At 53.2% G+C, this 138099-nt stretch overlaps 7 protein-coding genes across 7 annotated transcripts; all 7 read left to right on the top strand.

Annotated features, from left to right (window-relative positions):
• Positions 1 to 7329: 7329 nt before the first annotated feature.
• On the top strand, positions 7330 to 9873 carry LOC132332118 (EF-hand and coiled-coil domain-containing protein 1-like). The gene is made up of 2 exons (XM_059856088.1): positions 7330 to 8032; positions 9306 to 9873. The coding sequence occupies exons 1-2, from the start codon at positions 7397 to 7399 to the stop codon at positions 9714 to 9716; spliced, it is 1047 nt and encodes a 348-aa protein (XP_059712071.1). The 5' UTR covers positions 7330 to 7396; the 3' UTR covers positions 9717 to 9873.
• A 12721-nt stretch (positions 9874 to 22594) lies between these two features.
• LOC132332116 (EF-hand and coiled-coil domain-containing protein 1-like) lies at positions 22595 to 28020 on the top strand. Its single transcript, XM_059856087.1, has 2 exons — positions 22595 to 23297; positions 24571 to 28020. The coding sequence occupies exons 1-2, from the start codon at positions 22662 to 22664 to the stop codon at positions 24979 to 24981; spliced, it is 1047 nt and encodes a 348-aa protein (XP_059712070.1). The 5' UTR covers positions 22595 to 22661; the 3' UTR covers positions 24982 to 28020.
• Positions 28021 to 50667: 22647 nt separating this feature from the next.
• Positions 50668 to 54889, top strand: LOC132332115 (EF-hand and coiled-coil domain-containing protein 1-like). The gene is made up of 2 exons (XM_059856086.1): positions 50668 to 51370; positions 52644 to 54889. The coding sequence occupies exons 1-2, from the start codon at positions 50735 to 50737 to the stop codon at positions 53052 to 53054; spliced, it is 1047 nt and encodes a 348-aa protein (XP_059712069.1). The 5' UTR covers positions 50668 to 50734; the 3' UTR covers positions 53055 to 54889.
• A 23853-nt stretch (positions 54890 to 78742) lies between these two features.
• On the top strand, positions 78743 to 82610 carry LOC132332114 (EF-hand and coiled-coil domain-containing protein 1-like). Its single transcript, XM_059856085.1, has 2 exons — positions 78743 to 79445; positions 80719 to 82610. Exons 1-2 carry the CDS (start codon positions 78810 to 78812, stop codon positions 81127 to 81129), a joined length of 1047 nt encoding a protein of 348 aa, XP_059712068.1. The 5' UTR covers positions 78743 to 78809; the 3' UTR covers positions 81130 to 82610.
• An 11400-nt stretch (positions 82611 to 94010) lies between these two features.
• LOC132332113 (EF-hand and coiled-coil domain-containing protein 1-like) lies at positions 94011 to 97878 on the top strand. The gene is made up of 2 exons (XM_059856084.1): positions 94011 to 94713; positions 95987 to 97878. The coding sequence occupies exons 1-2, from the start codon at positions 94078 to 94080 to the stop codon at positions 96395 to 96397; spliced, it is 1047 nt and encodes a 348-aa protein (XP_059712067.1). The 5' UTR covers positions 94011 to 94077; the 3' UTR covers positions 96398 to 97878.
• Positions 97879 to 109277: 11399 nt separating this feature from the next.
• On the top strand, positions 109278 to 113547 carry LOC132332112 (EF-hand and coiled-coil domain-containing protein 1-like). Its single transcript, XM_059856083.1, has 2 exons — positions 109278 to 109980; positions 111254 to 113547. Exons 1-2 carry the CDS (start codon positions 109345 to 109347, stop codon positions 111662 to 111664), a joined length of 1047 nt encoding a protein of 348 aa, XP_059712066.1. The 5' UTR covers positions 109278 to 109344; the 3' UTR covers positions 111665 to 113547.
• An 11011-nt stretch (positions 113548 to 124558) lies between these two features.
• LOC132332111 (EF-hand and coiled-coil domain-containing protein 1-like) lies at positions 124559 to 127106 on the top strand. The gene is given in 3 exon segments (XM_059856082.1): positions 124559 to 124690; positions 124693 to 125250; positions 126524 to 127106. Coding segments are annotated over 3 exon segments (1047 nt in total). The 5' UTR covers positions 124559 to 124612; the 3' UTR covers positions 126935 to 127106.
• Positions 127107 to 138099: the final 10993 nt, after the last annotated feature.

The raw sequence follows: 138099 nt of genomic DNA, 5'->3' as shown, positions 1-138099 counted from the left end.
TGAAGATTTGCAGCCTCTTAAGCCCCCTGCCGGTATGTTGTCCATGTTCCCCTCAGAGAATAATCATTGACAACCTGGCAGGAACCAGGTGACAGAAGCTTCTGTGGCTGTTGGGTTACAGGGGTGTCTGCAGGGAGGACATTTCAAGCTCCTTTCCTGCTTGCTGCTGTAAAGCCCAGCTCCCGTCGCAGGGGTGAGTAGTGTGTCCGTGCTGACCCCACAGGCTGAGCCCTGCTTTTGTGGGATCCATCTCAGGGAAAATGCAAATTCATCTCTTAAGGTCCTCCGAGAGGGAGGAACAAACCTAGAGGAGCCAGTAAGGTTCTAGAGGCATCCAGTCACGTGGACAAGAAGCTGAGTGATCTGGACAGCCAGCGTGGTGGGTGCATTTCCCTCAGCCTTGTCCTGGGGCTCAGCAGCCGGGGGCTTTGGCTGCACAGCTGGACACACCGTGCCAAGCACAGCGGGAAGGGATCCATGGCAGCCTCGCTGCCCCACTGCCGCTTCCACGCCCTGCGGGGCTGTTCCCCAGCCTGGCCTTGCTGCAGCTTCTCCCCAGCCTCTGCAGGAAGGCATTTTGGCATCAGCTGCCAGGGAGCCCAAATTCACCAGGGGCCGGACATGCCTTAAGATCACCTGAAATTGCCTGGCAGATCTCTGGGTAGATCAGGAGGGGTGGTGGTTTGCAGAAGGGAGAGCCCTTGCCCCGCTCCAAGGCTTGGATGACTTCCTGAATGTTATTAATGTCTTTGACCAGCATTGGCTCCTGAAGATGCCACCTTCCCATTGGGAACAGCCCCACCTGATCCTGTTCTCCCTTTTCCTTCCTGCAGAGATGGAAGTAGAGGCTGTGCCGATGTCTCAGTTTCCCAGAGGAAGCAGGGGCTCTTTGGCAGCCTCCGCTGCCGGAAGGGAGGCGATGCCAGGCACATTCACAGGAGGTAATTGCTGTGCCTCTGGGCCTGAGCCCTGCTGAGGCTTGAGCTGCCCTCTCTGCTGCTTGGCACTCCTGGCACACAGCATCACCTGACCTCCTTGGAGTGCTGGGTTCCCTGTAGAAATGGATCCCAACACACCATGGGATGGTTCCCATCCGTGCTCCTTTCTAGACTGGCATCATGACTTGTGAAACCCTGGTAAAGCACGGGTGGGACAGAGCCCTCACAGGCCCTGGTCTGCTCCAGCCACCCCTCCAGTAATGTGTCACAGGGCCTGCAAAGGAGGTGGAGAGTGACCAGGAGCCCGCCCAGAGCTCCTTAGGGTCCGGTGCAGCTTTGGCCTTGTCCATTGACACCTGGCTCCCATGGCCTTACATGACCACCATGCAGGCCCCATTTCCCTAAGCCAGAGGGGGATCCCAGCACACCATGGAAATGGGCCTGATTTTTGCTCTCTTTTAGATTGGCATCGTGACATGGCTTATATGGAAAAACTGGTGAAAGACAGTTTGAAGGTTCAGGTGCATGGTGGAGGTAAGTTCTCTGTGTGCCTTTCCTGACAAAATAATCAGTGTCCATGTGGCAACAGCCCACTCATGTGCCCTTTCCCTTAAGTTAAGCTCAGAGTGTAAGGAATCTTGAAATCGTGCCTGCTCCCTTCTGGTGGCCTCAGTGGTCCCACAGGATCGCTCTCAGTGGGCAGAAGGAGCATTTAGCTGTCCATCTTCCTCCCGTGTGCAATGCCAGTGTGTCCTGTGCTCTGTGCAGCCACGGAGAAGATCAGAGAGGGAAGGAGCCGAGCCCAGGGTTGTGTCCCAGGGCTGAGCCTTTCACAGCTCCTGTGCCAGCCCCACGGAGCCTGAGCTGCTCCTGCTGCCACTGCCAAGGCCTGGCCCTGCCTGGGCTGGGTTTAGAGCTGCTGGCACATCCAGGGAGCCCTTCCTTCCCATGCTGCTCTGCAAGGAGCTCCTTCCATACCAGTGTGGGGCCACTGCAGGCACGTGGTCCCCCTGCTCCTGCTCCTGAGTGGAAGGCAGAGCCGAGGGAGTGCCTTGGATGGCACCAATCACTCAGGTGCCCTCACTGCCACTCGGGCCTGAAGGAGAAATGGAACTACTTTCCATTGAGGTCCTCCTAAATGGAAGAATCAAGACACAGGAGACAAGAAATCCTTGGAGGCAGCCAAACATCTGGACCAGATGCTGAGCGATCTGGAGAGACGCCGTGGTGGGTGCATTTCCCTCAGCCTTGTCCTGGGGCTCAGCAGCCGGGGGCTTTGGCTGCACAGCTGGACACACCGCGCCCGGCACAGCAGGAAGGGATCCATGGCAGCCTCACTGCCCTGCTGCGGCTTCCACGCCCTGCAGGGCTGTTCCCCAGCCTGGCCTGGCTGCAGCTTCTCCCCAGCCTCTGCAGGAAGGCATTTGGCATCAGCTGACAGGGAGACCAAACTGCACCATGGGCCCTGCACACCCTGAGATCCCCTGCAATTTCCCAGTCTCCAGGCAGATCAGGTGTAGGGGCTGATTTGATGAGGGAGGGCTCTGGCCCAGCCCCAATGACCTGGCCATTTTCCTGATCCTTATCTATGACTTTGACAAGTATTGTTTCCTGAAGATGCCACCCCCCAAAATGCTGAATCATTCCATCTGATCCAGGTCTTCTTTTTCCTTTCTCAAGCAATGGATCAAAAGTCCGTGCAGATGGTGCCACATCCTACAGGAAGCAGTGGCTTTGTGCCAGCCACTGATGCCGGAAAGGAGCAGATGCCAGACATGGGCACCGGCGCAAGAGGTAATTGCTTTGCCAGGCTCAGCCCACAGCGGGGCTGTGTGGCAGCAGCAATTCCCCCAGGGCCTGCCCTTGCACAGCCTGGCAGCAGCCAAAGCTGGAGGCGCCTCTGGAGGCTTGGAGGCCTCTGGAGCTCGTTCACAGCCCCGGAGAAACAGGATTCATGCAGCAACGTCGTTCCCGCTGCAGCTGCTCCAGAGCTGGCCCTGAGTGCCCAGAGGCCCAAGGCACAGGAGCAGCCCCGAGCGGGAGCCCTGCCGTGAGCCCAGGGCCAGAGCCAGCCCTGGCTCCCGACTGGGCAGGGGCTGCACTGGGTCCTGACAGGGCCTGACTCTGTCCCCTGGGGCTGGGGGAGCTGTCACGGGGCAGGGAGGGCCAGGGCTGGCAGGGGCTGCTCAGGGATGGGTTTGGCCCGTGTGCCTCGAAGCAGCGACTGCCCAAGCAGCTGCGCTGGCCCCGGGCTCTCCTCCCGGCCTGCTGGGCTTGGTTGGGAGGCACAGCCTGTGCCAAGGGGCGCCAAGGTGCCTGCAGGCCCCAGCTCGGGGGGAAACGGAGAGCGTCCTGCCCGGATCCACCGTGCTGCCAGCTCAGCAGTGCAGCACAGCACGGGCTCACACTCCCCTTGCTCCCACAGGATTTCTTGGCAAGGCAGAAAAAAACGCCCAGAATCCACAGAACACCCCAAGACTTTTTTGCCCCCAGGATGTGCGCAGGTCCTGCATGATAGGCACCTTAGTGACACTGTGCACTGTGCCAGTTTTCATTGGGCTCTGCTATGTTGGGTTCCGGTGGTGGAAGGAAAAGAAACGGTAAGTTGCTGCTGATCTCTACCCTGCAGCTTCTTTAAAGGCTGCATAGAGTCAGGGAGCATTCCCAGTGAGGCTGCAGTGGAGTTTGGTCACTCCCTAGTTGTGCACATAACTCTGCTGAGGGTTCTGCTGCTGCTGCCCAGTGCTTTCTGTTGCCTCTTCATTGCTGGGCCTTGTCCTGGGGGGCCCGCTGGGGCTGCAGCCAGTGCTGGCTCCCACTGAGGCTGCCTGGCCAAGAGCAGCCCCAGGGGCACAGGGCAGAGGCAAAGCACAGTGGGGAGGAGAAAGAGCAGGGACGAGATTACTTTTGAAAGGCAGAGGCGCTCTGGGGCCTGCTCCTGGCCAGGGACCCTGCCCAGAGCCATCCCCTGCTCGCCGGGGCCGTGAGGGGCAGCTGTGCAGCTGGGCCAGGCTGTGCCAGTAGCTCCAGCCATGCTGGGGAGTCTTGCCAGCCCTGGGCCCTGCTGTGCAGGAGGGTCCCTGTGTTGCCACTGGCAGTGGGCCTCAGCCACCTCCTCTCTCCACAGTCGTGCTGCTGCTGCTCCAGCATCCTGGCCGAGAAGGCGTGCCTCTCCCTCTCCCCCAGAGAGCCCAGAGACCGTCGGGTTTGCCAGCTCTCACACGTGGCCTCGGCAGCAGCAGCTGCCCAAGAAAGCAGAGCACCAGCCCTCCGTGCCTCCCCCACGGCCCCCCAGCCCGGCCCTGAAGCAGAAGCCTCCCGAGATCCCCCCACCTCCTCCCCTCCCGAGCTCAGCACCCTGGTCCAGCTAGGACTGCAACTGGGCCAGCCACGCAGGGCTTGGGCCACCAATAGCTTGGGGCACCTGCTCTCCTCTACAAATAGCCCCTGTTACCTATGGGCAACAGCCAGAATCACTTTTCATTCCCTTGGACCTTCAACAGGAAGGACTGAAGATTCTTCCCACGCCCTTTCTCATCCTTTACCACTTTGATTTTCATACAATTGGGAGCTGGTTGCATCTCTTAAAGACTTTATTTACACTGCATGCTTTACCTTACCTGCCACTGGAAAATAAATAAAAAATTCTTCAGTTTAGATTTCATTTTTAGTGCAGTTGGGCTGTTCACTGTCGTGGTTTGAGAGGAAATGAAGTTTTTGTGGGATGGTGTAGTCATGCCAGTCGGTGTTCAGATTTTAATATTGGCACCTAGTTTGTCCACTGAGAGCATGGATGCGCCTCTGAGAACACAGGCAGTTAAAAGCTGTGAACTCCCAGAGGAAACTCTCTTTGAGTTCCAGTCTTAGAAGAGAGCAGACCTTCCCCTGCTCTGCTCCGAGCTGGGTGGTGGGGGAGGGGAGCCATGTGGCCGGAGGGAGGTAGGCCAAGCCTGGGCCGAAGAGTAGAAGAGAGCACGGCGAGGCTTCGGGCAGCCATCCCCCATTTCCCCCCCGGAGGGAGAGAGAGAGAGAGAGAGCAGCCTGTGCCTGTGATAGCGCGGCTGGCGTGAAAGAGAAGAAGGGGGGTGCCCAGCAGGGCAGCCAGCCGTGGGAGTTCATGAACCAGACCAGCAGAGCCTGAGACTTTTAACCCTTCTTGAGATGATAGAAACCTTGCAAATGCTGATTCTTCCTGAAGTTGAAGAGATAGAGTAGAATAGCAAGAAAATGAGCAAGTGAAAGACGTTGAGAGAAGTTGAGAAGAATCCTAGGTAAGAAGAGATGATAGAGTAGCCTTTGGCTGGACTTTTCTTGAATAGCCATGGCAGAACCCTTGAGTTCCTGTGACACAGAGACTGCATTCTAGAGAAAAGCAATAGCTCAGAGCCAGGAGAGTGCGGTGAAAGTGTGTAAACAGAGACGACAAGTGAGGAGAGTAGTAGTAGTGCCCTCCATCTTCGAAGAAGAAGAAGAAGATGATCTCTGTTCAAGAGACCCCTCAACCCCAAGGAGTGAAATCTGGGGGGGGACAAGTGTCCCAAAAAGAGAGAGACTGTGCTCTTTTTAAAACTGGACAAAACGTCCTTAAAGAAAAAAACCCTAGAAGCAGCTCTAGTCCATGTGCAGTGGTGAGAGCACAGGACATAGAAAGGTCACGATGGCAAATGTTTTTCGGGCGGTGCCACACGTGACACAGAAGCACGAGAAATTTTGACTCTTTCCTGGAGAAGTCTGTAGTGAGGGAAAGATTCCTCTCTTCTCGAAGAATTGAGAATTAATTATCTAAAAGGCGGTGATAGACTGAGAGCGAATTAATCTAAAGAGTAGTAACAGAATTAGAAATTTAGAGGGGGGAGGAGGAGGAAATTTAGAAAGTTTTCATCCTGTGTTCTGTGTGTTTTTCCTTGTAGTTTTAAGTTAATTTTTTTTTCTTTCAATCTTAAGTTAGAGCCTGCTCTGCTCTGTCTCTGATCGCATCTCACAATAGATACCAAGAAAAAAAGTATTCTCATAGAAGCACTAGCATTGCGCCAAGCTCAAACCATGACACTCACCTTTTGAGCGATTAATTTTCCATGGTACTACTACTTCCCTTTTCATTGCTATCCATAAAATGTTCATCTGGACATAACAATCAGCAGAATTACTGAGATTTACCTCAAAGCCCAGAGGAGAATCTAGCACAAAATATTCCCCCTGTGTCCTGCACAGCAAGAAATATTCAGAGGAAAATACAGTGGCAGCTGAGACTTGTTGAACTCCCAGAATATTGAGCCTGCAGAGGAGGCAGACAGCCCTGGCAGTGGCTGAGGGGACTTTTCCTCACAGACTCCTCTGGAAGTGTGTCAGTCCAGGAGGGGAAAGCTTTTCAACCTTTGCCTTATCTTCCTCCTGTGCTAAAATGTAAGGCTCCTCCTGAGCTACAAACAATTCTCCATTCCTCAACCAAGCTACTCAGGTTCTTATCTTAAAGAGCAAAAGCAAATGTGGTCAGAAATTTCTCATCCAAGCCTGTTTGCAGAGAAACCCCATCAGACGCGAGCAAATATTTCTTAGCATCAGTTCACTCAAAGAAAACCAACCCTGAATTGAGCAGCGCTTTAAATGAAGTTGAATTCTCTTTCCTCACCTATCAGCCAGACTGGGTTGCTCCTTTTTTGTCCTAGAGAGAATATTAGAATGATTTGCTCTTGACAGGACTCCTTGGATGGCTCCCAAACTGGTTGCTGTTCACCACGCCTTGCCTGGGCTCTTAATGCAGCCTGTTAGCAGCACCTGACTTTGGCACCCTGTTGAGCCTTTGGGCACGGCTGGTGCCACGGTCCCCTCCTGACTCCTGGCATGTCCCTGCTGGTGGAGGAGCCCTGCTGGTGCTGCTGCCTGCGTTCAACAACGCCGGTCCTACTCCCCAGCCAAAGCGAGACTAAAGTCGCTGCTCTGGGCAGCTCGTTTGAACGAGTTTAACGCCTACTCACCTCTGTCCCAGACCTCTTTAGACCCACCCAGCAACACCATAAAGTCACCTCATCTACAGAGGGGAGCAGGTCTGAGCGAACAGAAGGTGGGCTTTCACGCACATTGGGGTTTTAGTTTAGTGGAAGCACTCACTCGTTCACAAGCCTTCCTTGTCAAAGTGGATTGTGCGATGCCATTGTGTTGCTTGGGCTAAAGAGAAAGCAGAAGGGAGAAATGAGTTAAGAAATGAGAAAGACACTTGGGGCGCAGGCTTGGCAGCCAAACGGAGCACGATGGCACCCAGCCGCTTTGCCGGAATCCCCTTTGGTGCCGGACAAAGGCGGACGCGGCTCCGCTGCGGGGCGAGCCGGGCGCTCGGCGAGCGGCGCTGGAGCGGTGGCGGCCCCGCCCCGCCCGTCCCGCCCCGCCGCGGGCCGGGGCCGAGCGCTCGGCCGGGCGGGAGCTCAGGATGCTCGGGCAGCGCCGCGGGCCGGGCGGGCGCGATGGAGCCGCCTGAGGGCTGGGACCCCTACGGGCGGCCGGCCCGGCGCACGCAGTGGCTGGTCAGCGCCCTCGCCTACCACTACGGGCTGGACCGCGGCGTGGAGAACGAGATCGTCGTGCTGGCCACCGGCCTGGACCAGTACCTGCAGGAGATCTTCCACCGCTTGGACTGCGCCGGTTCGGGCCGCATCCCCGGCGAGGACTTCCGCACGCTGTGCCAGGTGCTGGGGCTGGAGGAGGCGGCGGAGCCCGAGGAGTGCGCGGAGCTGTGGGACGGGCTCTCGGCCGAGCTCACCTTCCGCCAGTTCCACGCGCGGCTCTGCGGCCACTTCAGCACCCGCGCGGGGCCGCGGCTGCCGCTGGGCCGGGAGAGCGAGCACATCGAGACCCAGATCCGCCTGCGCAGCCCCCGCCGCCGCCGCCGCAGCGACCCCGCCGGCCGCGGAGCCGCGGGCAGCGCCGAGCGGCGGCCGCCGGGGCCCCGCTCCCGAGAGTGCTACGAGGAGATCGTGGCGCTGGAGCAGGCCGAGGACCGCATGGCCAAGCTGGAGGAGGAGAACGGCAGCCTGCGGGAGCTGGTGGAGGACATGCGCGCCGCCCTGCAGAGCAGCGATGCGCGGTGCCTGGCGCTGCAGGTGAGTCCGGGCCGGCTTCTGCAGCGGCCTCCCGGGGGCGGCTCGGCTGGCCCCGAGCGCTTCAGGAGAGATGCTGCTCTCGGAGAGTCGGTGTTTATAACCCCTCCGCTGCCAGACTGAGGCCGAAGTTGCTCGTTCATCGTCGGCATTAACTTTTTAGCAAAGTTTGGTTACAGGGAGGCTTTAAGGAGAAATGTATGGCACCGGTGTACCATAAATATAGTTGTGAAGAGCACTCTGTTTACAGTGTAGGGGACTACGGCTTAACAAACCCACGCGTACAATGCTGCTGTTTCTTCTACTGCACGCGCAGTCAGGATGTGCTGATAGCATATGCTGGATGTGCACCAGTGCAGGGTTTTTCCTGAAGTGAGAAAGAACTTTTGCATTCCTGCCTGCACAAGCACAAGCAGTGTCTCAGTCAGAAGTGCCTGAAAGGAATATTAGAAGGATGTTTTCCTCAGAGTGTGGTCACAAGAGTTCAGAGTTGGAGCCAGTTCTGCAGGCAGGCTGATGAATAGTCTGGGGCTCCTCTGCACAGCCCCATTAATTCCGGGGCTGGTTTCTGCTGGTTCTGCTGTACGGGCTCGAGTGACACACATAGACACTTAACAGCAGTTAAATTCCTCTGGCATGAAATAGCGTGGAACAGGCAGAGCAGGGAAGGGCAGCATGGACCCATTGTTCTGGCAGGTCTCACCAGGTGTGATTTGATACTAATACAGCACTGACAGAACTCTGCTCCACCTGTGACACTTCCACTTGCAGTAGATGACTGTTGTCTTCCCAATGTCCAGCAAGGCAGGTCAGAGACGCCTTTACCATTTTCATCTGCAAAAGGGAAAGGAAATCAACAGCAAACACAAAGTCACCAGTCAGAGGTCCCAGGATGAATGAAAACGACAAAGAGGAGAGCTTCAGAGCACCCCCAGCTGCTCCCTGCTCTCTTCTTCTGAACACAACTTCATTGTAAATATCTTTTTCAGCAGACTGCCTGACTCCTGAGTACAGACCATAGTAATGACATGAAAGCTACACAGAAACTTGTGCACTAATATGATAAGTGTGTAGGTTGAAAATTAAATACATAGCTAGTTATTAAAACCTACTTTCCAGAGATTGTTTCCTTGTCTCTGTATTTGGCAAAGTTAGTTGCTGATCAGCTCGATGTGATTGAAAAAAAAAACCAAACCAACAAAGCACAATCCAGCCACTTTCAGTCTTCATTAAAGCCCATCATTTTCTCCCTGCTTTGTGCTCCTGGTCATTACAGGTGGGACTGTGGAAGAGCCATGCCAGCCATAGAGAAGGAGGATCCTGCTTCATAGGGAGGAAGAGACCATTAACACAGAAGCACGCCCAGACCAAGTGCCTCCAAAGTGTCCTGGAGGAAATGGAGCTCATGCGGAGCTCCAGGGATGGGCAGATTGAAGAAGCCATCAGGTTCAGCCAGGAGCTGGAGAAGGAGCTGAAGAGCTCTCAGGAAGCTCTGGTCAGCCTGGAAGATTGCAACCGTAACCTGAAGAGGGAGCAGGCAGAGACGAGGAGGAAGGTGGAAGAGGCCAGACACGCTGTCCTGAACAGTCTTGGCAAAGTGAAGGAGCTGGAAGTGAGAGCTAAGGAGGTGCCACATCTGCAAATACACATCCAGCAGCTGGAATCACAACTGCAGCACTACAGGTAGGTTGGAGTCTGACAAAAAGTGCCCATAAATTCAGTGTTGGGGCACAGGTGAGTTTGAGAATCTCTGGTTGGGGCTTATTAGATGTCTCCAGAACACCTTGTAAAATCTGGCCAGAGGGAAATTAGAAGCTGCTCATCCATTTTCTTGGTAGGGGTCTTTAGGAGATCGAGCAGTCTTCCAGGCCAAAGGGTGCTGGTCTGCAGAGAGCTGAAGTCACTCCTCAGACACTCAACAACAGAACTCAGCATGCTAATGCTTCAGGAAAGCCCCAACACAAATTGCTGAACGTCCTTCAGAAACCATTTCCAACAGACTTTTTCCGCTGCCTTTCCTGGTCCTTCGGTCCCATCCCAAGCCAGCTGTAATCAGATGGCTGACTCTCCATTTTGTATAAAAGCTCTTCAGCTTGTCCTAGGAATTGGGGAAAAGCACACAAGGACAACTTCTGGCTGCTGGTTGGAAACTTGCTGTGACTTCATTGCTTCTTCACTGAGAGAACAGGTGATAGAGGAGGGAAGCTGAAACGTTCCTAAACCCACAAAATAATAGAGTGGGAATCTCAAAAAACACTTGCCAACTAAACCCCACTTTTGCAACGGCATAAACAAATCCTTCCAGAAGTCAGAAAGTTGGTCACAAATTTAATAGTCCACTGCTTTTGTTGCTTTTAACCTCAGACCAAACTTGGACTCACCGATGGTTAGTAAGCGTTAGTCATTTCTGCCCAAGTTCCAGACTGACCTAAGGAATAAAATCTAGTTTATATTTTCACTGACCCAAAGAAAATCAGTATTTCTAGACATATTTTTACTTACACGCTAAATCTAGTATTTTAATAAATTGCACCTTCTGAAGTCCTTGCCTCTTCCTAAACTCACACTTCCTCTGTTTGCTTATAAGAAGAATTCATAGTGAGTTATTTGTGGCATCCTAGCTATTGTAGTGTTTTATGAAGTGAGGAAGTTCTAAAAAGAACCATTTTATCCAGTGTCTTTCTGGCAGCATTGTGAATGTTAATACATGCATGGTTGCAGAAGATCAAAGAAAATAGAAGCATTTCTTTAAACACCTGTAGGATTTAAAAACCCCTGCGAGGGCATGTAAAGTTCAAGGTGACTGTCAGGGGACTCTGGAGGAATGACACAACTCCTGGTGCTAAAAGGGATCACACAGCTTGTCAGGGCTGTCACCTTCTCCTTGGCATAGGCACCAAAGGTTTTAAGATGGGTTCTTGTCCTATGGAATTGCTTTTCCAAAGTACCATGAAGGATAAAAAGATCACCTTGAAACAGGTTAAAGGCAATCAACAATGTCCACTGGCCTTGCAGAACAGGAACTTCATGGGTTACATCAAAACAAAGAGTGCCAGTTTAGAAATGCAAATTATATGTTCCTTGTAAGACAACCTTCATTTGTAATACTTCTTTTTTAATTGCATGCTAATTTAAAGTGAGTGTCAAGCTCAGGAATGGTGCTGGTCTGACCATGTGGGAACTACACCCCTTTTTTAGCCCTGTAGCACATTTAGCAGAGGCCCAGGCCAGCTTTTAGCCTCTGAGATTCTCTGTTGGCCACAAAGCACCTGCACCTCCCCATCCAGTGAAACAGCTCTCGGTGCAAACAGTTTGACTTAAGAGATGCATAATGATAACTGGGACTTGCATGCCTGTGCTCATATTCCATAACACAGGGAATCCCACCACTCCACGTGTTCCCGGAGTGGCACACAAGGGGCCCAAACCGGCACAAAATGGTGAATAAGCGGTGCAGAGCTGTGTGTTAGGGTGAGGAAAGGGTTCAGCAGCAGCTCTGCCCCACGCAGCCTTGGCTGTCCCAGCTTGTCCCACTCCCTCTGCTCGCTCACGCTGCTGCTCAGGCAGCCCAAACGCCTCCTGCTGCGAGAGAATCACCTTCTCCTGACCTGCAGGAGCCCACATCCATGGGTGTGGCTCGGGTGAGCTGCTGGGAGTGCTTGGTGAGGAGAAGAGATGGGTTGGCTGAGGCATGGAGAGGGAGGGACAGCTGGGAATCCACAGGGTTCTGGCTGTCACTTGGCAAGAGTGTCACTTGTCCTGTTGCTTAAGTCAGGCTGTCTTTTGGTTGCTGTTACCTGTACTGTTAAAGTCTGCCTGTGTTTCAGTCACCTTTCCAGTGAGCAGTTTTCTCCCCTGCCAGCTGCCACACAGAGTTTGTGAGCAGGGTCTGCAGTTGGCAAGAGCTAATGCTGCAAGGAAGGGCTGGAGAGGAATGGGGGGATTTGGGTGTTCTGCAGAAAGCACTGACAATTGCAGGTATCTCTGCTGAGAATTCACCCTATCTGGCTTGGTGAGCCACAGGTTTCCTCCAGCTAAAGTCCAGTTTCTTCCAGAGAGGATCATATTCAAGAATGACTCTAATCTATGAGCTTTACACACTGCTCCTGTTTATAGTTTCATATTTATCAAGGAAATGCTTTCTTCGTTTAGGATCAGATTTTAAAAGCTCTTTTAGCATCTAAATCCCTCTTCTAGACCTTCATCAACTTGCAATCACTTAGATCTGAAATCCCAACCGTGCCCTTAAGTTATAATCCCTAATGCAGGAAACAACAGTTTGCATTTAGTCAAGCAAGTCTTTAAGTACCTGCAAGTGATTCAATGTTGTCCTAAATTGGAGTGTGTAATTATAATCACCTATTCCTGATTTCATATTCCAGATTCATATTCCTGCAATCTGTATGACTTAAACATGATCTTTTTCGGAGTGCACAGGTTCCTGTGCCAGGGCTTGAACTGCCCCTGTCCCATCACTGGGTTCCTAAACCAGCCTAGTTGACCAAATAGTTCATCGTTCTTTTCTTCAGGTGCCCATCCTGATCTTCCTACTCTGATGAATGTCTCAGGTTTCTGTCTGGACTATCTTTCAGCTTTTCTTTTTTGATTCCTGTAAAGTTAGTGAGTCAGTTCAACTATAAAGGTAAACCTCAATAAATTCCTTCCTGAAAAGCTGGAGTTCAATTCATTTCAGAGGAAAAAGACATCTCAAGAAATTGTATACTTACCATTGGTATTGTATCAAAAGTGTGTAATTGCCAGCGCCTGATGCCTGTGGGTGGCCAGAGTGAATGAATGTCAGTCAGGGAGGAATTCGCTGCACTTTCCATATTCGACACCTTAAAAGCATCTGTTATTTTATGTCTTTACTAAATCTATCTCTTTAAAAGAAAACTTTTAACCACTACTTCATAGCAAAAGGATAAATAATGAGATTTTATTTAAAGCTGAAGGTGTTTTGTTAGCTAGATAGATAGATATAGATATGTCTGTTCCTCTTGGAGTTGGATAAAGACAGGGGAGGCTTGGATGGGGAGATGTTTCCTCCCATGGAAGGGATTGTGTGGTTTCTCAGTATCTTTGCACTTCAATCAGCTGCTCATTCACTGAGCAGGTCTGAAAGACTTGGGCAATCTGAACAGTTCTTTTTGGGAGGCACCTCCATCTCTCTTGTCCAGCAGCACCATCAGGACACTGAGTTCCCAGTGTCCAGGGAGGTTTTGCTGTCACCCTGAGAGAGACCACAGAGCACTGACATCCACTGGGCCTCTGAGCCATTGACCACAACCCCCTGGATGTGACCAGCCAGGCAATTCCTCCTTCTCCAAACTGTGCCTCCATCAGATCCACAGCTCACCAAGAGTGGTGGCATCTCTAGCTCTTCCTTGTGCACTGGGGTGTTGTGGAGTGTTTCTATTGTGTTTTCATTTGCAATTCAGTTTCAATGGTCGGTTCTACAACCCCCCCCCCCCCTTGTAATTTGTATTCCTATAGCATATTTTATCCTTAATGGACTGTTCCTTTGCACTTCTGTTGTTGGTTTTTCCCTGGTTTTCCATCTTCCCAAAGACTTGACCTTTGTTCCTGAATGTGCCCTGTTCCTCCTCCTAGGATGAACCATGTCAGTCCCTCCTGCCCCTTTTTCCAGAAACTTTCCTGTCATTATTGTAACCCTCAAGATCCCATTGGGTTGTTTAAACTGTTCCCCTCCCCTGTAATTCCCAATTAGTTTAAGCATTGTATTCCCTGCCTTATGCTTCTCCCCAGGTTTCTCCCAATTGGTTAAAGTTCTGTACCCTGCCCTTGAAGCTCCCCTGTTGAAAAACCCCTTCTACAGCCTGGATTTGTGTCTTTCAGTCCCTGACCTTCCTGGGAATAAACACCTTTGGGAATGATACAGAAGGCCTCTCCTTGTCCCTTGTCCCTGCCCCCGGTGCATTCCACCTGTGCCATAGAGCAGTTGTGCCCTACAGCCGCACCCCGAATTGTGTGGCTGTTTGGGGGCGGCGCCCTCCTGGTGACAGTGCTGGGAGCAGGCCCGGCTGAAGAACTCTGGCACCGCGTCCCTGAGGCAGCCACTCCGTCATGGGAGGCCTCTGGCTTGCTCAGCCTGCACAGACCCACCGTGTGCTCCTCAAGGTTTCCTTTGGCATATCAAAGCATTGAAGAGGTTGGGTGGTTTTCCTCCCTGTTTTATTGACTGACTGTGTCCTTTCAGGACTACAAGAGGAAGCAGAGCCTTCGATGAAACCAAAGGGCTGTGTTAGCCATGGGCCCCCCAAGGTACCGAAGTTCCCGCTGGGAAGCTGCTGAAAGGTAGGAATGTGGCACTTGTCTCCAGCCAGAGACCACTGACTCCTCAGCATCCTGGGCTGTGGCTGACAGTGCCTGAGGAGGTCAGAAATCCTTGGATGTGATCTCCTGTGCCAGTGCCCAGAACACAGAGCAGTGAGCTTGAATTGGGGGGACAGGCCAAGCCCTTGGACACAACTGCCAGGCAGGAGGAGCTCCCTCCCCAGGAAGGAAAATTCCAGTGCTGAGGTCCATCCCCACCCAGGCCATGAGGTCACAGCAGGATTCTGAGGTCACAGCAGGCTCTGAGGTCACAGAGCCCTGTGGTTCTACAGAATCAAAATATCCAGCTCCTCAGTCCTTAACAACGGTTGCTGACATTGGGACAGCGGTGTCAGGACAGCGGTGGCAGCAAGAGCTGCGGGACTGGCAGAGGGCAAGGCACCATGGCCCTTGCTCTGCGCCTCTTCCTGCTGCTCCTCCTGGCCGTGGCCCTGCCTGCCAGGGCTGCCCAGGCTGGTCTGCTGTACGTGCAGGGAGCAGGTGAGCCGGCAGCCTGGCTCCCCTTTCCCGGGACAGCGCTCCCTGCTCCCTGGGAAGCGCTGGGGATGGTTTTCCCCAGGCCTTTAGGGTGTATTTCTTCTGGGGGAGGGAGAGAGCCCCCACGGGCCTGGGGTTGGCCCTGTTTTTCCTCGGCAGGGATGTGTCACAGGGCCTGCAAAGAGGGAGGAGAGTGACCAGGAGCCAGCCCTGAGCACCCCAGGCCCCTGTGTAGCTTTGGCCTTGTCCATTGACATCTGGCTCCCACGGCCTTACCCAAACCCCTTGGCAGTGCCCAGCTCCCTAAGGCATGAAGGGGATCCCAGCACACCATGGAAATGGGTCTGGTCTTTGCTCCCCTCTAGATGAGCGTGCTAGGAAGGGTTCTCCAGCAGCTCAACTCCATGAAGATTTGCAGCCTCTTAAGCCCCCTGCCGGTATGTTGTCCATGTTCCCCTCAGAGAATAATCATTGACAACCTGGCAGGAACCAGGTGACAGAAGCTTCTGTGGCTGTTGGGTTACAGGGGTGTCTGCAGGGAGGACATTTCAAGCTCCTTTCCTGCTTGCTGCTGTAAAGCCCAGCTCCCGTCGCAGGGGTGAGTAGTGTGTCCGTGCTGACCCCACAGGCTGAGCCCTGCTTTTGTGGGATCCATCTCAGGGAAAATGCAAATTCATCTCTTAAGGTCCTCCGAGAGGGAGGAACAAACCTAGAGGAGCCAGTAAGGTTCTAGAGGCATCCAGTCACGTGGACAAGAAGCTGAGTGATCTGGACAGCCAGCGTGGTGGGTGCATTTCCCTCAGCCTTGTCCTGGGGCTCAGCAGCCGGGGGCTTTGGCTGCACAGCTGGACACACCGTGCCAAGCACAGCGGGAAGGGATCCATGGCAGCCTCGCTGCCCCACTGCCGCTTCCACGCCCTGCGGGGCTGTTCCCCAGCCTGGCCTTGCTGCAGCTTCTCCCCAGCCTCTGCAGGAAGGCATTTTGGCATCAGCTGCCAGGGAGCCCAAATTCACCAGGGGCCGGACATGCCTTAAGATCACCTGAAATTGCCTGGCAGATCTCTGGGTAGATCAGGAGGGGTGGTGGTTTGCAGAAGGGAGAGCCCTTGCCCCGCTCCAAGGCTTGGATGACTTCCTGAATGTTATTAATGTCTTTGACCAGCATTGGCTCCTGAAGATGCCACCTTCCCATTGGGAACAGCCCCACCTGATCCTGTTCTCCCTTTTCCTTCCTGCAGAGATGGAAGTAGAGGCTGTGCCGATGTCTCAGTTTCCCAGAGGAAGCAGGGGCTCTTTGGCAGCCTCCGCTGCCGGAAGGGAGGCGATGCCAGGCACATTCACAGGAGGTAATTGCTGTGCCTCTGGGCCTGAGCCCTGCTGAGGCTTGAGCTGCCCTCTCTGCTGCTTGGCACTCCTGGCACACAGCATCACCTGACCTCCTTGGAGTGCTGGGTTCCCTGTAGAAATGGATCCCAACACACCATGGGATGGTTCCCATCCGTGCTCCTTTCTAGACTGGCATCATGACTTGTGAAACCCTGGTAAAGCACGGGTGGGACAGAGCCCTCACAGGCCCTGGTCTGCTCCAGCCACCCCTCCAGTAATGTGTCACAGGGCCTGCAAAGGAGGTGGAGAGTGACCAGGAGCCCGCCCAGAGCTCCTTAGGGTCCGGTGCAGCTTTGGCCTTGTCCATTGACACCTGGCTCCCATGGCCTTACATGACCACCATGCAGGCCCCATTTCCCTAAGCCAGAGGGGGATCCCAGCACACCATGGAAATGGGCCTGATTTTTGCTCTCTTTTAGATTGGCATCGTGACATGGCTTATATGGAAAAACTGGTGAAAGACAGTTTGAAGGTTCAGGTGCATGGTGGAGGTAAGTTCTCTGTGTGCCTTTCCTGACAAAATAATCAGTGTCCATGTGGCAACAGCCCACTCATGTGCCCTTTCCCTTAAGTTAAGCTCAGAGTGTAAGGAATCTTGAAATCGTGCCTGCTCCCTTCTGGTGGCCTCAGTGGTCCCACAGGATCGCTCTCAGTGGGCAGAAGGAGCATTTAGCTGTCCATCTTCCTCCCGTGTGCAATGCCAGTGTGTCCTGTGCTCTGTGCAGCCACGGAGAAGATCAGAGAGGGAAGGAGCCGAGCCCAGGGTTGTGTCCCAGGGCTGAGCCTTTCACAGCTCCTGTGCCAGCCCCACGGAGCCTGAGCTGCTCCTGCTGCCACTGCCAAGGCCTGGCCCTGCCTGGGCTGGGTTTAGAGCTGCTGGCACATCCAGGGAGCCCTTCCTTCCCATGCTGCTCTGCAAGGAGCTCCTTCCATACCAGTGTGGGGCCACTGCAGGCACGTGGTCCCCCTGCTCCTGCTCCTGAGTGGAAGGCAGAGCCGAGGGAGTGCCTTGGATGGCACCAATCACTCAGGTGCCCTCACTGCCACTCGGGCCTGAAGGAGAAATGGAACTACTTTCCATTGAGGTCCTCCTAAATGGAAGAATCAAGACACAGGAGACAAGAAATCCTTGGAGGCAGCCAAACATCTGGACCAGATGCTGAGCGATCTGGAGAGACGCCGTGGTGGGTGCATTTCCCTCAGCCTTGTCCTGGGGCTCAGCAGCCGGGGGCTTTGGCTGCACAGCTGGACACACCGCGCCCGGCACAGCAGGAAGGGATCCATGGCAGCCTCACTGCCCTGCTGCGGCTTCCACGCCCTGCAGGGCTGTTCCCCAGCCTGGCCTGGCTGCAGCTTCTCCCCAGCCTCTGCAGGAAGGCATTTGGCATCAGCTGACAGGGAGACCAAACTGCACCATGGGCCCTGCACACCCTGAGATCCCCTGCAATTTCCCAGTCTCCAGGCAGATCAGGTGTAGGGGCTGATTTGATGAGGGAGGGCTCTGGCCCAGCCCCAATGACCTGGCCATTTTCCTGATCCTTATCTATGACTTTGACAAGTATTGTTTCCTGAAGATGCCACCCCCCAAAATGCTGAATCATTCCATCTGATCCAGGTCTTCTTTTTCCTTTCTCAAGCAATGGATCAAAAGTCCGTGCAGATGGTGCCACATCCTACAGGAAGCAGTGGCTTTGTGCCAGCCACTGATGCCGGAAAGGAGCAGATGCCAGACATGGGCACCGGCGCAAGAGGTAATTGCTTTGCCAGGCTCAGCCCACAGCGGGGCTGTGTGGCAGCAGCAATTCCCCCAGGGCCTGCCCTTGCACAGCCTGGCAGCAGCCAAAGCTGGAGGCGCCTCTGGAGGCTTGGAGGCCTCTGGAGCTCGTTCACAGCCCCGGAGAAACAGGATTCATGCAGCAACGTCGTTCCCGCTGCAGCTGCTCCAGAGCTGGCCCTGAGTGCCCAGAGGCCCAAGGCACAGGAGCAGCCCCGAGCGGGAGCCCTGCCGTGAGCCCAGGGCCAGAGCCAGCCCTGGCTCCCGACTGGGCAGGGGCTGCACTGGGTCCTGACAGGGCCTGACTCTGTCCCCTGGGGCTGGGGGAGCTGTCACGGGGCAGGGAGGGCCAGGGCTGGCAGGGGCTGCTCAGGGATGGGTTTGGCCCGTGTGCCTCGAAGCAGCGACTGCCCAAGCAGCTGCGCTGGCCCCGGGCTCTCCTCCCGGCCTGCTGGGCTTGGTTGGGAGGCACAGCCTGTGCCAAGGGGCGCCAAGGTGCCTGCAGGCCCCAGCTCGGGGGGAAACGGAGAGCGTCCTGCCCGGATCCACCGTGCTGCCAGCTCAGCAGTGCAGCACAGCACGGGCTCACACTCCCCTTGCTCCCACAGGATTTCTTGGCAAGGCAGAAAAAAACGCCCAGAATCCACAGAACACCCCAAGACTTTTTTGCCCCCAGGATGTGCGCAGGTCCTGCATGATAGGCACCTTAGTGACACTGTGCACTGTGCCAGTTTTCATTGGGCTCTGCTATGTTGGGTTCCGGTGGTGGAAGGAAAAGAAACGGTAAGTTGCTGCTGATCTCTACCCTGCAGCTTCTTTAAAGGCTGCATAGAGTCAGGGAGCATTCCCAGTGAGGCTGCAGTGGAGTTTGGTCACTCCCTAGTTGTGCACATAACTCTGCTGAGGGTTCTGCTGCTGCTGCCCAGTGCTTTCTGTTGCCTCTTCATTGCTGGGCCTTGTCCTGGGGGGCCCGCTGGGGCTGCAGCCAGTGCTGGCTCCCACTGAGGCTGCCTGGCCAAGAGCAGCCCCAGGGGCACAGGGCAGAGGCAAAGCACAGTGGGGAGGAGAAAGAGCAGGGACGAGATTACTTTTGAAAGGCAGAGGCGCTCTGGGGCCTGCTCCTGGCCAGGGACCCTGCCCAGAGCCATCCCCTGCTCGCCGGGGCCGTGAGGGGCAGCTGTGCAGCTGGGCCAGGCTGTGCCAGTAGCTCCAGCCATGCTGGGGAGTCTTGCCAGCCCTGGGCCCTGCTGTGCAGGAGGGTCCCTGTGTTGCCACTGGCAGTGGGCCTCAGCCACCTCCTCTCTCCACAGTCGTGCTGCTGCTGCTCCAGCATCCTGGCCGAGAAGGCGTGCCTCTCCCTCTCCCCCAGAGAGCCCAGAGACCGTCGGGTTTGCCAGCTCTCACACGTGGCCTCGGCAGCAGCAGCTGCCCAAGAAAGCAGAGCACCAGCCCTCCGTGCCTCCCCCACGGCCCCCCAGCCCGGCCCTGAAGCAGAAGCCTCCCGAGATCCCCCCACCTCCTCCCCTCCCGAGCTCAGCACCCTGGTCCAGCTAGGACTGCAACTGGGCCAGCCACGCAGGGCTTGGGCCACCAATAGCTTGGGGCACCTGCTCTCCTCTACAAATAGCCCCTGTTACCTATGGGCAACAGCCAGAATCACTTTTCATTCCCTTGGACCTTCAACAGGAAGGACTGAAGATTCTTCCCACGCCCTTTCTCATCCTTTACCACTTTGATTTTCATACAATTGGGAGCTGGTTGCATCTCTTAAAGACTTTATTTACACTGCATGCTTTACCTTACCTGCCACTGGAAAATAAATAAAAAATTCTTCAGTTTAGATTTCATTTTTAGTGCAGTTGGGCTGTTCACTGTCGTGGTTTGAGAGGAAATGAAGTTTTTGTGGGATGGTGTAGTCATGCCAGTCGGTGTTCAGATTTTAATATTGGCACCTAGTTTGTCCACTGAGAGCATGGATGCGCCTCTGAGAACACAGGCAGTTAAAAGCTGTGAACTCCCAGAGGAAACTCTCTTTGAGTTCCAGTCTTAGAAGAGAGCAGACCTTCCCCTGCTCTGCTCCGAGCTGGGTGGTGGGGGAGGGGAGCCATGTGGCCGGAGGGAGGTAGGCCAAGCCTGGGCCGAAGAGTAGAAGAGAGCACGGCGAGGCTTCGGGCAGCCATCCCCCATTTCCCCCCCGGAGGGAGAGAGAGAGAGAGAGAGCAGCCTGTGCCTGTGATAGCGCGGCTGGCGTGAAAGAGAAGAAGGGGGGTGCCCAGCAGGGCAGCCAGCCGTGGGAGTTCATGAACCAGACCAGCAGAGCCTGAGACTTTTAACCCTTCTTGAGATGATAGAAACCTTGCAAATGCTGATTCTTCCTGAAGTTGAAGAGATAGAGTAGAATAGCAAGAAAATGAGCAAGTGAAAGACGTTGAGAGAAGTTGAGAAGAATCCTAGGTAAGAAGAGATGATAGAGTAGCCTTTGGCTGGACTTTTCTTGAATAGCCATGGCAGAACCCTTGAGTTCCTGTGACACAGAGACTGCATTCTAGAGAAAAGCAATAGCTCAGAGCCAGGAGAGTGCGGTGAAAGTGTGTAAACAGAGACGACAAGTGAGGAGAGTAGTAGTAGTGCCCTCCATCTTCGAAGAAGAAGAAGAAGATGATCTCTGTTCAAGAGACCCCTCAACCCCAAGGAGTGAAATCTGGGGGGGGACAAGTGTCCCAAAAAGAGAGAGACTGTGCTCTTTTTAAAACTGGACAAAACGTCCTTAAAGAAAAAAACCCTAGAAGCAGCTCTAGTCCATGTGCAGTGGTGAGAGCACAGGACATAGAAAGGTCACGATGGCAAATGTTTTTCGGGCGGTGCCACACGTGACACAGAAGCACGAGAAATTTTGACTCTTTCCTGGAGAAGTCTGTAGTGAGGGAAAGATTCCTCTCTTCTCGAAGAATTGAGAATTAATTATCTAAAAGGCGGTGATAGACTGAGAGCGAATTAATCTAAAGAGTAGTAACAGAATTAGAAATTTAGAGGGGGGAGGAGGAGGAAATTTAGAAAGTTTTCATCCTGTGTTCTGTGTGTTTTTCCTTGTAGTTTTAAGTTAATTTTTTTTTCTTTCAATCTTAAGTTAGAGCCTGCTCTGCTCTGTCTCTGATCGCATCTCACAATAGATACCAAGAAAAAAAGTATTCTCATAGAAGCACTAGCATTGCGCCAAGCTCAAACCATGACACTCACCTTTTGAGCGATTAATTTTCCATGGTACTACTACTTCCCTTTTCATTGCTATCCATAAAATGTTCATCTGGACATAACAATCAGCAGAATTACTGAGATTTACCTCAAAGCCCAGAGGAGAATCTAGCACAAAATATTCCCCCTGTGTCCTGCACAGCAAGAAATATTCAGAGGAAAATACAGTGGCAGCTGAGACTTGTTGAACTCCCAGAATATTGAGCCTGCAGAGGAGGCAGACAGCCCTGGCAGTGGCTGAGGGGACTTTTCCTCACAGACTCCTCTGGAAGTGTGTCAGTCCAGGAGGGGAAAGCTTTTCAACCTTTGCCTTATCTTCCTCCTGTGCTAAAATGTAAGGCTCCTCCTGAGCTACAAACAATTCTCCATTCCTCAACCAAGCTACTCAGGTTCTTATCTTAAAGAGCAAAAGCAAATGTGGTCAGAAATTTCTCATCCAAGCCTGTTTGCAGAGAAACCCCATCAGACGCGAGCAAATATTTCTTAGCATCAGTTCACTCAAAGAAAACCAACCCTGAATTGAGCAGCGCTTTAAATGAAGTTGAATTCTCTTTCCTCACCTATCAGCCAGACTGGGTTGCTCCTTTTTTGTCCTAGAGAGAATATTAGAATGATTTGCTCTTGACAGGACTCCTTGGATGGCTCCCAAACTGGTTGCTGTTCACCACGCCTTGCCTGGGCTCTTAATGCAGCCTGTTAGCAGCACCTGACTTTGGCACCCTGTTGAGCCTTTGGGCACGGCTGGTGCCACGGTCCCCTCCTGACTCCTGGCATGTCCCTGCTGGTGGAGGAGCCCTGCTGGTGCTGCTGCCTGCGTTCAACAACGCCGGTCCTACTCCCCAGCCAAAGCGAGACTAAAGTCGCTGCTCTGGGCAGCTCGTTTGAACGAGTTTAACGCCTACTCACCTCTGTCCCAGACCTCTTTAGACCCACCCAGCAACACCATAAAGTCACCTCATCTACAGAGGGGAGCAGGTCTGAGCGAACAGAAGGTGGGCTTTCACGCACATTGGGGTTTTAGTTTAGTGGAAGCACTCACTCGTTCACAAGCCTTCCTTGTCAAAGTGGATTGTGCGATGCCATTGTGTTGCTTGGGCTAAAGAGAAAGCAGAAGGGAGAAATGAGTTAAGAAATGAGAAAGACACTTGGGGCGCAGGCTTGGCAGCCAAACGGAGCACGATGGCACCCAGCCGCTTTGCCGGAATCCCCTTTGGTGCCGGACAAAGGCGGACGCGGCTCCGCTGCGGGGCGAGCCGGGCGCTCGGCGAGCGGCGCTGGAGCGGTGGCGGCCCCGCCCCGCCCGTCCCGCCCCGCCGCGGGCCGGGGCCGAGCGCTCGGCCGGGCGGGAGCTCAGGATGCTCGGGCAGCGCCGCGGGCCGGGCGGGCGCGATGGAGCCGCCTGAGGGCTGGGACCCCTACGGGCGGCCGGCCCGGCGCACGCAGTGGCTGGTCAGCGCCCTCGCCTACCACTACGGGCTGGACCGCGGCGTGGAGAACGAGATCGTCGTGCTGGCCACCGGCCTGGACCAGTACCTGCAGGAGATCTTCCACCGCTTGGACTGCGCCGGTTCGGGCCGCATCCCCGGCGAGGACTTCCGCACGCTGTGCCAGGTGCTGGGGCTGGAGGAGGCGGCGGAGCCCGAGGAGTGCGCGGAGCTGTGGGACGGGCTCTCGGCCGAGCTCACCTTCCGCCAGTTCCACGCGCGGCTCTGCGGCCACTTCAGCACCCGCGCGGGGCCGCGGCTGCCGCTGGGCCGGGAGAGCGAGCACATCGAGACCCAGATCCGCCTGCGCAGCCCCCGCCGCCGCCGCCGCAGCGACCCCGCCGGCCGCGGAGCCGCGGGCAGCGCCGAGCGGCGGCCGCCGGGGCCCCGCTCCCGAGAGTGCTACGAGGAGATCGTGGCGCTGGAGCAGGCCGAGGACCGCATGGCCAAGCTGGAGGAGGAGAACGGCAGCCTGCGGGAGCTGGTGGAGGACATGCGCGCCGCCCTGCAGAGCAGCGATGCGCGGTGCCTGGCGCTGCAGGTGAGTCCGGGCCGGCTTCTGCAGCGGCCTCCCGGGGGCGGCTCGGCTGGCCCCGAGCGCTTCAGGAGAGATGCTGCTCTCGGAGAGTCGGTGTTTATAACCCCTCCGCTGCCAGACTGAGGCCGAAGTTGCTCGTTCATCGTCGGCATTAACTTTTTAGCAAAGTTTGGTTACAGGGAGGCTTTAAGGAGAAATGTATGGCACCGGTGTACCATAAATATAGTTGTGAAGAGCACTCTGTTTACAGTGTAGGGGACTACGGCTTAACAAACCCACGCGTACAATGCTGCTGTTTCTTCTACTGCACGCGCAGTCAGGATGTGCTGATAGCATATGCTGGATGTGCACCAGTGCAGGGTTTTTCCTGAAGTGAGAAAGAACTTTTGCATTCCTGCCTGCACAAGCACAAGCAGTGTCTCAGTCAGAAGTGCCTGAAAGGAATATTAGAAGGATGTTTTCCTCAGAGTGTGGTCACAAGAGTTCAGAGTTGGAGCCAGTTCTGCAGGCAGGCTGATGAATAGTCTGGGGCTCCTCTGCACAGCCCCATTAATTCCGGGGCTGGTTTCTGCTGGTTCTGCTGTACGGGCTCGAGTGACACACATAGACACTTAACAGCAGTTAAATTCCTCTGGCATGAAATAGCGTGGAACAGGCAGAGCAGGGAAGGGCAGCATGGACCCATTGTTCTGGCAGGTCTCACCAGGTGTGATTTGATACTAATACAGCACTGACAGAACTCTGCTCCACCTGTGACACTTCCACTTGCAGTAGATGACTGTTGTCTTCCCAATGTCCAGCAAGGCAGGTCAGAGACGCCTTTACCATTTTCATCTGCAAAAGGGAAAGGAAATCAACAGCAAACACAAAGTCACCAGTCAGAGGTCCCAGGATGAATGAAAACGACAAAGAGGAGAGCTTCAGAGCACCCCCAGCTGCTCCCTGCTCTCTTCTTCTGAACACAACTTCATTGTAAATATCTTTTTCAGCAGACTGCCTGACTCCTGAGTACAGACCATAGTAATGACATGAAAGCTACACAGAAACTTGTGCACTAATATGATAAGTGTGTAGGTTGAAAATTAAATACATAGCTAGTTATTAAAACCTACTTTCCAGAGATTGTTTCCTTGTCTCTGTATTTGGCAAAGTTAGTTGCTGATCAGCTCGATGTGATTGAAAAAAAAAACCAAACCAACAAAGCACAATCCAGCCACTTTCAGTCTTCATTAAAGCCCATCATTTTCTCCCTGCTTTGTGCTCCTGGTCATTACAGGTGGGACTGTGGAAGAGCCATGCCAGCCATAGAGAAGGAGGATCCTGCTTCATAGGGAGGAAGAGACCATTAACACAGAAGCACTCCCAGACCAAGTGCCTCCAAAGTGTCCTGGAGGAAATGGAGCTCATGCGGAGCTCCAGGGATGGGCAGATTGAAGAAGCCATCAGGTTCAGCCAGGAGCTGGAGAAGGAGCTGAAGAGCTCTCAGGAAGCTCTGGTCAGCCTGGAAGATTGCAACCGTAACCTGAAGAGGGAGCAGGCAGAGACGAGGAGGAAGGTGGAAGAGGCCAGACACGCTGTCCTGAACAGTCTTGGCAAAGTGAAGGAGCTGGAAGTGAGAGCTAAGGAGGTGCCACATCTGCAAATACACATCCAGCAGCTGGAATCACAACTGCAGCACTACAGGTAGGTTGGAGTCTGACAAAAAGTGCCCATAAATTCAGTGTTGGGGCACAGGTGAGTTTGAGAATCTCTGGTTGGGGCTTATTAGATGTCTCCAGAACACCTTGTAAAATCTGGCCAGAGGGAAATTAGAAGCTGCTCATCCATTTTCTTGGTAGGGGTCTTTAGGAGATCTAGCAGTCTTCCAGGCCAAAGGGTGCTGGTCTGCAGAGAGCTGAAGTCACTCCTCAGACACTCAACAACAGAACTCAGCATGCTAATGCTTCAGGAAAGCCCCAACACAAATTGCTGAACGTCCTTCAGAAACCATTTCCAACAGACTTTTTCCGCTGCCTTTCCTGGTCCTTCGGTCCCATCCCAAGCCAGCTGTAATCAGATGGCTGACTCTCCATTTTGTATAAAAGCTCTTCAGCTTGTCCTAGGAATTGGGGAAAAGCACACAAGGACAACTTCTGGCTGCTGGTTGGAAACTTGCTGTGACTTCATTGCTTCTTCACTGAGAGAACAGGTGATAGAGGAGGGAAGCTGAAACGTTCCTAAACCCACAAAATAATAGAGTGGGAATCTCAAAAAACACTTGCCAACTAAACCCCACTTTTGCAACGGCATAAACAAATCCTTCCAGAAGTCAGAAAGTTGGTCACAAATTTAATAGTCCACTGCTTTTGTTGCTTTTAACCTCAGACCAAACTTGGACTCACCGATGGTTAGTAAGCGTTAGTCATTTCTGCCCAAGTTCCAGACTGACCTAAGGAATAAAATCTAGTTTATATTTTCACTGACCCAAAGAAAATCAGTATGTCTAGACATATTTTTACTTACACGCTAAATCTAGTATTTTAATAAATTGCACCTTCTGAAGTCCTTGCCTCTTCCTAAACTCACACTTCCTCTGTTTGCTTATAAGAAGAATTCATAGTGAGTTATTTGTGGCATCCTAGCTATTGTAGTGTTTTATGAAGTGAGGAAGTTCTAAAAAGAACCATTTTATCCAGTGTCTTTCTGGCAGCATTGTGAATGTTAATACATGCATGGTTGCAGAAGATCAAAGAAAATAGAAGCATTTCTTTAAACACCTGTAGGATTTAAAAACCCCTGCGAGGGCATGTAAAGTTCAAGGTGACTGTCAGGGGACTCTGGAGGAATGACACAACTCCTGGTGCTAAAAGGGATCACACAGCTTGTCAGGGCTGTCACCTTCTCCTTGGCATAGGCACCAAAGGTTTTAAGATGGGTTCTTGTCCTATGGAATTGCTTTTCCAAAGTACCATGAAGGATAAAAAGATCACCTTGAAACAGGTTAAAGGCAATCAACAATGTCCACTGGCCTTGCAGAACAGGAACTTCATGGGTTACATCAAAACAAAGAGTGCCAGTTTAGAAATGCAAATTATATGTTCCTTGTAAGACAACCTTCATTTGTAATACTTCTTTTTTAATTGCATGCTAATTTAAAGTGAGTGTCAAGCTCAGGAATGGTGCTGGTCTGACCATGTGGGAACTACACCCCTTTTTTAGCCCTGTAGCACATTTAGCAGAGGCCCAGGCCAGCTTTTAGCCTCTGAGATTCTCTGTTGGCCACAAAGCACCTGCACCTCCCCATCCAGTGAAACAGCTCTCGGTGCAAACAGTTTGACTTAAGAGATGCATAATGATAACTGGGACTTGCATGCCTGTGCTCATATTCCATAACACAGGGAATCCCACCACTCCACGTGTTCCCGGAGTGGCACACAAGGGGCCCAAACCGGCACAAAATGGTGAATAAGCGGTGCAGAGCTGTGTGTTAGGGTGAGGAAAGGGTTCAGCAGCAGCTCTGCCCCACGCAGCCTTGGCTGTCCCAGCTTGTCCCACTCCCTCTGCTTGCTCACGCTGCTGCTCAGGCAGCCCAAACACCTCCTGCTGCGAGAGAATCACCTTCTCCTGACCTGCAGGAGCCCACATCCATGGGTGTGGCTCGGGTGAGCTGCTGGGAGTGCTTGGTGAGGAGAAGAGATGGGTTGGCTGAGGCATGGAGAGGGAGGGACAGCTGGGAATCCACAGGGTTCTGGCTGTCACTTGGCAAGAGTGTCACTTGTCCTGTTGCTTAAGTCAGGCTGTCTTTTGGTTGCTGTTACCTGTACTGTTAAAGTCTGCCTGTGTTTCAGTCACCTTTCCAGTGAGCAGTTTTCTCCCCTGCCAGCTGCCACACAGAGTTTGTGAGCAGGGTCTGCAGTTGGCAAGAGCTAATGCTGCAAGGAAGGGCTGGAGAGGAATGGGGGGATTTGGGTGTTCTGCAGAAAGCACTGACAATTGCAGGTATCTCTGCTGAGAATTCACCCTATCTGGCTTGGTGAGCCACAGGTTTCCTCCAGCTAAAGTCCAGTTTCTTCCAGAGAGGATCATATTCAAGAATGACTCTAATCTATGAGCTTTACACACTGCTCCTGTTTATAGTTTCATATTTATCAAGGAAATGCTTTCTTCGTTTAGGATCAGATTTTAAAAGCTCTTTTAGCATCTAAATCCCTCTTCTAGACCTTCATCAACTTGCAATCACTTAGATCTGAAATCCCAACCGTGCCCTTAAGTTATAATCCCTAATGCAGGAAACAACAGTTTGCATTTAGTCAAGCAAGTCTTTAAGTACCTGCAAGTGATTAAATGTTGTCCTAAATTGGAGTGTGTAATTATAATCACCTATTCCTGATTTCATATTCCAGATTCATATTCCTGCAATCTGTATGACTTAAACATGATCTTTTTCGGAGTGCACAGGTTCCTGTGCCAGGGCTTGAACTGCCCCTGTCCCATCACTGGGTTCCTAAACCAGCCTAGTTGACCAAATAGTTCATCGTTCTTTTCTTCAGGTGCCCATCCTGATCTTCCTACTCTGATGAATGTCTCAGGTTTCTGTCTGGACTATCTTTCAGCTTTTCTTTTTTGATTCCTGTAAAGTTAGTGAGTCAGTTCAACTATAAAGGTAAACCTCAATAAATTCCTTCCTGAAAAGCTGGAGTTCAATTCATTTCAGAGGAAAAAGACATCTCAAGAAATTGTATACTTACCATTGGTATTGTATCAAGTGTGTAATTGCCAGCGCCTGATGCCTGTGGGTGGCCAGAGTGAATGAATGTCAGTCAGGGAGGAATTCGCTGCACTTTCCATATTCGACACCTTAAAAGCATCTGTTATTTTATGTCTTTACTAAATCTATCTCTTTAAAAGAAAACTTTTAACCACTACTTCATAGCAAAAGGATAAATAATGAGATTTTATTTAAAGCTGAAGGTGTTTTGTTAGCTAGATAGATAGATATAGATATGTCTGTTCCTCTTGGAGTTGGATAAAGACAGGGGAGGCTTGGATGGGGAGATGTTTCTTCCCATGGAAGGGATTGTGTGGTTTCTCAGTATCTTTGCACTTCAATCAGCTGCTCATTCACTGAGCAGGTCTGAAAGACTTGGGCAATCTGAACAGTTCTTTTTGGGAGGCACCTCCATCTCTCTTGTCCAGCAGCACCATCAGGACACTGAGTTCCCAGTGTCCAGGGAGGTTTTGCTGTCACCCTGAGAGAGACCACAGAGCACTGACATCCACTGGGCCTCTGAGCCATTGACCACAACCCCCTGGATGTGACCAGCCAGGCAATTCCTCCTTCTCCAAACTGTGCCTCCATCAGATCCACAGCTCACCAAGAGTGGTGGCATCTCTAGCTCTTCCTTGTGCACTGGGGTGTTGTGGAGTGTTTCTATTGTGTTTTCATTTGCAATTCAGTTTCAATGGTCGGTTCTACAACCCCCCCCCCCCCCCCCCCTTGTAATTTGTATTCCTATAGCATATTTTATCCTTAATGGACTGTTCCTTTGCACTTCTGTTGTTGGTTTTTCCCTGGTTTTCCATCTTCCCAAAGACTTGACCTTTGTTCCTGAATGTGCCCTGTTCCTCCTCCTAGGATGAACCATGTCAGTCCCTCCTGCCCCTTTTTCCAGAAACTTTCCTGTCATTATTGTAACCCTCAAGATCCCATTGGGTTGTTTAAACTGTTCCCCTCCCCTGTAATTCCCAATTAGTTTAAGCATTGTATTCCCTGCCTTATGCTTCTCCCCAGGTTTCTCCCAATTGGTTAAAGTTCTGTACCCTGCCCTTGAAGCTCCCCTGTTGAAAAACCCCTTCTACAGCCTGGATTTGTGTCTTTCAGTCCCTGACCTTCCTGGGAATAAACACCTTTGGGAATGATACAGAAGGCCTCTCCTTGTCCCTTGTCCCTGCCCCCGGTGCATTCCACCTGTGCCATAGAGCAGTTGTGCCCTACAGCCGCACCCCGAATTGTGTGGCTGTTTGGGGGCGGCGCCCCCCTGGTGACAGTGCTGGGAGCAGGCCCGGCTGAAGAACTCTGGCACCGCGTCCCTGAGGCAGCCACTCCGTCATGGGAGGCCTCTGGCTTGCTCAGCCTGCACAGACCCACCGTGTGCTCCTCAAGGTTTCCTTTGGCATATCAAAGCATTGAAGAGGTTGGGTGGTTTTCCTCCCTGTTTTATTGACTGACTGTGTCCTTTCAGGACTACAAGAGGAAGCAGAGCCTTCGATGAAACCAAAGGGCTGTGTTAGCCATGGGCCCCCCAAGGTACCGAAGTTCCCGCTGGGAAGCTGCTGAAAGGTAGGAATGTGGCACTTGTCTCCAGCCAGAGACCACTGACTCCTCAGCATCCTGGGCTGTGGCTGACAGTGCCTGAGGAGGTCAGAAATCCTTGGATGTGATCTCCTGTGCCAGTGCCCAGAACACAGAGCAGTGAGCTTGAATTGGGGGGACAGGCCAAGCCCTTGGACACAACTGCCAGGCAGGAGGAGCTCCCTCCCCAGGAAGGAAAATTCCAGTGCTGAGGTCCATCCCCACCCAGGCCATGAGGTCACAGCAGGATTCTGAGGTCACAGCAGGCTCTGAGGTCACAGAGCCCTGTGGTTCTACAGAATCAAAATATCCAGCTCCTCAGTCCTTAACAACGGTTGCTGACATTGGGACAGCGGTGTCAGGACAGCGGTGGCAGCAAGAGCTGCGGGACTGGCAGAGGGCAAGGCACCATGGCCCTTGCTCTGCGCCTCTTCCTGCTGCTCCTCCTGGCCGTGGCTCTGCTGCCAGGGCTGCCCAGGCTGGTCTGCTGTACGTGCAGGGAGCAGGTGAGCCGGCAGCCTGGCTCCCCTTTCCCGGGACAGCGCTCCCTGCTCCCTGGGAAGCGCTGGGGATGGTTTTCCCCAGGCCTGTAGTGACGGTCTCCATTGTGGGGGGAAGAGAGTCCCCACGGGCCTGGGGCTGGCCCCTGTTTCCTCTCCAGGGATGTGTCACAGGGCCTGCAAAGAGTCTGGAAAATGACCAGGAGCCAGCCCAGAGTTCCCCCGAGGCCCCTGTGCACCTCTGTTGTTGCCCATTGACATCTGTCTCCCACGGCATTACCCGACCCCCTTGAAGGTCTCATTTCTGTAAGGCAGAGGGGGATCCTAGCACACCAGGGAACTGGTTCTGCTTTTTGCTCTCTTCTAGATTGGGATCATGACATGGTTTATGTAGAAAAGCTGGTAAATGACAGTATGAAGATTCTAGGGCACGGTGTAGACAAGTCCTCTGTTTGCCATTCCTGACCAAATAAACAGTGTCCATGTGGCAAGAGATCACTCATGTGCGCTTTCTCTAAACAGAAGCTCAGGGTTGAAGGAATCTGGAAGCCTTGCCCAGCTCCCTTCTGGAGGCCTGAGGGATCCCACAGAATTGATGTCAGTGGGAGGAAGGAGCATTAAGCTATCCATCTTCTTCCCGTGTGCAATGCCAGTGTGTCCTTCCGTGTGCTCTGTGCAGCCACGGAGAAGAGCAGAGATGGAAGGGGCCGGGCCCAGGGCTTTGCCTCTGTGCTCATTCTTTCACAGCTCCTGTGCCAGCCCCAGGGAGCCTGAGCTGCTCCTGCTGCCACTGCCAAGGCCTGGCCCTGCCTAGGGCTGGGTTTAGAGATGCTGGCAGCTCCAGGGAGCCCTTCCTTCCCCAACTGGTCCACAAGGGGCTCCTTCCATGCCAGTGTGGGGCCGCTGCAGGCACATGGTCCCACTGCTCCTGCTCCTGAGTGGAAGACAGAGCTGAGGGAATGCTTTGGAGGGCACCAATCACCCAGGTGCCCTCACTGCCGCTGGGGCCTGAAGGAGGAATGGAACAGCTTTCCATTAAGGTACTCCTAGATGGAAGAACCCCAACACAAGAGGCAAGAAATCTCTGGAGGCAGCCAAACTTCTGGACAAGAAGCTGAGTGCTATGGAGGGGTGCCATGGTGGGTGCATTTCCTTCAGCCTTCCCCTGGGGCTCAGTAGCCAGTGGCTTTGACTGCACTTCTGGACACACCAGGTTCAGCACAGCGGGAAGGGATCCTTGGCAGCCTCACTGCCCCGCTGCTGCTTCCACGCCCTGCAGGGCTGTTTCCCTTCTGTCTTTGAAAGCAGCCCCTGAGATGATAATGCACAAAGCAATTTGTTTTTATAGGGCTGTCATTGCAAAAAACCTTCCAATTTTGTCATGCAAAACAGAAAGAACTTCCTTTGGGCTACAGCTGGAAGGCTTGTAAATGTGTTCCAGAAACTCATGATAGGACCGAGTCTGATTAACACAATTTAATGTCATGAAGTGCAAGATGTTAGTTATCCAATAAAATATTCAGAGTAATTAAATGCCATGGAGCGGGAAAGGGCTCTGCATTGGAATGACAGGAAACAGACACAGAGGCAGGATGGACAAGTTTCCCAGCCAAACCAGACCAGAAGCACTGGGAGCACAAAGGGACACACCCAGGAGGCCCAGCAGCTCCTTGCTGAGGGCCCATTTCATGCAAGAGCTAGCACTCAGAATATTAAATCAATTAAAAGTAAAAGGGTGGGGGGAGGCGGCAGTGAGATGGCCTCACAGGTTCAACTCTGCACTCTGCTTTTGTCACCAACATTATCCATGTTCCTGTACTTGTTTTCCTGGAGAATTTGCAGTCAACAGAGCTTCAGTCCCTCTGATCAAATCATGGTCTTCAGTGCAGCTCGGGGCTGGGTCAGTCATTTAGACTCAAGCACTGACTGGGGTCCAGGCAGCAAAAGAACATTACCTACAGACCACCCACACAGCTTTTCATATTAATCAGCACAAAGCCTTTATTTTTGCAAACTGAGAGACGCTGGGGGGATCTTTGCACCATCAGGCCAAGGTACAGGGCTCTGGATCCTGGGAAGGAACAGAGCCAGCTCCCTTGAGTGGGAGAAGGCTCGGCCTCAGCTGTGGCCCCGGGTGCCTTCCTGCGGCCCGGCCCTGGCTGTAAATGTGTTGGGCTGCAGCACAGGGCCAGGGCGGAGCTCAGCAGCCTCAGCAGAGCCCAGGGCCGCGGCCCTTCCCTGCCGGGGCCCGAGGCTGGCCCGGCCTGAGCAGCCCGGAGTGGCCGCAGGGGATGGGCTCCGCCCGCCCGCTGTGCCCACAGGCCGGGCCCGAGGCTTTGCAAGAGGCTTTCTCCCAGCTCTGCAAAACCTCGGCCAAGGGACCCTTTGCTGTGCTGAGAAGCGTAAAAAACCCCCTCCAATGTAACCCAGCTGCATTCCTCATGAGGGATCCCAGCACACCTTAGCAGAGGCCATCAATACTCCTTTGTGCTGCCTGAGGGATCCCTGCACCCTTCAGTAGAAGCCGAGAAATTTCTCTGTGTGCTGTTATGAACAAAAAAAGGGTTACCCATTTTTTTTCCAAAAGTTGTAGAATTACAAGTTTAACCAGTTCTGGCAGAGGAGTGCTTTTGTTAGCTGCTTGTTGTAATCACCTGTTAGGTATCGGGTCGTTAGCCATCTATGGTTGAGAATTCACTCTATTGTATCAGCATCACCCTGCTTGGGGCCAGGTGGGAGGATGGCATCCCTCCCCAGATGGTAGAGGGGAGGGAAGCAGGAGTTGATATGCAGATAAGTTTAGAGCCAAAATGCAATGGGGCAAGCCCCTATTCCAAACGCAATTAATAAACCCCTACACCAGCGAGCCAATATGGAATTCAGAGATCAAAGTGGTCTCTAGGCATCAGGGGTGAGGTGAGAAGCCAGCAGAGACTCTGAAAACCTTAATGGCCCCTCACCACTGCTTAAGAAGATGTTGGTTAGAGCCAGGACCCGAGGCTGCACACCCATAATTGGGATCCAGAAGGTGTATACCCCTGCCTGCTCTTGTGAGGCTGGACCTCCAGCTCTGTCCCTTGGTGGACAAAGCTGCATTTGCCTCCTCCTCCAAGTCACTCCAGGGAGCTGTGATGGCAAACCTGTGGGAACGTCGGGCCTCCCAACCTTGTAGCTGTTCACTTTTATTAAAGGCATCAAAAAGGGAGAGATATCTCCTGCCCTGTTTATTTCATGTGCCTCATGAGGTCCAGGCCCAGATGATCCCAGAAAAGGAAATGTGCCCTCGGTCCAGTCAGCTCAGCATGGGCTCCCCCAGCCCTCGGAGCCCCGCTGCTGCTCACAGCAGCCCCTCCCTGGCTCCTGCCTACCCAACCCGTGGGCATCCATGGCTGCCCCTGGGCATGGAGTTCAGCCAGGGCTGGTGCCAGCAACGGAGATGTCACAACTCCATTTTTTATTCAAACATAAATGGGGGCCAAGCCCTGCCCAGGCAGACAGGGCCTGCCCACCTTCACTGCTGGCTGGGGAACAGGACCAGTGGGCTCAGGGGCAGAGGGTCTCGTTTTGGAGGTGTGGGTTTTGGGAAGGGCTCGTGACAGTGCTGCAGCCATGGCAGGGCAGATAGGGGCAGAAGTGGACAGCTGGGATCACGGGGGAACTTCTCTCTGCCCGAGTTGTTAGGCTCCTCTTCTGAAGATGCACAGGAGCACCTGAGGAGAGAGGAGGTGGCTGAGGCCGCAGCTGCCAGTGGCACACAGGGACCCTCCTGCACAGCAGGGCCCAGGGCTGGCAAGACTCCCCAGCACGGCTGGAGCTGCTGGCACAGCCTGGCCCAGCTGCACAGCTGCCCCTCATGGCCCCGGCGAGCAGGGGATGGCTCTGGGCAGGGTCCCTGGCCAGGAGCGGGCCCCAGAGCGCCTCTGCCTTTCCAGGGCAAGCTCGTCCCTGCTCTTTGTCCTCCGCACCTTGCTTTGCCTCTGCCCTGTGCCCCTGGGGCTGCTCTTGGCCAGGCAGCCTCAGTGGGAGCCAGCACTGGCTGCAGCCCCAGCGGGCCCCCCAGGACAAGGCCCAGCAATGAAGAGGCCACAGAAAGCACTGGGCAGCAGCAGAACCCTCAGCAGGGTTATTTGGACAACCATGGACTGGCCACAACCCCACTGCAGCCTCACTGGGAATGCTCCCTGACTATGAGCAGCCTTTAAAGAAGCTGTGTGAGGTAGAGAATCACAAAGCACTCACTCTTGTCTCTTCCAGCAATACCAGATTCCGGCACCGAACATCATCAGGCAAAGTGCTGAACCAGCCACAATGGCCATAAACTTAATCAAACAAGTTGTTCCCCAGCAGAAAACTCTTCTCCCGATGTTGTCAGCATGTGTTGAGGTGCCAGCTGCATCTGTGGGAGCAATGGGGAGCGTGAGCCTGTGCTGTGCTGCACTGCTGAGCTGGCAGCATGGTGGATCTGGGCAGGACTTTCTCGCTCCCTGTTTCCCCCCGAGCTGGAGCCTGCAGGCATCTTGCTGTCCCTTGGCACAGGACTGCTCAGGAACCGAAACCCTGAGCCTGTGTGCTATAATCCCTCTCTGCTGTGCCTTTTCTGCTCCAGGCAATACATGTCAAAGACATGGATAAGGACAAGGAAAATGCCCATTGCTTTCGAGCTGCTCCAGGTCCCTCCGTCCTGCAAACAGCTGCCTCTCTGCATCTACCCAGAGACCAGGGAATCACAAGGCGTCTCAGGCCCGTGGTGCAGTTTGGGCTCTCTATCAGCAGACGCCAAATGCCTTCCTGCAGTGGCTGGGGAGAAGCTGCAGCCAGGCCAGGCTGGGGAACAGCCCTGCAGGGCATGGAAGCAGCAGCGGAGCAGTGAGGCTGCCATGGATCCCTTTCCCACAGTGCTGGGCATGGCGTGTCCAGCTATGCAGCCAAAGCCCCCGGCTGCTGAGCCCCAGGGGAAGGCTGAGGGAAATGCACCCACCACGCTGGCTGTCCACATCACTCCGTTTTTTTTCCAGACGGCTGGATTCCTCCAAGGAAGTATTAACTCCTATAGGTTTGTTCTTCCTTCTCAGAGGACCTTAAGAGAAATATTTCCATTTCCCAGGAATGGATCCCCCAAAAGCAGGGCTCAGCCTGTGTGGTCAGCAGGGACACACTACTCACGCCTGCGATGGGAACTGCGCTTGCGTGCAACATCCAGCAAAGGACCTGGGAAAGTCCTCCCTGCAGACACCCCTGTAACCCAACAGCCACAGAAGCTTCTGTCACCTGGTTCCTGCCAGGTTGTCAATGATTATTCTCTGAGGGGAACATGGACAACATACCGGCAGGAGGCTTAAGAGGCTGCAAATCTTCATGGAGTCGAGCTGCTGGAGAACCCTTCCTAGCACGCTCATCTAGAGGGGAGCAAAGACCAGACCCATTTCCATGGTGTGCTGGGATCCCCTTCATGCCTTAGGGAGCTGGGCACTGCCAGGGGGTTGGATAAGGCCGTGGGAGCCAGATGTCAATGGACAAGGCCAAAGCTGCACAGGGCCCTGGGGAGCTCAGGGCTGGCTCCTGGTCACTCTCCTCCCTCTTTGCAGGCCCTGTGACACATTACTGGAGAGGAAAAACAGGGCCAACCCCAGGCCCGTGGGGGCTCTCTCCCTCCCCCAGAAGAAATCCACCCTAAAGGCCTGGGGAAAACCATCCCCAGCGCTTCCCAGGGAGCAGGGAGCGCTGTCCCGGGAAAGGGGAGCCAGGCTGCCGGCTCACCTGCTCCCTGCACGTACAGCAGACCAGCCTGGGCAGCCCTGGCAGGCAGGGCCACGGCCAGGAGGGGCAGCAGGAAGAGGCGCAGAGCAAGGGCCATGGTGCCTTGTCCTCTGCCAGTCCCGCAGCTCTTGCTGCCACCGCTGTCCTGACACCGCTGTCCCAATGTCAGCACCACTGCTGCCACCGCCGCTGCTGCCGCAACAGTTGTGCTCAGGGACTGACTGCTCGGTCCTTGTGCTGCTGTGCAACCACGGGGCTCTGGGACCTCTGTGACCTCATGGCCTGCTGTGACCTCATGGCCAGGGTGGAGTTGTGCGGGGAGTGGGATCTGCCTTCTTCGGAAGGGAGATCATCCTGCCCATCTCCTCTGTCCAAGGGTTGTGACAAAGTCCCAGCCCAGCTGATCTCACAGGCTGGGCCATGAAAGGATGGAGAGCAGCTCTGCCAAGAAGGACTTGGGGGTGCTGCTAGATGAGAGGCTGGACATGAGCCAGGCATGTGCATCCAAAGGAGAGGGCCCAGCAGCTTGAAGGAGGTAATTCCACCCCTCTGCTCTGGTGACACTCCACCTGGAGTACTGTGGAAGAGGTTTTACAGGGACTTCTTTGAGCCATTGAGATGTTTGACAAGAGGATTCGTGTTTACTCCTGAAAGAATTTTTTTCCACGGTTGTTGACATAGAAACCTGAAAAAAGAAGGATAAATAGGAGAAACGTGTAACTGCCTATTCCAAGAAGCACTTTGCTTGTCTCTCGTGACCGATGAGCAAAGTGTAAACTTAGGAGCTTTCTAAGAATGTAGAAAAAGCAGGCATGCTAGAATAGAAACAGGGTTTGAAGCCTTCTGGAAACGGAGTATGTGTCTTTGTATTGTCTCCGGCTCTACCACGACAGAGTACTGCATCCAGCTCTGGGTCCCCCACACAGGAAGGACATGGTCACGTTGGATCTAGTCCGGAGGAGGGACAAAATTCTCTGAGGGGTGGCGCCCTTCTGCTTTGGAGACAGGCTGGGAGAGCTGGCGGTGTTCAGCCTGGAAGAGAGCAGACTCCAGGGACACCTGATTGCTGCCTTTCAGGACATTAGGAGCGCTTGTAAAAGAGATGGGACAGAATTTTTTGTAGAGCCTTTTGTGACCAGACAGAGGGTGAATGGTTTTCATCTAAAAGATGGACGATTCAGACTAGATGAAAGAAAGCCATATTTTACACGGGAGGTTTTGAAACCCTGGCACAGGTTGCTCAGAGAGGTGGACATCCATCCCTGTGTTAGCATTCAGGAACACATAATCACGAGAAATGATTATATGCAGGTGCTTTTATTGAAGAGCTCTGGGTGTCAGGGGTAAAGACCCAAATCTGACTCCGACATAGGTTCGGGATGGATATGCTTTTATATTCTATCGTTGTATAACTTTCATGTTAATTATTAAACTTACATTGTTCTATAGTATACATAGGTTTCAGCCAAGCATGGCCACCTTAGACTAGGAACACACAGTTTCTCATTGTTCTTCTTATGATTATGCAATAATTATTTTAATCACTAAACAATCATTTCAGCTAGCAATTATACTACTTACACAGGTAAAACACAAGGCTTAACATTTCAGAGTTTATCTTAGCATTTTCCAGGGCGCCACTATCACCTGCAGACATTCAAGCTCATGCTCTGAGCTCCCTGACCTAGTTAAAGGTGACCTTGCTCACTACAAGGCATTGGACTAGATGGCCTCTAAAAGTCCCTTCCAAGGCAAGCCATTCTGTGCTCCTGTGCACCATCAAAGCAGGGCTGGGTCAGTGCTGGGGTGATTATGCTGGCCCCTGTATTTTGTAGTTGTGTCATTTAGCAATTGGCCACAACAGGATTCATGGGCATCGCAGTGAAATCTGCAAATAACCCACAGTGTGCTCAAGGAGAAACAGGAGAGGGGCAGAGCTTCCAGTTCAGGTAAATGCCAGCATTTTGCTCTCCATTCCTTGTAAAGAAATAAAGGAATGTCCTGAAGATCCTCCCTTCATGTGGGTGCATTATTGGCTGTATCCGTACTTGTGTTCTGTCAAACAGGTAAGTTGTTACAGCTTCTTGCCCCATTTATCACTGGATAAAACCCAAATACTGCATTGCTCCTTGTCTACTTTCTTCCAAGTCAAGGCAAATTTTGTTCCTGATTGAGTGGGACGTATTCATGTGTTCACAAGCAAATTCTTCTTGCCATTCCCACAGTGGCAAGATTGCTTTGTGGATTTGCTCTAATCAGACTGCAAGCAAGGCCTGCCTCTCACTAGAATTAAAGCTGATGCATTGGGAGGCAAAGTCTTGAGGAATTTGTCCTGGTGTCTGGCACTGTAGAGAGTTGTTTTGTAATTAAATGACATCTGAAGACAGGTGTAGTCTACCCTACTTCTGGCATACTAGAAGTGAAAAAACAGCCTTTGAAACAGGATTTTACCCTTTCTTCCTCTTCCTCCTCCTCCCAGGAATTTTCATCTCTGAGGTCTAAGCTCTTCAGCTGCCTCACAAACATTGTTTTAGTTCAGGCAGGCATCCATGCATTGAGCCCCAAATCAGGACTGTGGCTGTGAAGCTTGAAGCAATGTAGGTTTATAGGACGAAAAATAATAATAATCCATTCCCAGGTAAAGCCAAGCATTTCCCAAGCAACTCTACCTATCCTCAGGGAGGTTTCCAAAAGGAACATTGTAGAAGCTGGGAGGGGGGAGAAAGGGTGTCATCAAAATTAAAAACACAGCTTGCTGAGATTGTTCTATGCCTATTAAAAGAGAGTCCAAATTGTTCATCTATGGAACATTCACTAAGAACTGGATGAGAGATTGTCAAAATAATTGCTTAGGGAATAAAAAAAGCATCAATACAAATTAGTTTACATGTAGATAATAGGTAAATCATCATGCTAAGAAAAAAACTAGACCTGCCTGTGGGAGCTCAGCACATCACTCCTGATGTCCAGAGCTACCGAGAGAACCCTTGGGGGGCTCGGGAGTCCTGGAATGTTGCCAAAAGCACTTGGTGGCTTGATTTTGATCCATCTAGAGATGTGCCACCGATGTATGAGGAAATGGAACATGCGAGAACCACTCAGGTGTAAATAGTGAAGGGAAGATATTATTATAGGGTGAATTACAAATTTTGGGGTTTCGGTACAGGGGGGTTGTAGAGACAAGATGGAGGAATCAGGGTGTGCCACCAGGCTTTTCCTTCTTCTTCCTGTCTTCCATCTTCTGGGGTGGTGTTGGCACTTGTGGATTGGTCTGGGATGAGGGTGTACTTAGTGACGAAGATGATAGGTATTGGGGGCAAAAATGTAAATATGATATACGTAGTTTTTGTTATAAAAGATACGGCCGCCTTAGGGGTGGGCAGAGTGCCTTTGGCTGCCGTGCTGGTCAGATCCTTCAGGCAGGGAAAAGGACTTTTTAGATAAGAGATAATAAACAAAACTGAAGACCGAAAAAACCTAGCGTCCAGTCTCATCCTTTGAAGCCCAGCGTGCAAGAACCATCCTAAGCGTGTCTGGGGGCAGACACAGACAGCCGACCCCAGACCTGCCAAAGCTAAAACCAATAGGGCTGTTTTATCTGTCTCCACACAAAAAAAATGCTGAAATGAATCAGAGATCCTCAAGACCAGTACTATATACAGGAGCCTCCTGGTATTGGGAAAAAAATGAAGGAAACTGTAGTGTGCAATTCACAGAAGTAGCCTGGAATTTATTGGTGGATTTGTTGCAAACTTTCTGAGAGCAGACTGGAAAAGCATAGAGGCTGGTCAGCCCATGTGTGGGCATATACAGCAGTGTGAGGGATGATTTTGGGACCAAGTGCAGGGAAGAAAAGCAGCACACAATTACTGGAACCATCTCTTTGCTGGCTGCAGACTTTTTGTCAGTCTGTCCCCTGGGGCTGGGGGAGCTGTCACGGGCCAGGGAGAGCCAGGGCTGGCAGGGGCTGCTCAGGGATGGGTTTGGCCCGTGTGCCTCGAAGCAGCGACTGCCCAAGCAGCTGCGCTGGCCCCGGGCTCTCCTCCCGGCCTGCTGGGCTTGGTTGGGAGGCACAGCCTGTGCCAAGGGGCGGCAAGGTGCCTGCAGGCCCCAGCTCGGGGGGAAACGGAGAGCGTCCTGCCCGGATCCAGCGTGCTGCCAGCTCAGCAGTGCAGCACAGCACGGGCTCACACTCCCCATTGCTCCCACAGGTGCAGCCTGCCCCACAGCACGTGTTCCCCATTCCCAGAAGGTGTGTGAAAAATGCCCATCACTTGTTTTTAAAATTTTTAAAGTGTAATAGTAATAAAATGGGTTTAAAAATCGCAATATAATTAGAGTAATTAAAATTTTGGACAATTTGGATTAGGTCAACATGAGACAATCAAAACAGAGAGTTACAGACATCCGGTACCTTTTCCTGGGCAGCATAAGCCCGAAAAAGGACTCATGTTAACAGAGGATTTACCCTTCCAAACAATAATCTGCTGCATATTCACACATCTCATACACGATGCATAAATTCCATTCAAACACAGGATTCTGTCTGGTCATCGTCACTTTCTTCCTCTTCATCATAACAGTGTCTTCATGGCTGAGTGAGGCAGGAAGAAGTTCGTTTCCTCTGACAGGAGAGCAATAAATTCTCTTTCTCTGAAAGACCTAGGTGTCCTGTGGCTGCTATCACACTGCGAGTCTTTCTTTAAAAAAGTATCTTACATAGCGTAGTTTCTATTTTAACATTATGGTAAAACATAAAACTATATTTAACACACTACTTAAGATAAATAAAACAGCATAAGTTACTAACAGAACACATATAATATTCATTTTAATATTTGCAAAAAGCCAAACATAAAACACATTTTTCACAGGGGCTCAGAAGGGGTTGCTGTTGGGGAACACTCTGTTTGCTTGAGATAAGGGCAAGTTTGGCCTTCTCTTTCTGCCAGGAAGGGATTTGGAAGTGCTCAACTGAAACCTGACTGAGAGCTTCCCTGTTGCGTTGCATGTTTTTGACTGTAATTAGGTCCTAGTAGTCAGTTGTAAAACCCCCCCTTATTTTGTATTGTAATAGCCCCCTTTATTTTGTACTATTAAAGCATACTAATGGGTTACTCCATTCTCCCCTGAGTTGTTGGTTCTGCCCTGGTTGTCCATCTCCCCAAAGACCTGCCCTTTTGTCCCTGTTCCTCCTCCCATTGAATGTCAATCCCTCCCCAGGCCTGCCCCTTTCTTTAGAAACTTCCCTATCAATTTGGTATCCCCTGAAACCCCATTGGTTTGTTTAAGTTGTCCTCCTCCCCTGTAATGTCCTGTTGGTTTAAACCTTGTATTCCCCGCCTTGTGTTCCACCCTCAGTTTCTCCCAACTGGCCAGAGATTGAATCCTGCCCTGGGACCTCCTCAGTTTAGAAATTGGTCTGTGCCTTTTCTTCAGCGTTTTTCTGTCCCTTACTCTCTGAGCAGTGAGCATACAGAAAACCTCTCCCTGTTTTTTCTCCCTACCCACAACGCAGCCCACCTGTGCTGTAAAGCAGCTGTGCCCTGCAGCCAAAGCCCAGAGCCGAGAGTTTTCTGGGGGCAGCCCACGCTCGCTGTTGGTGTTGGCAGCTAGTCAGAGTGCAGAAATCCATCACTGCAGCACTTCCCAAATCAGCTCTTCTGTTGCAATACAGAGATGGAGCTGTCACCCCAGTGTCCGGGTGCTAGCAGCAGCAAAGCCCAGCCGGCACCAGCCCTGGCTGAGCTCCATGCCCGGGGCAGCCGTGGATGCCACGGTGTAGGCAGGCAGGAGCCAGGCAGGGGCTGCTGTGAGCAGCGGCGGGGCCCCGAGGGCTGGGGGAGCCCATGCTGAGCGTCCCTGGGCCGAGGGCACATTTCCTTCCCTGGGATCATCTCAGACTGGATCTCCTCCAGTGGCAAGGTCAGGAAAAGAGGGAAGCCATCAGTAGGTGCTAGCCTTGAGAACAATGGTGTGAGGCTGGCCTCTGAAGGAAGTCCTTCATAGCCTGAGGGATGAGCTCAGAGGCCCACAGACACTGGGCCTGTGGCAGCCCCGGATCTCTTTCGAGCAGAGTGGAGATTTGCCCCCCAAGCCTCACCTGTTCGCCCAGGGACACATGGTGAACACACACACAGAAGATGGTTCAGCACTGTTGCTGCCCCCCTGAGTGTTATGTTTGGGTCCCTCTAAAGGCATGCAGGGGCTTTGGGTCACCTCTGTGCCGTGCAGGGGACTGAGGACACCAAAAAGTTGTGCAGGGGATTTAATGTATGTCCAAAGGTGTGCAGGTGCCGAGGGACAGCTGTAAATTGAGCAGGGCTCGGGGGTCTCTATGAGGCACACAGGGGGATTTTCAGATGGCTGAGGACCCCGTTAGGATGTGCAGAGGGTTACGGTGTCCCCTAAAGCTTGCAGCTACCCTGATGGCCTGTGGTGCATTATTTTTGGAAGCTATGGCATCAAGCCCTTCACTTCTTAAATGCAGGCCAAAGGCCAGCACATCACACAGCAGGGACTCGGTGTCAGCGTGGCAGGGCTGCTGCTGCCTGCAATAGTGGGAATCACCAACATGTGGAATTGACATTGCTGTTGTACGTAGAACCATGAAAAGTCTCACTTGTCCAATGTCGTAAAACTCAATTCTTATGATAAAAACCTAGATTGCAAAGATGTACCGGGAGGGACATACTCTCCTGGCTGGAAAGGCACCTCTTGAGATCCATTCCCTTCCAACAAAATCCTTCCCCCGCCATGAGGTCACAGCAGGCTCTGAGGTCACAGAGGTCCCAGAGCCCCGTGGTTGCACAGCAGCACAAGGACCGAGCAGTCAGTCCCTGAGCACAACTGTTGCGGCAGCAGCGGCGGTGGCAGCAGTGGTGCTGACATTGGGACAGCGGTGTCAGGACAGCGGTGGCAGCAAGAGCTGCGGGACTGGCAGAGGACAAGGCACCATGGCCCTTGCTCTGCGCCTCTTCCTGCTGCTCCTCCTGGCCGTGGCCCTGCCTGCCAGGGCTGCCCAGGCTGGTCTGCTGTACGTGCAGGGAGCAGGTGAGCCGGCAGCCTGGCTCCCCTTTCCCGGGACAGCGCTCCCTGCTCCCTGGGAAGCGCTGGGGATGGTTTTCCCCAGGCCTTTAGGGTGTATTTCTTCTGGGGGAGGGAGAGAGCCCCCACGGGCCTGGGGTTGGCCCTGTTTTTCCTCTCCAGGGACGTGTCACAGGGCCTGCAAAGAGGGAGGAGAGTGACCAGGAGCCAGCCCTGAGCACCCCAGGCCCCTGTGTAGCTTTGGCCTTGTCCATTGACATCTGGCTCCCACGGCCTTACCCAAACCCCTTGGCAGTGCCCAGCTCCCTAAGGCATGAAGGGGATCCCAGCACACCATGGAAATGGGTCTGGTCTTTGCTCCCCTCTAGATGAGCATGCTAGGAAGGGTTCTCCAGCAGCTCGACTCCATGAAGATTTGCAGCCTCTTAAGCCCCCTGCCGGTATGTTGTCCATGTTCCCCTCAGAGAATAATCATTGACAACCTGGCAGGAACCAGGTGACAGAAGCTTCTGTGGCTGTTGGGTTACAGGGGTGTCTGCAGGGAGGACATTTCAAGCTCCTTTCCTGCTTGCTGCTGTAAAGCCCAGCTCCCATCGCAGGGGTGAGTAGTGTGTCCCTGCTGACCCCACAGGCTGAGCCCTGCTTTTGTGGGATCCATCTCAGGGAAAATGCAAATTCATCTCTTAAGGTCCTCCGAGAGGGAGGAACAAACCTAGAGGAGCCAGTAAGGTTCTAGAGGCATCCAATCATGTGGACAAGAAGCTGAGTGATCTGGACAGCCAGCGTGGTGGGTGCATTTCCCTCAGCCTTGTCCTGGGGCTCAGCAGCCGGGGGCTTTGGCTGCACATCTGGACACACCGTGCCAAGCACAGCGGGAAGGGATCCATGGCAGCCTCGCTGCCCCACTGCCGCTTCCACGCCCTGCGGGGCTGTTCCCGAGCCTGGCCTTGCTGCAGCTTCTCCCCAGCCTCTGCAGGAAGGCATTTTGGCATCAGCTGCCAGGGAGCCCAAATTCACCAGGGGCCGGACATGCCTTAAGATCACCTGAAATTGCCTGGCAGATCTCTGGGTAGATCAGGAGGGGTGGTGGTTTGCAGAAGGGAGAGCCCTGGCCCCGCTCCAAGGCTTGGATGACTTCCTGAATGTTATTAATGTCTTTGACCAGCATTGGCTCCTGAAGATGCCACCTTCCCATTGGGAACAGCCCCACCTGATCCTGTTCTCCCTTTTCCTTCCTGCAGAGATGGAAGTAGAGGCTGTGCTGAAGGCTCAGTTTCCCAGAGGAAGCAGGGGCTCTTTGGCAGCCTCCGCTGCCGGAAGGGAGGCGATGCCAGGCACATTCACAGGAGGTAATTGCTGTGCCTCTGGGCCTGAGCCCTGCTGAGGCTTGAGCTGCCCTCTCTGCTGCTTGGCACTCCTGGCACACAGCATCACCTGACCTCCTTGGAGTGCTGGGTTCCCTGTAGAAATGGATCCCAACACACCATGGGATGGTTCCCATCCGTGCTCCTTTCTAGACTGGCATCATGACTTGTGAAACCCTGGTAAAGCACGGGTGGGACAGAGCCCTCACAGGCCCTGGTCTGCTCCAGCCACCCCTCCAGTAATGTGTCACAGGGCCTGCAAAGGAGGTGGAGAGTGACCAGGAGCCCGCCCAGAGCTCCTTAGGGTCCGGTGCAGCTTTGGCCTTGTCCATTGACACCTGGCTCCCATGGCCTTACATGACCACCATGCAGGCCCCATTTCCCTAAGCCAGAGGGGGATCCCAGCACACCATGGAAATGGGCCTGATTTTTGCTCTCTTTTAGATTGGCATCGTGACATGGCTTATATGGAAAAACTGGTGAAAGACAGTTTGAAGGTTCAGGTGCATGGTGGAGGTCAGTTCTCTGTGTGCCTTTCCTGACAAAATAATCAGTGTCCATGTGGCAACAGCCCACTCATGTGCCCTTTCCCTTAAGTTAAGCTCAGAGTGTAAGGAATCTTGAAATCGTGCCTGCTCCCTTCTGGTGGCCTCAGTGATCCCACAGGATCGCTCTCAGTGGGCAGAAGGAGCATTTAGCTGTCCATCTTCCTCCCGTGTGCAATGCCAGTGTGTCCTGTGCTCTGTGCAGCCACGGAGAAGATCAGAGAGGGAAGGAGCCGAGCCCAGGGTTGTGTCCCAGGGCTGAGCCTTTCACAGCTCCTGTGCCAGCCCCACGGAGCCTGAGCTGCTCCTGCTGCCACTGCCAAGGCCTGGCCCTGCCTGGGCTGGGTTTAGAGCTGCTGGCACATCCAGGGAGCCCTTCCTTCCCATGCTGCTCTGCAAGGAGCTCCTTCCATACCAGTGTGGGGCCACTGCAGGCACGTGGTCCCCCTGCTCCTGCTCCTGAGTGGAAGGCAGAGCCGAGGGAGTGCCTTGGATGGCACCAATCACTCAGGTGCCCTCACTGCCACTCGGGCCTGAAGGAGAAATGGAACTACTTTCCATTGAGGTCCTCCTAAATGGAAGAATCAAGACACAGGAGACAAGAAATCCTTGGAGGCAGCCAAACATCTGGACCAGATGCTGAGCGATCTGGAGAGACGCCGTGGTGGGTGCATTTCCCTCAGCATTGTCCTGGGGCTCATCAGCCGGGGGCTTTGGCTGCACAGCTGGACACGCCGCGCCCGGCACAGCAGGAAGGGATCCATGGCAGCCTCACTGCCCTGCTGCGGCTTCCACGCCCTGCAGGGCTGTTCCCCAGCCTGGCCTGGCTGCAGCTTCTCCCCAGCCTCTGCAGGAAGGCATTTGGCATCAGCTGACAGGGAGACCAAACTGCACCATGGGCCCTGCACACCCTGAGATCCCCTGCAATTTCCCAGTCTCCAGGCAGATCAGGTGTAGGGGCTGATTTGATGAGGGAGGGCTCTGGCCCAGCCCCAATGACCTGGCCATTTTCCTGATCCTTATCTATGACTTTGACAAGTATTGTTTCCTGAAGATGCCACCCCCCAAAATGCTGAATCATTCCATCTGATCCAGGTCTTCTTTTTCCTTTCTCAAGCAATGGATCAAAAGTCCGTGCAGATGGTGCCACATCCTACAGGAAGCAGTGGCTTTGTGCCAGCCACTGATGCCGGAAAGGAGCAGATGCCAGACATGGGCACCGGCGCAAGAGGTAATTGCTTTGCCAGGCTCAGCCCACAGCGGGGCTGTGTGGCAGCAGCAATTCCCCCAGGGCCTGCCCTTGCACAGCCTGGCAGCAGCCAAAGCTGGAGGCGCCTCTGGAGGCTTGGAGGCCTCTGGAGCTCGTTCACAGCCCCGGAGAAACAGGATTCATGCAGCAACGTCCCTCCCGCTGCAGCTGCTCCAGAGCTGGCCCTGAGTGCCCAGAGGCCCAAGGCACAGGAGCAGCCCCGAGCGGGAGCCCTGCCGTGAGCCCAGGGCCAGAGCCAGCCCTGGCTCCCGACTGGGCAGGGGCTGCACTGGGTCCTGACAGGGCCTGACTCTGTCCCCTGGGGCTGGGGGAGCTGTCACGGGCCAGGGAGGGCCAGGGCTGGTAGGGGCTGCTCAGGGATGGGTTTGGCCCGTGTGCCTCGAAGCAGCGACTGCCCAAGCAGCTGCGCTGGCCCCGGGCTCTCCTCCCGGCCTGCTGGGCTTGGTTGGGAGGCACAGCCTGTGCCAAGGGGCGGCAAGGTGCCTGCAGGCCCCAGCTCGGGGGGAAACGGAGAGCGTCCTGCCCGGATCCACCGTGCTGCCAGCTCAGCAGTGCAGCACAGCACGGGCTCACACTCCCCTTGCTCCCACAGGATTTCTTGGCAAGGCAGAAAAAAACGCCCAGAATCCACAGAACACCCCAAGACTTTTTTGCCCCCAGGATGTGCGCAGGTCCTGCATGATAGGCACCATAGTGACACTGTGCACTGTGCCAGTTTTCATTGGGCTCTGCTATGTTGGGTTCCGGTGGTGGAAGGAAAAGAAACGGTAAGTTGCTGCTGATCTCTACCCTGCAGCTTCTTTAAAGGCTGCATAGAGTCAGGGAGCATTCCCAGTGAGGCTGCAGTGGAGTTTGGTCACTCCCTAGTTGTGCACATAACGCTGCTGAGGGTTCTGCTGCTGCTGCCCAGTGCTTTCTGTGGCCTCTTCATTGCTGGGCCTTGTCCTGGGGGGCCCGCTGGGGCTGCAGCCAGTGCTGGCTCCCACTGAGGCTGCCTGGCCAAGAGCAGCCCCAGGGGCACAGGGCAGAGGCAAAGCACAGTGGGGAGGAGAAAGAGCAGGGACGAGATTACTTTTGAAAGGCAGAGGCGCTCTGGGGCCCGCTCCTGGCCAGGGACCCTGCCCAGAGCCATCCCCTGCTCGCCGGGGCCGTGAGGGGCAGCTGTGCAGCTGGGCCAGGCTGTGCCAGTAGCTCCAGCCATGCTGGGGAGCCTTGCCAGCCCTGGGCCCTGCTGTGCAGGAGGGTCCCTGTGTTGCCACTGGCAGTGGGGCCTCAGCCACCTCCTCTCTCCACAGTCGTGCTGCCGCTGCTCCAGCATCCTGGCCGAGAAGGCGTGCCTCTCCCTCTCCCCCAGAGAGCCCAGAGACCGTCGGGTTTGCCAGCTCTCACACGTGGCCTCGGCAGCAGCAGCTGCCCAAGAAAGCAGAGCACCAGCCCTCCGTGCCTCCCCCACGGCCCCCCAGCCCGGCCCTGAAGCAGAAGCCTCCCGAGATCCCCCCACCTCCTCCCCTCCCGAGCTCAGCACCCTGGTCCAGCTAGGACTGCAACTGGGCCAGCCACGCAGGGCTTGGGCCACCAATAGCTTGGGGCACCTGCTCTCCTCTACAAATAGCCCCTGTTACCTATGGGCAACAGCCAGAATCACTTTTCATTCCCTTGGACCTTCAACAGGAAGGACTGAAGATTCTTCCCACGCCCTTTCTCATCCTTTACCACTTTGATTTTCATACAATTGGGAGCTGGTTGCATCTCTTAAAGACTTTATTTACACTGCATGCTTTACCTTACCTGTCACTGGAAAATAAATAAAAAATTCTTCAGTTTAGATTTCATTTTTAGTGCAGTTGGGCTGTTCACTGTCGTGGTTTGAGAGGAAATGAAGTTTTTGTGGGATGGTGTAGTCATGCCAGTCGGTGTTCAGATTTTAATATTGGCACCTAGTTTGTCCACTGAGAGCATGGATGCGCCTCTGAGAACACAGGCAGTTAAAAGCTGTGAACTCCCAGAGGAAACTCTCTTTGAGTTCCAGTCTTAGAAGAGAGCAGACCTTCCCCTGCTCTGCTCCGAGCTGGGTGGTGGGGGAGGGGAGCCATGTGGCCGGAGGGAGGTAGGCCAAGCCTGGGCCGAAGAGTAGAAGAGAGCACGGCGAGGCTTCGGGCAGCCATCCCCCATTTCCCCCCCGGAGGGAGAGAGAGAGAGAGAGAGCAGCCTGTGCCTGTGATAGCGCGGCTGGCGTGAAAGAGAAGAAGGGGGGTGCCCAGCAGGGCAGCCAGCCGTGGGAGTTCATGAACCAGACCAGCAGAGCCTGAGACTTTTAACCCTTCTTGAGATGATAGAAACCTTGCAAATGCTGATTCTTCCTGAAGTTGAAGAGATAGAGTAGAATAGCAAGAAAATGAACAAGTGAAAGACATTGAGAGAAGTTGAGAAGAATCCTAGGTAAGAAGAGGTGATAGAGTAGCCTTTGGCTGGACTTTTCTTGAATAGCCATGGCAGAACCCTTGAGTTCCTGTGACACAGAGACTGCATTCTAGAGAAAAGCAATAGCTCAGAGCCAGGAGAGTGCGGTGAAAGTGTGTAAACAGAGACGACAAGTGAGGAGAGTAGTAGTAGTGCCCTCCATCTTCGAAGAAGAAGAAGAAGATGATCTCTGTTCAAGAGACCCCTCAACCCCAAGGAGTGAAATCTGGGGGGGGACAAGTGTCCCAAAAAGAGAGAGACTGTGCTCTTTTTAAAACTGGACAAAACGTCCTTAAAGAAAAAAACCCTAGAAGCAGCTCTAGTCCATGTGCAGTGGTGAGAGCACAGGACATAGAAAGGTCACGATGGCAAATGTTTTTCGGGCGGTGCCACACGTGACACAGAAGCACGAGAAATTTTGACTCTTTCCTGGAGAAGTCTGTAGTGAGGGAAAGATTCCTCTCTTCTCGAAGAATTGAGAATTAATTATCTAAAAGGCGGTGATAGACTGAGAGCGAATTAATCTAAAGAGTAGTAACAGAATTAGAAATTTAGAGGGGGGAGGAGGAGGAAATTTAGAAAGTTTTCATCCTGTGTTCTGTGTGTTTTTCCTTGTAGTTTTAAGTTAATTTTTTTTTCTTTCAATCTTAAGTTAGAGCCTGCTCTGCTCTGTCTCTGATCGCATCTCACAATAGATACCAAGAAAAAAAGTATTCTCATAGAAGCACTAGCATTGCGCCAAGCTCAAACCATGACACTCACCTTTTGAGCGATTAATTTTCCATGGTACTACTACTTCCCTTTTCATTGCTATCCATAAAATGTTCATCTGGACATAACAATCAGCAGAATTACTGAGATTTACCTCAAAGCCCAGAGGAGAATCTAGCACAAAATATTCCCCCTGTGTCCTGCACAGCAAGAAATATTCAGAGGAAAATACAGTGGCAGCTGAGACTTGTTGAACTCCCAGAATATTGAGCCTGCAGAGGAGGCAGACAGCCCTGGCAGTGGCTGAGGGGACTTTTCCTCACAGACTCCTCTGGAAGTGTGTCAGTCCAGGAGGGGAAAGCTTTTCAACCTTTGCCTTATCTTCCTCCTGTGCTAAAATGTAAGGCTCCTCCTGAGCTACAAACAATTCTCCATTCCTCAACCAAGCTACTCAGGTTCTTATCTTAAAGAGCAAAAGCAAATGTGGTCAGAAATTTCTCATCCAAGCCTGTTTGCAGAGAAACCCCATCAGACGCGAGCAAATATTTCTTAGCATCAGTTCACTCAAAGAAAACCAACCCTGAATTGAGCAGCGCTTTAAATGAAGTTGAATTCTCTTTCCTCACCTATCAGCCAGACTGGGTTGCTCCTTTTTTGTCCTAGAGAGAATATTAGAATGATTTGCTCTTGACAGGACTCCTTGGATGGCTCCCAAACTGGTTGCTGTTCACCACGCCTTGCCTGGGCTCTTAATGCAGCCTGTTAGCAGCACCTGACTTTGGCACCCTGTTGAGCCTTTGGGCACGGCTGGTGCCACGGTCCCCTCCTGACTCCTGGCATGTCCCTGCTGGTGGAGGAGCCCTGCTGGTGCTGCTGCCTGCGTTCAACAACGCCGGTCCTACTCCCCAGCCAAAGAGAGACTAAAGTCGCTGCTCTGGGCAGCTCGTTTGAACGAGTTTAACGCCTACTCACCTCTGTCCCAGACCTCTTTAGACCCAGCCAGCAACACCATAAAGTCACCTCATCTACAGAGGGGAGCAGGTCTGAGCGAACAGAAGGTGGGCTTTCACGCACATTGGGGTTTTAGTTTAGTGGAAGCACTCACTCGTTCACAAGCCTTCCTTGTCAAAGTGGATTGTGCGATGCCATTGTGTTGCTTGGGCTAAAGAGAAAGCAGAAGGGAGAAATGAGTTAAGAAATGAGAAAGACACTTGGGGCGCAGGCTTGGCAGCCAAACGGAGCACGATGGCACCCAGCCGCTTTGCCGGAATCCCCTTTGGTGCCGGACAAAGGCGGACGCGGCTCCGCTGCGGGGCGAGCCGGGCGCTCGGCGAGCGGCGCTGGAGCGGTGGCGGCCCCGCCCCGCCCGTCCCGCCCCGCCGCGGGCCGGGGCCGAGCGCTCGGCCGGGCGGGAGCTCAGGATGCTCGGGCAGCGCCGCGGGCCGGGCGGGCGCGATGGAGCCGCCTGAGGGCTGGGACCCCTACGGGCGGCCGGCCCGGCGCACGCAGTGGCTGGTCAGCGCCCTCGCCTACCACTACGGGCTGGACCGCGGCGTGGAGAACGAGATCGTCGTGCTGGCCACCGGCCTGGACCAGTACCTGCAGGAGATCTTCCACCGCTTGGACTGCGCCGGTTCGGGCCGCATCCCCGGCGAGGACTTCCGCACGCTGTGCCAGGTGCTGGGGCTGGAGGAGGCGGCGGAGCCCGAGGAGTGCGCGGAGCTGTGGGACGGGCTCTCGGCCGAGCTCACCTTCCGCCAGTTCCACGCGCGGCTCTGCGGCCACTTCAGCACCCGCGCGGGGCCGCGGCTGCCGCTGGGCCGGGAGAGCGAGCACATCGAGACCCAGATCCGCCTGCGCAGCCCCCGCCGCCGCCGCCGCAGCGACCCCGCCGGCCGCGGAGCCGCGGGCAGCGCCGAGCGGCGGCCGCCGGGGCCCCGCTCCCGAGAGTGCTACGAGGAGATCGTGGCGCTGGAGCAGGCCGAGGACCGCATGGCCAAGCTGGAGGAGGAGAACGGCAGCCTGCGGGAGCTGGTGGAGGACATGCGCGCCGCCCTGCAGAGCAGCGATGCGCGGTGCCTGGCGCTGCAGGTGAGTCCGGGCCGGCTTCTGCAGCGGCCTCCCGGGGGCGGCTCGGCTGGCCCCGAGCGCTTCAGGAGAGATGCTGCTCTCGGAGAGTCGGTGTTTATAACCCCTCCGCTGCCAGACTGAGGCCGAAGTTGCTCGTTCATCGTCGGCATTAACTTTTTAGCAAAGTTTGGTTACAGGGAGGCTTTAAGGAGAAATGTATGGCACCGGTGTACCATAAATATAGTTGTGAAGAGCACTCTGTTTACAGTGTAGGGGACTACGGCTTAACAAACCCACGCGTACAATGCTGCTGTTTCTTCTACTGCACGCGCAGTCAGGATGTGCTGATAGCATATGCTGGATGTGCACCAGTGCAGGGTTTTTCCTGAAGTGAGAAAGAACTTTTGCATTCCTGCCTGCACAAGCACAAGCAGTGTCTCAGTCAGAAGTGCCTGAAAGGAATATTAGAAGGATGTTTTCCTCAGAGTGTGGTCACAAGAGTTCAGAGTTGGAGCCAGTTCTGCAGGCAGGCTGATGAATAGTCTGGGGCTCCTCTGCAGAGCCCCATTAATTCCGGGGCTGGTTTCTGCTGGTTCTGCTGTACGGGCTCGAGTGACACACATAGACACTTAACAGCAGTTAAATTCCTCTGGCATGAAATAGCGTGGAACAGGCAGAGCAGGGAAGGGCAGCATGGACCCATTGTTCTGGCAGGTCTCACCAGGTGTGATTTGATACTAACACAGCACTGACAGAACTCTGCTCCACCTGTGACACTTCCACTTGCAGTAGATGACTGTTGTCTTCCCAATGTCCAGCAAGGCAGGTCAGAGACGCCTTTACCATTTTCATCTGCAAAAGGGAAAGGAAATCGACAGCAAACACAAAGTCACTAGTCAGAGGTCCCAGGATGAATGAAAACGACAAAGAGGAGAGCTTCAGAGCACCCCCAGCTGCTCCCTGCTCTCTTCTTCTGAACACAACTTCATTGTAAATATCTTTTTCAGCAGACTGCCTGACTCCTGAGTACAGACCATAGTAATGACATGAAAGCTACACAGAAACTTGTGCACTAATATGATAAGTGTGTAGGTTGAAAATTAAATACATAGCTAGTTATTAAAACCTACTTTCCAGAGATTGTTTCCTTGTCTCTGTATTTGGCAAAGTTAGTTGCTGATCAGCTCGATGTGATTGAAAAAAAAAACCAAACCAACAAAGCACAATCCAGCCACTTTCAGTCTTCATTAAAGCCCATCATTTTCTCCCTGCTTTGTGCTCCTGGTCATTACAGGTGGGACTGTGGAAGAGCCATGCCAGCCATAGAGAAGGAGGATCCTGCTTCATAGGGAGGAAGAGACCATTAACACAGAAGCACTCCCAGACCAAGTGCCTCCAAAGTGTCCTGGAGGAAATGGAGCTCATGCGGAGCTCCAGGGATGGGCAGATTGAAGAAGCCATCAGGTTCAGCCAGGAGCTGGAGAAGGAGCTGAAGAGCTCTCAGGAAGCTCTGGTCAGCCTGGAAGATTGCAACCGTAACCTGAAGAGGGAGCAGGCAGAGACGAGGAGGAAGGTGGAAGAGGCCAGACACGCTGTCCTGAACAGTCTTGGCAAAGTGAAGGAGCTGGAAGTGAGAGCTAAGGAGGTGCCACATCTGCAAATACACATCCAGCAGCTGGAATCACAACTGCAGCACTACAGGTAGGTTGGAGTCTGACAAAAAGTGCCCATAAATTCAGTGTTGGGGCACAGGTGAGTTTGAGAATCTCTGGTTGGGGCTTATTAGATGTCTCCAGAACACCTTGTAAAATCTGGCCAGAGGGAAATTAGAAGCTGCTCATCCATTTTCTTGGTAGGGGTCTTTAGGAGATCTAGCAGTCTTCCAGGCCAAAGGGTGCTGGTCTGCAGAGAGCTGAAGTCACTCCTCAGACACTCAACAACAGAACTCAGCATGCTAATGCTTCAGGAAAGCCCCAACACAAATTGCTGAACGTCCTTCAGAAACCATTTCCAACAGACTTTTTCCGCTGCCTTTCCTGGTCCTTCGGTCCCATCCCAAGCCAGCTGTAATCAGATGGCTGACTCTCCATTTTGTATAAAAGCTCTTCAGCTTGTCCTAGGAATTGGGGAAAAGCACACAAGGACAACTTCTGGCTGCTGGTTGGAAACTTGCTGTGACTTCATTGCTTCTTCACTGAGAGAACAGGTGATAGAGGAGGGAAGCTGAAACGTTCCTAAACCCACAAAATAATAGAGTGGGAATCTCAAAAAACACTTGCCAACTAAACCCCACTTTTGCAACGGCATAAACAAATCCTTCCAGAAGTCAGAAAGTTGGTCACAAATTTAATAGTCCACTGCTTTTGTTGCTTTTAACCTCAGACCAAACTTGGACTCACCGATGGTTAGTAAGCGTTAGTCATTTCTGCCCAAGTTCCAGACTGACCTAAGGAATAAAATCTAGTTTATATTTTCACTGACCCAAAGAAAATCAGTATGTCTAGACATATTTTTACTTACACGCTAAATCTAGTATTTTAATAAATTGCACCTTCTGAAGTCCTTGCCTCTTCCTAAACTCACACTTCCTCTGTTTGCTTATAAGAAGAATTCATAGTGAGTTATTTGTGGCATCCTAGCTATTGTAGTGTTTTATGAAGTGAGGAAGTTCTAAAAAGAACCATTTTATCCAGTGTCTTTCTGGCAGCATTGTGAATGTTAATACATGCATGGTTGCAGAAGATCAAAGAAAATAGAAGCATTTCTTTAAACACCTGTAGGATTTAAAAACCCCTGCGAGGGCATGTAAAGTTCAAGGTGACTGTCAGGGGACTCTGGAGGAATGACACAACTCCTGGTGCTAAAAGGGATCACACAGCTTGTCAGGGCTGTCACCTTCTCCTTGGCATAGGCACCAAAGGTTTTAAGATGGGTTCTTGTCCTATGGAATTGCTTTTCCAAAGTACCATGAAGGATAAAAAGATCACCTTGAAACAGGTTAAAGGCAATCAACAATGTCCACTGGCCTTGCAGAACAGGAACTTCATGGGTTACATCAAAACAAAGAGTGCCAGTTTAGAAATGCAAATTATATGTTCCTTGTAAGACAACCTTCATTTGTAATACTTCTTTTTTAATTGCATGCTAATTTAAAGTGAGTGTCAAGCTCAGGAATGGTGCTGGTCTGACCATGTGGGAACTACACCCCTTTTTTAGCCCTGTAGCACATTTAGCAGAGGCCCAGGCCAGCTTTTAGCCTCTGAGATTCTCTGTTGGCCACAAAGCACCTGCACCTCCCCATCCAGTGAAACAGCTCTCGGTGCAAACAGTTTGACTTAAGAGATGCATAATGATAACTGGGACTTGCATGCCTGTGCTCATATTCCATAACACAGGGAATCCCACCACTCCACGTGTTCCCGGAGTGGCACACAAGGGGCCCAAACCGGCACAAAATGGTGAATAAGCGGTGCAGAGCTGTGTGTTAGGGTGAGGAAAGGGTTCAGCAGCAGCTCTGCCCCACGCAGCCTTGGCTGTCCCAGCTTGTCCCACTCCCTCTGCTCGCTCACGCTGCTGCTCAGGCAGCCCAAACGCCTCCTGCTGCAAGAGAAAGAATCACCTTCTCCTGACCTGCAGGAGCCCACATCCATGGGTGTGGCTCGGGTGAGCTGCTGGGAGTGCTTGGTGAGGAGAAGAGATGGGTTGGCTGAGGCATGGAGAGGGAGGGACAGCTGGGAATCCACAGGGTTCTGGCTGTCACTTGGCAAGAGTGTCACTTGTCCTGTTGCTTAAGTCAGGCTGTCTTTTGGTTGCTGTTACCTGTACTGTTAAAGTCTGCCTGTGTTTCAGTCACCTTTCCAGTGAGCAGTTTTCTCCCCTGCCAGCTGCCACACAGAGTTTGTGAGCAGGGTCTGCAGTTGGCAAGAGCTAATGCTGCAAGGAAGGGCTGGAGAGGAATGGGGGGATTTGGGTGTTCTGCAGAAAGCACTGACAATTGCAGGTATCTCTGCTGAGAATTCACCCTATCTGGCTTGGTGAGCCACAGGTTTCCTCCAGCTAAAGTCCAGTTTCTTCCAGAGAGGATCATATTCAAGAATGACTCTAATCTATGAGCTTTACACACTGCTCCTGTTTATAGTTTCATATTTATCAAGGAAATGCTTTCTTCGTTTAGGATCAGATTTTAAAAGCTCTTTTAGCATCTAAATCCCTCTTCTAGACCTTCATCAACTTGCAATCACTTAGATCTGAAATCCCAACCGTGCCCTTAAGTTATAATCCCTAATGCAGGAAACAACAGTTTGCATTTAGTCAAGCAAGTCTTTAAGTACCTGCAAGTGATTAAATGTTGTCCTAAATTGGAGTGTGTAATTATAATCACCTATTCCTGATTTCATATTCCAGATTCATATTCCTGCAATCTGTATGACTTAAACATGATCTTTTTCGGAGTGCACAGGTTCCTGTGCCAGGGCTTGAACTGCCCCTGTCCCATCACTGGGTTCCTAAACCAGCCTAGTTGACCAAATAGTTCATCGTTCTTTTCTTCAGGTGCCCATCCTGATCTTCCTACTCTGATGAATGTCTCAGGTTTCTGTCTGGACTATCTTTCAGCTTTTCTTTTTTGATTCCTGTAAAGTTAGTGAGTCAGTTCAACTATAAAGGTAAACCTCAATAAATTCCTTCCTGAAAAGCTGGAGTTCAATTCATTTCAGAGGAAAAAGACATCTCAAGAAATTGTATACTTACCATTGGTATTGTATCAAAAGTGTGTAATTGCCAGCGCCTGATGCCTGTGGGTGGCCAGAGTGAATGAATGTCAGTCAGGGAGGAATTCGCTGCACTTTCCATATTCGACACCTTAAAAGCATCTGTTATTTTATGTCTTTACTAAATCTATCTCTTTAAAAGAAAACTTTTAACCACTACTTCATAGCAAAAGGATAAATAATGAGATTTTATTTAAAGCTGAAGGTGTTTTGTTAGCTAGATAGATAGATATAGATATGTCTGTTCCTCTTGGAGCTGGATAAAGACAGGGGAGGCTTGGATGGGGAGATGTTTCCTCCCATGGAAGGGATTGTGTGGTTTCTCAGTATCTTTGCACTTCAATCAGCTGCTCATTCACTGAGCAGGTCTGAAAGACTTGGGCAATCTGAACAGTTCTTTTTGGGAGGCACCTCCATCTCTCTTGTCCAGCAGCACCATCAGGACACTGAGTTCCCAGTGTCCAGGGAGGTTTTGCTGTCACCCTGAGAGAGACCACAGAGCACTGACATCCACTGGGCCTCTGAGCCATTGACCACAACCCCCTGGATGTGACCAGCCAGGTAATTCCTCCTTCTCCAAACTGTGCCTCCATCAGATCCACAGCTCACCAAGAGTGGTGGCATCTCTAGCTCTTCCTTGTGCACTGGGGTGTTGTGGAGTGTTTCTATTGTGTTTTCATTTGCAATTCAGTTTCAATGGTCGGTTCTACAACCCCCCCCCCCCCTTGTAATTTGTATTCCTATAGCATATTTTATCCTTAATGGACTGTTCCTTTGCACTTCTGTTGTTGGTTTTTCCCTGGTTTTCCATCTTCCCAAAGACTTGACCTTTGTTCCTGAATGTGCCCTGTTCCTCCTCCTAGGATGAACCATGTCAGTCCCTCCTGCCCCTTTTTCCAGAAACTTTCCTGTCATTATTGTAACCCTCAAGATCCCATTGGGTTGTTTAAACTGTTCCCCTCCCCTGTAATTCCCAATTAGTTTAAGCATTGTATTCCCTGCCTTATGCTTCTCCCCAGGTTTCTCCCAATTGGTTAAAGTTCTGTACCCTGCCCTTGAAGCTCCCCTGTTGAAAAACCCCTTCTACAGCCTGGATTTGTGTCTTTCAGTCCCTGACCTTCCTGGGAATAAACACCTTTGGGAATGATACAGAAGGCCTCTCCTTGTCCCTTGTCCCTGCCCCCGATGCATTCCACCTGTGCCATAGAGCAGTTGTGCCCTACAGCCGCACCCCGAATTGTGTGGCTGTTTGGGGGCGGCGCCCTCCTGGTGACAGTGCTGGGAGCAGGCCCGGCTGAAGAACTCTGGCACCGCGTCCCTGAGGCAGCCACTCCGTCATGGGAGGCCTCTGGCTTGCTCAGCCTGCACAGACCCACCGTGTGCTCCTCAAGGTTTCCTTTGGCATATCAAAGCATTGAAGAGGTTGGGTGGTTTTCCTCCTGTTTTATTGACTGACTGTGTCCTTTCAGGACTACAAGAGGAAGCAGAGCCTTCGATGAAACCAAAGGGCTGTGTTAGCCATGGGCCCCCCAAGGTACCGAAGTTCCCGCTGGGAAGCTGCTGAAAGGTAGGAATGTGGCACTTGTCTCCAGCCAGAGACCACTGACTCCTCAGCATCCTGGGCTGTGGCTGACAGTGCCTGAGGAGGTCAGAAATCCTTGGATGTGATCTCCTGTGCCAGTGCCCAGAACACAGAGCAGTGAGCTTGAATTGGGGGGACAGGCCAAGCCCTTGGACACAACTGCCAGGCAGGAGGAGCTCCCTCCCCAGGAAGGAAAATTCCAGTGCTGAGGTCCATCCCCACCCAGGCCATGAGGTCACAGCAGGATTCTGAGGTCACAGCAGGCTCTGAGGTCACAGAGCCCTGTGGTTCTACAGAATCAAAATATCCAGCTCCTCAGTCCTTAACAACGGTTGCTGACATTGGGACAGCGGTGTCAGGACAGCGGTGGCAGCAAGAGCTGCGGGACTGGCAGAGGGCAAGGCACCATGGCCCTTGCTCTGCGCCTCTTCCTGCTGCTCCTCCTGGCCGTGGCTCTGCTGCCAGGGCTGCCCAGGCTGGTCTGCTGTACGTGCAGGGAGCAGGTGAGCCGGCAGCCTGGCTCCCCTTTCCCGGGACAGCGCTCCCTGCTCCCCGGGAAGCGCTGGGGATGGTTTTCCCCAGGCCTGTAGTGACGGTCTCCATTGTGGGGGGAAGAGAGTCCCCACGGGCCTGGGGCTGGCCCCTGTTTCCTCTCCAGGGATGTGTCACAGGGCCTGCAAAGAGTCTGGAAAATGACCAGGAGCCAGCCCACAGCTCCCCCCAGGCCCCTGTGCACCTCTGTTGTTGCCCATTGACATCTGTCTCCCACGGCATTACCCGACCCCCTTGAAGGTCTCATTTCTGTAAGGCAGAGGGGGATCCTAGCACACCAGGGAACTGGTTCTGCTTTTTGCTCTCTTCTAGATTGGGATCATGACATGGTTTATGTAGAAAAGCTGGTAAATGACAGTATGAAGATTCTAGGGCACGGTGTAGACATGTCCTCTGTTTGCCATTCCTGACCAAATAAACAGTGTCCATGTGGCAAGAGATCACTCATGTGCGCTTTCTCTAAACAGAAGCTCAGGGTTGAAGGAATCTGGAAGCCTTGCCCAGCTCCCTTCTGGAGGCCTGAGGGATCCCACAGAATTGATGTCAGTGGGAGGAAGGAGCATTAAGCTGTCCATCTTCTTCCCGTGTGCAATGCCAGTGTGTCCTTCCGTGTGCTCTGTGCAGCCACGGAGAAGAGCAGAGATGGAAGGGGCCGGGCCCAGGGCTTTGCCTCTGTGCTCATTCTTTCACAGCTCCTGTGCCAGCCCCAGGGAGCCTGAGCTGCTCCTGCTGCCACTGCCAAGGCCTGGCCCTGCCTAGGGCTGGGTTTAGAGATGCTGGCAGCTCCAGGGAGCCCTTCCTTCCCCAACTGGTCCACAAGGGGCTCCTTCCATGCCAGTGTGGGGCCGCTGCAGGCACATGGTCCCACTGCTCCTGCTCCTGAGTGGAAGACAGAGCTGAGGGAATGCTTTGGAGGGCACCAATCACCCAGGTGCCCTCACTGCCACTTGAGCCTGAAGGAGGAATGGAACAGCTTTCCATTAAGGTACTCCTAGATGGAAGAACCCCAACACAAGAGGCAAGAAATCTCTGGAGGCAGCCAAACTTCTGGACAAGAAGCTGAGTGCTATGGAGGGGTGCCATGGTGGGTGCATTTCCTTCAGCCTTCCCCTGGGGCTCAGTAGCCAGTGGCTTTGACTGCACTTCTGGACACACCAGGTTCAGCACAGCGGGAAGGGATCCTTGGCAGCCTCACTGCCCCGCTGCTGCTTCCACGCCCTGCAGGGCTGTTTCCCTTCTGTCTTTGAAAGCAGCCCCTGAGATGATAATGCACAAAGCAATTTGTTTTTATAGGGCTGTCATTGCAAAAAACCTTCCAATTTTGTCATGCAAAACAGAAAGAACTTCCTTTGGGCTACAGCTGGAAGGCTTGTAAATGTGTTCCAGAAACTCATGATAGGACCGAGTCTGATTAACACAATTTAATGTCATGAAGTGCAAGATGTTAGTTATCCAATAAAATATTCAGAGTAATTAAATGCCATGGAGCGGGAAAGGGCTCTGCATTGGAATGACAGGAAACAGACACAGAGGCAGGATGGACAAGTTTCCCAGCCAAACCAGACCAGAAGCACTGGGAGCACAAAGGGACACACCCAGGAGGCCCAGCAGCTCCTTGCTGAGGGCCCATTTCATGCAAGAGCTAGCACTCAGAATATTAAATCAATTAAAAGTAAAAGGGTGGGGGGAGGCGGCAGTGAGATGGCCTCACAGGTTCAACTCTGCACTCTGCTTTTGTCACCAACATTATCCATGTTCCTGTACTTGTTTTCCTGGAGAATTTGCAGTCAACAGAGCTTCAGTCCCTCTGATCAAATCATGGTCTTCAGTGCAGCTCGGGGCTGGGTCAGTCATTTAGACTCAAGCACTGACTGGGGTCCAGGCAGCAAAAGAACATTACCTACAGACCACCCACACAGCTTTTCATATTAATCAGCACAAAGCCTTTATTTTTGCAAACTGAGAGACGCTGGGGGGATCTTTGCACCATCAGGCCAAGGTACAGGGCTCTGGATCCTGGGAAGGAACAGAGCCAGCTCCCTTGAGTGGGAGAAGGCACGGCCTCAGCTGTGGCCCCGGGTGCCTTCCTGCGGCCCGGCCCTGGCTGTAAATGTGTTGGGCTGCAGCACAGGGCCAGGGCGGAGCTCAGCAGCCTCAGCAGAGCCCAGGGCCGCGGCCCTTCCCTGCCGGGGCCCGAGGCTGGCCCGGCCTGAGCAGCCCGGAGTGGCCGCAGGGGATGGGCTCCGCCCGCCCGCTGTGCCCACAGGCCGGGCCCGAGGCTTTGCAAGAGGCTTTCTCCCAGCTCTGCAAAACCTCGGCCAAGGGACCCTTTGCTGTGCTGAGAAGCGTAAAAAACCCCCTCCAATGTAACCCAGCTGCATTCCTCATGAGGGATCCCAGCACACCTTAGCAGAGGCCATCAATACTCCTTTGTGCTGCCTGAGGGATCCCTGCACCCTTCAGTAGAAGCCCAGAAATTTCTCTGTGTGCTGTTATGAACAAAAAAAGGGTTACCCATTTTTTTTCCAAAAGTTGTAGAATTACAAGTTTAACCAGTTCTGGCAGAGGAGTGCTTTTGTTAGCTGCTTGTTGTAATCACCTGTTAGGTATCGGGTCGTTAGCCATCTATGGTTGAGAATTCACTCTATTGTATCAGCATCACCCTGCTTGGGGCCAGGTGGGAGGATGGCATCCCCCCCAGATGGTAGAGGGGAGGGAACCAGGAGTTGATATGCAGATAAGTTTAGAGCCAAAATGCAATGGGGCAAGCCCCTATTCCAAACGCAATTAATAAACCCCTACACCAGCGAGCCAATATGGAATTCAGAGATCAAAGTGGTCTCTAGGCATCAGGGGTGAGGTGAGAAGCCAGCAGAGACTCTGAAAACCTTAATGGCCCCTCACCACTGCTTAAGAAGATGTTGGTTAGAGCCAGGACCCGAGGCTGCACACCCATAATTGGGATCCAGAAGGTGTATACCCCTGCCTGCTCTTGTGAGGCTGGACCTCCAGCTCTGTCCCTTGGTGGACAAAGCTGCATTTGCCTCCTCCTCCAAGTCACTCCAGGGAGCTGTGATGGCAAACCTGTGGGAACGTCGGGCCTCCCAACCTTGTAGCTGTTCACTTTTATTAAAGGCATCAAAAAGGGAGAGATATCTCCTGCCCTGTTTATTTCATGTGCCTCATGAGGTCCAGGCCCAGATGATCCCAGAAAAGGAAATGTGCCCTCGGTCCAGTCAGCTCAGCATGGGCTCCCCCAGCCCTCGGAGCCCTGCCGCTGCTGCTCACAGCAGCCCCTCCCTGGCTCCTGCCTACCCAACCCGTGGGCATCCATGGCTGCCCCTGGGCATGGAGTTCAGCCAGGGCTGGTGCCGGCAACGGAGATGTCACAACTCCATTTTTTATTCAAACATAAATGGGGGCCAAGCCCTGCCCAGGCAGACAGGGCCTGCCCACCTTCACTGCTGGCTGGGGAACAGGACCAGTGGGCTCAGGGGCAGAGGGTCTCGTTTTGGAGGTGTGGGTTTTGGGAAGGGCTTGTGACAGTGCTGCAGCCATGGCAGGGCAGATAGGGGCAGAAGTGGACAGCTGGGATCACGGGGGAACTTCTCTCTGCCCGAGTTGTTAGGCTCCTCTTCTGAAGATGCACAGGAGCACCTGAGGAGAGAGGAGGTGGCTGAGGCCGCAGCTGCCAGTGGCACACAGGGACCCTCCTGCACAGCAGGGCCCAGGGCTGGCAAGGCTCCCCAGCACGGCTGGATCTGCTGGCACAGCCTGGCCCAGCTGCACAGCTGCCCCTCATGGCCCCGGCGAGCAGGGGATGGCTCTGGGCAGGGTCCCTGGCCAGGAGCGGGCCCCAGAGCGCCTCTGCCTTTCCAGGGCAAGCTCGTCCCTGCTCTTTCTCCTCCGCACCTTGCTTTGCCTCTGCCCTGTGCCCCTGGGGCTGCTCTTGGCCAGGCAGCCTCAGTGGGAGCCAGCACTGGCTGCAGCCCCAGCGGGCCCCCCAGGACAAGGCCCAGCAATGAAGAGGCCACAGAAAGCACTGGGCAGCAGCAGAACCCTCAGCAGAGTTATTTGGACAACCATGGACTGGCCACAACCCCACTGCAGCCTCACTGGGAATGCTCCCTGACTATGAGCAGCCTTTAAAGAAGCTGTGTGAGGTAGAGAATCACAAAGCACTCACTCTTGTCTCTTCCAGCAATACCAGATTCCGGCACCGAACATCATCAGGCAAAGTGCTGAACCAGCCACAATGGCCATAAACTTAATCAAACAAGTTGTTCCCCAGCAGAAAACTCTTCTCCCGATGTTGTCAGCATGTGTTGAGGTGCCAGCTGCATCTGTGGGAGCAATGGGGAGCGTGAGCCTGTGCTGTGCTGCACTGCTGAGCTGGCAGCATGGTGGATCTGGGCAGGACTTTCTCGCTCCCTGTTTCCCCCCGAGCTGGAGCCTGCAGGCATCTTGCTGTCCCTTGGCACAGGACTGCTCAGGAACCGAAACCCTGAGCCTGTGTGCTATAATCCCTCTCTGCTGTGCCTTTTCTGCTCCAGGCAATACATGTCAAAGACATGGATAAGGACAAGGAAAATGCCCATTGCTTTCGAGCTGCTCCAGGTCCCTCCGTCCTGCAAACAGCTGCCTCTCTGCTTCTACCCAGAGACCAGGGAATCACAAGGCGTCTCAGGCCCGTGGTGCGGTTTGGGCTCTCTATCAGCAGACGCCAAATGCCTTCCTGCAGTGGCTGGGGAGAAGCTGCAGCCAGGCCAGGCTGGGGAACAGCCCTGCAGGGCATGGAAGCAGCAGCGGAGCAGTGAGGCTGCCATGGATCCCTTTCCCACAGTGCTGGGCATGGCGTGTCCAGCTATGCAGCCAAAGCCCCCGGCTGCTGAGCCCCAGGGGAAGGCTGAGGGAAATGCACCCACCACGCTGGCTGTCCACATCACTCCGTTTTTTTTCCAGACGGCTGGATTCCTCCAAGGAAGTATTAACTCCTATAGGTTTGTTCTTCCTTCTCAGAGGACCTTAAGAGAAATATTTCCATTTCCCAGGAATGGATCCCCCAAAAGCAGGGCTCAGCCTGTGTGGTCAGCAGGGACACACTACTCACGCCTGCGATGGGAACTGCGCTTGCGTGCAACATCCAGCAAAGGACCTGGGAAAGTCCTCCCTGCAGACACCCCTGTAACCCAACAGCCACAGAAGCTTCTGTCACCTGGTTCCTGCCAGGTTGTCAATGATTATTCTCTGAGGGGAACATGGACAACATACCGGCAGGAGGCTTAAGAGGCTGCAAATCTTCATGGAGTCGAGCTGCTGGAGAACCCTTCCTAGCACGCTCATCTAGAGGGGAGCAAAGACCAGACCCATTTCCATGGTGTGCTGGGATCCCCTTCATGCCTTAGGGAGCTGGGCACTGCCAGGGGGTTGGGTAAGGCCGTGGGAGCCAGATGTCAATGGACAAGGCCAAAGCTGCACAGGGCCCTGGGGAGCTCAGAGCTGGCTCCTGGTCACTCTCCTCCCTCTTTGCAGGCCCTGTGACACATTACTGGAGAGGAAAAACAGGGCCAACCCCAGGCCCGTGGGGGCTCTCTCCCTCCCCCAGAAGAAATCCACCCTAAAGGCCTGGGGAAAACCATCCCCAGCGCTTCCCAGGGAGCAGGGAGCGCTGTCCCGGGAAAGGGGAGCCAGGCTGCCGGCTCACCTACTCCCTGCACGTACAGCAGACCAGCCTGGGCAGCCCTGGCAGGCAGGGCCACGGCCAGGAGGGGCAGCAGGAAGAGGCGCAGAGCAAGGGCCATGGTGCCTTGCCCTCTGCCAGTCCCGCAGCTCTTGCTGCCACCGCTGTCCTGACACCGCTGTCCCAATGTCAGCACCACTGCTGCCACCGCCGCTGCTGCCGCAACAGTTGTGCTCAGGGACTGACTGCTCGGTCCTTGTGCTGCTGTGCAACCACGGGGCTCTGGGACCTCTGTGACCTCATGGCCTGCTGTGACCTCATGGCCAGGGTGGAGTTGTGCGGGGAGTGGGATCTGCCTTCTTCGGAAGGGAGATCATCCTGCCCATCTCCTCTGTCCAAGGGTTGTGACAAAGTCCCAGCCCAGCTGATCTCACAGGCTGGGCCATGAAAGGATGGAGAGCAGCTCTGCCAAGAAGGACTTGGGGGTGCTGCTAGATGAGAGGCTGGACATGAGCCAGGCATGTGCATCCAAAGGAGAGGGCCCAGCAGCTTGAAGGAGGTGATTCCACCCCTCTGCTCTGGTGACACTCCACCTGGAGTACTGTGGAAGAGGTTTTACAGGGACTTCTTTGAGCCATTGAGATGTTTGACAAGAGGATTCGTGTTTACTCCTGAAAGAATTTTTTTCCACGGTTGTTGATATAGAAACCTGAAAAAAGAAGGATAAATAGGAGAAACGTGTAACTGCCTATTCCAAGAAGCACTTTGCTTGTCTCTCGTGACCGATGAGCAAAGTGTAAACTTAGGAGCTTTCTAAGAATGTAGAAAAAGCAGGCATGCTAGAATAGAAACAGGGTTTGAAGCCTTCTGGAAACGGAGTATGTGTCTTTGTATTGTCTCCGGCTCTACCACGACAGAGTACTGCATCCAGCTCTGGGTCCCCCACACAGGAAGGACATGGTCACGTTGGATCTAGTCCGGAGGAGGGACAAAATTCTCTGAGGGGTGGCGCCCTTCTGCTTTGGAGACAGGCTGGGAGAGCTGGCGGTGTTCAGCCTGGAAGAGAGCAGACTCCAGGGACACCTGATTGCTGCCTTTCAGGACATTAGGAGCGCTTGTAAAAGAGATGGGACAGAATTTTTTGTAGAGCCTTTTGTGACCAGACAGAGGGTGAATGGTTTTCATCTAAAAGATGGACGATTCAGACTAGATGAAAGAAAGCCATATTTTACACGGGAGGTTTTGAAACCCTGGCACAGGTTGCTCAGAGAGGTGGACATCCATCCCTGTGTTAGCATTCAGGAACACATAATCACGAGAAATGATTATATGCAGGTGCTTTTATTGAAGAGCTCTGGGTGTCAGGGGTAAAGACCCAAATCTGACTCCGACATCGGTTCGGGATGGATATGCTTTTATATTCTATCGTTGTATAACTTTCATGTTAATTATTAAACTTACATTGTTCTATAGTATACATAGGTTTCAGCCAAGCATGGCCACCTTAGACTAGGAACACACAGTTTCTCATTGTTCTTCTTCTTATGATTATACAATAACTATTTTAATCACTAAACAATCATTTCAGCTAGCAATTATACTACTTACACAGGTAAAACACAAGGCTTAACATTTCAGAGTTTATCTTAGCATTTTCCAGGGCGCCACTACCACCTGCAGACATTCAAGCTCATGCTCTGAGCTCCCTGACCTAGTTAAAGGTGACCTTGCTCACTACAAGGCATTGGACTAGATGGCCTCTAAAAGTCCCTTCCAAGGCAAGCCATTCTGTGCTCCTGTGCACCATCAAAGCAGGGCTGGGTCAGTGCTGGGGTGATTATGCTGGCCCCTGTATTTTGTAGTTGTGTCATTTAGCAATTGGCCACAACAGGATTCATGGGCATCGCAGTGAAATCTGCAAATAACCCACAGTGTGCTCAAGGAGAAACAGGAGAGGGGCAGAGCTTCCAGTTCAGGTAAATGCCAGCATTTTGCTGTCCATTCCTTGTAAAGAAATAAAGGAATGTCCTGAAGATCCTCCCTTCATGTGGGTGCATTATTGGCTGTATCCGTACTTGTGTTCTGTCAAACAGGTAAGTTGTTACAGCTTCTTGCCCCATTTATCACTGGATAAAACCCAAATACTGCATTGCTCCTTGTCTACTTTCTTCCAAGTCAAGGCAAATTTTGTTCCTGATTGAGTGGGACGTATTCATGTGTTCACAAGCAAATTCTTCTTGCCATTCCCACAGTGGCAAGATTGTTTTGTGGATTTGCTCTAATCAGACTGCAAGCAAGGCCTGCCTCTCACTAGAATTAAAGCTGATGCATTGGGAGGCAAAGTCTTGAGGAATTTGTCCTGGTGTCTGGCACTGTAGAGAGTTGTTTTGTAATTGAATGACGTCTGAAGACAGGTGTAGTCTACCCTACTTCTGGCATACTAGAAGTGAAAAAACAGCCTTTGAAACAGGATTTTACCCTTTCTTCCTCTTCCTCCTCCTCCCAGGAATTTTCATCTCTGAGGTCTAAGCTCTTCAGCTGCCTCACAAACATTGTTTTAGTTCAGGCAGGCATCCATGCATTGAGCCCCAAATCAGGACTGTGGCTGTGAAGCTTGAAGCAATGTAGGTTTATAGGACGAAAAATAATAATAATCCATTCCCAGGTAAAGCCAAGCATTTCCCAAGCAACTCTACCTATCCTCAGGGAGGTTTCCAAAAGGAACATTGTAGAAGCTGGGAGGGGGGAGAAAGGGTGTCATCAAAATTAAAAACACAGCTTGCTGAGATTGTTCTATGCCTATTAAAAGAGAGTCCAAATTGTTCATCTATGGAACATTCACTAAGAACTGGATGAGAGATTGTCAAAATAATTGCTTAGGGAATAAAAAAAGCATCAATACAAATTAGTTTACATGTAGATAATAGGTAAATCATCATGCTAAGAAAAAAACTAGACCTGCCTGTGGGAGCTCAGCACATCACTCCTGATGTCCAGAGCTACCGAGAGAACCCTTGGGGGGCTCGGGAGTCCTGGAATGTTGCCAAAAGCACTTGGTGGCTTGATTTTGATCCATCTAGAGATGTGCCACCGATGTATGAGGAAATGGAACATGCGAGAACCACTCAGGTGTAAATAGTGAAGGGAAGATATTATTATAGGGTGAATTACAAATTTTGGGGTTTCGGTACAGGGGGGTTGTAGAGACAAGATGGAGGAATCAGGGTGTGCCACCAGGCTTTTCCTTCTTCTTCCTGTCTTCCATCTTCTGGGGTGGTGTTGGCACTTGTGGATTGGTCTGGGATGAGGGTGTACTTAGTGACGAAGATGATAGGTATTGGGGGCAAAAATGTAAATATGATATACGTAGTTTTTGTTATAAAAGATACGGCCGCCTTAGGGGTGGGCAGAGTGCCTTTGGCTGCCGTGCTGGTCAGATCCTTCAGGCAGGGAAAAGGACTTTTTAGATAAGAGATAATAAACAAAACTGAAGACCGAAAAAACCTAGCGTCCAGTCTCATCCTTTGAAGCCCAGCGTGCAAGAACCATCCTAAGCGTGTCTGGGGGCAGACACAGACAGCCGACCCCAGACCTGCCAAAGCTAAAACCAATAGGGCTGTTTTATCTGTCTCCACACAAAAAAATTGCTGAAATGAATCAGAGATCCTCAAGACCAGTACTATATACAGGAGCCTCCTGGTATTGGGAAAAAAATGAAGGAAACTGTAGTGTGCAATTCACAGAAGTAGCCTGGAATTTATTGGTGGATTTGTTGCAAACTTTCTGAGAGCAGACTGGAAAAGCATAGAGGCTGGTCAGCCCATGTGTGGGCATATACAGCAGTGTGAGGGATGATTCTGGGACCAAGTGCAGGGAAGAAAAGCAGCACACAATTACTGGGACCATCTCTTTGCTGGCTGCAGACTTTTTGTCAGTCTGTCCCCTGGGGCTGGGGGAGCTGTCACGGGCCAGGGAGAGCCAGGGCTGGTAGGGGCTGCTCAGGGATGGGTTTGGCCCGTGTGCCTCGAAGCAGCGACTGCCCAAGCAGCTGCGCTGGCCCCGGGCTCTCCTCCCGGCCTGCTGGGCTTGGTTGGGAGGCACAGCCTGTGCCAAGGGGCGGCAAGGTGCCTGCAGGCCCCAGCTCGGGGGGAAACGGAGAGCGTCCTGCCCGGATCCACCGTGCTGCCAGCTCAGCAGTGCAGCACAGCATGGGCTCACACTCCCCATTGCTCCCACAGGTGCAGCCTGCCCCACAGCACGTGTTCCCCATTCCCAGAAGGTGTGTGAAAAATGCCCATCACTTGTTTTTAAAATTTTTAAAGTGTAATAGTAATAAAATGGGTTTAAAAATCGCAATATAATTAGAGTAATTAAAATTTTGGACAATTTGGATTAGGTCAACATGAGACAATCAAAACAGAGAGTTACAGACATCCGGTACCTTTTCCTGGGCAGCATAAGCCCGAAAAAGGACTCATGTTAACAGAGGATTTACCCTTCCAAACAATAATCTGCTGCATATTCACACATCTCATACACGATGCATAAATTCCATTCAAACACAGGATTCTGTCTGGTCATCGTCACTTTCTTCCTCTTCATCATAACAGTGTCTTCATGGCTGAGTGAGGCAGGAAGAAGTTCGTTTCCTCTGACAGGAGAGCAATAAATTCTCTTTCTCTGAAAGACCTAGGTGTCCTGTGGCTGCTATCACACTGCGAGTCTTTCTTTAAAAAAGTATCTTACATAGCGTAGTTTCTATTTTAACATTATGGTAAAACATAAAACTATATTTAACACACTACTTAAGATAAATAAAACAGCATAAGTTACTAACAGAACACATATAATATTCATTTTAATATTTGCAAAAAGCCAAACATAAAACACATTTTTCACAGGGGCTCAGAAGGGGTTGCTGTTGGGGAACACTCTGTTTGCTTGAGATAAGGGCAAGTTTGGCCTTCTCTTTCTGCCAGGAAGGGATTTGGAAGTGCTCAACTGAAACCTGACTGAGAGCTTCCCTGTTGCGTTGCATGTTTTTGACTGTAATTAGGTCCTAGTAGTCAGTTGTAAAACCCCCCCTTATTTTGTATTGTAATAGCCCCCTTTATTTTGTACTATTAAAGCATACTAATGGGTTACTCCATTCTCCCCTGAGTTGTTGGTTCTGCCCTGGTTGTCCATCTCCCCAAAGACCTGCCCTTTTGTCCCTGTTCCTCCTCCCATTGAATGTCAATCCCTCCCCAGGCCTGCCCCTTTCTTTAGAAACTTCCCTATCAATTTGGTATCCCCTGAAACCCCATTGGTTTGTTTAAGTTGTCCTCCTCCCCTGTAATGTCCTGTTGGTTTAAACCTTGTATTCCCCGCCTTGTGTTCCACCCTCAGTTTCTCCCAACTGGCCAGAGATTGAATCCTGCCCTGGGACCTCCTCAGTTTAGAAATTGGTCTGTGCCTTTTCTTCAGCGTTTTTCTGTCCCTTACTCTCTGAGCAGTGAGCATACAGAAAACCTCTCCCTGTTTTTTCTCCCTACCCACAACGCAGCCCACCTGTGCTGTAAAGCAGCTGTGCCCTGCAGCCAAAGCCCAGAGCCGAGAGTTTTCTGGGGGCAGCCCACGCTCGCTGTTGGTGTTGGCAGCTAGTCAGAGTGCAGAAATCCATCACTGCAGCACTTCCCAAATCAGCTCTTCTGTTGCAATACAGAGATGGAGCTGTCACCCCAGTGTCCGGGTGCTAGCAGCAGCAAAGCCCAGCCGGCACCAGCCCTGGCTGAGCTCCATGCCCGGGGCAGCCGTGGATGCCACGGTGTGGGCAGGCAGGAGCCAGGCAGGGGCTGCTGTGAGCAGCAGCAGCAGGGCCCCGAGGGCTGGGGGAGCCCATGCTGAGCGTCCCTGGGCCGAGGGCACATTTCCTTCCCTGGGATCATCTCAGACTGGATCTCCTCCAGTGGCAAGGTCAGGAAAAGAGGGAAGCCATCAGTAGGTGCTAGCCTTGAGAACAATGGTGTGAGGCTGGCCTCTGAAGGAAGTCCTTCATAGCCTGAGGGATGAGCTCAGAGGCCCACAGACACTGGGCCTGTGGCAGCCCCGGATCTCTTTCGAGCAGAGTGGAGATTTGCCCCCCAAGCCTCACCTGTTCGCCCAGGGACACATGGTGAACACACACACAGAAGATGGTTCAGCACTGTTGCTGCCCCCTGAGTGTTATGTTTGGGTCCCTCTAAAGGCATGCAGGGGCTTTGGGTCACCTCTGTGCCGTGCAGGGGACTGAGGACACCAAAAAGTTGTGCAGGGGATTTAATGTATGTCCAAAGGTGTGCAGGTGCCGAGGGACAGCTGTAAATTGAGCAGGGCTCGGGGGTCTCTATGAGGCACACAGGGGGATTTTCAGATGGCTGAGGACCCCGTTAGGATGTGCAGAGGGTTACGGTGTCCCCTAAAGCTTGCAGCTACCCTGATGGCCTGTGGTGCATTATTTTTGGAAGCTATGGCATCAAGCCATCACTTCTTAAATGCGGGCCAAAGGCCAGCACATCACACAGCAGGGACTCGGTGTCAGCGTGGCAGGGCTGCTGCTGCCTGCAATAGTGGGAATCACCAACATGTGGAATTGACATTGCTGTTGTACGTAGAACCATGAAAAGTCTCACTTGTCCAATGTCGTAAAACTCAATTCTTATGATAAAAACCTAGATTGCAAAGAGGTACCGGGAGGGACATACTCTCCTGGCTGGAAAGGCACCTCTTGAGATCCATTCCCTTCCCACAAAATCCTTCCCCCGCCATGAGATCACAGCAGGCTCTGAGGTCACAGAGGTCCCAGAGCCCCGTGATTGCACAGCAGCACAAGGACCGAGCAGTCAGTCCCTGAGCACAACTGTTGCGGCAGCAGCGGCGGTGGCAGCAGTGGTGCTGACATTGGGACAGCGGTGTCAGGACAGCGGTGGCAGCAAGAGCTGCGGGACTGGCAGAGGACAAGGCACCATGGCCCTTGCTCTGCGCCTCTTCCTGCTGCTCCTCCTGGCCGTGGCCCTGCCTGCCAGGGCTGCCCAGGCTGGTCTGCTGTACGTGCAGGGAGCAGGTGAGCCGGCAGCCTGGCTCCCCTTTCCCGGGACAGCGCTCCCTGCTCCCTGGGAAGCGCTGGGGATGGTTTTCCCCAGGCCTTTAGGGTGTATTTCTTCTGGGGGAGGGAGAGAGCCCCCACGGGCCTGGGGTTGGCCCTGTTTTTCCTCTCCAGGGATGTGTAACAGGGCCTGCAAAGAGGGAGGAGAGTGACCCGGAGCCAGCCCTGAGCACCCCAGGCCCCTGTGTAGCTTTGGCCTTGTCCATTGACATCTGGCTCCCACGGCCTTACCCAAACCCCTTGGCAGTGCCCAGCTCCCTAAGGCATGAAGGGGATCCCAGCACACCATGGAAATGGGTCTGGTCTTTGCTCCCCTCTAGATGAGCATGCTAGGAAGGGTTCTCCAGCAGCTCGACTCCATGAAGATTTGCAGCCTCTTAAGCCCCCTGCCGGTATGTTGTCCATGTTCCCCTCAGAGAATAATCATTGACAACCTGGCAGGAACCAGGTGACAGAAGCTTCTGTGGCTGTTGGGTTACAGGGGTGTCTGCAGGGAGGACATTTCAAGCTCCTTTCCTGCTTGCTGCTGTAAAGCCCAGCTCCCGTCGCAGGGGTGAGTAGTGTGTCCGTGCTGACCCCACAGGCTGAGCCCTGCTTTTGTGGGATCCATCTCAGGGAAAATGCAAATTCATCTCTTAAGGTCCTCCGAGAGGGAGGAACAAACCTAGAGGAGCCAGTAAGGTTCTAGAGGCATCCAATCATGTGGACAAGAAGCTGAGTGATCTGGACAGCCAGCGTGGTGGGTGCATTTCCCTCAGCCTTGTCCTGGGGCTCAGCAGCCGGGGGCTTTGGCTGCACATCTGGACACACCGTGCCAAGCACAGCGGGAAGGGATCCATGGCAGCCTCGCTGCCCCACTGCCGCTTCCACGCCCTGCGGGGCTGTTCCCCAGCCTGGCCTTGCTGCAGATTCTCCCCAGCCTCTGCAGGAAGGCATTTGGCATCAGCTGCCAGGGAGCCCAAATTCACCAGGGGCCGGACATGCCTTAAGATCACCTGAAATTGCCTGGCAGATCTCTGGGTAGATCAGGAGGGGTGGTGGTTTGCAGAAGGGAGAGCCCTGGCCCCGCTCCAAGGCTTGGATGACTTCCTGAATGTTATTAATGTCTTTGACCAGCATTGGCTCCTGAAGATGCCACCTTCCCATTGGGAACAGCCCCACCTGATCCTGTTCTCCCTTTTCCTTCCTGCAGAGATGGAAGTAGAGGCTGTGCCGATGTCTCAGTTTCCCAGAGGAAGCAGGGGCTCTTTGGCAGCCTCTGCTGCAGGAAGGGAGGCGATGCCAGGCACATTCACAGGAGGTAATTGCTGTGCCTCTGGGCCTGAGCCCTGCTGAGGCTTGAGCTGCCCTCTCTGCTGCTTGGCACTCCTGGCACACAGCATCACCTGACCTCCTTGGAGTGCTGGGTTCCCTGTAGAAATGGATCCCAACACACCATGGGATGGTTCCCATCCGTGCTCCTTTCTAGACTGGCATCATGACTTGTGAAACCCTGGTAAAGCACGGGTGGGACAGAGCCCTCACAGGCCCTGGTCTGCTCCAGCCACCCCTCCAGTAATGTGTCACAGGGCCTGCAAAGGAGGTGGAGAGTGACCAGGAGCCCGCCCAGAGCTCCTTAGGGTCCGGTGCAGCTTTGGCCTTGTCCATTGACACCTGGCTCCCATGGCCTTACATGACCACCATGCAGGCCCCATTTCCCTAAGCCAGAGGGGGATCCCAGCACACCATGGAAATGGGCCTGATTTTTGCTCTCTTTTAGATTGGCATCGTGACATGGCTTATATGGAAAAACTGGTGAAAGACAGTTTGAAGGTTCAGGTGCATGGTGGAGGTAAGTTCTCTGTGTGCCTTTCCTGACAAAATAATCAGTGTCCATGTGGCAACAGCCCACTCATGTGCCCTTTCCCTTAAGTTAAGCTCAGAGTGTAAGGAATCTTGAAATCGTGCCTGCTCCCTTCGGGTGGCCTCAGTGATCCCACAGGATCGCTCTCAGTGGGCAGAAGGAGCATTTAGCTGTCCATCTTCCTCCCGTGTGCAATGCCAGTGTGTCCTGTGCTCTGTGCAGCCACGGAGAAGATCAGAGAGGGAAGACCCGAGCCCAGGGTTGTGTCCCAGGGCTGAGCCTTTCACAGCTCCTGTGCCAGCCCCACGGAGCCTGAGCTGCTCCTGCTGCCACTGCCAAGGCCTGGCCCTGCCTGGGCTGGGTTTAGAGCTGCTGGCACATCCAGGGAGCCCTTCCTTCCCATGCTGCTCTGCAAGGAGCTCCTTCCATACCAGTGTGGGGCCACTGCAGGCACGTGGTCCCCCTGCTCCTGCTCCTGAGTGGAAGGCAGAGCCGAGGGAGTGCCTTGGATGGCACCAATCACTCAGGTGCCCTCACTGCCACTCGGGCCTGAAGGAGAAATGGAACTACTTTCCATTGAGGTCCTCCTAAATGGAAGAATCAAGACACAGGAGACAAGAAATCCTTGGAGGCAGCCAAACATCTGGACCAGATGCTGAGCGATCTGGAGAGACGCCGTGGTGGGTGCATTTCCCTCAGCATTGTCCTGGGGCTCATCAGCCGGGGGCTTTGGCTGCACAGCTGGACACGCCGCGGCCGGCACAGCAGGAAGGGATCCATGGCAGCCTCACTGCCCTGCTGCGGCTTCCACGCCCTGCAGGGCTGTTCCCCAGCCTGGCCTGGCTGCAGCTTCTCCCCAGCCTCTGCAGGAAGGCATTTGGCATCAGCTGACAGGGAGACCAAACTGCACCATGGGCCCTGCACACCCTGAGATCCCCTGCAATTTCCCAGTCTCCAGGCAGATCAGGTGTAGGGGCTGATTTGATGAGGGAGGGCTCTGGCCCAGCCCCAATGACCTGGCCATTTTCCTGATCCTTATCTATGACTTTGACAAGTATTGTCTCCTGAAGATGCCACCCCCCAAAATGCTGAATCATTCCATCTGATCCAGGTCTTCTTTTTCCTTTCTCAAGCAATGGATCAAAAGTCCGTGCAGATGGTGCCACATCCTACAGGAAGCAGTGGCTTTGTGCCAGCCACTGATGCCGGAAAGGAGCAGATGCCAGACATGGGCACCGGCGCAAGAGGTAATTGCTTTGCCAGGCTCAGCCCACAGCGGGGCTGTGTGGCAGCAGCAATTCCCCCAGGGCCTGCCCTTGCACAGCCTGGCAGCAGCCAAAGCTGGAGGCGCCTCTGGAGGCTTGGAGGCCTCTGGAGCTCGTTCACAGCCCCGGAGAAACAGGATTCATGCAGCAACGTCCCTCCCGCTGCAGCTGCTCCGGAGCTGGCCCTGAGTGCCCAGAGGCCCAAGGCACAGGAGCAGCCCCGAGCGGGAGCCCTGCCGTGAGCCCAGGGCCAGAGCCAGCCCTGGCTCCCGACTGGGCAGGGGCTGCACTGGGTCCTGACAGGGCCTGACTCTGTCCCCTGGGGCTGGGGGAGCTGTCACGGGCCAGGGAGAGCCAGGGCTGGCAGGGGCTGCTCAGGGATGGGTTTGGCCCGTGTGCCTCGAAGCAGCGACTGCCCAAGCAGCTGCGCTGGCCCCGGGCTCTCCTCCCGGCCTGCTGGGCTTGGTTGGGAGGCACAGCCTGTGCCAAGGGGCGGCAAGGTGCCTGCAGGCCCCAGCTCGGGGGGAAACGGAGAGCGTCCTGCCCGGATCCACCGTGCTGCCAGCTCAGCAGTGCAGCACAGCACGGGCTCACACTCCCCTTGCTCCCACAGGATTTCTTGGCAAGGCAGAAAAAAATGCCCAGAATCCACAGAACACCCCAAGACTTTTTTGCCCCCAGGATGTGCGCAGGTCCTGCATGATAGGCACCTTAGTGACACTGTGCACTGTGCCAGTTTTCATTGGGCTCTGCTATGTTGGGTTCCGGTGGTGGAAGGAAAAGAAACGGTAAGTTGCTGCTGATCTCTACCCTGCAGCTTCTTTAAAGGCTGCATAGAGTCAGGGAGCATTCCCAGTGAGGCTGCAGTGGAGTTTGGTCACTCCCTAGTTGTGCACATAACTCTGCTGAGGGTTCTGCTGCTGCTGCCCAGTGCTTTCTGTGGCCTCTTCATTGCTGGGCCTGGTCCTGGGGGGCCCGCTGGGGCTGCAGCCAGTGCTGGCTCCCACTGAGGCTGCCTGGCCAAGAGCAGCCCCAGGGGCACAGGGCAGAGGCAAAGCACAGTGGGGAGGAGAAAGAGCAGGGACGAGATTACTTTTGAAAGGCAGAGGCGCTCTGGGGCCTGCTCCTGGCCAGGGACCCTGCCCAGAGCCATCCCCTGCTCGCCGGGGCCGTGAGGGGCAGCTGTGCAGCTGGGCCAGGCTGTGCCAGTAGCTCCAGCCATGCTGGGGAGCCTTGCCAGCCCTGGGCCCTGCTGTGCAGGAGGGTCCTTGTGTTGCCACTGGCAGTGGGCCTCAGCCACCTCCTCTCTCCACAGTCGTGCTGCCGCTGCTCCAGCATCCTGGCCGAGAAGGCGTGCCTCTCCCTCTCCCCCAGAGAGCCCAGAGACCGTCGGGTTTGCCAGCTCTCACACGTGGCCTCGGCAGCAGCAGCTGCCCAAGAAAGCAGAGCACCAGCCCTCCGTGCCTCCCCCACGGCCCCCCAGCCCGGCCCTGAAGCAGAAGCCTCCCGAGATCCCCCCACCTCCTCCCCTCCCGAGCTCAGCACCCTGGTCCAGCTAGGACTGCAACTGGGCCAGCCACGCAGGGCTTGGGCCACCAATAGCTTGGGGCACCTGCTCTCCTCTACAAATAGCCCCTGTTACCTATGGGCAACAGCCAGAATCACTTTTCATTCCCTTGGACCTTCAACAGGAAGGACTGAAGATTCTTCCCATGCCCTTTCTCATCCTTTACCACTTTGATTTTCATACAATTGGGAGCTGGTTGCATCTCTTAAAGACTTTATTTACACTGCATGCTTTACCTTACCTGTCACTGGAAAATAAATAAAAAATTCTTCAGTTTAGATTTCATTTTTAGTGCAGTTGGGCTGTTCACTGTCGTGGTTTGAGAGGAAATGAAGTTTTTGTGGGATGGTGTAGTCATGCCAGTCGGTGTTCAGATTTTAATATTGGCACCTAGTTTGTCCACTGAGAGCATGGATGCGCCTCTGAGAACACAGGCAGTTAAAAGCTGTGAACTCCCAGAGGAAACTCTCTTTGAGTTCCAGTCTTAGAAGAGAGCAGACCTTCCCCTGCTCTGCTCCGAGCTGGGTGGTGGGGGAGGGGAGCCATGTGGCCGGAGGGAGGTAGGCCAAGCCTGGGCCGAAGAGTAGAAGAGAGCACGGCGAGGCTTCGGGCAGCCATCCCCCATTTCCCCCCCAGAGGGAGAGAGAGAGAGAGCAGCCTGTGCCTGTGATAGCGCGGCTGGCTGCCGTGAAAGAGAAGAAGGGGGGTGCCCAGCAGGGCAGCCAGCCGTGGGAGTTCATGAACCAGACCAGCAGAGCCTGAGACTTTTAACCCTTCTTGAGATGATAGAAACCTTGCAAATGCTGATTCTTCCTGAAGTTGAAGAGATAGAGTAGAATAGCAAGAAAATGAACAAGTGAAAGACATTGAGAGAAGTTGAGAAGAATCCTAGGTAAGAAGAGGTGATAGAGTAGCCTTTGGCTGGACTTTTCTTGAATAGCCATGGCAGAACCCTTGAGTTCCTGTGACACAGAGACTGCATTCTAGAGAAAAGCAATAGCTCAGAGCCAGGAGAGTGCGGTGAAAGTGTGTAAACAGAGACGACAAGTGAGGAGAGTAGTAGTAGTGCCCTCCATCTTCGAAGAAGAAGAAGAAGATGATCTCTGTTCAAGAGACCCCTCAACCCCAAGGAGTGAAATCTGGGGGGGGACAAGTGTCCCAAAAAGAGAGAGACTGTGCTCTTTTTAAAACTGGACAAAACGTCCTTAAAGAAAAAAACCCTAGAAGCAGCTCTAGTCCATGTGCAGTGGTGAGAGCACAGGACATAGAAAGGTCACGATGGCAAATGTTTTTCGGGCGGTGCCACACGTGACACAGAAGCACGAGAAATTTTGACTCTTTCCTGGAGAAGTCTGTAGTGAGGGAAAGATTCCTCTCTTCTCGAAGAATTGAGAATTAATTATCTAAAAGGCGGTGATAGACTGAGAGCGAATTAATCTAAAGAGTAGTAACAGAATTAGAAATTTAGAGGGGGGAGGAGGAGGAAATTTAGAAAGTTTTCATCCTGTGTTCTGTGTGTTTTTCCTTGTAGTTTTAAGTTAATTTTTTTTTCTTTCAATCTTAAGTTAGAGCCTGCTCTGCTCTGTCTCTGATCGCATCTCACAATAGATACCAAGAAAAAAAGTATTCTCATAGAAGCACTAGCATTGCGCCAAGCTCAAACCATGACACTCACCTTTTGAGCGATTAATTTTCCATGGTACTACTACTTCCCTTTTCATTGCTATCCATAAAATGTTCATCTGGACATAACAATCAGCAGAATTACTGAGATTTACCTCAAAGCCCAGAGGAGAATCTAGCACAAAATATTCCCCCTGTGTCCTGCACAGCAAGAAATATTCAGAGGAAAATACAGTGGCAGCTGAGACTTGTTGAACTCCCAGAATATTGAGCCTGCAGAGGAGGCAGACAGCCCTGGCAGTGGCTGAGGGGACTTTTCCTCACAGACTCCTCTGGAAGTGTGTCAGTCCAGGAGGGGAAAGCTTTTCAACCTTTGCCTTATCTTCCTCCTGTGCTAAAATGTAAGGCTCCTCCTGAGCTACAAACAATTCTCCATTCCTCAACCAAGCTACTCAGGTTCTTATCTTAAAGAGCAAAAGCAAATGTGGTCAGAAATTTCTCATCCAAGCCTGTTTGCAGAGAAACCCCATCAGACGCGAGCAAATATTTCTTAGCATCAGTTCACTCAAAGAAAACCAACCCTGAATTGAGCAGCGCTTTAAATGAAGTTGAATTCTCTTTCCTCACCTATCAGCCAGACTGGGTTGCTCCTTTTTTGTCCTAGAGAGAATATTAGAATGATTTGCTCTTGACAGGACTCCTTGGATGGCTCCCAAACTGGTTGCTGTTCACCACGCCTTGCCTGGGCTCTTAATGCAGCCTGTTAGCAGCACCTGACTTTGGCACCCTGTTGAGCCTTTGGGCACGGCTGGTGCCACGGTCCCCTCCTGACTCCTGGCATGTCCCTGCTGGTGGAGGAGCCCTGCTGGTGCTGCTGCCTGCGTTCAACAACGCCGGTCCTACTCCCCAGCCAAAGAGAGACTAAAGTCGCTGCTCTGGGCAGCTCGTTTGAACGAGTTTAACGCCTACTCACCTCTGTCCCAGACCTCTTTAGACCCAGCCAGCAACACCATAAAGTCACCTCATCTACAGAGGGGAGCAGGTCTGAGCGAACAGAAGGTGGGCTTTCACGCACATTGGGGTTTTAGTTTAGTGGAAGCACTCACTCGTTCACAAGCCTTCCTTGTCAAAGTGGATTGTGCGATGCCATTGTGTTGCTTGGGCTAAAGAGAAAGCAGAAGGGAGAAATGAGTTAAGAAATGAGAAAGACACTTGGGGCGCAGGCTTGGCAGCCAAACGGAGCACGATGGCACCCAGCCGCTTTGCCGGAATCCCCTTTGGTGCCGGACAAAGGCGGACGCGGCTCCGCTGCGGGGCGAGCCGGGCGCTCGGCGAGCGGCGCTGGAGCGGTGGCGGCCCCGCCCCGCCCGTCCCGCCCCGCCGCGGGCCGGGGCCGAGCGCTCGGCCGGGCGGGAGCTCAGGATGCTCGGGCAGCGCCGCGGGCCGGGCGGGCGCGATGGAGCCGCCTGAGGGCTGGGACCCCTACGGGCGGCCGGCCCGGCGCACGCAGTGGCTGGTCAGCGCCCTCGCCTACCACTACGGGCTGGACCGCGGCGTGGAGAACGAGATCGTCGTGCTGGCCACCGGCCTGGACCAGTACCTGCAGGAGATCTTCCACCGCTTGGACTGCGCCGGTTCGGGCCGCATCCCCGGCGAGGACTTCCGCACGCTGTGCCAGGTGCTGGGGCTGGAGGAGGCGGCGGAGCCCGAGGAGTGCGCGGAGCTGTGGGACGGGCTCTCGGCCGAGCTCACCTTCCGCCAGTTCCACGCGCGGCTCTGCGGCCACTTCAGCACCCGCGCGGGGCCGCGGCTGCCGCTGGGCCGGGAGAGCGAGCACATCGAGACCCAGATCCGCCTGCGCAGCCCCCGCCGCCGCCGCCGCAGCGACCCCGCCGGCCGCGGAGCCGCGGGCAGCGCCGAGCGGCGGCCGCCGGGGCCCCGCTCCCGAGAGTGCTACGAGGAGATCGTGGCGCTGGAGCAGGCCGAGGACCGCATGGCCAAGCTGGAGGAGGAGAACGGCAGCCTGCGGGAGCTGGTGGAGGACATGCGCGCCGCCCTGCAGAGCAGCGATGCGCGGTGCCTGGCGCTGCAGGTGAGTCCGGGCCGGCTTCTGCAGCGGCCTCCCGGGGGCGGCTCGGCTGGCCCCGAGCGCTTCAGGAGAGATGCTGCTCTCGGAGAGTCGGTGTTTATAACCCCTCCGCTGCCAGACTGAGGCCGAAGTTGCTCGTTCATCGTCGGCATTAACTTTTTAGCAAAGTTTGGTTACAGGGAGGCTTTAAGGAGAAATGTATGGCACCGGTGTACCATAAATATAGTTGTGAAGAGCACTCTGTTTACAGTGTAGGGGACTACGGCTTAACAAACCCACGCGTACAATGCTGCTGTTTCTTCTACTGCACGCGCAGTCAGGATGTGCTGATAGCATATGCTGGATGTGCACCAGTGCAGGGTTTTTCCTGAAGTGAGAAAGAACTTTTGCATTCCTGCCTGCACAAGCACAAGCAGTGTCTCAGTCAGAAGTGCCTGAAAGGAATATTAGAAGGATGTTTTCCTCAGAGTGTGGTCACAAGAGTTCAGAGTTGGAGCCAGTTCTGCAGGCAGGCTGATGAATAGTCTGGGGCTCCTCTGCAGAGCCCCATTAATTCCGGGGCTGGTTTCTGCTGGTTCTGCTGTACGGGCTCGAGTGACACACATAGACACTTAACAGCAGTTAAATTCCTCTGGCATGAAATAGCGTGGAACAGGCAGAGCAGGGAAGGGCAGCATGGACCCATTGTTCTGGCAGGTCTCACCAGGTGTGATTTGATACTAACACAGCACTGACAGAACTCTGCTCCACCTGTGACACTTCCACTTGCAGTAGATGACTGTTGTCTTCCCAATGTCCAGCAAGGCAGGTCAGAGACGCCTTTACCATTTTCATCTGCAAAAGGGAAAGGAAATCGACAGCAAACACAAAGTCACTAGTCAGAGGTCCCAGGATGAATGAAAACGACAAAGAGGAGAGCTTCAGAGCACCCCCAGCTGCTCCCTGCTCTCTTCTTCTGAACACAACTTCATTGTAAATATCTTTTTCAGCAGACTGCCTGACTCCTGAGTACAGACCATAGTAATGACATGAAAGCTACACAGAAACTTGTGCACTAATATGATAAGTGTGTAGGTTGAAAATTAAATACATAGCTAGTTATTAAAACCTACTTTCCAGAGATTGTTTCCTTGTCTCTGTATTTGGCAAAGTTAGTTGCTGATCAGCTCGATGTGATTGAAAAAAAAAACCAAACCAACAAAGCACAATCCAGCCACTTTCAGTCTTCATTAAAGCCCATCATTTTCTCCCTGCTTTGTGCTCCTGGTCATTACAGGTGGGACTGTGGAAGAGCCATGCCAGCCATAGAGAAGGAGGATCCTGCTTCATAGGGAGGAAGAGACCATTAACACAGAAGCACTCCCAGACCAAGTGCCTCCAAAGTGTCCTGGAGGAAATGGAGCTCATGCGGAGCTCCAGGGATGGGCAGATTGAAGAAGCCATCAGGTTCAGCCAGGAGCTGGAGAAGGAGCTGAAGAGCTCTCAGGAAGCTCTGGTCAGCCTGGAAGATTGCAACCGTAACCTGAAGAGGGAGCAGGCAGAGACGAGGAGGAAGGTGGAAGAGGCCAGACACGCTGTCCTGAACAGTCTTGGCAAAGTGAAGGAGCTGGAAGTGAGAGCTAAGGAGGTGCCACATCTGCAAATACACATCCAGCAGCTGGAATCACAACTGCAGCACTACAGGTAGGTTGGAGTCTGACAAAAAGTGCCCATAAATTCAGTGTTGGGGCACAGGTGAGTTTGAGAATCTCTGGTTGGGGCTTATTAGATGTCTCCAGAACACCTTGTAAAATCTGGCCAGAGGGAAATTAGAAGCTGCTCATCCATTTTCTTGGTAGGGGTCTTTAGGAGATCTAGCAGTCTTCCAGGCCAAAGGGTGCTGGTCTGCAGAGAGCTGAAGTCACTCCTCAGACACTCAACAACAGAACTCAGCATGCTAATGCTTCAGGAAAGCCCCAACACAAATTGCTGAACGTCCTTCAGAAACCATTTCCAACAGACTTTTTCCGCTGCCTTTCCTGGTCCTTCGGTCCCATCCCAAGCCAGCTGTAATCAGATGGCTGACTCTCCATTTTGTATAAAAGCTCTTCAGCTTGTCCTAGGAATTGGGGAAAAGCACACAAGGACAACTTCTGGCTGCTGGTTGGAAACTTGCTGTGACTTCATTGCTTCTTCACTGAGAGAACAGGTGATAGAGGAGGGAAGCTGAAACGTTCCTAAACCCACAAAATAATAGAGTGGGAATCTCAAAAAACACTTGCCAACTAAACCCCACTTTTGCAACGGCATAAACAAATCCTTCCAGAAGTCAGAAAGTTGGTCACAAATTTAATAGTCCACTGCTTTTGTTGCTTTTAACCTCAGACCAAACTTGGACTCACCGATGGTTAGTAAGCGTTAGTCATTTCTGCCCAAGTTCCAGACTGACCTAAGGAATAAAATCTAGTTTATATTTTCACTGACCCAAAGAAAATCAGTATGTCTAGACATATTTTTACTTACACGCTAAATCTAGTATTTTAATAAATTGCACCTTCTGAAGTCCTTGCCTCTTCCTAAACTCACACTTCCTCTGTTTGCTTATAAGAAGAATTCATAGTGAGTTATTTGTGGCATCCTAGCTATTGTAGTGTTTTATGAAGTGAGGAAGTTCTAAAAAGAACCATTTTATCCAGTGTCTTTCTGGCAGCATTGTGAATGTTAATACATGCATGGTTGCAGAAGATCAAAGAAAATAGAAGCATTTCTTTAAACACCTGTAGGATTTAAAAACCCCTGCGAGGGCATGTAAAGTTCAAGGTGACTGTCAGGGGACTCTGGAGGAATGACACAACTCCTGGTGCTAAAAGGGATCACACAGCTTGTCAGGGCTGTCACCTTCTCCTTGGCATAGGCACCAAAGGTTTTAAGATGGGTTCTTGTCCTATGGAATTGCTTTTCCAAAGTACCATGAAGGATAAAAAGATCACCTTGAAACAGGTTAAAGGCAATCAACAATGTCCACTGGCCTTGCAGAACAGGAACTTCATGGGTTACATCAAAACAAAGAGTGCCAGTTTAGAAATGCAAATTATATGTTCCTTGTAAGACAACCTTCATTTGTAATACTTCTTTTTTAATTGCATGCTAATTTAAAGTGAGTGTCAAGCTCAGGAATGGTGCTGGTCTGACCATGTGGGAACTACACCCCTTTTTTAGCCCTGTAGCACATTTAGCAGAGGCCCAGGCCAGCTTTCAGCCTCTGAGATTCTCTGTTGGCCACAAAGCACCTGCACCTCCCCATCCAGTGAAACAGCTCTCGGTGCAAACAGTTTGACTTAAGAGATGCATAATGATAACTGGGACTTGCATGCCTGTGCTCATATTCCATAACACAGGGAATCCCACCACTCCACGTGTTCCCGGAGTGGCACACAAGGGGCCCAAACCGGCACAAAATGGTGAATAAGCGGTGCAGAGCTGTGTGTTAGGGTGAGGAAAGGGTTCAGCAGCAGCTCTGCCCCACGCAGCCTTGGCTGTCCCAGCTTGTCCCACTCCCTCTGCTTGCTCACGCTGCTGCTCAGGCAGCCCAAACACCTCCTGCTGCGAGAGAATCACCTTCTCCTGACCTGCAGGAGCCCACATCCATGGGTGTGGCTCGGGTGAGCTGCTGGGAGTGCTTGGTGAGGAGAAGAGATGGGTTGGCTGAGGCATGGAGAGGGAGGGACAGCTGGGAATCCACAGGGTTCTGGCTGTCACTTGGCAAGAGTGTCACTTGTCCTGTTGCTTAAGTCAGGCTGTCTTTTGGTTGCTGTTACCTGTACTGTTAAAGTCTGCCTGTGTTTCAGTCACCTTTCCAGTGAGCAGTTTTCTCCCCTGCCAGCTGCCACACAGAGTTTGTGAGCAGGGTCTGCAGTTGGCAAGAGCTAATGCTGCAAGGAAGGGCTGGAGAGGAATGGGGGGATTTGGGTGTTCTGCAGAAAGCACTGACAATTGCAGGTATCTCTGCTGAGAATTCACCCTATCTGGCTTGGTGAGCCACAGGTTTCCTCCAGCTAAAGTCCAGTTTCTTCCAGAGAGGATCATATTCAAGAATGACTCTAATCTATGAGCTTTACACACTGCTCCTGTTTATAGTTTCATATTTATCAAGGAAATGCTTTCTTCGTTTAGGATCAGATTTTAAAAGCTCTTTTAGCATCTAAATCCCTCTTCTAGACCTTCATCAACTTGCAATCACTTAGATCTGAAATCCCAACCGTGCCCTTAAGTTATAATCCCTAATGCAGGAAACAACAGTTTGCATTTAGTCAAGCAAGTCTTTAAGTACCTGCAAGTGATTAAATGTTGTCCTAAATTGGAGTGTGTAATTATAATCACCTATTCCTGATTTCATATTCCAGATTCATATTCCTGCAATCTGTATGACTTAAACATGATCTTTTTCGGAGTGCACAGGTTCCTGTGCCAGGGCTTGAACTGCCCCTGTCCCATCACTGGGTTCCTAAACCAGCCTAGTTGACCAAATAGTTCATCGTTCTTTTCTTCAGGTGCCCATCCTGATCTTCCTACTCTGATGAATGTCTCAGGTTTCTGTCTGGACTATCTTTCAGCTTTTCTTTTTTGATTCCTGTAAAGTTAGTGAGTCAGTTCAACTATAAAGGTAAACCTCAATAAATTCCTTCCTGAAAAGCTGGAGTTCAATTCATTTCAGAGGAAAAAGACATCTCAAGAAATTGTATACTTACCATTGGTATTGTATCAAGTGTGTAATTGCCAGCGCCTGATGCCTGTGGGTGGCCAGAGTGAATGAATGTCAGTCAGGGAGGAATTCGCTGCACTTTCCATATTCGACACCTTAAAAGCATCTGTTATTTTATGTCTTTACTAAATCTATCTCTTTAAAAGAAAACTTTTAACCACTACTTCATAGCAAAAGGATAAATAATGAGATTTTATTTAAAGCTGAAGGTGTTTTGTTAGCTAGATAGATAGATATAGATATGTCTGTTCCTCTTGGAGTTGGATAAAGACAGGGGAGGCTTGGATGGGGAGATGTTTCTTCCCATGGAAGGGATTGTGTGGTTTCTCAGTATCTTTGCACTTCAATCAGCTGCTCATTCACTGAGCAGGTCTGAAAGTCTTGGGCAATCTGAACAGTTCTTTTTGGGAGGCACCTCCATCTCTCTTGTCCAGCAGCACCATCAGGACACTGAGTTCCCAGTGTCCAGGGAGGTTTTGCTGTCACCCTGAGAGAGACCACAGAGCACTGACATCCACTGGGCCTCTGAGCCATTGACCACAACCCCCTGGATGTGACCAGCCAGGCAATTCCTCCTTCTCCAAACTGTGCCTCCATCAGATCCACAGCTCACCAAGAGTGGTGGCATCTCTAGCTCTTCCTTGTGCACTGGGGTGTTGTGGAGTGTTTCTATTGTGTTTTCATTTGCAATTCAGTTTCAATGGTCGGTTCTACAACCACCCCCCCCCCCCTTGTAATTTGTATTCCTATAGCATATTTTATCCTTAATGGACTGTTCCTTTGCACTTCTGTTGTTGGTTTTTCCCTGGTTTTCCATCTTCCCAAAGACTTGACCTTTGTTCCTGAATGTGCCCTGTTCCTCCTCCTAGGATGAACCATGTCAGTCCCTCCTGCCCCTTTTTCCAGAAACTTTCCTGTCATTATTGTAACCCTCAAGATCCCATTGGGTTGTTTAAACTGTTCCCCTCCCCTGTAATTCCCAATTAGTTTAAGCATTGTATTCCCTGCCTTATGCTTCTCCCCAGGTTTCTCCCAATTGGTTAAAGTTCTGTACCCTGCCCTTGAAGCTCCCCTGTTGAAAAACCCCTTCTACAGCCTGGATTTGTGTCTTTCAGTCCCTGACCTTCCTGGGAATAAACACCTTTGGGAATGATACAGAAGGCCTCTCCTTGTTCCTTGTCCCTGCCCCCGATGCATTCCACCTGTGCCATAGAGCAGTTGTGCCCTACAGCCGCACCCCGAATTGTGTGGCTGTTTGGGGGCGGCGCCCTCCTGGTGACAGTGCTGGGAGCAGGCCCGGCTGAAGAACTCTGGCACCGCGTCCCTGAGGCAGCCACTCCGTCATGGGAGGCCTCTGGCTTGCTCAGCCTGCACAGACCCACCGCGTGCTCCTCAAGGTTTCCTTTGGCATATCAAAGCATTGAAGAGGTTGGGTGGTTTTCCTCCCTGTTTTATTGACTGACTGTGTCCTTTCAGGACTACAAGAGGAAGCAGAGCCTTCGATGAAACCAAAGGGCTGTGTTAGCCATGGGCCCCCCAAGGTACCGAAGTTCCCGCTGGGAAGCTGCTGAAAGGTAGGAATGTGGCACTTGTCTCCAGCCAGAGACCACTGACTCCTCAGCATCCTGGGCTGTGGCTGACAGTGCCTGAGGAGGTCAGAAATCCTTGGATGTGATCTCCTGTGCCAGTGCCCAGAACACAGAGCAGTGAGCTTGAATTGGGGGGACAGGCCAAGCCCTTGGACACAACTGCCAGGCAGGAGGAGCTCCCTCCCCAGGAAGGAAAATTCCAGTGCTGAGGTCCATCCCCACCCAGGCCATGAGGTCACAGCAGGATTCTGAGGTCACAGCAGGCTCTGAGGTCACAGAGCCCTGTGGTTCTACAGAATCAAAATATCCAGCTCCTCAGTCCTTAACAACGGTTGCTGACATTGGGACAGCGGTGTCAGGACAGCGGTGGCAGCAAGAGCTGCGGGACTGGCAGAGGGCAAGGCACCATGGCCCTTGCTCTGCGCCTCTTCCTGCTGCTCCTCCTGGCCGTGGCCCTGCCTGCCAGGGCTGCCCAGGCTGGTCTGCTGTACGTGCAGGGAGCAGGTGAGCCGGCAGCCTGGCTCCCCTTTCCCGGGACAGCGCTCCCTGCTCCCTGGGAAGCGCTGGGGATGGTTTTCCCCAGGCCTTTAGGGTGTATTTCTTCTGGGGGAGGGAGAGAGCCCCCACGGGCCTGGGGTTGGCCCTGTTTTTCCTCGGCAGGGATGTGTCACAGGGCCTGCAAAGAGGGAGGAGAGTGACCAGGAGCCAGCCCTGAGCACCCCAGGCCCCTGTGTAGCTTTGGCCTTGTCCATTGACATCTGGCTCCCACGGCCTTACCCAAACCCCTTGGCAGTGCCCAGCTCCCTAAGGCATGAAGGGGATCCCAGCACACCATGGAAATGGGTCTGGTCTTTGCTCCCCTCTAGATGAGCGTGCTAGGAAGGGTTCTCCAGCAGCTCAACTCCATGAAGATTTGCAGCCTCTTAAGCCTCCTGCCGGTATGTTGTCCATGATCCCCTCAGAGAATAATCATTGACAACCTGGCAGGAACCAGGTGACAGAAGCTTCTGTGGCTGTTGGGTTACAGGGGTGTCTGCAGGGAGGACATTTCAAGCTCCTTTCCTGCTTGCTGCTGTAAAGCCCAGCTCCCGTCGCAGGGGTGAGTAGTGTGTCCCTGCTGACCCCACAGGCTGAGCCCTGCTTTTGTGGGATCCATCTCAGGGAAAATGCAAATTCATCTCTTAAGGTCCTCCGAGAGGGAGGAACAAACCTAGAGGAGCCAGTAAGGTTCTAGAGGCATCCAATCATGTGGACAAGAAGCTGAGTGATCTGGACAGCCAGCGTGGTGGGTGCATTTCCCTCAGCCTTGTCCTGGGGCTCAGCAGCCGGGGGCTTTGGCTGCACATCTGGACACACCGTGCCAAGCACAGCGGGAAGGGATCCATGGCAGCCTCGCTGCCCCACTGCCGCTTCCACGCCCTGCGGGGCTGTTCCCCAGCCTGGCCTTGCTGCAGCTTCTCCCCAGCCTCTGCAGGAAGGCATTTGGCATCAGCTGCCAGGGAGCCCAAATTCACCAGGGGCCGGACATGCCTTAAGATCACCTGAAATTGCCTGGCAGATCTCTGGGTAGATCAGGAGGGGTGGTGGTTTGCAGAAGGGAGAGCCCTGGCCCCACTCCAAGGCTTGGATGACTTCCTGAATGTTATTAATGTCTTTGACCAGCATTGGCTCCTGAAGATGCCACCTTCCCATTGGGAACAGCCCCACCTGATCCTGTTCTCCCTTTTCCTTCCTGCAGAGATGGAAGTAGAGGCTGTGCCGATGTCTCAGTTTCCCAGAGGAAGCAGGGGCTCATTGGCAGCCTCTGCTGCCGGAAGGGAGGCGATGCCAGGCACATTCACAGGAGGTAATTGCTGTGCCTCTGGGCCTGAGCCCTGCTGAGGCTTGAGCTGCCCTCTCTGCTGCTTGGCACTCCTGGCACACAGCATCACCTGACCTCCTTGGAGTGCTGGGTTCCCTGTAGAAATGGATCCCAACACACCATGGGATGGTTCCCATCCGTGCTCCTTTCTAGACTGGCATCATGACTTGTGAAACCCTGGTAAAGCACGGGTGGGACAGAGCCCTCACAGGCCCTGGTCTGCTCCAGCCACCCCTCCAGTAATGTGTCACAGGGCCTGCAAAGGAGGTGGAGAGTGACCAGGAGCCCGCCCAGAGCTCCTTAGGGTCCGGTGCAGCTTTGGCCTTGTCCATTGACACCTGGCTCCCATGGCCTTACATGACCACCATGCAGGCCCCATTTCCCTAAGCCAGAGGGGGATCCCAGCACACCATGGAAATGGGCCTGATTTTTGCTCTCTTTTAGATTGGCATCGTGACATGGCTTATATGGAAAAACTGGTGAAAGACAGTTTGAAGGTTCAGGTGCATGGTGGAGGTAAGTTCTCTGTGTGCCTTTCCTGACAAAATAATCAGTGTCCATGTGGCAACAGCCCACTCATGTGCCCTTTCCCTTAAGTTAAGCTCAGAGTGTAAGGAATCTTGAAATCGTGCCTGCTCCCTTCTGGTGGCCTCAGTGATCCCACAGGATCGCTCTCAGTGGGCAGAAGGAGCATTTAGCTGTCCATCTTCCTCCCGTGTGCAATGCCAGTGTGTCCTGTGCTCTGTGCAGCCACGGAGAAGATCAGAGAGGGAAGGAGCCGAGCCCAGGGTTGTGTCCCAGGGCTGAGCCTTTCACAGCTCCTGTGCCAGCCCCACGGAGCCTGAGCTGCTCCTGCTGCCACTGCCAAGGCCTGGCCCTGCCTGGGTTGGGTTTAGAGCTGCTGGCACATCCAGGGAGCCCTTCCTTCCCATGCTGCTCTGCAAGGAGCTCCTTCCATACCAGTGTGGGGCCACTGCAGGCACGTGGTCCCCCTGCTCCTGCTCCTGAGTGGAAGGCAGAGCCGAGGGAGTGCCTTGGAGGGCACCAATCACTCAGGTGCCCTCACTGCCACTCGGGCCTGAAGGAGAAATGGAACTACTTTCCATTGAGGTCCTCCTAAATGGAAGAATCAAGACACAGGAGACAAGAAATCCTTGGAGGCAGCCAAACATCTGGACCAGATGCTGAGCGATCTGGAGAGACGCCGTGGTGGGTGCATTTCCCTCAGCCTTGTCCTGGGGCTCAGCAGCCGGGGGCTTTGGCTGCACAGCTGGACACACCGCGCCCGGCACAGCAGGAAGGGATCCATGGCAGCCTCACTGCCCTGCTGCGGCTTCCACGCCCTGCAGGGCTGTTCCCCAGCCTGGCCTGGCTGCAGATTCTCCCCAGCCTCTGCAGGAAGGCATTTGGCATCAGCTGACAGGGAGACCAAACTGCACCATGGGCCCTGCACACCCTGAGATCCCCTGCAATTTCCCAGTCTCCAGGCAGATCAGGTGTAGGGGCTGATTTGATGAGGGAGGGCTCTGGCCCAGCCCCAATGACCTGGCCATTTTCCTGATCCTTATCTATGACTTTGACAAGTATTGTTTCCTGAAGATGCCACCCCCCAAAATGCTGAATCATTCCATCTGATCCAGGTCTTCTTTTTCCTTTCTCAAGCAATGGATCAAAAGTCCGTGCAGATGGTGCCACATCCTACAGGAAGCAGTGGCTTTGTGCCAGCCACTGATGCCGGAAAGGAGCAGATGCCAGACATGGGCACCGGCGCAAGAGGTAATTGCTTTGCCAGGCTCAGCCCACAGCGGGGCTGTGTGGCAGCAGCAATTCCCCCAGGGCCTGCCCTTGCACAGCCTGGCAGCAGCCAAAGCTGGAGGCGCCTCTGGAGGCTTGGAGGCCTCTGGAGCTCGTTCACAGCCCCGGAGAAACAGGATTCATGCACCAGCGTCCCTCTCGCTGCAGCTGCTCCAGAGCTGGCCCTGAGTGCCCAGAGGCCCAAGGCACAGGAGCAGCCCCGAGCGGGAGCCCTGCCGTGAGCCCAGGGCCAGAGCCAGCCCTGGCTCCCGACTGGGCAGGGGCTGCACTGGGTCCTGACAGGGCCTGACTCTGTCCCCTGGGGCTGGGGGAGCTGTCACGGGGCAGGGAGGGCCAGGGCTGGCAGGGGCTGCTCAGGGATGGGTTTGGCCCGTGTGCCTCGAAGCAGCGACTGCCCAAGCAGCTGCGCTGGCCCCGGGCTCTCCTCCCGGCCTGCTGGGCTTGGTTGGGAGGCACAGCCTGTGCCAAGGGGCGGCAAGGTGCCTGCAGGCCCCAGCTCGGGGGGAAACGGAGAGCGTCCTGCCCGGATCCACCGTGCTGCCAGCTCAGCAGTGCAGCACAGCACGGGCTCACACTCCCCTTGCTCCCACAGGATTTCTTGGCAAGGCAGAAAAAAATGCCCAGAATCCACAGAACACCCCAAGACTTTTTTGCCCCCAGGATGTGCGCAGGTCCTGCATGATAGGCACCTTAGTGACACTGTGCACTGTGCCAGTTTTCATTGGGCTCTGCTATGTTGGGTTCCGGTGGTGGAAGGAAAAGAAACGGTAAGTTGCTGCTGATCTCTACCCTGCAGCTTCTTTAAAGGCTGCATAGAGTCAGGGAGCATTCCCAGTGAGGCTGCAGTGGAGTTTGGTCACTCCCTAGTTGTGCACATAACTCTGCTGAGGGTTCTGCTGCTGCTGCCCAGTGCTTTCTGTGGCCTCTTCATTGCTGGGCCTTGTCCTGGGGGGCCCGCTGGGGCTGCAGCCAGTGCTGGCTGCCACTGAGGCTGCCTGGCCAAGAGCAGCCCCAGGGGCACAGGGCAGAGGCAAAGCACAGTGGGGAGGAGAAAGAGCAGGGACGAGATTACTTTTGAAAGGCAGAGGCGCTCTGGGGCCCGCTCCTGGCCAGGGACCCTGCCCAGAGCCGTCCCCTGCTCGCCGGGGCCGTGAGGGGCAGCTGTGCAGCTGGGCCAGGCTGTGCCAGTAGCTCCAGCCATGCTGGGGAGCCTTGCCAGCCCTGGGCCCTGCTGTGCAGGAGGGTCCCTGTGTTGCCACTGGCAGTGGGCCTCAGCCACCTCCTCTCTCCACAGTCGTGCTGCCGCTGCTCCAGCATCCTGGCCGAGAAGGCGTGCCTCTCCCTCTCCCCCAGAGAGCCCAGAGACCGTCGGGTTTGCCAGCTCTCACACGTGGCCTCGGCAGCAGCAGCTGCCCAAGAAAGCAGAGCACCAGCCCTCCGTGCCTCCCCCACGGCCCCCCAGCCCGGCCCTGAAGCAGAAGCCTCCCGAGATCCCCCCACCTCCTCCCCTCCCGAGCTCAGCACCCTGGTCCAGCTAGGACTGCAACTGGGCCAGCCACGCAGGGCTTGGGCCACCAATAGCTTGGGGCACCTGCTCTCCTCTACAAATAGCCCCTGTTACCTATGGGCAACAGCCAGAATCACTTTTCATTCCCTTGGACCTTCAACAGGAAGGACTGAAGATTCTTCCCACGCCCTTTCTCATCCTTTACCACTTTGATTTTCATACAATTGGGAGCTGGTTGCATCTCTTAAAGACTTTATTTACACTGCATGCTTTACCTTACCTGCCACTGGAAAATAAATAAAAAATTCTTCAGTTTAGATTTCATTTTTAGCGCAGTTGGGCTGTTCACTGTCGTGGTTTGAGAGGAAATGAAGTTTTTGTGGGATGGTGTAGTCATGCCAGTCGGTGTTCAGATTTTAATATTGGCACCTAGTTTGTCCACTGAGAGCATGGATACGCCTCTGAGAACACAGGCAGTTAAAAGCTGTGAACTCCCAGAGGAAACTCTCTTTGAGTTCCAGTCTTAGAAGAGAGCAGACCATCCCCTGCTCTGCTCCGAGCTGGGTGGTGGGGGAGGGGAGCCATGTGGCCGGAGGGAGGTAGGCCAAGCCTGGGCCGAAGAGTAGAAGAGAGCACTGCGAGGCTTCGGGCAGCCATCCCCCATTTCCCCCCCGGAGGGAGAGAGAGAGAGAGAGAGCAGCCTGTGCCTGTGATAGCGCGGCTGGCTGCCGTGAAAGAGAAGAAGGGGGGTGCCCAGCAGGGCAGCCAGCCGTGGGAGTTCATGAACCAGACCAGCAGAGCCTGAGACTTTTAACCCTTCTTGAGATGATAGAAACCTTGCAAATGCTGATTCTTCCTGAAGTTGAAGAGATAGAGTAGAATAGCAAGAAAATGAACAAGTGAAAGACATTGAGAGAAGTTGAGAAGAATCCTAGGTAAGAAGAGGTGATAGAGTAGCCTTTGGCTGGACTTTTCTTGAATAGCCATGGCAGAACCCTTGAGTTCCTGTGACACAGAGACTGCATTCTAGAGAAAAGCAATAGCTCAGAGCCAGGAGAGTGCGGTGAAAGTGTGTAAACAGAGACGACAAGTGAGGAGAGTAGTAGTAGTGCCCTCCATCTTCGAAGAAGAAGAAGAAGATGATCTCTGTTCAAGAGACCCCTCAACCCCAAGGAGTGAAATCTGGGGGGGGACAAGTGTCCCAAAAAGAGAGAGACTGTGCTCTTTTTAAAACTGGACAAAACGTCCTTAAAGAAAAAAACCCTAGAAGCAGCTCTAGTCCATGTGCAGTGGTGAGAGCACAGGACATAGAAAGGTCACGATGGCAAATGTTTTTCGGGCGGTGCCACACGTGACACAGAAGCACGAGAAATTTTGACTCTTTCCTGGAGAAGTCTGTAGTGAGGGAAAGATTCCTCTCTTCTCGAAGAATTGAGAATTAATTATCTAAAAGGCGGTGATAGACTGAGAGCGAATTAATCTAAAGAGTAGTAACAGAATTAGAAATTTAGAGGGGGGAGGAGGAGGAAATTTAGAAAGTTTTCATCCTGTGTTCTGTGTGTTTTTCCTTGTAGTTTTAAGTTAATTTTTTTTTCTTTCAATCTTAAGTTAGAGCCTGCTCTGCTCTGTCTCTGATCGCATCTCACAATAGATACCAAGAAAAAAAGTATTCTCATAGAAGCACTAGCATTGCGCCAAGCTCAAACCATGACACTCACCTTTTGAGCGATTAATTTTCCATGGTACTACTACTTCCCTTTTCATTGCTATCCATAAAATGTTCATCTGGACATAACAATCAGCAGAATTACTGAGATTTACCTCAAAGCCCAGAGGAGAATCTAGCACAAAATATTCCCCCTGTGTCCTGCACAGCAAGAAATATTCAGAGGAAAATACAGTGGCAGCTGAGACTTGTTGAACTCCCAGAATATTGAGCCTGCAGAGGAGGCAGACAGCCCTGGCAGTGGCTGAGGGGACTTTTCCTCACAGACTCCTCTGGAAGTGTGTCAGTCCAGGAGGGGAAAGCTTTTCAACCTTTGCCTTATCTTCCTCCTGTGCTAAAATGTAAGGCTCCTCCTGAGCTACAAACAATTCTCCATTCCTCAACCAAGCTACTCAGGTTCTTATCTTAAAGAGCAAAAGCAAATGTGGTCAGAAATTTCTCATCCAAGCCTGTTTGCAGAGAAACCCCATCAGACGCGAGCAAATATTTCTTAGCATCAGTTCACTCAAAGAAAACCAACCCTGAATTGAGCAGCGCTTTAAATGAAGTTGAATTCTCTTTCCTCACCTATCAGCCAGACTGGGTTGCTCCTTTTTTGTCCTAGAGAGAATATTAGAATGATTTGCTCTTGACAGGACTCCTTGGATGGCTCCCAAACTGGTTGCTGTTCACCACGCCTTGCCTGGGCTCTTAATGCAGCCTGTTAGCAGCACCTGACTTTGGCACCCTGTTGAGCCTTTGGGCACGGCTGGTGCCACGGTCCCCTCCTGACTCCTGGCATGTCCCTGCTGGTGGAGGAGCCCTGCTGGTGCTGCTGCCTGCGTTCAACAACGCCGGTCCTACTCCCCAGCCAAAGAGAGACTAAAGTCGCTGCTCTGGGCAGCTCGTTTGAACGAGTTTAACGCCTACTCACCTCTGTCCCAGACCTCTTTAGACCCAGCCAGCAACACCATAAAGTCACCTCATCTACAGAGGGGAGCAGGTCTGAGCGAACAGAAGGTGGGCTTTCACGCACATTGGGGTTTTAGTTTAGTGGAAGCACTCACTCGTTCACAAGCCTTCCTTGTCAAAGTGGATTGTGCGATGCCATTGTGTTGCTTGGGCTAAAGAGAAAGCAGAAGGGAGAAATGAGTTAAGAAATGAGAAAGACACTTGGGGCGCAGGCTTGGCAGCCAAACGGAGCACGATGGCACCCAGCCGCTTTGCCGGAATCCCCTTTGGTGCCGGACAAAGGCGGACGCGGCTCCGCTGCGGGGCGAGCCGGGCGCTCGGCGAGCGGCGCTGGAGCGGTGGCGGCCCCGCCCCGCCCGTCCCGCCCCGCCGCGGGCCGGGGCCGAGCGCTCGGCCGGGCGGGAGCTCAGGATGCTCGGGCAGCGCCGCGGGCCGGGCGGGCGCGATGGAGCCGCCTGAGGGCTGGGACCCCTACGGGCGGCCGGCCCGGCGCACGCAGTGGCTGGTCAGCGCCCTCGCCTACCACTACGGGCTGGACCGCGGCGTGGAGAACGAGATCGTCGTGCTGGCCACCGGCCTGGACCAGTACCTGCAGGAGATCTTCCACCGCTTGGACTGCGCCGGTTCGGGCCGCATCCCCGGCGAGGACTTCCGCACGCTGTGCCAGGTGCTGGGGCTGGAGGAGGCGGCGGAGCCCGAGGAGTGCGCGGAGCTGTGGGACGGGCTCTCGGCCGAGCTCACCTTCCGCCAGTTCCACGCGCGGCTCTGCGGCCACTTCAGCACCCGCGCGGGGCCGCGGCTGCCGCTGGGCCGGGAGAGCGAGCACATCGAGACCCAGATCCGCCTGCGCAGCCCCCGCCGCCGCCGCCGCAGCGACCCCGCCGGCCGCGGAGCCGCGGGCAGCGCCGAGCGGCGGCCGCCGGGGCCCCGCTCCCGAGAGTGCTACGAGGAGATCGTGGCGCTGGAGCAGGCCGAGGACCGCATGGCCAAGCTGGAGGAGGAGAACGGCAGCCTGCGGGAGCTGGTGGAGGACATGCGCGCCGCCCTGCAGAGCAGCGATGCGCGGTGCCTGGCGCTGCAGGTGAGTCCGGGCCGGCTTCTGCAGCGGCCTCCCGGGGGCGGCTCGGCTGGCCCCGAGCGCTTCAGGAGAGATGCTGCTCTCGGAGAGTCGGTGTTTATAACCCCTCCGCTGCCAGACTGAGGCCGAAGTTGCTCGTTCATCGTCGGCATTAACTTTTTAGCAAAGTTTGGTTACAGGGAGGCTTTAAGGAGAAATGTATGGCACCGGTGTACCATAAATATAGTTGTGAAGAGCACTCTGTTTACAGTGTAGGGGACTACGGCTTAACAAACCCACGCGTACAATGCTGCTGTTTCTTCTACTGCACGCGCAGTCAGGATGTGCTGATAGCATATGCTGGATGTGCACCAGTGCAGGGTTTTTCCTGAAGTGAGAAAGAACTTTTGCATTCCTGCCTGCACAAGCACAAGCAGTGTCTCAGTCAGAAGTGCCTGAAAGGAATATTAGAAGGATGTTTTCCTCAGAGTGTGGTCACAAGAGTTCAGAGTTGGAGCCAGTTCTGCAGGCAGGCTGATGAATAGTCTGGGGCTCCTCTGCAGAGCCCCATTAATTCCGGGGCTGGTTTCTGCTGGTTCTGCTGTACGGGCTCGAGTGACACACATAGACACTTAACAGCAGTTAAATTCCTCTGGCATGAAATAGCGTGGAACAGGCAGAGCAGGGAAGGGCAGCATGGACCCATTGTTCTGGCAGGTCTCACCAGGTGTGATTTGATACTAACACAGCACTGACAGAACTCTGCTCCACCTGTGACACTTCCACTTGCAGTAGATGACTGTTGTCTTCCCAATGTCCAGCAAGGCAGGTCAGAGACGCCTTTACCATTTTCATCTGCAAAAGGGAAAGGAAATCGACAGCAAACACAAAGTCACTAGTCAGAGGTCCCAGGATGAATGAAAACGACAAAGAGGAGAGCTTCAGAGCACCCCCAGCTGCTCCCTGCTCTCTTCTTCTGAACACAACTTCATTGTAAATATCTTTTTCAGCAGACTGCCTGACTCCTGAGTACAGACCATAGTAATGACATGAAAGCTACACAGAAACTTGTGCACTAATATGATAAGTGTGTAGGTTGAAAATTAAATACATAGCTAGTTATTAAAACCTACTTTCCAGAGATTGTTTCCTTGTCTCTGTATTTGGCAAAGTTAGTTGCTGATCAGCTCGATGTGATTGAAAAAAAAAACCAAACCAACAAAGCACAATCCAGCCACTTTCAGTCTTCATTAAAGCCCATCATTTTCTCCCTGCTTTGTGCTCCTGGTCATTACAGGTGGGACTGTGGAAGAGCCATGCCAGCCATAGAGAAGGAGGATCCTGCTTCATAGGGAGGAAGAGACCATTAACACAGAAGCACTCCCAGACCAAGTGCCTCCAAAGTGTCCTGGAGGAAATGGAGCTCATGCGGAGCTCCAGGGATGGGCAGATTGAAGAAGCCATCAGGTTCAGCCAGGAGCTGGAGAAGGAGCTGAAGAGCTCTCAGGAAGCTCTGGTCAGCCTGGAAGATTGCAACCGTAACCTGAAGAGGGAGCAGGCAGAGACGAGGAGGAAGGTGGAAGAGGCCAGACACGCTGTCCTGAACAGTCTTGGCAAAGTGAAGGAGCTGGAAGTGAGAGCTAAGGAGGTGCCACATCTGCAAATACACATCCAGCAGCTGGAATCACAACTGCAGCACTACAGGTAGGTTGGAGTCTGACAAAAAGTGCCCATAAATTCAGTGTTGGGGCACAGGTGAGTTTGAGAATCTCTGGTTGGGGCTTATTAGATGTCTCCAGAACACCTTGTAAAATCTGGCCAGAGGGAAATTAGAAGCTGCTCATCCATTTTCTTGGTAGGGGTCTTTAGGAGATCTAGCAGTCTTCCAGGCCAAAGGGTGCTGGTCTGCAGAGAGCTGAAGTCACTCCTCAGACACTCAACAACAGAACTCAGCATGCTAATGCTTCAGGAAAGCCCCAACACAAATTGCTGAACGTCCTTCAGAAACCATTTCCAACAGACTTTTTCCGCTGCCTTTCCTGGTCCTTCGGTCCCATCCCAAGCCAGCTGTAATCAGATGGCTGACTCTCCATTTTGTATAAAAGCTCTTCAGCTTGTCCTAGGAATTGGGGAAAAGCACACAAGGACAACTTCTGGCTGCTGGTTGGAAACTTGCTGTGACTTCATTGCTTCTTCACTGAGAGAACAGGTGATAGAGGAGGGAAGCTGAAACGTTCCTAAACCCACAAAATAATAGAGTGGGAATCTCAAAAAACACTTGCCAACTAAACCCCACTTTTGCAACGGCATAAACAAATCCTTCCAGAAGTCAGAAAGTTGGTCACAAATTTAATAGTCCACTGCTTTTGTTGCTTTTAACCTCAGACCAAACTTGGACTCACCGATGGTTAGTAAGCGTTAGTCATTTCTGCCCAAGTTCCAGACTGACCTAAGGAATAAAATCTAGTTTATATTTTCACTGACCCAAAGAAAATCAGTATGTCTAGACATATTTTTACTTACACGCTAAATCTAGTATTTTAATAAATTGCACCTTCTGAAGTCCTTGCCTCTTCCTAAACTCACACTTCCTCTGTTTGCTTATAAGAAGAATTCATAGTGAGTTATTTGTGGCATCCTAGCTATTGTAGTGTTTTATGAAGTGAGGAAGTTCTAAAAAGAACCATTTTATCCAGTGTCTTTCTGGCAGCATTGTGAATGTTAATACATGCATGGTTGCAGAAGATCAAAGAAAATAGAAGCATTTCTTTAAACACCTGTAGGATTTAAAAACCCCTGCGAGGGCATGTAAAGTTCAAGGTGACTGTCAGGGGACTCTGGAGGAATGACACAACTCCTGGTGCTAAAAGGGATCACACAGCTTGTCAGGGCTGTCACCTTCTCCTTGGCATAGGCACCAAAGGTTTTAAGATGGGTTCTTGTCCTATGGAATTGCTTTTCCAAAGTACCATGAAGGATAAAAAGATCACCTTGAAACAGGTTAAAGGCAATCAACAATGTCCACTGGCCTTGCAGAACAGGAACTTCATGGGTTACATCAAAACAAAGAGTGCCAGTTTAGAAATGCAAATTATATGTTCCTTGTAAGACAACCTTCATTTGTAATACTTCTTTTTTAATTGCATGCTAATTTAAAGTGAGTGTCAAGCTCAGGAATGGTGCTGGTCTGACCATGTGGGAACTACACCCCTTTTTTAGCCCTGTAGCACATTTAGCAGAGGCCCAGGCCAGCTTTCAGCCTCTGAGATTCTCTGTTGGCCACAAAGCACCTGCACCTCCCCATCCAGTGAAACAGCTCTCGGTGCAAACAGTTTGACTTAAGAGATGCATAATGATAACTGGGACTTGCATGCCTGTGCTCATATTCCATAACACAGGGAATCCCACCACTCCACGTGTTCCCGGAGTGGCACACAAGGGGCCCAAACCGGCACAAAATGGTGAATAAGCGGTGCAGAGCTGTGTGTTAGGGTGAGGAAAGGGTTCAGCAGCAGCTCTGCCCCACGCAGCCTTGGCTGTCCCAGCTTGTCCCACTCCCTCTGCTTGCTCACGCTGCTGCTCAGGCAGCCCAAACACCTCCTGCTGCGAGAGAATCACCTTCTCCTGACCTGCAGGAGCCCACATCCATGGGTGTGGCTCGGGTGAGCTGCTGGGAGTGCTTGGTGAGGAGAAGAGATGGGTTGGCTGAGGCATGGAGAGGGAGGGACAGCTGGGAATCCACAGGGTTCTGGCTGTCACTTGGCAAGAGTGTCACTTGTCCTGTTGCTTAAGTCAGGCTGTCTTTTGGTTGCTGTTACCTGTACTGTTAAAGTCTGCCTGTGTTTCAGTCACCTTTCCAGTGAGCAGTTTTCTCCCCTGCCAGCTGCCACACAGAGTTTGTGAGCAGGGTCTGCAGTTGGCAAGAGCTAATGCTGCAAGGAAGGGCTGGAGAGGAATGGGGGGATTTGGGTGTTCTGCAGAAAGCACTGACAATTGCAGGTATCTCTGCTGAGAATTCACCCTATCTGGCTTGGTGAGCCACAGGTTTCCTCCAGCTAAAGTCCAGTTTCTTCCAGAGAGGATCATATTCAAGAATGACTCTAATCTATGAGCTTTACACACTGCTCCTGTTTATAGTTTCATATTTATCAAGGAAATGCTTTCTTCGTTTAGGATCAGATTTTAAAAGCTCTTTTAGCATCTAAATCCCTCTTCTAGACCTTCATCAACTTGCAATCACTTAGATCTGAAATCCCAACCGTGCCCTTAAGTTATAATCCCTAATGCAGGAAACAACAGTTTGCATTTAGTCAAGCAAGTCTTTAAGTACCTGCAAGTGATTAAATGTTGTCCTAAATTGGAGTGTGTAATTATAATCACCTATTCCTGATTTCATATTCCAGATTCATATTCCTGCAATCTGTATGACTTAAACATGATCTTTTTCGGAGTGCACAGGTTCCTGTGCCAGGGCTTGAACTGCCCCTGTCCCATCACTGGGTTCCTAAACCAGCCTAGTTGACCAAATAGTTCATCGTTCTTTTCTTCAGGTGCCCATCCTGATCTTCCTACTCTGATGAATGTCTCAGGTTTCTGTCTGGACTATCTTTCAGCTTTTCTTTTTTGATTCCTGTAAAGTTAGTGAGTCAGTTCAACTATAAAGGTAAACCTCAATAAATTCCTTCCTGAAAAGCTGGAGTTCAATTCATTTCAGAGGAAAAAGACATCTCAAGAAATTGTATACTTACCATTGGTATTGTATCAAGTGTGTAATTGCCAGCGCCTGATGCCTGTGGGTGGCCAGAGTGAATGAATGTCAGTCAGGGAGGAATTCGCTGCACTTTCCATATTCGACACCTTAAAAGCATCTGTTATTTTATGTCTTTACTAAATCTATCTCTTTAAAAGAAAACTTTTAACCACTACTTCATAGCAAAAGGATAAATAATGAGATTTTATTTAAAGCTGAAGGTGTTTTGTTAGCTAGATAGATAGATATAGATATGTCTGTTCCTCTTGGAGTTGGATAAAGACAGGGGAGGCTTGGATGGGGAGATGTTTCTTCCCATGGAAGGGATTGTGTGGTTTCTCAGTATCTTTGCACTTCAATCAGCTGCTCATTCACTGAGCAGGTCTGAAAGACTTGGGCAATCTGAACAGTTCTTTTTGGGAGGCACCTCCATCTCTCTTGTCCAGCAGCACCATCAGGACACTGAGTTCCCAGTGTCCAGGGAGGTTTTGCTGTCACCCTGAGAGAGACCACAGAGCACTGACATCCACTGGGCCTCTGAGCCATTGACCACAACCCCCTGGATGTGACCAGCCAGGCAATTCCTCCTTCTCCAAACTGTGCCTCCATCAGATCCACAGCTCACCAAGAGTGGTGGCATCTCTAGCTCTTCCTTGTGCACTGGGGTGTTGTGGAGTGTTTCTATTGTGTTTTCATTTGCAATTCAGTTTCAATGGTCGGTTCTACAACCCCCCCCCCCCCCCCCTTGTAATTTGTATTCCTATAGCATATTTTATCCTTAATGGACTGTTCCTTTGCACTTCTGTTGTTGGTTTTTCCCTGGTTTTCCATCTTCCCAAAGACTTGACCTTTGTTCCTGAATGTGCCCTGTTCCTCCTCCTAGGATGAACCATGTCAGTCCCTCCTGCCCCTTTTTCCAGAAACTTTCCTGTCATTATTGTAACCCTCAAGATCCCATTGGGTTGTTTAAACTGTTCCCCTCCCCTGTAATTCCCAATTAGTTTAAGCATTGTATTCCCTGCCTTATGCTTCTCCCCAGGTTTCTCCCAATTGGTTAAAGTTCTGTACCCTGCCCTTGAAGCTCCCCTGTTGAAAAACCCCTTCTACAGCCTGGATTTGTGTCTTTCAGTCCCTGACCTTCCTGGGAATAAACACCTTTGGGAATGATACAGAAGGCCTCTCCTTGTTCCTTGTCCCTGCCCCCGATGCATTCCACCTGTGCCATAGAGCAGTTGTGCCCTACAGCCGCACCCCGAATTGTGTGGCTGTTTGGGGGCGGCGCCCTCCTGGTGACAGTGCTGGGAGCAGGCCCGGCTGAAGAACTCTGGCACCGCGTCCCTGAGGCAGCCACTCCGTCATGGGAGGCCTCTGGCTTGCTCAGCCTGCACAGACCCACCGCGTGCTCCTCAAGGTTTCCTTTGGCATATCAAAGCATTGAAGAGGTTGGGTGGTTTTCCTCCCTGTTTTATTGACTGACTGTGTCCTTTCAGGACTACAAGAGGAAGCAGAGCCTTCGATGAAACCAAAGGGCTGTGTTAGCCATGGGCCCCCCAAGGTACCGAAGTTCCCGCTGGGAAGCTGCTGAAAGGTAGGAATGTGGCACTTGTCTCCAGCCAGAGACCACTGACTCCTCAGCATCCTGGGCTGTGGCTGACAGTGCCTGAGGAGGTCAGAAATCCTTGGATGTGATCTCCTGTGCCAGTGCCCAGAACACAGAGCAGTGAGCTTGAATTGGGGGGACAGGCCAAGCCCTTGGACACAACTGCCAGGCAGGAGGAGCTCCCTCCCCAGGAAGGAAAATTCCAGTGCTGAGGTCCATCCCCACCCAGGCCATGAGGTCACAGCAGGATTCTGAGGTCACAGCAGGCTCTGAGGTCACAGAGCCCTGTGGTTCTACAGAATCAAAATATCCAGCTCCTCAGTCCTTAACAACGGTTGCTGACATTGGGACAGCGGTGTCAGGACAGCGGTGGCAGCAAGAGCTGCGGGACTGGCAGAGGGCAAGGCACCATGGCCCTTGCTCTGCGCCTCTTCCTGCTGCTCCTCCTGGCCGTGGCCCTGCCTGCCAGGGCTGCCCAGGCTGGTCTGCTGTACGTGCAGGGAGCAGGTGAGCCGGCAGCCTGGCTCCCCTTTCCCGGGACAGCGCTCCCTGCTCCCTGGGAAGCGCTGGGGATGGTTTTCCCCAGGCCTTTAGGGTGTATTTCTTCTGGGGGAGGGAGAGAGCCCCCACGGGCCTGGGGTTGGCCCTGTTTTTCCTCGGCAGGGATGTGTCACAGGGCCTGCAAAGAGGGAGGAGAGTGACCAGGAGCCAGCCCTGAGCACCCCAGGCCCCTGTGTAGCTTTGGCCTTGTCCATTGACATCTGGCTCCCACGGCCTTACCCAAACCCCTTGGCAGTGCCCAGCTCCCTAAGGCATGAAGGGGATCCCAGCACACCATGGAAATGGGTCTGGTCTTTGCTCCCCTCTAGATGAGCGTGCTAGGAAGGGTTCTCCAGCAGCTCAACTCCATGAAGATTTGCAGCCTCTTAAGCCTCCTGCCGGTATGTTGTCCATGATCCCCTCAGAGAATAATCATTGACAACCTGGCAGGAACCAGGTGACAGAAGCTTCTGTGGCTGTTGGGTTACAGGGGTGTCTGCAGGGAGGACATTTCAAGCTCCTTTCCTGCTTGCTGCTGTAAAGCCCAGCTCCCGTCGCAGGGGTGAGTAGTGTGTCCCTGCTGACCCCACAGGCTGAGCCCTGCTTTTGTGGGATCCATCTCAGGGAAAATGCAAATTCATCTCTTAAGGTCCTCCGAGAGGGAGGAACAAACCTAGAGGAGCCAGTAAGGTTCTAGAGGCATCCAATCATGTGGACAAGAAGCTGAGTGATCTGGACAGCCAGCGTGGTGGGTGCATTTCCCTCAGCCTTGTCCTGGGGCTCAGCAGCCGGGGGCTTTGGCTGCACATCTGGACACACCGTGCCAAGCACAGCGGGAAGGGATCCATGGCAGCCTCGCTGCCCCACTGCCGCTTCCACGCCCTGCGGGGCTGTTCCCCAGCCTGGCCTTGCTGCAGCTTCTCCCCAGCCTCTGCAGGAAGGCATTTGGCATCAGCTGCCAGGGAGCCCAAATTCACCAGGGGCCGGACATGCCTTAAGATCACCTGAAATTGCCTGGCAGATCTCTGGGTAGATCAGGAGGGGTGGTGGTTTGCAGAAGGGAGAGCCCTGGCCCCACTCCAAGGCTTGGATGACTTCCTGAATGTTATTAATGTCTTTGACCAGCATTGGCTCCTGAAGATGCCACCTTCCCATTGGGAACAGCCCCACCTGATCCTGTTCTCCCTTTTCCTTCCTGCAGAGATGGAAGTAGAGGCTGTGCCGATGTCTCAGTTTCCCAGAGGAAGCAGGGGCTCATTGGCAGCCTCTGCTGCCGGAAGGGAGGCGATGCCAGGCACATTCACAGGAGGTAATTGCTGTGCCTCTGGGCCTGAGCCCTGCTGAGGCTTGAGCTGCCCTCTCTGCTGCTTGGCACTCCTGGCACACAGCATCACCTGACCTCCTTGGAGTGCTGGGTTCCCTGTAGAAATGGATCCCAACACACCATGGGATGGTTCCCATCCGTGCTCCTTTCTAGACTGGCATCATGACTTGTGAAACCCTGGTAAAGCACGGGTGGGACAGAGCCCTCACAGGCCCTGGTCTGCTCCAGCCACCCCTCCAGTAATGTGTCACAGGGCCTGCAAAGGAGGTGGAGAGTGACCAGGAGCCCGCCCAGAGCTCCTTAGGGTCCGGTGCAGCTTTGGCCTTGTCCATTGACACCTGGCTCCCATGGCCTTACATGACCACCATGCAGGCCCCATTTCCCTAAGCCAGAGGGGGATCCCAGCACACCATGGAAATGGGCCTGATTTTTGCTCTCTTTTAGATTGGCATCGTGACATGGCTTATATGGAAAAACTGGTGAAAGACAGTTTGAAGGTTCAGGTGCATGGTGGAGGTCAGTTCTCTGTGTGCCTTTCCTGACAAAATAATCAGTGTCCATGTGGCAACAGCCCACTCATGTGCCCTTTCCCTTAAGTTAAGCTCAGAGTGTAAGGAATCTTGAAATCGTGCCTGCTCCCTTCTGGTGGCCTCAGTGATCCCACAGGATCGCTCTCAGTGGGCAGAAGGAGCATTTAGCTGTCCATCTTCCTCCCGTGTGCAATGCCAGTGTGTCCTGTGCTCTGTGCAGCCACGGAGAAGATCAGAGAGGGAAGGAGCCGAGCCCAGGGTTGTGTCCCAGGGCTGAGCCTTTCACAGCTCCTGTGCCAGCCCCACGGAGCCTGAGCTGCTCCTGCTGCCACTGCCAAGGCCTGGCCCTGCCTGGGTTGGGTTTAGAGCTGCTGGCACATCCAGGGAGCCCTTCCTTCCCATGCTGCTCTGCAAGGAGCTCCTTCCATACCAGTGTGGGGCCACTGCAGGCACGTGGTCCCCCTGCTCCTGCTCCTGAGTGGAAGGCAGAGCCGAGGGAGTGCCTTGGAGGGCACCAATCACTCAGGTGCCCTCACTGCCACTCGGGCCTGAAGGAGAAATGGAACTACTTTCCATTGAGGTCCTCCTAAATGGAAGAATCAAGACACAGGAGACAAGAAATCCTTGGAGGCAGCCAAACATCTGGACCAGATGCTGAGCGATCTGGAGAGACGCCGTGGTGGGTGCATTTCCCTCAGCCTTGTCCTGGGGCTCAGCAGCCGGGGGCTTTGGCTGCACAGCTGGACACACCGCGCCCGGCACAGCAGGAAGGGATCCATGGCAGCCTCACTGCCCTGCTGCGGCTTCCACGCCCTGCAGGGCTGTTCCCCAGCCTGGCCTGGCTGCAGATTCTCCCCAGCCTCTGCAGGAAGGCATTTGGCATCAGCTGACAGGGAGACCAAACTGCACCATGGGCCCTGCACACCCTGAGATCCCCTGCAATTTCCCAGTCTCCAGGCAGATCAGGTGTAGGGGCTGATTTGATGAGGGAGGGCTCTGGCCCAGCCCCAATGACCTGGCCATTTTCCTGATCCTTATCTATGACTTTGACAAGTATTGTTTCCTGAAGATGCCACCCCCCAAAATGCTGAATCATTCCATCTGATCCAGGTCTTCTTTTTCCTTTCTCAAGCAATGGATCAAAAGTCCGTGCAGATGGTGCCACATCCTACAGGAAGCAGTGGCTTTGTGCCAGCCACTGATGCCGGAAAGGAGCAGATGCCAGACATGGGCACCGGCGCAAGAGGTAATTGCTTTGCCAGGCTCAGCCCACAGCGGGGCTGTGTGGCAGCAGCAATTCCCCCAGGGCCTGCCCTTGCACAGCCTGGCAGCAGCCAAAGCTGGAGGCGCCTCTGGAGGCTTGGAGGCCTCTGGAGCTCGTTCACAGCCCCGGAGAAACAGGATTCATGCACCAGCGTCCCTCTCGCTGCAGCTGCTCCAGAGCTGGCCCTGAGTGCCCAGAGGCCCAAGGCACAGGAGCAGCCCCGAGCGGGAGCCCTGCCGTGAGCCCAGGGCCAGAGCCAGCCCTGGCTCCCGACTGGGCAGGGGCTGCACTGGGTCCTGACAGGGCCTGACTCTGTCCCCTGGGGCTGGGGGAGCTGTCACGGGGCAGGGAGGGCCAGGGCTGGCAGGGGCTGCTCAGGGATGGGTTTGGCCCGTGTGCCTCGAAGCAGCGACTGCCCAAGCAGCTGCGCTGGCCCCGGGCTCTCCTCCCGGCCTGCTGGGCTTGGTTGGGAGGCACAGCCTGTGCCAAGGGGCGGCAAGGTGCCTGCAGGCCCCAGCTCGGGGGGAAACGGAGAGCGTCCTGCCCGGATCCACCGTGCTGCCAGCTCAGCAGTGCAGCACAGCACGGGCTCACACTCCCCTTGCTCCCACAGGATTTCTTGGCAAGGCAGAAAAAAATGCCCAGAATCCACAGAACACCCCAAGACTTTTTTGCCCCCAGGATGTGCGCAGGTCCTGCATGATAGGCACCTTAGTGACACTGTGCACTGTGCCAGTTTTCATTGGGCTCTGCTATGTTGGGTTCCGGTGGTGGAAGGAAAAGAAACGGTAAGTTGCTGCTGATCTCTACCCTGCAGCTTCTTTAAAGGCTGCATAGAGTCAGGGAGCATTCCCAGTGAGGCTGCAGTGGAGTTTGGTCACTCCCTAGTTGTGCACATAACTCTGCTGAGGGTTCTGCTGCTGCCCAGTGCTTTCTGTGGCCTCTTCATTGCTGGGCCTTGTCCTGGGGGGCCCGCTGGGGCTGCAGCCAGTGCTGGCTCCCACTGAGGCTGCCTGGCCAAGAGCAGCCCCAGGGGCACAGGGCAGAGGCAAAGCACAGTGGGGAGGAGAAAGAGCAGGGACGAGATTACTTTTGAAAGGCAGAGGCGCTCTGGGGCCCGCTCCTGGCCAGGGACCCTGCCCAGAGCCGTCCCCTGCTCGCCGGGGCCGTGAGGGGCAGCTGTGCAGCTGGGCCAGGCTGTGCCAGTAGCTCCAGCCATGCTGGGGAGCCTTGCCAGCCCTGGGCCCTGCTGTGCAGGAGGGTCCCTGTGTTGCCACTGGCAGTGGGCCTCAGCCACCTCCTCTCTCCACAGTCGTGCTGCCGCTGCTCCAGCATCCTGGCCGAGAAGGCGTGCCTCTCCCTCTCCCCCAGAGAGCCCAGAGACCGTCGGGTTTGCCAGCTCTCACACGTGGCCTCGGCAGCAGCAGCTGCCCAAGAAAGCAGAGCACCAGCCCTCCGTGCCTCCCCCACGGCCCCCCAGCCCGGCCCTGAAGCAGAAGCCTCCCGAGATCCCCCCACCTCCTCCCCTCCCGAGCTCAGCACCCTGGTCCAGCTAGGACTGCAACTGGGCCAGCCACGCAGGGCTTGGGCCACCAATAGCTTGGGGCACCTGCTCTCCTCTACAAATAGCCCCTGTTACCTATGGGCAACAGCCAGAATCACTTTTCATTCCCTTGGACCTTCAACAGGAAGGACTGAAGATTCTTCCCACGCCCTTTCTCATCCTTTACCACTTTGATTTTCATACAATTGGGAGCTGGTTGCATCTCTTAAAGACTTTATTTACACTGCATGCTTTACCTTACCTGCCACTGGAAAATAAATAAAAAATTCTTCAGTTTAGATTTCATTTTTAGTGCAGTTGGGCTGTTCACTGTCGTGGTTTGAGAGGAAATGAAGTTTTTGTGGGATGGTGTAGTCATGCCAGTCGGTGTTCAGATTTTAATATTGGCACCTAGTTTGTCCACTGAGAGCATGGATACGCCTCTGAGAACACAGGCAGTTAAAAGCTGTGAACTCCCAGAGGAAACTCTCTTTGAGTTCCAGTCTTAGAAGAGAGCAGACCATCCCCTGCTCTGCTCCGAGCTGGGTGGTGGGGGAGGGGAGCCATGTGGCCGGAGGGAGGTAGGCCAAGCCTGGGCCGAAGAGTAGAAGAGAGCACTGCGAGGCTTCGGGCAGCCATCCCCCATTTCCCCCCCGGAGGGAGAGAGAGAGAGAGAGAGCAGCCTGTGCCTGTGATAGCGCGGCTGGCTGCCGTGAAAGAGAAGAAGGGGGGTGCCCAGCAGGGCAGCCAGCCGTGGGAGTTCATGAACCAGACCAGCAGAGCCTGAGACTTTTAACCCTTCTTGAGATGATAGAAACCTTGCAAATGCTGATTCTTCCTGAAGTTGAAGAGATAGAGTAGAATAGCAAGAAAATGAACAAGTGAAAGACATTGAGAGAAGTTGAGAAGAATCCTAGGTAAGAAGAGGTGATAGAGTAGCCTTTGGCTGGACTTTTCTTGAATAGCCATGGCAGAACCCTTGAGTTCCTGTGACACAGAGACTGCATTCTAGAGAAAAGCAATAGCTCAGAGCCAGGAGAGTGCGGTGAAAGTGTGTAAACAGAGACGACAAGTGAGGAGAGTAGTAGTAGTGCCCTCCATCTTCGAAGAAGAAGAAGAAGATGATCTCTGTTCAAGAGACCCCTCAACCCCAAGGAGTGAAATCTGGGGGGGGACAAGTGTCCCAAAAAGAGAGAGACTGTGCTCTTTTTAAAACTGGACAAAACGTCCTTAAAGAAAAAAACCCTAGAAGCAGCTCTAGTCCATGTGCAGTGGTGAGAGCACAGGACATAGAAAGGTCACGATGGCAAATGTTTTTCGGGCGGTGCCACACGTGACACAGAAGCACGAGAAATTTTGACTCTTTCCTGGAGAAGTCTGTAGTGAGGGAAAGATTCCTCTCTTCTCGAAGAATTGAGAATTAATTATCTAAAAGGCGGTGATAGACTGAGAGCGAATTAATCTAAAGAGTAGTAACAGAATTAGAAATTTAGAGGGGGGAGGAGGAGGAAATTTAGAAAGTTTTCATCCTGTGTTCTGTGTGTTTTTCCTTGTAGTTTTAAGTTAATTTTTTTTTCTTTCAATCTTAAGTTAGAGCCTGCTCTGCTCTGTCTCTGATCGCATCTCACAATAGATACCAAGAAAAAAAGTATTCTCATAGAAGCACTAGCATTGCGCCAAGCTCAAACCATGACACTCACCTTTTGAGCGATTAATTTTCCATGGTACTACTACTTCCCTTTTCATTGCTATCCATAAAATGTTCATCTGGACATAACAATCAGCAGAATTACTGAGATTTACCTCAAAGCCCAGAGGAGAATCTAGCACAAAATATTCCCCCTGCGTACTGCACAGCAAGAAATATTCAGAGGAAAATACAGTGGCAGCTGAGACTTGTTGAACTCCCAGAATATTGAGCCTGCAGAGGAGGCAGACAGCCCTGGCAGTGGCTGAGGGGACTTTTCCTCACAGACTCCTCTGGAAGTGTGTCAGTCCAGGAGGGGAAAGCTTTTCAACCTTTGCCTTATCTTCCTCCTGTGCTAAAATGTAAGGCTCCTCCTGAGCTACAAACAATTCTCCATTCCTCAACCAAGCTACTCAGGTTCTTATCTTAAAGAGCAAAAGCAAATGTGGTCAGAAATTTCTCATCCAAGCCTGTTTGCAGAGAAACCCCATCAGACGCGAGCAAATATTTCTTAGCATCAGTTCACTCAAAGAAAACCAACCCTGAATTGAGCAGCGCTTTAAATGAAGTTGAATTCTCTTTCCTCACCTATCAGCCAGACTGGGTTGCTCCTTTTTTGTCCTAGAGAGAATATTAGAATGATTTGCTCTTGACAGGACTCCTTGGATGGCTCCCAAACTGGTTGCTGTTCACCACGCCTTGCCTGGGCTCTTAATGCAGCCTGTTAGCAGCACCTGACTTTGGCACCCTGTTGAGCCTTTGGGCACGGCTGGTGCCACGGTCCCCTCCTGACTCCTGGCATGTCCCTGCTGGTGGAGGAGCCCTGCTGGTGCTGCTGCCTGCGTTCAACAACGCCGGTCCTACTCCCCAGCCAAAGAGAGACTAAAGTCGCTGCTCTGGGCAGCTCGTTTGAACGAGTTTAACGCCTACTCACCTCTGTCCCAGACCTCTTTAGACCCAGCCAGCAACACCATAAAGTCACCTCATCTACAGAGGGGAGCAGGTCTGAGCGAACAGAAGGTGGGCTTTCACGCACATTGGGGTTTTAGTTTAGTGGAAGCACTCACTCGTTCACAAGCCTTCCTTGTCAAAGTGGATTGTGCGATGCCATTGTGTTGCTTGGGCTAAAGAGAAAGCAGAAGGGAGAAATGAGTTAAGAAATGAGAAAGACACTTGGGGCGCAGGCTTGGCAGCCAAACGGAGCACGATGGCACCCAGCCGCTTTGCCGGAATCCCCTTTGGTGCCGGACAAAGGCGGACGCGGCTCCGCTGCGGGGCGAGCCGGGCGCTCGGCGAGCGGCGCTGGAGCGGTGGCGGCCCCGCCCCGCCCGTCCCGCCCCGCCGCGGGCCGGGGCCGAGCGCTCGGCCGGGCGGGAGCTCAGGATGCTCGGGCAGCGCCGCGGGCCGGGCGGGCGCGATGGAGCCGCCTGAGGGCTGGGACCCCTACGGGCGGCCGGCCCGGCGCACGCAGTGGCTGGTCAGCGCCCTCGCCTACCACTACGGGCTGGACCGCGGCGTGGAGAACGAGATCGTCGTGCTGGCCACCGGCCTGGACCAGTACCTGCAGGAGATCTTCCACCGCTTGGACTGCGCCGGTTCGGGCCGCATCCCCGGCGAGGACTTCCGCACGCTGTGCCAGGTGCTGGGGCTGGAGGAGGCGGCGGAGCCCGAGGAGTGCGCGGAGCTGTGGGACGGGCTCTCGGCCGAGCTCACCTTCCGCCAGTTCCACGCGCGGCTCTGCGGCCACTTCAGCACCCGCGCGGGGCCGCGGCTGCCGCTGGGCCGGGAGAGCGAGCACATCGAGACCCAGATCCGCCTGCGCAGCCCCCGCCGCCGCCGCCGCAGCGACCCCGCCGGCCGCGGAGCCGCGGGCAGCGCCGAGCGGCGGCCGCCGGGGCCCCGCTCCCGAGAGTGCTACGAGGAGATCGTGGCGCTGGAGCAGGCCGAGGACCGCATGGCCAAGCTGGAGGAGGAGAACGGCAGCCTGCGGGAGCTGGTGGAGGACATGCGCGCCGCCCTGCAGAGCAGCGATGCGCGGTGCCTGGCGCTGCAGGTGAGTCCGGGCCGGCTTCTGCAGCGGCCTCCCGGGGGCGGCTCGGCTGGCCCCGAGCGCTTCAGGAGAGATGCTGCTCTCGGAGAGTCGGTGTTTATAACCCCTCCGCTGCCAGACTGAGGCCGAAGTTGCTCGTTCATCGTCGGCATTAACTTTTTAGCAAAGTTTGGTTACAGGGAGGCTTTAAGGAGAAATGTATGGCACCGGTGTACCATAAATATAGTTGTGAAGAGCACTCTGTTTACAGTGTAGGGGACTACGGCTTAACAAACCCACGCGTACAATGCTGCTGTTTCTTCTACTGCACGCGCAGTCAGGATGTGCTGATAGCATATGCTGGATGTGCACCAGTGCAGGGTTTTTCCTGAAGTGAGAAAGAACTTTTGCATTCCTGCCTGCACAAGCACAAGCAGTGTCTCAGTCAGAAGTGCCTGAAAGGAATATTAGAAGGATGTTTTCCTCAGAGTGTGGTCACAAGAGTTCAGAGTTGGAGCCAGTTCTGCAGGCAGGCTGATGAATAGTCTGGGGCTCCTCTGCAGAGCCCCATTAATTCCGGGGCTGGTTTCTGCTGGTTCTGCTGTACGGGCTCGAGTGACACACATAGACACTTAACAGCAGTTAAATTCCTCTGGCATGAAATAGCGTGGAACAGGCAGAGCAGGGAAGGGCAGCATGGACCCATTGTTCTGGCAGGTCTCACCAGGTGTGATTTGATACTAACACAGCACTGACAGAACTCTGCTCCACCTGTGACACTTCCACTTGCAGTAGATGACTGTTGTCTTCCCAATGTCCAGCAAGGCAGGTCAGAGACGCCTTTACCATTTTCATCTGCAAAAGGGAAAGGAAATCGACAGCAAACACAAAGTCACCAGTCAGAGGTCCCAGGATGAATGAAAACGACAAAGAGGAGAGCTTCAGAGCACCCCCAGCTGCTCCCTGCTCTCTTCTTCTGAACACAACTTCATTGTAAATATCTTTTTCAGCAGACTGCCTGACTCCTGAGTACAGACCATAGTAATGACATGAAAGCTACACAGAAACTTGTGCACTAATATGATAAGTGTGTAGGTTGAAAATTAAATACATAGCTAGTTATTAAAACCTACTTTCCAGAGATTGTTTCCTTGTCTCTGTATTTGGCAAAGTTAGTTGCTGATCAGCTCGATGTGATTGAAAAAAAAAACCAAACCAACAAAGCACAATCCAGCCACTTTCAGTCTTCATTAAAGCCCATCATTTTCTCCCTGCTTTGTGCTCCTGGTCATTACAGGTGGGACTGTGGAAGAGCCATGCCAGCCATAGAGAAGGAGGATCCTGCTTCATAGGGAGGAAGAGACCATTAACACAGAAGCACTCCCAGACCAAGTGCCTCCAAAGTGTCCTGGAGGAAATGGAGCTCATGCGGAGCTCCAGGGATGGGCAGATTGAAGAAGCCATCAGGTTCAGCCAGGAGCTGGAGAAGGAGCTGAAGAGCTCTCAGGAAGCTCTGGTCAGCCTGGAAGATTGCAACCGTAACCTGAAGAGGGAGCAGGCAGAGACGAGGAGGAAGGTGGAAGAGGCCAGACACGCTGTCCTGAACAGTCTTGGCAAAGTGAAGGAGCTGGAAGTGAGAGCTAAGGAGGTGCCACATCTGCAAATACACATCCAGCAGCTGGAATCACAACTGCAGCACTACAGGTAGGTTGGAGTCTGACAAAAAGTGCCCATAAATTCAGTGTTGGGGCACAGGTGAGTTTGAGAATCTCTGGTTGGGGCTTATTAGATGTCTCCAGAACACCTTGTAAAATCTGGCCAGAGGGAAATTAGAAGCTGCTCATCCATTTTCTTGGTAGGGGTCTTTAGGAGATCTAGCAGTCTTCCAGGCCAAAGGGTGCTGGTCTGCAGAGAGCTGAAGTCACTCCTCAGACACTCAACAACAGAACTCAGCATGCTAATGCTTCAGGAAAGCCCCAACACAAATTGCTGAACGTCCTTCAGAAACCATTTCCAACAGACTTTTTCCGCTGCCTTTCCTGGTCCTTCGGTCCCATCCCAAGCCAGCTGTAATCAGATGGCTGACTCTCCATTTTGTATAAAAGCTCTTCAGCTTGTCCTAGGAATTGGGGAAAAGCACACAAGGACAACTTCTGGCTGCTGGTTGGAAACTTGCTGTGACTTCATTGCTTCTTCACTGAGAGAACAGGTGATAGAGGAGGGAAGCTGAAACGTTCCTAAACCCACAAAATAATAGAGTGGGAATCTCAAAAAACACTTGCCAACTAAACCCCACTTTTGCAACGGCATAAACAAATCCTTCCAGAAGTCAGAAAGTTGGTCACAAATTTAATAGTCCACTGCTTTTGTTGCTTTTAACCTCAGACCAAACTTGGACTCACCGATGGTTAGTAAGCGTTAGTCATTTCTGCCCAAGTTCCAGACTGACCTAAGGAATAAAATCTAGTTTATATTTTCACTGACCCAAAGAAAATCAGTATGTCTAGACATATTTTTACTTACACGCTAAATCTAGTATTTTAATAAATTGCACCTTCTGAAGTCCTTGCCTCTTCCTAAACTCACACTTCCTCTGTTTGCTTATAAGAAGAATTCATAGTGAGTTATTTGTGGCATCCTAGCTATTGTAGTGTTTTATGAAGTGAGGAAGTTCTAAAAAGAACCATTTTATCCAGTGTCTTTCTGGCAGCATTGTGAATGTTAATACATGCATGGTTGCAGAAGATCAAAGAAAATAGAAGCATTTCTTTAAACACCTGTAGGATTTAAAAACCCCTGCGAGGGCATGTAAAGTTCAAGGTGACTGTCAGGGGACTCTGGAGGAATGACACAACTCCTGGTGCTAAAAGGGATCACACAGCTTGTCAGGGCTGTCACCTTCTCCTTGGCATAGGCACCAAAGGTTTTAAGATGGGTTCTTGTCCTATGGAATTGCTTTTCCAAAGTACCATGAAGGATAAAAAGATCACCTTGAAACAGGTTAAAGGCAATCAACAATGTCCACTGGCCTTGCAGAACAGGAACTTCATGGGTTACATCAAAACAAAGAGTGCCAGTTTAGAAATGCAAATTATATGTTCCTTGTAAGACAACCTTCATTTGTAATACTTCTTTTTTAATTGCATGCTAATTTAAAGTGAGTGTCAAGCTCAGGAATGGTGCTGGTCTGACCATGTGGGAACTACACCCCTTTTTTAGCCCTGTAGCACATTTAGCAGAGGCCCAGGCCAGCTTTTAGCCTCTGAGATTCTCTGTTGGCCACAAAGCACCTGCACCTCCCCATCCAGTGAAACAGCTCTCGGTGCAAACAGTTTGACTTAAGAGATGCATAATGATAACTGGGACTTGCATGCCTGTGCTCATATTCCATAACACAGGGAATCCCACCACTCCACGTGTTCCCGGAGTGGCACACAAGGGGCCCAAACCGGCACAAAATGGTGAATAAGCGGTGCAGAGCTGTGTGTTAGGGTGAGGAAAGGGTTCAGCAGCAGCTCTGCCCCACGCAGCCTTGGCTGTCCCAGCTTGTCCCACTCCCTCTGCTCGCTCACGCTGCTGCTCAGGCAGCCCAAACGCCTCCTGCTGCGAGAGAATCACCTTCTCCTGACCTGCAGGAGCCCACATCCATGGGTGTGGCTCGGGTGAGCTGCTGGGAGTGCTTGGTGAGGAGAAGAGATGGGTTGGCTGAGGCATGGAGAGGGAGGGACAGCTGGGAATCCACAGGGTTCTGGCTGTCACTTGGCAAGAGTGTCACTTGTCCTGTTGCTTAAGTCAGGCTGTCTTTTGGTTGCTGTTACCTGTACTGTTAAAGTCTGCCTGTGTTTCAGTCACCTTTCCAGTGAGCAGTTTTCTCCCCTGCCAGCTGCCACACAGAGTTTGTGAGCAGGGTCTGCAGTTGGCAAGAGCTAATGCTGCAAGGAAGGGCTGGAGAGGAATGGGGGGATTTGGGTGTTCTGCAGAAAGCACTGACAATTGCAGGTATCTCTGCTGAGAATTCACCCTATCTGGCTTGGTGAGCCACAGGTTTCCTCCAGCTAAAGTCCAGTTTCTTCCAGAGAGGATCATATTCAAGAATGACTCTAATCTATGAGCTTTACACACTGCTCCTGTTTATAGTTTCATATTTATCAAGGAAATGCTTTCTTCGTTTAGGATCAGATTTTAAAAGCTCTTTTAGCATCTAAATCCCTCTTCTAGACCTTCATCAACTTGCAATCACTTAGATCTGAAATCCCAACCGTGCCCTTAAGTTATAATCCCTAATGCAGGAAACAACAGTTTGCATTTAGTCAAGCAAGTCTTTAAGTACCTGCAAGTGATTAAATGTTGTCCTAAATTGGAGTGTGTAATTATAATCACCTATTCCTGATTTCATATTCCAGATTCATATTCCTGCAATCTGTATGACTTAAACATGATCTTTTTCGGAGTGCACAGGTTCCTGTGCCAGGGCTTGAACTGCCCCTGTCCCATCACTGGGTTCCTAAACCAGCCTAGTTGACCAAATAGTTCATCGTTCTTTTCTTCAGGTGCCCATCCTGATCTTCCTACTCTGATGAATGTCTCAGGTTTCTGTCTGGACTATCTTTCAGCTTTTCTTTTTTGATTCCTGTAAAGTTAGTGAGTCAGTTCAACTATAAAGGTAAACCTCAATAAATTCCTTCCTGAAAAGCTGGAGTTCAATTCATTTCAGAGGAAAAAGACATCTCAAGAAATTGTATACTTACCATTGGTATTGTATCAAAAGTGTGTAATTGCCAGCGCCTGATGCCTGTGGGTGGCCAGAGTGAATGAATGTCAGTCAGGGAGGAATTCGCTGCACTTTCCATATTCGACACCTTAAAAGCATCTGTTATTTTATGTCTTTACTAAATCTATCTCTTTAAAAGAAAACTTTTAACCACTACTTCATAGCAAAAGGATAAATAATGAGATTTTATTTAAAGCTGAAGGTGTTTTGTTAGCTAGATAGATAGATATAGATATGTCTGTTCCTCTTGGAGTTGGATAAAGACAGGGGAGGCTTGGATGGGGAGATGTTTCTTCCCATGGAAGGGATTGTGTGGTTTCTCAGTATCTTTGCACTTCAATCAGCTGCTCATTCACTGAGCAGGTCTGAAAGACTTGGGCAATCTGAACAGTTCTTTTTGGGAGGCACCTCCATCTCTCTTGTCCAGCAGCACCATCAGGACACTGAGTTCCCAGTGTCCAGGGAGGTTTTGCTGTCACCCTGAGAGAGACCACAGAGCACTGACATCCACTGGGCCTCTGAGCCATTGACCACAACCCCCTGGATGTGACCAGCCAGGCAATTCCTCCTTCTCCAAACTGTGCCTCCATCAGATCCACAGCTCACCAAGAGTGGTGGCATCTCTAGCTCTTCCTTGTGCACTGGGGTGTTGTGGAGTGTTTCTATTGTGTTTTCATTTGCAATTCAGTTTCAATGGTCGGTTCTACAACCCCCCCCCCCCCCCCTTGTAATTTGTATTCCTATAGCATATTTTATCCTTAATGGACTGTTCCTTTGCACTTCTGTTGTTGGTTTTTCCCTGGTTTTCCATCTTCCCAAAGACTTGACCTTTGTTCCTGAATGTGCCCTGTTCCTCCTCCTAGGATGAACCATGTCAGTCCCTCCTGCCCCTTTTTCCAGAAACTTTCCTGTCATTATTGTATCCCTCCAGGTCCCATTGGGTTGTTTAAACTGTTCCCCTCCCCTGTAATTCCCAATTAGTTTAAGCATTGTATTCCCTGCCTTATGCTTCTCCCCAGGTTTCTCCCAATTGGTTAAAGTTCTGTACCCTGCCCTTGAAGCTCCCCTGTTGAAAAACCCCTTCTACAGCCTGGATTTGTGTCTTTCAGTCCCTGACCTTCCTGGGAATAAACACCTTTGGGAATGATACAGAAGGCCTCTCCTTGTCCCTTGTCCCTGCCCCCGATGCATTCCACCTGTGCCATAGAGCAGTTGTGCCCTACAGCCGCACCCCGAATTGTGTGGCTGTTTGGGGGCGGCGCCCTCCTGGTGACAGTGCTGGGAGCAGGCCCGGCTGAAGAACTCTGGCACCGCGTCCCTGAGGCAGCCACTCCGTCATGGGAGGCCTCTGGCTTGCTCAGCCTGCACAGACCCACCGCGTGCTCCTCAAGGTTTCCTTTGGCATATCAAAGCATTGAAGAGGTTGGGTGGTTTTCCTCCCTGTTTTATTGACTGACTGTGTCCTTTCAGGACTACAAGAGGAAGCAGAGCCTTCGATGAAACCAAAGGGCTGTGTTAGCCATGGGCCCCCCAAGGTACCGAAGTTCCCGCTGGGAAGCTGCTGAAAGGTAGGAATGTGGCACTTGTCTCCAGCCAGAGACCACTGACTCCTCAGCATCCTGGGCTGTGGCTGACAGTGCCTGAGGAGGTCAGAAATCCTTGGATGTGATCTCCTGTGCCAGTGCCCAGAACACAGAGCAGTGAGCTTGAATTGGGGGGACAGGCCCAGCCCTTGGACACAACTGCCAGGCAGGAGGAGCTCCCTCCCCAGGAAGGAAAATTCCAGTGCTGAGGTCCATCCCCACCCAGGCCATGAGGTCACAGCAGGATTCTGAGGTCACAGCAGGCTCTGAGGTCACAGAGCCCTGTGGTTCTACAGAATCAAAATATCCAGCTCCTCAGTCCTTAACAACGGTTGCTGACATTGGGACAGCGGTGTCAGGACAGCGGTGGCAGCAAGAGCTGCGGGACTGGCAGAGGGCAAGGCACCATGGCCCTTGCTCTGCGCCTCTTCCTGCTGCTCCTCCTGGCCGTGGCCCTGCCTGCCAGGGCTGCCCAGGCTGGTCTGCTGTACGTGCAGGGAGCAGGTGAGCCGGCAGCCTGGCTCCCCTTTCCCGGGACAGCGCTCCCTGCTCCCTGGGAAGCGCTGGGGATGGTTTTCCCCAGGCCTTTAGGGTGTATTTCTTCTGGGGGAGGGAGAGAGCCCCCACGGGCCTGGGGTTGGCCCTGTTTTTCCTCGGCAGGGATGTGTCACAGGGCCTGCAAAGAGGGAGGAGAGTGACCAGGAGCCAGCCCTGAGCACCCCAGGCCCCTGTGTAGCTTTGGCCTTGTCCATTGACATCTGGCTCCCACGGCCTTACCCAAACCCCTTGGCAGTGCCCAGCTCCCTAAGGCATGAAGGGGATCCCAGCACACCATGGAAATGGGTCTGGTCTTTGCTCCCCTCTAGATGAGCGTGCTAGGAAGGGTTCTCCAGCAGCTCAACTCCATGAAGATTTGCAGCCTCTTAAGCCTCCTGCCGGTATGTTGTCCATGATCCCCTCAGAGAATAATCATTGACAACCTGGCAGGAACCAGGTGACAGAAGCTTCTGTGGCTGTTGGGTTACAGGGGTGTCTGCAGGGAGGACATTTCAAGCTCCTTTCCTGCTTGCTGCTGTAAAGCCCAGCTCCCGTCGCAGGGGTGAGTAGTGTGTCCCTGCTGACCCCACAGGCTGAGCCCTGCTTTTGTGGGATCCATCTCAGGGAAAATGCAAATTCATCTCTTAAGGTCCTCCGAGAGGGAGGAACAAACCTAGAGGAGCCAGTAAGGTTCTAGAGGCATCCAATCATGTGGACAAGAAGCTGAGTGATCTGGACAGCCAGCGTGGTGGGTGCATTTCCCTCAGCCTTGTCCTGGGGCTCAGCAGCCGGGGGCTTTGGCTGCACATCTGGACACACCGTGCCAAGCACAGCGGGAAGGGATCCATGGCAGCCTCGCTGCCCCACTGCCGCTTCCACGCCCTGCGGGGCTGTTCCCCAGCCTGGCCTTGCTGCAGCTTCTCCCCAGCCTCTGCAGGAAGGCATTTGGCATCAGCTGCCAGGGAGCCCAAATTCACCAGGGGCCGGACATGCCTTAAGATCACCTGAAATTGCCTGGCAGATCTCTGGGTAGATCAGGAGGGGTGGTGGTTTGCAGAAGGGAGAGCCCTGGCCCCACTCCAAGGCTTGGATGACTTCCTGAATGTTATTAATGTCTTTGACCAGCATTGGCTCCTGAAGATGCCACCTTCCCATTGGGAACAGCCCCACCTGATCCTGTTCTCCCTTTTCCTTCCTGCAGAGATGGAAGTAGAGGCTGTGCCGATGTCTCAGTTTCCCAGAGGAAGCAGGGGCTCATTGGCAGCCTCTGCTGCCGGAAGGGAGGCGATGCCAGGCACATTCACAGGAGGTAATTGCTGTGCCTCTGGGCCTGAGCCCTGCTGAGGCTTGAGCTGCCCTCTCTGCTGCTTGGCACTCCTGGCACACAGCATCACCTGACCTCCTTGGAGTGCTGGGTTCCCTGTAGAAATGGATCCCAACACACCATGGGATGGTTCCCATCCGTGCTCCTTTCTAGACTGGCATCATGACTTGTGAAACCCTGGTAAAGCACGGGTGGGACAGAGCCCTCACAGGCCCTGGTCTGCTCCAGCCACCCCTCCAGTAATGTGTCACAGGGCCTGCAAAGGAGGTGGAGAGTGACCAGGAGCCCGCCCAGAGCTCCTTAGGGTCCGGTGCAGCTTTGGCCTTGTCCATTGACACCTGGCTCCCATGGCCTTACATGACCACCATGCAGGCCCCATTTCCCTAAGCCAGAGGGGGATCCCAGCACACCATGGAAATGGGCCTGATTTTTGCTCTCTTTTAGATTGGCATCGTGACATGGCTTATATGGAAAAACTGGTGAAAGACAGTTTGAAGGTTCAGGTGCATGGTGGAGGTAAGTTCTCTGTGTGCCTTTCCTGACAAAATAATCAGTGTCCATGTGGCAACAGCCCACTCATGTGCCCTTTCCCTTAAGTTAAGCTCAGAGTGTAAGGAATCTTGAAATCGTGCCTGCTCCCTTCTGGTGGCCTCAGTGATCCCACAGGATCGCTCTCAGTGGGCAGAAGGAGCATTTAGCTGTCCATCTTCCTCCCGTGTGCAATGCCAGTGTGTCCTGTGCTCTGTGCAGCCACGGAGAAGATCAGAGAGGGAAGGAGCCGAGCCCAGGGTTGTGTCCCAGGGCTGAGCCTTTCACAGCTCCTGTGCCAGCCCCACGGAGCCTGAGCTGCTCCTGCTGCCACTGCCAAGGCCTGGCCCTGCCTGGGTTGGGTTTAGAGCTGCTGGCACATCCAGGGAGCCCTTCCTTCCCATGCTGCTCTGCAAGGAGCTCCTTCCATACCAGTGTGGGGCCACTGCAGGCACGTGGTCCCCCTGCTCCTGCTCCTGAGTGGAAGGCAGAGCCGAGGGAGTGCCTTGGAGGGCACCAATCACTCAGGTGCCCTCACTGCCACTCGGGCCTGAAGGAGAAATGGAACTACTTTCCATTGAGGTCCTCCTAAATGGAAGAATCAAGACACAGGAGACAAGAAATCCTTGGAGGCAGCCAAACATCTGGACCAGATGCTGAGCGATCTGGAGAGACGCCGTGGTGGGTGCATTTCCCTCAGCCTTGTCCTGGGGCTCAGCAGCCGGGGGCTTTGGCTGCACAGCTGGACACACCGCGCCCGGCACAGCAGGAAGGGATCCATGGCAGCCTCACTGCCCTGCTGCGGCTTCCACGCCCTGCAGGGCTGTTCCCCAGCCTGGCCTGGCTGCAGATTCTCCCCAGCCTCTGCAGGAAGGCATTTGGCATCAGCTGACAGGGAGACCAAACTGCACCATGGGCCCTGCACACCCTGAGATCCCCTGCAATTTCCCAGTCTCCAGGCAGATCAGGTGTAGGGGCTGATTTGATGAGGGAGGGCTCTGGCCCAGCCCCAATGACCTGGCCATTTTCCTGATCCTTATCTATGACTTTGACAAGTATTGTTTCCTGAAGATGCCACCCCCCAAAATGCTGAATCATTCCATCTGATCCAGGTCTTCTTTTTCCTTTCTCAAGCAATGGATCAAAAGTCCGTGCAGATGGTGCCACATCCTACAGGAAGCAGTGGCTTTGTGCCAGCCACTGATGCCGGAAAGGAGCAGATGCCAGACATGGGCACCGGCGCAAGAGGTAATTGCTTTGCCAGGCTCAGCCCACAGCGGGGCTGTGTGGCAGCAGCAATTCCCCCAGGGCCTGCCCTTGCACAGCCTGGCAGCAGCCAAAGCTGGAGGCGCCTCTGGAGGCTTGGAGGCCTCTGGAGCTCGTTCACAGCCCCGGAGAAACAGGATTCATGCAGCAACGTCGTTCCCGCTGCAGCTGCTCCAGAGCTGGCCCTGAGTGCCCAGAGGCCCAAGGCACAGGAGCAGCCCCGAGCGGGAGCCCTGCCGTGAGCCCAGGGCCAGAGCCAGCCCTGGCTCCCGACTGGGCAGGGGCTGCACTGGGTCCTGACAGGGCCTGACTCTGTCCCCTGGGGCTGGGGGAGCTGTCACGGGGCAGGGAGGGCCAGGGCTGGCAGGGGCTGCTCAGGGATGGGTTTGGCCCGTGTGCCTCGAAGCAGCGACTGCCCAAGCAGCTGCGCTGGCCCCGGGCTCTCCTCCCGGCCTGCTGGGCTTGGTTGGGAGGCACAGCCTGTGCCAAGGGGCGGCAAGGTGCCTGCAGGCCCCAGCTCGGGGGGAAACGGAGAGCGTCCTGCCCGGATCCACCGTGCTGCCAGCTCAGCAGTGCAGCACAGCACGGGCTCACACTCCCCTTGCTCCCACAGGATTTCTTGGCAAGGCAGAAAAAAATGCCCAGAATCCACAGAACACCCCAAGACTTTTTTGCCCCCAGGATGTGCGCAGGTCCTGCATGATAGGCACCTTAGTGACACTGTGCACTGTGCCAGTTTTCATTGGGCTCTGCTATGTTGGGTTCCGGTGGTGGAAGGAAAAGAAACGGTAAGTTGCTGCTGATCTCTACCCTGCAGCTTCTTTAAAGGCTGCATAGAGTCAGGGAGCATTCCCAGTGAGGCTGCAGTGGAGTTTGGTCACTCCCTAGTTGTGCACATAACTCTGCTGAGGGTTCTGCTGCTGCCCAGTGCTTTCTGTGGCCTCTTCATTGCTGGGCCTTGTCCTGGGGGGCCCGCTGGGGCTGCAGCCAGTGCTGGCTCCCACTGAGGCTGCCTGGCCAAGAGCAGCCCCAGGGGCACAGGGCAGAGGCAAAGCACAGTGGGGAGGAGAAAGAGCAGGGACGAGATTACTTTTGAAAGGCAGAGGCGCTCTGGGGCCCGCTCCTGGCCAGGGACCCTGCCCAGAGCCGTCCCCTGCTCGCCGGGGCCGTGAGGGGCAGCTGTGCAGCTGGGCCAGGCTGTGCCAGTAGCTCCAGCCATGCTGGGGAGCCTTGCCAGCCCTGGGCCCTGCTGTGCAGGAGGGTCCCTGTGTTGCCACTGGCAGTGGGCCTCAGCCACCTCCTCTCTCCACAGTCGTGCTGCCGCTGCTCCAGCATCCTGGCCGAGAAGGCGTGCCTCTCCCTCTCCCCCAGAGAGCCCAGAGACCGTCGGGTTTGCCAGCTCTCACACGTGGCCTCGGCAGCAGCAGCTGCCCAAGAAAGCAGAGCACCAGCCCTCCGTGCCTCCCCCACGGCCCCCCAGCCCGGCCCTGAAGCAGAAGCCTCCCGAGATCCCCCCACCTCCTCCCCTCCCGAGCTCAGCACCCTGGTCCAGCTAGGACTGCAACTGGGCCAGCCACGCAGGGCTTGGGCCACCAATAGCTTGGGGCACCTGCTCTCCTCTACAAATAGCCCCTGTTACCTATGGGCAACAGCCAGAATCACTTTTCATTCCCTTGGACCTTCAACAGGAAGGACTGAAGATTCTTCCCACGCCCTTTCTCATCCTTTACCACTTTGATTTTCATACAATTGGGAGCTGGTTGCATCTCTTAAAGACTTTATTTACACTGCATGCTTTACCTTACCTGCCACTGGAAAATAAATAAAAAATTCTTCAGTTTAGATTTCATTTTTAGTGCAGTTGGGCTGTTCACTGTCGTGGTTTGAGAGGAAATGAAGTTTTTGTGGGATGGTGTAGTCATGCCAGTCGGTGTTCAGATTTTAATATTGGCACCTAGTTTGTCCACTGAGAGCATGGATACGCCTCTGAGAACACAGGCAGTTAAAAGCTGTGAACTCCCAGAGGAAACTCTCTTTGAGTTCCAGTCTTAGAAGAGAGCAGACCATCCCCTGCTCTGCTCCGAGCTGGGTGGTGGGGGAGGGGAGCCATGTGGCCGGAGGGAGGTAGGCCAAGCCTGGGCCGAAGAGTAGAAGAGAGCACGGCGAGGCTTCGGGCAGCCATCCCCCATTTCCCCCCCGGAGGGAGAGAGAGAGAGAGAGAGCAGCCTGTGCCTGTGATAGCGCGGCTGGCTGCCGTGAAAGAGAAGAAGGGGGGTGCCCAGCAGGGCAGCCAGCCGTGGGAGTTCATGAACCAGACCAGCAGAGCCTGAGACTTTTAACCCTTCTTGAGATGATAGAAACCTTGCAAATGCTGATTCTTCCTGAAGTTGAAGAGATAGAGTAGAATAGCAAGAAAATGAACAAGTGAAAGACATTGAGAGAAGTTGAGAAGAATCCTAGGTAAGAAGAGGTGATAGAGTAGCCTTTGGCTGGACTTTTCTTGAATAGCCATGGCAGAACCCTTGAGTTCCTGTGACACAGAGACTGCATTCTAGAGAAAAGCAATAGCTCAGAGCCAGGAGAGTGCGGTGAAAGTGTGTAAACAGAGACGACAAGTGAGGAGAGTAGTAGTAGTGCCCTCCATCTTCGAAGAAGAAGAAGAAGATGATCTCTGTTCAAGAGACCCCTCAACCCCAAGGAGTGAAATCTGGGGGGGGACAAGTGTCCCAAAAAGAGAGAGACTGTGCTCTTTTTAAAACTGGACAAAACGTCCTTAAAGAAAAAAACCCTAGAAGCAGCTCTAGTCCATGTGCAGTGGTGAGAGCACAGGACATAGAAAGGTCACGATGGCAAATGTTTTTCGGGCGGTGCCACACGTGACACAGAAGCACGAGAAATTTTGACTCTTTCCTGGAGAAGTCTGTAGTGAGGGAAAGATTCCTCTCTTCTCGAAGAATTGAGAATTAATTATCTAAAAGGCGGTGATAGACTGAGAGCGAATTAATCTAAAGAGTAGTAACAGAATTAGAAATTTAGAGGGGGGAGGAGGAGGAAATTTAGAAAGTTTTCATCCTGTGTTCTGTGTGTTTTTCCTTGTAGTTTTAAGTTAATTTTTTTTTCTTTCAATCTTAAGTTAGAGCCTGCTCTGCTCTGTCTCTGATCGCATCTCACAATAGATACCAAGAAAAAAAGTATTCTCATAGAAGCACTAGCATTGCGCCAAGCTCAAACCATGACACTCACCTTTTGAGCGATTAATTTTCCATGGTACTACTACTTCCCTTTTCATTGCTATCCATAAAATGTTCATCTGGACATAACAATCAGCAGAATTACTGAGATTTACCTCAAAGCCCAGAGGAGAATCTAGCACAAAATATTCCCCCTGTGTCCTGCACAGCAAGAAATATTCAGAGGAAAATACAGTGGCAGCTGAGACTTGTTGAACTCCCAGAATATTGAGCCTGCAGAGGAGGCAGACAGCCCTGGCAGTGGCTGAGGGGACTTTTCCTCACAGACTCCTCTGGAAGTGTGTCAGTCCAGGAGGGGAAAGCTTTTCAACCTTTGCCTTATCTTCCTCCTGTGCTAAAATGTAAGGCTCCTCCTGAGCTACAAACAATTCTCCATTCCTCAACCAAGCTACTCAGGTTCTTATCTTAAAGAGCAAAAGCAAATGTGGTCAGAAATTTCTCATCCAAGCCTGTTTGCAGAGAAACCCCATCAGACGCGAGCAAATATTTCTTAGCATCAGTTCACTCAAAGAAAACCAACCCTGAATTGAGCAGCGCTTTAAATGAAGTTGAATTCTCTTTCCTCACCTATCAGCCAGACTGGGTTGCTCCTTTTTTGTCCTAGAGAGAATATTAGAATGATTTGCTCTTGACAGGACTCCTTGGATGGCTCCCAAACTGGTTGCTGTTCACCACGCCTTGCCTGGGCTCTTAATGCAGCCTGTTAGCAGCACCTGACTTTGGCACCCTGTTGAGCCTTTGGGCACGGCTGGTGCCACGGTCCCCTCCTGACTCCTGGCATGTCCCTGCTGGTGGAGGAGCCCTGCTGGTGCTGCTGCCTGCGTTCAACAACGCCGGTCCTACTCCCCAGCCAAAGAGAGACTAAAGTCGCTGCTCTGGGCAGCTCGTTTGAACGAGTTTAACGCCTACTCACCTCTGTCCCAGACCTCTTTAGACCCAGCCAGCAACACCATAAAGTCACCTCATCTACAGAGGGGAGCAGGTCTGAGCGAACAGAAGGTGGGCTTTCACGCACATTGGGGTTTTAGTTTAGTGGAAGCACTCACTCGTTCACAAGCCTTCCTTGTCAAAGTGGATTGTGCGATGCCATTGTGTTGCTTGGGCTAAAGAGAAAGCAGAAGGGAGAAATGAGTTAAGAAATGAGAAAGACACTTGGGGCGCAGGCTTGGCAGCCAAACGGAGCACGATGGCACCCAGCCGCTTTGCCGGAATCCCCTTTGGTGCCGGACAAAGGCGGACGCGGCTCCGCTGCGGGGCGAGCCGGGCGCTCGGCGAGCGGCGCTGGAGCGGTGGCGGCCCCGCCCCGCCCGTCCCGCCCCGCCGCGGGCCGGGGCCGAGCGCTCGGCCGGGCGGGAGCTCAGGATGCTCGGGCAGCGCCGCGGGCCGGGCGGGCGCGATGGAGCCGCCTGAGGGCTGGGACCCCTACGGGCGGCCGGCCCGGCGCACGCAGTGGCTGGTCAGCGCCCTCGCCTGGACCACTACGGGCTGGACCGCGGCGTGGAGAACGAGATCGTCGTGCTGGCCACCGGCCTGGACCAGTACCTGCAGGAGATCTTCCACCGCTTGGACCGCGCCGGTTCGGGCCGCATCCCCGGCGAGGACTTCCGCACGCTGTGCCAGGTGCTGGGGCTGGAGGAGGCGGCGGAGCCCGAGGAGTGCGCGGAGCTGTGGGACGGGCTCTCGGCCGAGCTCACCTTCCGCCAGTTCCACGCGCGGCTCTGCGGCCACTTCAGCACCCGCGCGGGGCCGCGGCTGCCGCTGGGCCGGGAGAGCGAGCACATCGAGACCCAGATCCGCCTGCGCAGCCCCCGCCGCCGCCGCCGCAGCGACCCCGCCGGCCGCGGAGCCGCGGGCAGCGCCGAGCGGCGGCCGCCCGGGCCCCGCTCCCGAGAGTGCTACGAGGAGATCGTGGCGCTGGAGCAGGCCGAGGACCGCATGGCCAAGCTGGAGGAGGAGAACGGCAGCCTGCGGGAGCTGGTGGAGGACATGCGCGCCGCCCTGCAGAGCAGCGATGCGCGGTGCCTGGCGCTGCAGGTGAGTCCGGGCCGGCTTCTGCAGCGGCCTCCCGGGGGCGGCTCGGCTGGCCCCGAGTGCTTCAGGAGAGATGCTGCTCTCGGAGAGTCGGTGTTTATAACCCCTCCGCTGCCAGACTGAGGCCGAAGTTGCTCGTTCATCGTCGGCATTAACTTTTTAGCAAAGTTTGGTTACAGGGAGGCTTTAAGGAGAAATGTATGGCACCGGTGTACCATAAATATAGTTGTGAAGAGCACTCTGTTTACAGTGTAGGGGACTACGGCTTAACAAACCCACGCGTACAATGCTGCTGTTTCTTCTACTGCACGCGCAGTCAGGATGTGCTGATAGCATACGCTGGATGTGCACCAGTGCAGGGTTTTTCCTGAAGTGAGAAAGAACTTTTGCATTCCTGCCTGCACAAGCACAAGCAGTGTCTCAGTCAGAAGCGCCTGAAAGGAATATTAGAAGGATGTTTTCCTCAGAGTGTGGTCACAAGAGTTCAGAGTTGGAGCCAGTTCTGCAGGCAGGCTGATGAATAGTCTGGGGCTCCTCTGCACAGCCCCATTAATTCCGGGGCTGGTTTCTGCTGGTTCTGCTGTACGGGCTCGAGTGACACACATAGACACTTAACAGCAGTTAAATTCCTCTGGCATGAAATAGCGTGGAACAGGCAGAGCAGGGAAGGGCAGCATGGACCCATTGTTCTGGCAGGTCTCACCAGGTGTGATTTGATACTCACACAGCACTGACAGAACTCTGCTCCACCTGTGACACTTCCACTTGCAGTAGATGACTGTTGTCTTCCCAATGTCCAGCAAGGCAGGTCAGAGACGCCTTTACCATTTTCATCTGCAAAAGGGAAAGGAAATCAACAGCAAACACAAAGTCACTAGTCAGAGGTCCCAGGATGAATGAAAACGACAAAGAGGAGAGCTTCAGAGCACCCCCAGCTGCTCCCTGCTCTCTTCTTCTGAACACAACTTCATTGTAAATATCTTTTTCAGCAGACTGCCTGACTCCTGAGTACAGACCATAGTAATGACATGAAAGCTACACAGAAACTTGTGCACTAATATGATAAGTGTGTAGGTTGAAAATTAAATACATAGCTAGTTATTAAAACCTACTTTCCAGAGATTGTTTCCTTGTCTCTGTATTTGGCAAAGTTAGTTGCTGATCAGCTCGATGTGATTGAAAAAAAAAACCAAACCAACAAAGCACAATCCAGCCACTTTCAGTCTTCATTAAAGCCCATCATTTTCTCCCTGCTTTGTGCTCCTGGTCATTACAGGTGGGACTGTGGAAGAGCCATGCCAGCCATAGAGAAGGAGGATCCTGCTTCATAGGGAGGAAGAGACCATTAACACAGAAGCACTCCCAGACCAAGTGCCTCCAAAGTGTCCTGGAGGAAATGGAGCTCATGCGGAGCTCCAGGGATGGGCAGATTGAAGAAGCCATCAGGTTCAGCCAGGAGCTGGAGAAGGAGCTGAAGAGCTCTCAGGAAGCTCTGGTCAGCCTGGAAGATTGCAACCGTAACCTGAAGAGGGAGCAGGCAGAGACGAGGAGGAAGGTGGAAGAGGCCAGACACGCTGTCCTGAACAGTCTTGGCAAAGTGAAGGAGCTGGAAGTGAGAGCTAAGGAGGTGCCACATCTGCAAATACACATCCAGCAGCTGGAATCACAACTGCAGCACTACAGGTAGGTTGGAGTCTGACAAAAAGTGCCCATAAATTCAGTGTTGGGGCACAGGTGAGTTTGAGAATCTCTGGTTGGGGCTTATTAGATGTCTCCAGAACACCTTGTAAAATCTGGCCAGAGGGAAATTAGAAGCTGCTCATCCATTTTCTTGGTAGGGGTCGTTAGGAGATCTAGCAGTCTTCCAGGCCAAAGGGTGCTGGTCTGCAGAGAGCTGAAGTCACTCCTCAGACACTCAACAACAGAACTCAGCATGCTAATGCTTCAGGAAAGCCCCAACACAAATTGCTGAACGTCCTTCAGAAACCATTTCCAACAGACTTTTTCCGCTGCCTTTCCTGGTCCTTCGGTCCCATCCCAAGCCAGCTGTAATCAGATGGCTGACTCTCCATTTTGTATAAAAGCTCTTCAGCTTGTCCTAGGAATTGGGGAAAAGCACACAAGGACAACTTCTGGCTGCTGGTTGGAAACTTGCTGTGACTTCATTGCTTCTTCACTGAGAGAACAGGTGATAGAGGAGGGAAGCTGAAACGTTCCTAAACCCACAAAATAATAGAGTGGGAATCTCAAAAAACACTTGCCAACTAAACCCCACTTTTGCAACGGCATAAACAAATCCTTCCAGAAGTCAGAAAGTTGGTCACAAATTTAATAGTCCACTGCTTTTGTTGCTTTTAACCTCAGACCAAACTTGGACTCACCGATGGTTAGTAAGCGTTAGTCATTTCTGCCCAAGTTCCAGACTGACCTAAGGAATAAAATCTAGTTTATATTTTCACTGACCCAAAGAAAATCAGTATGTCTAGACATATTTTTACTTACACGCTAAATCTAGTATTTTAATAAATTGCACCTTCTGAAGTCCTTGCCTCTTCCTAAACTCACACTTCCTCTGTTTGCTTATAAGAAGAATTCATAGTGAGTTATTTGTGGCATCCTAGCTATTGTAGTGTTTTATGAAGTGAGGAAGTTCTAAAAAGAACCATTTTATCCAGTGTCTTTCTGGCAGCATTGTGAATGTTAATACATGCATGGTTGCAGAAGATCAAAGAAAATAGAAGCATTTCTTTAAACACCTGTAGGATTTAAAAACCCCTGCGAGGGCATGTAACGTTCAAGGTGACTGTCAGGGGACTCTGGAGGAATGACACAACTCCTGGTGCTAAAAGGGATCACACAGCTTGTCAGGGCTGTCACCTTCTCCTTGGCATGGGCACCAAAGGTTTAAGATGGGGTCTTGTCCTATGGAATTGCTTTTCCAAAGTACCATGAAGGATAAAAAGATCACCTTGAAACAGGTTAAAGGCAATCAACAATGTCCACTGGCCTTGCAGAACAGGAACTTCATGGGTTACATCAAAACAAAGAGTGCCAGTTTAGAAATGTAAATTATATGTTCCTTGTAAGACAACCTTCATTTGTAATACTTCTTTTTTAATTGCATGCTAATTTAAAGTGAGTGTCAAGTTCAGGAATGGTGCTGGTCTGACCATGTGGGAACTACACCCCTTTTTTAGCCCTGTAGCACATTTAGCAGAGGCCCAGGCCAGCTTTTAGCCTCTGAGATTCTCTGTTGGCCACAAAGCACCTGCACCTCCCCATCCAGTGAAACAGCTCTCGGTGCAAACAGTTTGACTTAAGAGATGCATAATGATAACTGGGACTTGCATGCCTGTGCTCATATTCCATAACACAGGGAATCCCACCACTCCACGTGTTCCCGGAGTGGCACACAAGGGGCCCAAACCGGCACAAAATGGTGAATAAGCGGTGCAGAGCTGTGTGTTAGGGTGAGGAAAGGGTTCAGCAGCAGCTCTGCCCCACGCAGCCTTGGCTGTCCCAGCTTGTCCCACTCCCTCTGCTCGCTCACGCTGCTGCTCAGGCAGCCCAAACGCCTCCTGCTGCGAGAGAATCACCTTCTCCTGACCTGCAGGAGCCCACATCCATGGGTGTGGCTCGGGTGAGCTGCTGGGAGTGCTTGGTGAGGAGAAGAGATGGGTTGGCTGAGGCATGGAGAGGGAGGGACAGCTGGGAATCCACAGGGTTCTGGCTGTCACTTGGCAAGAGTGTCACTTGTCCTGTTGCTTAAGTCAGGCTGTCTTTTGGTTGCTGTTACCTGTACTGTTAAAGTCTGCCTGTGTTTCAGTCACCTTTCCAGTGAGCAGTTTTCTCCCCTGCCAGCTGCCACACAGAGTTTGTGAGCAGGGTCTGCAGTTGGCAAGAGCTAATGCTGCAAGGAAGGGCTGGAGAGGAATGGGGGGATTTGGGTGTTCTGCAGAAAGCACTGACAATTGCAGGTATCTCTGCTGAGAATTCACCCTATCTGGCTTGGTGAGCCACAGGTTTCCTCCAGCTAAAGTCCAGTTTCTTCCAGAGAGGATCATATTCAAGAATGACTCTAATCTATGAGCTTTACACACTGCTCCTGTTTATAGTTTCATATTTATCAAGGAAATGCTTTCTTCGTTTAGGATCAGATTTTAAAAGCTCTTTTAGCATCTAAATCCCTCTTCTAGACCTTCATCAACTTGCAATCACTTAGATCTGAAATCCCAACCGTGCCCTTAAGTTATAATCCCTAATGCAGGAAACAACAGTTTGCATTTAGTCAAGCAAGTCTTTAAGTACCTGCAAGTGATTAAATGTTGTCCTAAATTGGAGTGTGTAATTATAATCACCTATTCCTGATTTCATATTCCAGATTCATATTCCTGCAATCTGTATGACTTAAACATGATCTTTTTCGGAGTGCACAGGTTCCTGTGCCAGGGCTTGAACTGCCCCTGTCCCATCACTGGGTTCCTAAACCAGCCTAGTTGACCAAATAGTTCATCGTTCTTTTCTTCAGGTGCCCATCCTGATCTTCCTACTCTGATGAATGTCTCAGGTTTCTGTCTGGACTATCTTTCAGCTTTTCTTTTTTGATTCCTGTAAAGTTAGTGAGTCAGTTCAACTATAAAGGTAAACCTCAATAAATTCCTTCCTGAAAAGCTGGAGTTCAATTCATTTCAGAGGAAAAAGACATCTCAAGAAATTGTATACTTACCATTGGTATTGTATCAAAAGTGTGTAATTGCCAGCGCCTGATGCCTGTGGGTGGCCAGAGTGAATGAATGTCAGTCAGGGAGGAATTCGCTGCACTTTCCATATTCGACACCTTAAAAGCATCTGTTATTTTATGTCTTTACTAAATCTATCTCTTTAAAAGAAAACTTTTAACCACTACTTCATAGCAAAAGGATAAATAATGAGATTTTATTTAAAGCTGAAGGTGTTTTGTTAGCTAGATAGATAGATATAGATATGTCTGTTCCTCTTGGAGTTGGATAAAGACAGGGGAGGCTTGGATGGGGAGATGTTTCTTCCCATGGAAGGGATTGTGTGGTTTCTCAGTATCTTTGCACTTCAATCAGCTGCTCATTCACTGAGCAGGTCTGAAAGACTTGGGCAATCTGAACAGTTCTTTTTGGGAGGCACCTCCATCTCTCTTGTCCAGCAGCACCATCAGGACACTGAGTTCCCAGTGTCCAGGGAGGTTTTGCTGTCACCCTGAGAGAGACCACAGAGCACTGACATCCACTGGGCCTCTGAGCCATTGACCACAACCCCCTGGATGTGACCAGCCAGGCAATTCCTCCTTCTCCAAACTGTGCCTCCATCAGATCCACAGCTCACCAAGAGTGGTGGCATCTCTAGCTCTTCCTTGTGCACTGGGGTGTTGTGGAGTGTTTCTATTGTGTTTTCATTTGCAATTCAGTTTCAATGGTCGGTTCTACAACCCCCCCCCCCCCCCCTTGTAATTTGTATTCCTATAGCATATTTTATCCTTAATGGACTGTTCCTTTGCACTTCTGTTGTTGGTTTTTCCCTGGTTTTCCATCTTCCCAAAGACTTGACCTTTGTTCCTGAATGTGCCCTGTTCCTCCTCCTAGGATGAACCATGTCAGTCCCTCCTGCCCCTTTTTCCAGAAACTTTCCTGTCATTATTGTATCCCTCCAGGTCCCATTGGGTTGTTTAAACTGTTCCCCTCCCCTGTAATTCCCAATTAGTTTAAGCATTGTATTCCCTGCCTTATGCTTCTCCCCAGGTTTCTCCCAATTGGTTAAAGTTCTGTACCCTGCCCTTGAAGCTCCCCTGTTGAAAAACCCCTTCTACAGCCTGGATTTGTGTCTTTCAGTCCCTGACCTTCCTGGGAATAAACACCTTTGGGAATGATACAGAAGGCCTCTCCTTGTCCCTTGTCCCTGCCCCCGATGCATTCCACCTGTGCCATAGAGCAGTTGTGCCCTACAGCCGCACCCCGAATTGTGTGGCTGTTTGGGGGCGGCGCCCTCCTGGTGACAGTGCTGGGAGCAGGCCCGGCTGAAGAACTCTGGCACCGCGTCCCTGAGGCAGCCACTCCGTCATGGGAGGCCTCTGGCTTGCTCAGCCTGCACAGACCCACCGCGTGCTCCTCAAGGTTTCCTTTGGCATATCAAAGCATTGAAGAGGTTGGGTGGTTTTCCTCCCTGTTTTATTGACTGACTGTGTCCTTTCAGGACTACAAGAGGAAGCAGAGCCTTCGATGAAACCAAAGGGCTGTGTTAGCCATGGGCCCCCCAAGGTACCGAAGTTCCCGCTGGGAAGCTGCTGAAAGGTAGGAATGTGGCACTTGTCTCCAGCCAGAGACCACTGACTCCTCAGCATCCTGGGCTGTGGCTGACAGTGCCTGAGGAGGTCAGAAATCCTTGGATGTGATCTCCTGTGCCAGTGCCCAGAACACAGAGCAGTGAGCTTGAATTGGGGGGACAGGCCCAGCCCTTGGACACAACTGCCAGGCAGGAGGAGCTCCCTCCCCAGGAAGGAAAATTCCAGTGCTGAGGTCCATCCCCACCCAGGCCATGAGGTCACAGCAGGATTCTGAGGTCACAGCAGGCTCTGAGGTCACAGAGCCCTGTGGTTCTACAGAATCAAAATATCCAGCTCCTCAGTCCTTAACAACGGTTGCTGACATTGGGACAGCGGTGTCAGGACAGCGGTGGCAGCAAGAGCTGCGGGACTGGCAGAGGGCAAGGCACCATGGCCCTTGCTCTGCGCCTCTTCCTGCTGCTCCTCCTGGCCGTGGCCCTGCCTGCCAGGGCTGCCCAGGCTGGTCTGCTGTACGTGCAGGGAGCAGGTGAGCCGGCAGCCTGGCTCCCCTTTCCCGGGACAGCGCTCCCTGCTCCCTGGGAAGCGCTGGGGATGGTTTTCCCCAGGCCTTTAGGGTGTATTTCTTCTGGGGGAGGGAGAGAGCCCCCACGGGCCTGGGGTTGGCCCTGTTTTTCCTCGGCAGGGATGTGTCACAGGGCCTGCAAAGAGGGAGGAGAGTGACCAGGAGCCAGCCCTGAGCACCCCAGGCCCCTGTGTAGCTTTGGCCTTGTCCATTGACATCTGGCTCCCACGGCCTTACCCAAACCCCTTGGCAGTGCCCAGCTCCCTAAGGCATGAAGGGGATCCCAGCACACCATGGAAATGGGTCTGGTCTTTGCTCCCCTCTAGATGAGCGTGCTAGGAAGGGTTCTCCAGCAGCTCAACTCCATGAAGATTTGCAGCCTCTTAAGCCTCCTGCCGGTATGTTGTCCATGATCCCCTCAGAGAATAATCATTGACAACCTGGCAGGAACCAGGTGACAGAAGCTTCTGTGGCTGTTGGGTTACAGGGGTGTCTGCAGGGAGGACATTTCAAGCTCCTTTCCTGCTTGCTGCTGTAAAGCCCAGCTCCCGTCGCAGGGGTGAGTAGTGTGTCCCTGCTGACCCCACAGGCTGAGCCCTGCTTTTGTGGGATCCATCTCAGGGAAAATGCAAATTCATCTCTTAAGGTCCTCCGAGAGGGAGGAACAAACCTAGAGGAGCCAGTAAGGTTCTAGAGGCATCCAATCATGTGGACAAGAAGCTGAGTGATCTGGACAGCCAGCGTGGTGGGTGCATTTCCCTCAGCCTTGTCCTGGGGCTCAGCAGCCGGGGGCTTTGGCTGCACATCTGGACACACCGTGCCAAGCACAGCGGGAAGGGATCCATGGCAGCCTCGCTGCCCCACTGCCGCTTCCACGCCCTGCGGGGCTGTTCCCCAGCCTGGCCTTGCTGCAGCTTCTCCCCAGCCTCTGCAGGAAGGCATTTGGCATCAGCTGCCAGGGAGCCCAAATTCACCAGGGGCCGGACATGCCTTAAGATCACCTGAAATTGCCTGGCAGATCTCTGGGTAGATCAGGAGGGGTGGTGGTTTGCAGAAGGGAGAGCCCTGGCCCCACTCCAAGGCTTGGATGACTTCCTGAATGTTATTAATGTCTTTGACCAGCATTGGCTCCTGAAGATGCCACCTTCCCATTGGGAACAGCCCCACCTGATCCTGTTCTCCCTTTTCCTTCCTGCAGAGATGGAAGTAGAGGCTGTGCCGATGTCTCAGTTTCCCAGAGGAAGCAGGGGCTCATTGGCAGCCTCTGCTGCCGGAAGGGAGGCGATGCCAGGCACATTCACAGGAGGTAATTGCTGTGCCTCTGGGCCTGAGCCCTGCTGAGGCTTGAGCTGCCCTCTCTGCTGCTTGGCACTCCTGGCACACAGCATCACCTGACCTCCTTGGAGTGCTGGGTTCCCTGTAGAAATGGATCCCAACACACCATGGGATGGTTCCCATCCGTGCTCCTTTCTAGACTGGCATCATGACTTGTGAAACCCTGGTAAAGCACGGGTGGGACAGAGCCCTCACAGGCCCTGGTCTGCTCCAGCCACCCCTCCAGTAATGTGTCACAGGGCCTGCAAAGGAGGTGGAGAGTGACCAGGAGCCCGCCCAGAGCTCCTTAGGGTCCGGTGCAGCTTTGGCCTTGTCCATTGACACCTGGCTCCCATGGCCTTACATGACCACCATGCAGGCCCCATTTCCCTAAGCCAGAGGGGGATCCCAGCACACCATGGAAATGGGCCTGATTTTTGCTCTCTTTTAGATTGGCATCGTGACATGGCTTATATGGAAAAACTGGTGAAAGACAGTTTGAAGGTTCAGGTGCATGGTGGAGGTAAGTTCTCTGTGTGCCTTTCCTGACAAAATAATCAGTGTCCATGTGGCAACAGCCCACTCATGTGCCCTTTCCCTTAAGTTAAGCTCAGAGTGTAAGGAATCTTGAAATCGTGCCTGCTCCCTTCTGGTGGCCTCAGTGATCCCACAGGATCGCTCTCAGTGGGCAGAAGGAGCATTTAGCTGTCCATCTTCCTCCCGTGTGCAATGCCAGTGTGTCCTGTGCTCTGTGCAGCCACGGAGAAGATCAGAGAGGGAAGGAGCCGAGCCCAGGGTTGTGTCCCAGGGCTGAGCCTTTCACAGCTCCTGTGCCAGCCCCACGGAGCCTGAGCTGCTCCTGCTGCCACTGCCAAGGCCTGGCCCTGCCTGGGTTGGGTTTAGAGCTGCTGGCACATCCAGGGAGCCCTTCCTTCCCATGCTGCTCTGCAAGGAGCTCCTTCCATACCAGTGTGGGGCCACTGCAGGCACGTGGTCCCCCTGCTCCTGCTCCTGAGTGGAAGGCAGAGCCGAGGGAGTGCCTTGGAGGGCACCAATCACTCAGGTGCCCTCACTGCCACTCGGGCCTGAAGGAGAAATGGAACTACTTTCCATTGAGGTCCTCCTAAATGGAAGAATCAAGACACAGGAGACAAGAAATCCTTGGAGGCAGCCAAACATCTGGACCAGATGCTGAGCGATCTGGAGAGACGCCGTGGTGGGTGCATTTCCCTCAGCCTTGTCCTGGGGCTCAGCAGCCGGGGGCTTTGGCTGCACAGCTGGACACACCGCGCCCGGCACAGCAGGAAGGGATCCATGGCAGCCTCACTGCCCTGCTGCGGCTTCCACGCCCTGCAGGGCTGTTCCCCAGCCTGGCCTGGCTGCAGATTCTCCCCAGCCTCTGCAGGAAGGCATTTGGCATCAGCTGACAGGGAGACCAAACTGCACCATGGGCCCTGCACACCCTGAGATCCCCTGCAATTTCCCAGTCTCCAGGCAGATCAGGTGTAGGGGCTGATTTGATGAGGGAGGGCTCTGGCCCAGCCCCAATGACCTGGCCATTTTCCTGATCCTTATCTATGACTTTGACAAGTATTGTTTCCTGAAGATGCCACCCCCCAAAATGCTGAATCATTCCATCTGATCCAGGTCTTCTTTTTCCTTTCTCAAGCAATGGATCAAAAGTCCGTGCAGATGGTGCCACATCCTACAGGAAGCAGTGGCTTTGTGCCAGCCACTGATGCCGGAAAGGAGCAGATGCCAGACATGGGCACCGGCGCAAGAGGTAATTGCTTTGCCAGGCTCAGCCCACAGCGGGGCTGTGTGGCAGCAGCAATTCCCCCAGGGCCTGCCCTTGCACAGCCTGGCAGCAGCCAAAGCTGGAGGCGCCTCTGGAGGCTTGGAGGCCTCTGGAGCTCGTTCACAGCCCCGGAGAAACAGGATTCATGCAGCAACGTCGTTCCCGCTGCAGCTGCTCCAGAGCTGGCCCTGAGTGCCCAGAGGCCCAAGGCACAGGAGCAGCCCCGAGCGGGAGCCCTGCCGTGAGCCCAGGGCCAGAGCCAGCCCTGGCTCCCGACTGGGCAGGGGCTGCACTGGGTCCTGACAGGGCCTGACTCTGTCCCCTGGGGCTGGGGGAGCTGTCACGGGGCAGGGAGGGCCAGGGCTGGCAGGGGCTGCTCAGGGATGGGTTTGGCCCGTGTGCCTCGAAGCAGCGACTGCCCAAGCAGCTGCGCTGGCCCCGGGCTCTCCTCCCGGCCTGCTGGGCTTGGTTGGGAGGCACAGCCTGTGCCAAGGGGCGGCAAGGTGCCTGCAGGCCCCAGCTCGGGGGGAAACGGAGAGCGTCCTGCCCGGATCCACCGTGCTGCCAGCTCAGCAGTGCAGCACAGCACGGGCTCACACTCCCCTTGCTCCCACAGGATTTCTTGGCAAGGCAGAAAAAAATGCCCAGAATCCACAGAACACCCCAAGACTTTTTTGCCCCCAGGATGTGCGCAGGTCCTGCATGATAGGCACCTTAGTGACACTGTGCACTGTGCCAGTTTTCATTGGGCTCTGCTATGTTGGGTTCCGGTGGTGGAAGGAAAAGAAACGGTAAGTTGCTGCTGATCTCTACCCTGCAGCTTCTTTAAAGGCTGCATAGAGTCAGGGAGCATTCCCAGTGAGGCTGCAGTGGAGTTTGGTCACTCCCTAGTTGTGCACATAACTCTGCTGAGGGTTCTGCTGCTGCCCAGTGCTTTCTGTGGCCTCTTCATTGCTGGGCCTTGTCCTGGGGGGCCCGCTGGGGCTGCAGCCAGTGCTGGCTCCCACTGAGGCTGCCTGGCCAAGAGCAGCCCCAGGGGCACAGGGCAGAGGCAAAGCACAGTGGGGAGGAGAAAGAGCAGGGACGAGATTACTTTTGAAAGGCAGAGGCGCTCTGGGGCCCGCTCCTGGCCAGGGACCCTGCCCAGAGCCGTCCCCTGCTCGCCGGGGCCGTGAGGGGCAGCTGTGCAGCTGGGCCAGGCTGTGCCAGTAGCTCCAGCCATGCTGGGGAGCCTTGCCAGCCCTGGGCCCTGCTGTGCAGGAGGGTCCCTGTGTTGCCACTGGCAGTGGGCCTCAGCCACCTCCTCTCTCCACAGTCGTGCTGCCGCTGCTCCAGCATCCTGGCCGAGAAGGCGTGCCTCTCCCTCTCCCCCAGAGAGCCCAGAGACCGTCGGGTTTGCCAGCTCTCACACGTGGCCTCGGCAGCAGCAGCTGCCCAAGAAAGCAGAGCACCAGCCCTCCGTGCCTCCCCCACGGCCCCCCAGCCCGGCCCTGAAGCAGAAGCCTCCCGAGATCCCCCCACCTCCTCCCCTCCCGAGCTCAGCACCCTGGTCCAGCTAGGACTGCAACTGGGCCAGCCACGCAGGGCTTGGGCCACCAATAGCTTGGGGCACCTGCTCTCCTCTACAAATAGCCCCTGTTACCTATGGGCAACAGCCAGAATCACTTTTCATTCCCTTGGACCTTCAACAGGAAGGACTGAAGATTCTTCCCACGCCCTTTCTCATCCTTTACCACTTTGATTTTCATACAATTGGGAGCTGGTTGCATCTCTTAAAGACTTTATTTACACTGCATGCTTTACCTTACCTGCCACTGGAAAATAAATAAAAAATTCTTCAGTTTAGATTTCATTTTTAGTGCAGTTGGGCTGTTCACTGTCGTGGTTTGAGAGGAAATGAAGTTTTTGTGGGATGGTGTAGTCATGCCAGTCGGTGTTCAGATTTTAATATTGGCACCTAGTTTGTCCACTGAGAGCATGGATGCGCCTCTGAGAACACAGGCAGTTAAAAGCTGTGAACTCCCAGAGGAAACTCTCTTTGAGTTCCAGTCTTAGAAGAGAGCAGACCATCCCCTGCTCTGCTCCGAGCTGGGTGGTGGGGGAGGGGAGCCATGTGGCCGGAGGGAGGTAGGCCAAGCCTGGGCCGAAGAGTAGAAGAGAGCACGGCGAGGCTTCGGGCAGCCATCCCCCATTTCCCCCCCGGAGGGAGAGAGAGAGAGAGAGAGCAGCCTGTGCCTGTGATAGCGCGGCTGGCTGCCGTGAAAGAGAAGAAGGGGGGTGCCCAGCAGGGCAGCCAGCCGTGGGAGTTCATGAACCAGACCAGCAGAGCCTGAGACTTTTAACCCTTCTTGAGATGATAGAAACCTTGCAAATGCTGATTCTTCCTGAAGTTGAAGAGATAGAGTAGAATAGCAAGAAAATGAACAAGTGAAAGACATTGAGAGAAGTTGAGAAGAATCCTAGGTAAGAAGAGGTGATAGAGTAGCCTTTGGCTGGACTTTTCTTGAATAGCCATGGCAGAACCCTTGAGTTCCTGTGACACAGAGACTGCATTCTAGAGAAAAGCAATAGCTCAGAGCCAGGAGAGTGCGGTGAAAGTGTGTAAACAGAGACGACAAGTGAGGAGAGTAGTAGTAGTGCCCTCCATCTTCGAAGAAGAAGAAGAAGATGATCTCTGTTCAAGAGACCCCTCAACCCCAAGGAGTGAAATCTGGGGGGGGACAAGTGTCCCAAAAAGAGAGAGACTGTGCTCTTTTTAAAACTGGACAAAACGTCCTTAAAGAAAAAAACCCTAGAAGCAGCTCTAGTCCATGTGCAGTGGTGAGAGCACAGGACATAGAAAGGTCACGATGGCAAATGTTTTTCGGG

The sequence above is a fragment of the Haemorhous mexicanus genome, chromosome 11 (assembly GCF_027477595.1).
Source record: "Haemorhous mexicanus isolate bHaeMex1 chromosome 11, bHaeMex1.pri, whole genome shotgun sequence".
Taxonomy (NCBI): Eukaryota; Metazoa; Chordata; class Aves; order Passeriformes; family Fringillidae; genus Haemorhous; species Haemorhous mexicanus.
Note: the sequence above shows the minus strand (reverse complement) of the source record. Positions and strands in the feature narration are given on the sequence as shown.

What these genes read in the sequence shown, in the direction of transcription:
- LOC132332112 (XM_059856083.1), top strand. Translation starts at nt 109,345, where the DNA reads ATGGAGCCGCCTGAGGGCTGGGACCCCTACGGGCGGCCGGCCCGGCGC. An exon ending in CGCGGTGCCTGGCGCTGCAG is followed by an intron (nt 109,981 to 111,253) that starts GTGAGTCCGGGC and finishes TGGTCATTACAG; the next exon opens with GTGGGACTGTGGAAGAGCCA.
- LOC132332113 (XM_059856084.1), top strand. Translation starts at nt 94,078, where the DNA reads ATGGAGCCGCCTGAGGGCTGGGACCCCTACGGGCGGCCGGCCCGGCGC. An exon ending in CGCGGTGCCTGGCGCTGCAG is followed by an intron (nt 94,714 to 95,986) that starts GTGAGTCCGGGC and finishes TGGTCATTACAG; the next exon opens with GTGGGACTGTGGAAGAGCCA.
- LOC132332116 (XM_059856087.1), top strand. Translation starts at nt 22,662, where the DNA reads ATGGAGCCGCCTGAGGGCTGGGACCCCTACGGGCGGCCGGCCCGGCGC. An exon ending in CGCGGTGCCTGGCGCTGCAG is followed by an intron (nt 23,298 to 24,570) that starts GTGAGTCCGGGC and finishes TGGTCATTACAG; the next exon opens with GTGGGACTGTGGAAGAGCCA.
- LOC132332118 (XM_059856088.1), top strand. Translation starts at nt 7,397, where the DNA reads ATGGAGCCGCCTGAGGGCTGGGACCCCTACGGGCGGCCGGCCCGGCGC. An exon ending in CGCGGTGCCTGGCGCTGCAG is followed by an intron (nt 8,033 to 9,305) that starts GTGAGTCCGGGC and finishes TGGTCATTACAG; the next exon opens with GTGGGACTGTGGAAGAGCCA.
- LOC132332114 (XM_059856085.1), top strand. Translation starts at nt 78,810, where the DNA reads ATGGAGCCGCCTGAGGGCTGGGACCCCTACGGGCGGCCGGCCCGGCGC. An exon ending in CGCGGTGCCTGGCGCTGCAG is followed by an intron (nt 79,446 to 80,718) that starts GTGAGTCCGGGC and finishes TGGTCATTACAG; the next exon opens with GTGGGACTGTGGAAGAGCCA.
- LOC132332115 (XM_059856086.1), top strand. Translation starts at nt 50,735, where the DNA reads ATGGAGCCGCCTGAGGGCTGGGACCCCTACGGGCGGCCGGCCCGGCGC. An exon ending in CGCGGTGCCTGGCGCTGCAG is followed by an intron (nt 51,371 to 52,643) that starts GTGAGTCCGGGC and finishes TGGTCATTACAG; the next exon opens with GTGGGACTGTGGAAGAGCCA.